This window comes from Lepidochelys olivacea (genome assembly GCF_965140295.1).
Source record: "Lepidochelys olivacea isolate rLepOli2 genome assembly, chromosome: 2".
NCBI lineage: Eukaryota > Metazoa > Chordata > Testudines > Cheloniidae > Lepidochelys > Lepidochelys olivacea.
Window position 1 is genome coordinate 146,779,027 of NC_140412.1, and position 144,179 is coordinate 146,923,205.

Below are 144,179 nucleotides of genomic sequence, written 5' to 3' on the forward strand. Positions count from 1 at the left end.
GTATGACTGCTCAGAGCTCCGGTACGATACTGCAGAAAAACCTGAGTGTCTCTGGATTAAGTTTAGAAGTGTGAGCAACAGGAGTGATGTAGTGGTGGGAGTCTGCTATAGACCACCGGACCAGGGGGATGAGGTGGATGAGGCTTTCTTCCGGCAGCTCGCGGAAGCTACTAGATCGCATGCCCTGGTTCTCATGGGTGACTTTAATTTTCCTGATATCTGCTGGAAAGAGCAGTACAGCGGTGCATAGACAATCCAGGAAGTTTTTGGAAAGTGTAGGGGACAATTTCCTGGTGCAAGTGCTAGAGGAGCCAACTGGGGGGGGAGCTTTTCCTGACCTGCTGCTCACAAACCGGGAAGAATTAGTAGGGGAAGCAAAAGTGGATGGGAATCTGGGAGGCAGTGACCATGAGTTGGTTGAGTTCAGGATCCTGACACAGGGAAGAAAGGTAAGCAGCAGGATACGGACCCTGGACTTCAGGAAAGCAGACTTCAACTCCCTCAGGGAACGGATGGGTAGGATCCCCTGGGGGACTAACATGAAGGGGAAAGGAGTCCAGGAGAGCTGGCTGTATTTCAAGGAATCCCTGTTGAGGTTACAGGGACAAACCATCCCGATGTGTCGAAAGAATAGTAAATATGGCAGGCGACCAGCTTGGCTTAACGGTGAAATCCTAGCAGATCTTAAGCATAAAAAAGAAGCTTACAAGAAGTGGAAGGTTGGACATATGACCAGGGAAGAGTATAAAAATATTGCTTCGGCATGTAGGAATGAAATTAGGAGGGCCTAATCGCACCTGGAGCTGCAGCTAGCGAGAGATGTTAAGAGTAACAAGAAGGGTTTCTTCAGGTATGTTGGCAACAAGAAGAAAGCCAAGGAAAGTGTGGGCCCCTTAATGAATGAGGGAGGCAACCTAGTGATGGAGGATTTTGAAAAAGCTAATGTACTCAATGCTTTTTTTGCCTCTGTCTTCACGAACAAGGTCAGCTCCCAGACTGCTGTGCTGGGCATCACAACATGGGGAATAGATGGCCAGCCCTCTGTGGAGAAAGAGGTGGTTAGAGACTACTTAGAAAAACTGGACGTGCACAAGTCCATGGGGCCGGATGAGTTGCATCTGAGAGTGCTAAAGGAACTGGCGGCTGTGATTGCAGAGCCATTGGCCATTATCTTTGAAAACTCGTGGCGAACGGGGGAAGTCCCGGATGACTGGAAAAAGGCTAATGTAGTGCCAATCTTTAAAAAAGGGAAGAAGGAGGATCCTGGGAACTACAGGCCAGTAAGCCTCACTTCAGTCCCTGGAAAAATCATGGAGCAGGTCCTCAAAGAATCAATCCTGAAGCACTTACATGAGGGGAAAGTGATCAGGGACAGTCAGCATGGATTCACCAAGGGAAGGTCATGCCTGACTAATCTAATCGCCTTCTATGATGAGATTACTTGTTCTGTGGATGAAGGGAAAGCAGTGGATATATTGTTTCTTGACTTTAGCAAAGCTTTTGACACGGTTTCCCACAGTATTCTTGTCAGCAAGTTAAAGAAGTATGGGCTGGATGAATGCACTATAAGGTTGGTAGAAAGTTGGCTAGATTGTCAGGCTCAACGGGTAGTGATCAATGGCTCCATGTCTAGTTGGCAGCCGGTGTCAAGTGGAGTGCCCCAGGGGTCGGTCCTGGGACCGGTTTTGTTCAATATCTTCATAAACGATCTGGAGGATGGTGTGGATTGCACTCTCAGCAAATTTGTGGATGATAGTAAACTGGGAGGAGTGGTAGATACGCTGGAGGGCAGGGATAGGATACAGAGGGACCTAGACAAATTGAAGGATTGGGCCAAAAGAAATCTGATGAGGTTCAATAAGGATAAGTGCAGGGTCCTGCACTTAGGACGGAAGAACCCAATGCACAGCAACAGACTAGGGACCGAATGGCTAGGCAGCAGTTCTGCGGAAAATGACTTAGGGGTGACAGTGGACGAGAAGTTGGATATGAGCCAGCAGTGTGCCCTTGTTGCCAAGAAGGCCAATGGCATTTTGGGATGTATAAGTAGGGGCATAGCGAGCAGATCGAGGGACGTGATCATCCCCTTCTATTCGACATTGGTGAGGCCTCATCTGGAGTACTGTGTCCAGTTTTGGGCCCCACACTACAAGAAGGATGTGGATAAATTGGAGAGAGTCCAGCGAAGAGCAACAAAAATGATTAGGGGGCTGGAACACATGACTTATGAGGAGAGGCTGAGGGAACTGGGATTGTTTAGTCTGCAGAACAGAAGAATGAGGGGGGATTTGATAGCTGCTTTCAACTACCTGAGAGGTAGTTCCAGAGAGGATGGTTCTAGACTATTCTCAGTGGTGGAAGAGGACAGGACAAGGAGTAATGGTCTCAAGTTGCAGTGGGGGAGGTTTAGGTTGGATATTAGGAAAAACTTTTTCACTAGGTGGGTGGTGAAACACTGGAATGCGTTGCCTAGGGAGGTGGTGGAATCTCCTTCCTTAGAAGTTTTTAAGGTCAGGCTTGACAAAGCCCTGGCTGGGATGATTTAATTGGGTATTGGTCCTGCTTTTGAGGAGGGGGTTGGACTAGATGACCTCCTGAGGTCCCTTCCAACCCTGATATTCTATGATTCTATGATTCTATGACAGTCCACTCAGTGTAGATTGGCATCTCCCATGGTCCATTGTCAGCCAAGTGTTTCTTGATGAGCCACTTAATTCGAATAGTCCCTCCAAGATGTGCTGTGTATTACCTTGTGGGCATTACCGCAGGAGCAAACATTTGAAATCCATGTATAGAGCCAATACATGCACCCAGATAGCATAATCATTACCAGCAAATCATAACCTTTTCATAGACGCCTCATTTGACAACCTTTGTACAAGATTTGCTGCAAATATATAACAGTGGTTGCAACAATGATCTATATGGTCATATTTTAATCAGATAATGTCACACCATCCCTGATAGATGTTTGTTTAACCTCAAATGACAGAGATTCCACAGCCTCCCTAGGTAACCAGTTCCACTGCTTAACTATTCTTACAGTTGGAAATTTTTCCCCAATATCCAACCTAAATCACCCTTGTTGCAAATTGAGCTAATTACTTCTTGTTCTCCTCTGAGTGAATATCGGAGCTGTTAGGGGGCTTATTCCTTCACCCACTTACTTCCCTGGTCCTTCTCGCAAGAACAGAGAACAACAATACCCGAAGTCCAAAGGTGCAAACAATTCTATGTTTATTGGGGTGAACTTCCAGCAAGGATGATTCCAATTTCCTTCCTTAGTGTCCCCCTTCCCAGCTCTGACACCACAGAGCCTTACACCTGTGTCCTTGTTCCCATTCCTGCCCTTAGCCAAACATGATTCCAATTTCCGCACCCCCATTCCCTGTTCCCATTTCCCCCTTTAGCAAAACATGGTTCCAATTTCCCCACCCCCATTCCCTGTTCCCATTTCCCCTCCCCACACCCACACCTTCACTTCCTGATTGACTGCAGACTATATAGTAAAACTTGAGTTCTGCTTAGCTATACCTTAGCCAATCATTTTCCTGAAATTTAACTGACCAATCCTAACATATTGTAACATGATTATGTAACCAATTATATCCCACCACCTTAATTAGTTTACACCCAGCAAAATTAATTATACAGCAGACAGAAACAATCACAGAACCAGACAGAGATTATACAGACAAACAATAGCAAAGTGGGAACTATAATGACAAAACAATACAGAAGTGAGGATTTCACATCCCAGCTTTTGATAAGTGAGTTCTTGCCAGACAGGATGCTATCAAACTAAGTTTCCTTTTACATCTTCTAGTCACTTCCCTTTCTCTGGAGGTGATAGGCACTATCAGGACAGGATTGTATTCCTAACAGCCCAATAGCACCTTCTTTCTATGTGACTAGTTTGGAATGTGAGGATCACACACGGTCACTTCCCAGCTTATGGCTGCCTCTGCTGCTTAGCCAAAGGCCTTAGGCTAAGAACAGGGCCTCAGACTGTCACAGTAAGGGAAGGACCTTACACTGGCAGACAGTGATTTTGATTCTTTCTTTTATAGCTCTATAACTAGCCAAGTGATAAGAATACACCTAAATTCTTAAAGTACAGGCCTTTGCAGACAGGCCTGAATATCTATATCCTAACAGGAGCCATAGTTCACCGTCTTCTGTATAACAAACTTTTACATATTAGAAGTCTGTTATGTTCCCTCTCAGCCTTCTCTCTTCTAAAATAAAATGTCCAGTTGTTTCAATCTTTCCTTATAGGACATGTTTTCTAACCCTTTTATCAGTTTTGGTGCTCTCCTCTTGACTCCATTTATCCACATCCTTCCTTAAAGTGCAGTACCCACAACAGGACACAGTACTCCAGAGGAGACCTTACCAGTTCAAAGCAGAGCAGCATGGTGGCGTCCCATAGGACACTTCTGTTAATTAATACATTCAAGAATGACATTGCCTTTCTCACACCACCATCACACTATTGAATCACATTCAATTTGTGATCTACGGATTCTTTTCTGAAATATGGCTGCCTAGCCAGTTATTCTCCATTTTCTATATAGGCATTTGATTTTGCCTTCCTAAGTGTAGTACTTTGCACTTGGACTTTATTAAACTTCATCTTATTGTAGGAGTACTGCTACAGTCAGGATTGTGATAAGGAAGACTCACAATAATTGGATATTGCTGGACTGCTCCTGGGCCTGAGAAATGAGCACTGACTGGTGCAACTGTGTCATGATGCACGTCTGGGATGATGAAAAGTGATTGCAGAACTTCCAGATGTAAAAGGGCACTTCATGGATCTGTGTGCTGAGCTCGTCCCAGCCCTCCTTTCAATGCCAGATTCCTACTGGTCAGCGCACAATCATTTTGGAGTAGGAAAATCCAGACTGGGGACCATTGTCATCCAAGTGTGCAAAGACATTAAACATCCCCTGCTACACAGAACTGTGATTCTCAGTAATGTGCAGGAAATTGTGGATGGATTTGTAGCAACGGGTTCCCAAACTCCAGTGGGGAGATATACAGCACACATATCGCTATTTTGGCACCAGCCCACTTAACCACTGAGTACACTTACCAAAAGTGGTACTTTTCCACAGTTATGAAAGCTAATGGATTACTGGGAACACTTCACTGATATCAATGTGGGCAGGTCAGGGAAGGTGCATGACACTCACATCTTTAAGAACACAGGACTTCTCAAAAAGGCTGCAAGCAGTGACATTCTTTCCCAACCAGTGGAATACCATTGATAATGCTGAAATGCCAGTAGTGATTCTGAGGGACCCAGCCTAACTCTTGCTCCCTGGCCTCATGAAGTTTGGTACTGGCTGCCTCAACAGGGTCAAGGAAAGATTCAACTACCAGCTAAACATTTGCAGGATGACTGCTGAATGTGCAGGTGAAAATGGAAGTAAACAGTAAACATTTATGTCCAGGTATGTAAACAGTAGTTCAATGTGGTCTGCGGTGGATATGTATACACCAACCTGTGGTTGTCACAGTATGGTATATGTGTAGCTACGGCTCTCCTTGTTCTTTTCTGGCGTGTGTTTATAACGGTAAAGATGTAAGGGGGATGCCACATAGTATGTTGGAGGGTATAGAAAGCAGCAACCGTGGCATTCTTCAAGGACTACAAAGGCTGCTGGGATCTTTTGGCCTGAAGGTCAAGAACGCTCCACAGTATTTGTGGCACCCTAGAGACTAACAAATTTATTTGAGCATAAGCTTTCATGAGCTACAGCTCACTTCATCGGATGCATTCTTTTTGCGAATACAGACTAACACGGCTGCTACTCTGAAACCACAGTATTTGTGTTTGTTAACTGAGTAACCCCATTATATCTTGGTGCATTTCCTGATGCTCCTCTCAGTCCTTTTACATCTCATGAAGCAACCACTCTCTCCATTCTCCATTCTCGGTTGCGATCTGATGAGCCCTCCAAGTATGGTCCAAGGCAATAGTGGTTTGGAGATCTCTCCAAATATATCCTCCTTAGTCCTCTTCCTTCTCCTCCTGATCGGGTTCAAATGTTCAGCCAGCATATTTTATGTAGAAAGCTGTAGCTGTTTACCTTCATATGGTGGCTGGCCTTGCTCCACCTGTTTGTATCAAGGCAGTGATTGGTTGTAAGCATGGGACATGATATCATGCATCAAGACACATGGCTAACAATCAGGAAAATGCCAATTAAACTTCACTGTGTAAACAGAGGGAAAGAGGGGAAGTGAGAATTGGAGAGGAAATAAGATGACAGTCAACTTAAAAATCACAATTCTATCTGGAAAAAAATATTACCAACTATTGTACCAGCAAACCCCTCAGATTTCTATATGTAACCCTTCTGCCCGTCAGAGTTGGCAGCAACAAGGGCTGGGTTCAATATCTAGGGGTTCCATTCCAATAACACAATGCAAACCGGCTCGAGCCCCCACCCAGTGACCTGGGACAAATATATACCACCCCCGCTGGGCACCTCCAAGAGGCAATACTTCCCCTCTCGCAAGCACATAGTCTGAGTGTAGCAAAAGTCTTTTAATAACAGAGAGAAACAATGTGGCATTATGTTGGGGAAACACCACCAACAGGATTCATAACACAACCCATGAGCAAAAAAAACCCACCCCAGGCAAATTGGGGCATGCCCTTTTCCCTTTGGTTCTTGAGTCCAGCAACCCCAAATCACCCAAAGTCCCCAAAGTCCCCAAAGTCCCCAAAAGTCTCTGTCCCTGGTCAGGGCAGCCCCAGAGTTCGAAAGTTTATCTGCGGAGCTTTACCTCCCAACCTGGGTGGAAATGGGACAGGGGTAAGAGGCACCTTACGTGATCTGAAGCTGACCGCCCCATAGCTCCATAGCGGCGCTCCGCTCCGCCAGCCGCCCCACAAACTCCTTCGCTCAGCTGCGCTCCACTCCGCCAGCCGCCCCACGAACTCCTTCGCTCAGCTGCGCTCCGCTCCGCCAGCCGCCCCACGAACTCCTTCGCTCAGCTGCGCTCCGCTCCGCCAGCCACCCCACGAACTCCTTCGCTCAGCTCCACGGCCCACAAGCAGCTCCTGCCATCCACACACTGCGCCGCGTCGAACTGCTTCACCAGCCGTCCCGCAAACTGCTCCACAATATATCTTCAGGCTCCCCCACTACTTAACACAACACTCAGTGATTTCAGCTCTTAGGCGAATTCAGCTTATAATAGGGGAGCCCCAGTGCTGGTGCACTGTCAGCCCAAAGTAAGCTCAGCAGCCTATAACTAGACTTCTAATGAAATCAAAATTAGCTCTGATATTCCACAGTGGAGAGAGGAGGAAGTGCAATTAGCATGTAAGGCACTCACCCAGGGGCCCAGGCCACCAAGTATTAATACTTGTCCCCAGCCTCTCTCCATTCACACAGTTTTGGAACCCATGACCCTTGCCTAGCGAGTGCTACTTAGTTGATGGTGAATCCCTCCATCATAACAAAAGGCCACGTGCAGTTCCAAGCACAGTTCCCATAATCAGGGTAATAACAATTTATTCTTCCTGCCCCAATAACAGAGACACTGGGGATCCCACAGCAGCCAAAGTGACCATTTGGGCAGCTATGGTCTCATTCTAGGCGTGGTGGGTGTGCCTATGCAAATGAGATCGGCCCCTGAAGTTCTTTTCCACAACTTGCCACACCTCACCACCAGATGTCAGGGTGGAGCTCATCCTGACACTGCTTACATATAACTTAATGATTAGAGAAAATGTCTTGTTTCAATTTACTCGACGCATTTGACAGCAATGCCATTTTTATCATATCCCCATAAAGTTGGATTGTGGTATTCATATGGGAGTTTCACTCAGAGAAGGGAAGAAATAAAGTATTCAAGTATGAAAAAAATCATTGTACTTCATTAGCACATCATTAGCTGGGGCCCAAGAGCAGCTATACAACCTGAAATTGCAAACTCGTTTTTTAAACTGACTAAATTTAAACTGACAGTCTTTTGCTGTCCCCATGAAAATCCACCTGAATTCTGCCAAGTTATGAGCCTCTGGAAAGTGCAGTTTGCACTTGCTCAGTCACAATTTGGCAGATAAACTCTCTAGAGATTCCACATGTATTGGGAATGCTCCAACACCAGAGATGCAGGACTCAGCAATTGCTCCTGCTGGCCATCAGGGCTGCTGTAGCACTGAGCATGGGTAGACAGCAAAGAAGAGGGGTCAGCCTGACTGCGATGCAGAGGGATGAGGAGAGATGCGTGGAATGTGGATACAGACTGTCTGGAAATGCTAGAAGTGGTCATGTGTGGAGCGAGAGGGAAGAAGGGGCAGAAAAGTGTCTGACCTCTAGAGAACACTCCCCATAGAACCTGAATAAAGCCCAAGATTCCTGAGACTCAACATTTTGCTGCTGTCAACAAATTACTGTGAAATCCACTGGAAAATCATGAGCATCATCTCCCTCTAATGCTCTTGGTAACTCTAGCTTATGATAAAGGTGTGCTGTCAATTTAAGGATTCTAACCCTGCTAGACCACCAGGGATTTTATGAGCATTCAGAAGTTGGTTAAAGGCAATATAAAGGTTGCCCATTCACCCTTAATTTGGCACCTTTGTACATAATGAGTTTTTAGTCCCATACTATTTTTCCCATTGCACTCCTGCCTCATACAGTGCACATGGGGAACACACACACACACACTGCAATAAGAAACATATATAACTTTATCTTACCCTTCTTCTACGAACTTTGCTTGTCAAAGTGGAAGGACATATTACATTTCCTCTAAACAGTTTGTTTAGATTTTAAAAATGTAAAAATAACAAGGTCAAACATAAGAACGGCCATACTAGGTCAGATCAAAGGTTCATCTTTCAACAGTGGCCAATGCCAGGTGCCCCAGAGGGAATGAACAGAACAGGTAATCATCAAATGATCCATTCCCTGTTGCTCATTCCCAGCTTTTGGCAAACAGAAGCTAGGGATACCATCCCTGCCCATCCTGGCGAATAGCCATTGATAGACCTATCCTCCATGAATTTATGTAGTTCTTTTTAGAATCCTGTTATAGTCTTGGCCTTCACAACATCCTCTGGCAAAGAGTTCCACAGGTTGACTGTGCATTGTGTGAAGAAATACTCCCTTTTGTTTGTTTTAAACCTGCTGCCTATTCATTTAATTTAGTGACCCTAGTTCTTGTGTTATGAGAAGGAGTAAATAGCACTTCCTTATTTACTTTCTCTACACCAGTCATGATTTTATAGAGCTCTATCATATCCTCCCTTAGTCCTCTCTTTTCCAAGCTGAAAAGTCCCAGTGTTATTAATCTCTCCTCATAGAGAAGCCGTTACATACCCCTAATCATTTTTGTTGCCCTTTTCTGAACCTTTTCCAATTCCAATACATCTTTTTTGAGATGGGGTGACCACATCTGCATGCAGTATTCAAGATGTGGGCATACCATGGAAAAATTGGAAAGAGTCCAGCGGAGGGCAACAAAAACGATTAGAGGGCTGGAGCACATGACTTATGAGGAGAGGCTGAGGGGACTGGGATTATTTAGTCTGCAGAAGAGAAGAAAGAGGGGGGATTTGACAGCTGCTTTCAACTACCTGAAAGGGGGTTCCAAAGAGGATGGATCTAGACTGTTCTCAATGGTAGCAGATGCCAGAACAAGGAGTAATGGTCTCAAGATTCAGTGGGTGAGGTTTAGGTTGGATATTAGGAAAAACTTTTTCACTAGGAGTGTGGTGAAGCACTAGAATGGGTTGCATCCGATGAAGTGAGCTGTAGCTCATGAAAGCTTATGCTCAAATAAATTGGTTAGTCTCTAAGGTGCCACAAGTACTCTTTTTCTTTTTGTTGCCTAGTCACCCAGTTTTGAGAGATCCTTTTGTAGCTCTTTGCAGTTTGCCTTGGACTTAAATATCTTGAGTAGTTTGGTATCATCTGCAAATTTTGCCACTTCACTGTTTACCCCTTTTTTCAGATCATTTATGAATATGTTGAATGGGACTGGTCCCAGTACAGACCCCTGGAGGACACCACTATTTACCTCTCTCCATTCTGAAAACCGATCATTTATACCTACCTTTTGTTTCCTGTTTTTTAACCAGTTACCAATCCATGAGAGGACCCTCCCTCTTATCCCATGGCTACGACAGTTTACTTTGCTTAAGAGTCTTTAATGAGGGACCTTGTCAAAGACTTTCTGAAAATCTAAAAGAAAAGGAGTACTAGTGGCACCTTAGAGACTAACCAATTTATTTGAGCATATGATTTGATGTTTCTGAATGTACATCAAATCATATGCTCAAATAAATTGGTTAGTCTCTAAGGTGCCACTAGTACTCCTTTTCTTTTTGCGAATACAAACTAACACGGCTGCTACTCTGAAACCTGAAAATCTAAGTACACTATATCTAGTGGATCCCCCTTGTCCACGTGCTTGTTGACTCCCTCAAAGAATTCTAATAGATTGGTGAGGCAAAAACCTTTACAGAAACCATGTTGACTCTTCCCCCAACAAATTATGTTCATCTATATGTCTGAGAATACTGTTCTTTACTATAGTTTCAACCAGTTTGCCCAGCACTGAAGTCAGGTTGGGGTCACCTCTCGAGCCCTTTTTAAAAATTGGCATCACATTAGCTAGCTTCTAGTCATTTGGTACAGAAGCTGATTTAAATGATAGGTTACAGACTACAGTTACTGGTTCTGCAATTTCACATTTGAGTTCCTTCAGGACTCTTGGGTGAATACCATCTGGTCCTGGTGACTTATTACTGTTTAATTCATCAATTTGTTCCAAAACCTCCTCTAATGACACCACAGTCTGGGACAGTTCCTCAGATTTGTCACCTAAAAAGAATGGCTCAGGTTTGGGAATCTCCCTCACATCCTCCACCGTGAAGACTGATGCAAATAATTCATTTAGTTTCTCCACAATGGCCTTATCATCCTTGAGTGCTCATTTAGCATCTCGATCGTCAGGTGGCCCCACTGGTTGTTTAGCAGGCTTCCTGCTTCTGATGTACTTACAATTTTTTTTGTTATTATTTTTGAGTCTTTGGCTAGCTAGTCTTCACATGCTTTCTTGGCCTTCCTAATTATATTTTTACACTTCATTTGTCAAAGTTTATACTCCTTTCTATTTTCCTCATTAGGATTTAACTTCCACTTTGTAAAGGATGCTTTTTTGCCTCTCACTGCTTCTTTTACTTTATTTAGCCACAGTGGCACTTTTTTGATTCTCTTATTGTGTTTTTTAATTTGGGGTATACATTTAAGTTGAGCCTCTATTAGGGTGTCTTTAAAAAGTTTCCATGCAGCTTTCAGAGATTTCACTTTTGGCACTGTACCCTTTAATTTCTGTTTACCTAACCTCCTCATTTTTGTGTAGTTCCCCTTTCTGAAATTAGATGCTACAATGTTGGGCTGCTGTGATGTTTTTCCCGCCACAGGGATGTTAAATTTAATTATATTACGGTCAGTATTACCAAGCGGGCCAGCTATATTCACCTCTTGAACCAGATCCTGTGCTCCACTTAGGACTAAATCAAGGATTGCCTCTCCTCTTGTGGGTTCCAGAACTAGCTGCTCCAAGAAGCAGTCATCTCAGGTGTCAAGAAACTTTATCTCTGCATCCCATCCTGAGGTGACATGTACCCAGTAAGTATGGGGATAGTTGAAATCCCCCATTATTTTTGAGTTTTTTATTTTAATAGCCTCTTTAATATCCCTGAGCATTTCACAGTCACTATCACCATCCTGGTCAGGTGGTCGGTAATATGCTATATTCTTATTATTAGAGCATGGAATTACTATCCATAGAGATTGTACAGTAATTTGATTCATTTACAATTTTTACTTCATTTGATCCTACGCTTTCTTTCACATATAGTGCCACTCCTCCACTAGCACGACGTGTTCTATCCTTCTGATATATTTTGTACCCTGGTATTACTGTATCCCATTGATTACCCTCATTCCACCAAGTTTCCGTGATGCCTGTTATATCAATATCCTCATTTAATATGAGGCACTCTAGTTCAGCAGTCTTATTATTTAGACTTGTAGCATTGGTATATAAGTACTTTAAAAATGTCGCTTTTTAGCTGTCTGCCATTTCGTGGTGTAATTGAATGGTACTCTTCTTCATTTGACTGTTTCTCATCAGATCCTACCTCTATTTTACCATTTTCCATCCTCTCATCCCTACTAGAACATAGAGAATCTCCATTAATAGATCCTCCCCTTAGGAATGTCTCTGTCCGAACCATATGCTCCTCCACACTTTTCGGCTTTCCCCCAGCCCTTACAAACTGCCGTACAACCTTTTTAATTTTAAGTGCCAGCAATCTGGTTCTATTTTGGTTTAGGTAGCGCCCATCCTTCCTGTATAGGCTCCCCCTTTCCCAAAAGTTTCCCCAGTTCCTAATCAATCTAAACCCCTCCTCCCTACATCATTGTCTCAGCCAGGCATTGAGACCCTGCAGTTCTGCCTGTCTAACTGGCCCTGAGTGTGGAATCATAGAATATCAGGGTTGGAAGGGACCTCAGGAGGTCATCTAGTCCAACCCCCTGCTCAAAGCAGGACCAATCCCCAATTTTTGTCCCAATCCCTAAATGGCCCCCTCAAGGATTGAACTCACAACCCTGGGTTTAGCAGGCCAATGCTCAAACCACTGAGCTAACCCTCCCCCTAACTGGAATAATCTCAGATAATGCTACCATGGAGGTCCTGGACTTCAATCTCTTACTTAGCCTAAATTTGGCCTCCAGGACCTCTCTATCCTTCCCCATGTCATTGGTACTGTGACAGACCCAGACCAGTGGGGTACAGGAATCTGGTCCTATTGGGATCCAGGAAGTGGGCTGGAGTAAACCAGCCAACTGCTAACGGGTCGTTCCCCCCCCCCCAGGCTAAGGGGGGGATCCATAGGACCTGGAAGCCAAGAGATTTCGGGGGACAATTAATAAAATAACAGGAACAGGAGTGTGGTCAAAGGGTCAAACAAAGAGAGCCTGAAGGGGACACCGGGCAAAGAACCCTGGACAGCGTCCACTGCTCCTCGAAGGCATCAAGGGAGTCACTGGATGCCACCCAGAAGAACTTTGCCCGGATGCTTGAACAGACGGAGGATCGGAAATAGGCCCCACAGTCACAGGAGTCTCCATCGGCCAACCTCCTCTCCCTGGTTTTATAGATGGCCATTTTAGCCAGGGCCAGGAGGAGGTTGATCAGGAGATCCCATGGCTTTGTGGAGCCGTGGATAGGGAGTGCATAGATAAGGAGATGAGGGGAAAAGTGTAGCCAGAAACTTAACAAAATATTTGTGAGGAGCCGGAATAGGGGCTGCAACCTGGTGCACTCCAAGTAAACGTGCGCCAGGGTCTCCCTCACACCAGAGAAGGGGCATGAGTCTGGGACAGGGGTAAACTGCACCAAATACATGCCCATGCTCACAGAGCATGCTATCATGGAGCCGACAACTGATATCCCTGGCGAGCCTCGGGACCAGGGTAGAGTACAGACTGGGCCACCGGGGTTCCTCACCCTCTAAAGGTGGCAGGAGATCCAGCCACTTTGTGTTGGGGCAGGATGTGAGGGTGAGGAAGTGAAGGGTGTGGAGCATGAGTGTGTATAGATGTTTCCTTGGCACGGTCTGGAAATGAACCAGCTGCAAGTTGTGCAGCCAGCTCACAGTGAAGGGGCGGGGGGGGCCGGTTGGGTCGACGGGGCAGGGGCCTGATGAAAAGGTCTGGAGAGCCTGGAGTGGAGGGTGGGCAGGTCGTGCCTTCTCACAGGACCCAGTCGAGGTAGGCCCGAGCAGCAGGCGGTAAAGCGGCCTTCACCTCCTGAAGTACATACTAAGGAGTACAAGGTCTGGAGAGCCCCATGTGCCAAGCAAGCGTCAGGGGATCCAGCCACTCTCCCCGGTCGTAGTCCAGGAAGTCTCCAATTCTGATGACTTCTGCCAGGACCAACCTCTGGTGCACCCAGGGGGACTCCACCACCTGCACACCGAGCTAGGGATTGTGTAGCAGGGGCTCCACAAGGAGATCTGCCCCCTCGGTGGCCGCCACGGACCTGGTCACCGAGAACAGTTTCCAGGTCCGGAGAAGGTCCTGGTAGAAGACCGGCAGCCTGGAGAGGTCTTGCGGAAGACCTCTCGGATGGAGATAAAGGAGCTGACAGTCATATCGGAGCCCTCAGAAGCGGTGCAGGAAGGTGTGCGTCAGTACTCTCCACACCGGACCACTTGCACCATAAAGGAGCCTCTGCAGGGCCTGGAGATGGAAGACATGGACCTGAGTGCACAGGCACTTCAGGCCCTGCCCTCCCTCCTCCAGGGGCAGGTGGAGGACCCCTGCAGAGACCCAGTGCACACCTGGCCAAAAGAACTCCAGAATCACCGTCTGGAGGTTGGCCAGGAAGCCCGGGGCTGGGACTAGGGTGTTGAGCAGGTACCAGAGAATGGATAGGACTAGTTGATTGAGCACCAGTGCCCTCCAGCGAAGGGAGAGGCACTGGAGTAGTCCTGTCCATTTCTGGAGCTGCTCTGTCACCCTGCCCTCTAAACCGTGCCAGTTCTTTGGTGGAGACAGATGCGCGGCAGAAACATTAATGCCCAGATAGAGCAGCAGACCTGCTCTCCACCGGATGGCCTAAAGCGCAGGTAGGAGGGAGCTCACCTGCCACCCATCCCCGACCACCAGGCCAGAGTGCTTGACCCAGTTGACCCGCACAGAGGAGGCTGCCAAGTAGACTTCCTGGCAAGCCTCCACCCACGCCAAATCACCTGGGTCCTGGACCACGAGGAGCACATCATCGGTGTACGCTGACAGGAACAGCTCCGGCTCTTGCAGCACCAACCCCATCAACCTCTCGTGGAGGAGACAGTGGAAGGGCCAGAGCATACAGCAAGCCTGAGAGGGGGCACCCCTGTCGTATTCCCTGCCCAAAGCTGACCGGCTCAATCAGGTCCAGTTGAGCCTGACCAGACACTCTGTGGAGGTGTACAGCACCTGGAGAAAGCCCACAAACTGCGGTCCGAAGCCTAACACTCGCAGAGTGCCTAGGAGATACCTGTGGTCCACCCTGTTGAATGCCTTCTCCTGATCCAGGGACAGGCGGGCGAATGACAAACCATCCCTACACCCAAACTGCAAGAGATTCCAGACCAGATACAGGTTATCAAAGATGGTATGGCCCGGGATTGGTGTAGGTCTAGTCTGGGTGGACCACGTCTGCCAGCATGGATGCCAGCCGCAGCAAGATGGTCTTCGCTACGACTTTGTAGTCTGTGCTGAGAAGCGAGACAGAACGCCAATTCTGTAAGTTGCGGAGGTCCCCTTTCTTTGGCAATAAAGCGAGCATGGCTCACCTGCACGAGAGAGGGAGGACCCTGCTCTGCAAGGACTCGGCCCAGATGGTGACTAGGTCCAAGCCAAGGACATCCCAGAACACGCGGTAGAACTCCACGGTCAGCCCGTCCATGCCCAGAGATTTATTGGTGGGCATGCAGCGGAGGGCTTCCGAGAACTCGGCCAAAGTGAGAGGCAGCTCTAGCTGGTCTCAATCGCTCGCACTGACTGTCAAGAGCCTGTCCCAAAGCACTTTGCAAGCTTTAGGATTGGTCGGATCTGTGGAGAAAAGGCCTGCTTAGAAGGTCCTGGCCCTCCTGCACATCTCCTCCGGATCTGTGAGGGGTTGCCATCCTCTACCAGAAGGCAGGTGACATGCTTCTTGGCCCCCCTCCTTTTCTCCAGGGCGTGGAAGAAGCAGGAGCTGTGATCCATCTCCTGAAGGAGGAGGATGTGGGATCGAACAAAGGCACCCCAGGCTCAATGGTCTTCAAGGGCCCGGAGCGCCTCCCGCTTCTCCCGGCACGCTCTGCAGAGGGATGGATCCTCGGGGCTGGCAGCCAGATGCCTCTCCAGCTCTAAGACTTCTCGTTCCAACTGCTCTATCGCCACATCCCTCTGTCGGCTGGCACCCCGGGTGTAGTCGCGGCAGAAGAGCAGGGCGTGCACATTCCCCACATCCCACCACCTCCATGTGGAGGGAAAGGTGTGCCTCTGCCCTCACCAGGCCAGCCAGAACTCCTGGAAGGATGCCACGAAGCCCACATCCTCCAACAAGTTATTGTTGAAATGCCAATAGGCCAGACCCGGCCTCTCTGCGCAGAGAGAGGCTGTCACGGTGACTAGATGGTGATCCGGCTGGATGCTGGAGGAGTGGGCCCATGAAAGGTGGAAGTGTGACAAGTAGATACGGTCCAACCAGGAGTGGCACAACCGATGGGCCTCCATCCGGAAAAAGGTGAACGTCAAGATGTCGTCTGTGTGGTGGTCATGCCAGACATCCACCAGGGAGTGATGGTCAACAATCTCCCAGAGATTGGAGATCCAGAGGTACAGCAGACAGCTCGGCACAGCCTCAGCCACCCCAGCACCTTGGGCCCTAAGTTGGGGGAGAACAGGGTAGCCACTCCAGCTGTACGAACTGTGAGATGGCTAAAGTAGACCCTGTCCCCCCACTCCAGCTATCTTCGGTGGCCAGATCTGTATGGGTTTCCTGCAGGAAAACCACAGAGTACCCCCCACCCTCCGAAGGAAGGAGAGCACCTGGCACCTGCGGAGACCCATCCTACAGCCTCAGGTGTTCAACGTTGCAAAGATGCCATGAGGAGGGCTGGGGGGGATGTTGGATCATATTAAAGAAGTTCTGTATTAAAATCACAAATGAGTTTGATTCCCCATAGTTTAAATTCCAGGGTATTACTAATTAAGAGGTCTCTTGGTTTTTGGTACTGTTTCTCTCCCTCTATGTGTGAAACTTGCAAGCTGCTAATTGCGTTAGTACATTCTAAGACAGAGTCTGTTCTCAAAGCAATTCACACAGAGAGACTCAAAGCAATACTCTGTAACAACAGAAACAGCACCCAGAGACTCCCCGCCCTTTTGTTGTATTAAAAATTATGATTAAAATAGAGATAGAGGATGTATGTGGATGGATGCTTGGTGTGGATAATAACTGAATGATCAGGGAGGTGCCAGCCTAAGAATCCAGTGTCCATCATCTGAAGAACGCGTCAAGTGGAAATAACCAGACGACCCCCGGAGGGCAGACTGGAATCCACCCAACAGCCTCAAGAATGGGAGAACCAAAGAACAAGATAACATCTAGCAGCACGGAGCCGTCAGGAATGTGCTATCTGCTGATTGATTCAGCAACAGCATGATGAATCAATTCCCAGACTGGCATAGGAAGAAATTCCTATAAAAATGGACTCTAGAAAGTGAGAACTTTGGGGTCTGATTCTGCAAACCAACTTCCAGGAGCATCAGATGAGCATCTGACAAGGCCCTGCTCCCTCCTCATGTCCAGGCCACCTGGCCAGTGGCTTAGCATGAGCAACTCTAAGGCTGGTAATTATGATAACAACTTGCAGAACCTGTGTGTGTGTATGAATGAATGTGTGAATAAATATGAAATTGAATGGAATGTTATAGCTATAACTAACTGCTTACTATGATTCTTTCTGTATTCACAATAAATGTGATATTTTGCCTTTTTCCTCTTTAATAAGATCCTGCTCCGAAGACCCATCCTACAGCCTCAGGTGTTCAACATTGCAAAAATGCTATGAGGAGGGCTGCGAGGGGATCCTCACTGGCAGGGACATTCACGGTCCCCATTGGGCAGCGCAGCAAACTGTGACCTACCCCAAAGGTGAGCAAGGAGTCACGGAAGCTATGGACCCTCTGGTAGGCCGCAGCAGCCTGCTTCCTGGTCCTTTTACCCTCCCTGATAAGGGCCCTTGCGGCCCGGAGGATTTTGTGAAAATCCCCCCATTGTTGGAGAGTGAGTTGCACCTTGTTGCGGGAGCCAAGGACATCTTCAAGAAACGCCCACAGCTGTTCTCTCGGCATATGGGGGGCCAGGGTCACTGGCCCCGGCCTTCCTCTGGAGGGGCTCCTGGCACAGTCTTGTGGCCCACCGAGATGGGGAGGCAAAGGGACGACCCCCAATGTGGCACCAAATAGGCTGGCACCACTTGGCCCGCCTCAGACCCCAGCTCAATTGGGGGCGGCAGAGGGAAGATAGCAGCCCCTAGTGGGTCGGGACAGGGGAACATGAAGGCTGCTTCCTGGGGGTCATCCTCTGGGAAAGGGAAGGAGACAGCCACAGGGGTGGCAATAGCATCACAGGAGGTAGAGATGATAGGGACGGGGTCAGTATCAGGGGCAGGACAGGGGACAGGAACAGGGTCGGGATCCTGGGCCCCAGTAGCCAGGCTGCTGGGAGGTCGCCCCTCTTGGTCAGGCTCAGGAGTCTGCAGGGTGGGAAGGGGGCCCTCTGTGATGCTGGGCTCAGGCTCTATGGCGGGTGTGACAGCCACGGCATCAGGAGGTGGACAATCTTCGGTGAGGCCCCCGCCCAGGAAGGAGGTCAGTTGCCCTGTACCAACGAGGGTTGCCCCTGGTGACTCGGGTCCCGGTGGCGTGGCACTGGCTGTCACCTCAGTAGGCTCGGCAGCTGTCAACGGGGTGCCACCTGCGGCCGGGCAGATGGAAGAATCCAGGGGACCCTCGGAGGTGGGAGCGGAAGCAGCAGTTGGGGGAGGGAACATAGGGAAATGGGAACTGGGGTGAGGTCGCCCAGATCAAGGCCTGCTGGCGGAGGGTCATCCTCCCCCTGGGTGACCAGGGTCAGACCCAGGGCCTTGATCTCCTCATAGATGGAAGGGAGATCACCTTCCACCACCCTGGGGTTCTCCCCAGCAACACCTGAAGCAACGCTTGCCTCAGGGCTCACAGGGGCTTCAGATGTTTAGGGGGCAGGAGGGGCTCTATCAGGGGCCTCCATGGGAAGGGACTCCAGTGGAGGGGCAGCTCTTCTCTCCGGTGCTGCCACGTTTTCCCCAGCCGGCACTGGTGGATGGAATACACCCGTGGGCAAAGCGGAAGGCTCAGCATCAGTGCCCCCCTTCCTGGTCTTCCGGGAGGCCTCTGCATTGGATGGAAGGAGTGGAGCCCGAGCCTTCTGCTTGCCCCGCTTCCTCTGTACTAGGGCCCAGCCCTCCATGGCATCATCTGTGGGCTGGCTAGCAGGGGTCGGGTCAGAGGGAAGGGGCAATGGCTCGGGGAGGTAGCAGTGGGGCAGCACAAGGGAGGGAAGATTCCCCCTGTGGCAGGCCCTTTCCCATGCCTGGTGGTACCCCTCTGCCCCCTCCTCCACAGGTCCCGCTAGACTGCATGCAACAGAGGTGGGGCTCTCCCGCTCATCTGGGCATACTGGGGGAGGTGCCCCTTGGGCCCAAGCGGGAGCAGTGGTGGACTGAGAAGGAGGAGGGGCCACTCCGGGTGCTGGGCAGCCAGCGATGATGGGGCTGGCGCCCTGCTGGGGTCGGGGGTACCGGACACTGCTCCATGCCAGGCCAAGGGGCAGTCCCTCCGGCCATGCCCCATCGCCTGGCAGAGGTAGCGCCAGGCCTCCCCCATTGAATAATGCACCCAGTAGCGGGCCCCCTGATAGGGGACCAGGAAGGACCCCTTGCCGTCACATGCCGGTGATAGCAGTTGAAGCTGCACCTGCCAGCAGAACAAGAGGACGTGACAGAGGGTGGGGTTTTTGCAGCCCAGTGGGAAAGGGCTGACAACAGAGATTGGTTTCCCCAGGGTAGAGAGGGCGGGTAACAAGGTGGCATTGGGAAGAAAGGGAGGGACAGAGGTCAGGACTATTTGGACACCCAGATCCTCTCGCAGCTCCACGGGGGCGAACACCCCACCACCACCACCAGGCCCTTCTCCACTGCCTCCTGCGCAGTGGCCTCTGATGCTTGGAAGAAGATGACCTTTCCACACATTTTGGAGGCCACCACAATAGCCATGGGCCTAACCACCCTCGCCAATGCCTGCACATAGGTTTCTACATGGGGCGAGTGGGACACCAGGAGGCAACGGACGCCATGCTTCCTGGTCAAGGTGGGGAAGGGGCCCCGGCCACTATAGATAGTAGCAGAGGCGGTGGTCAGAGATGACAAAGCGGCAGGCGGGGCGGGGGGGCACCCAGAGAGTTGGCGGAGGGAGCAGTGGGGAGGGATGCTGTGGCCGGTGGCAGGGCTGGAACAGTGGGGGCCTAGTCTTTCTGGTGGGGTCCTTACCCTTCTTCTTGCCCTGGCCCTTCCCACCAGCTGGGGGGGCTCCCCCAGAGTCAGAGGGGGCTAGAGACATGGCAGCAGCGGAGGTCACCCCGTTGCCCGCTGCTCCCGGCATCCCAGCGGGGGCGATAGCAGGTGGTTCAGCAGCAGCGGTTGAGGTATAGGCTGGGGTATAGGCTGGGGAGGTGATGGGGGCAGGTGGAGGAGGGGCAGTGGGGCCTGCTCGAGGAGTCCCACCTACCTCATCCTCTGCCATAATAAGGTGGGGGAGACAAACACCAGTGGAAGGGGCGAGAAGGGGAATAGGTCAACCACTCCTCCCCGCTAGGCTGCAGGCAGGGGAGGAGGGTGCCAAAAAAGGGGGGGAATCTGTCACCAACTCAGGACAGGATTCCAGCTCCTTTAGCTGAACTAGAGGAGGGGGGGTTACAATAGCATTAGGGGGGTTGTCAAGATTCCTTCCCCACTCTGAACTCTAGGGTACAGATGTGGGGAACTGCATGAAAGACCCCCTAAGCTTATTCTTACCAGCTTAGGTTAAAAACTTCCCCAAGGTACAAACTTTGCCTTGTCCTTGCCACCACCAAGTGATTTAAATAAAGAACAGGGAAAGAGACCACTTGGAGATGCAGGGAAGAAAGGTAAGCAGCAGGATACGGACCCTGGACTTCAGGAAAACAGACTTCGACTCCCTCAGGGAACGGATGGGTAGGATCCCCTGGGGGACTAACTTGAAGGGGAAAGGAGTCCAGGAGAGCTGGCTGTATTTCAAGGAATCCCTGTTGAGTTTACAGGGACAAACCATCCCGATGTGTCGAAAGAATAGTAAATATGGCAGGCGACCAGCTTGGCTTAATGGTGAAATCCTAGCGGATCTTAAACATAAAAAAGAAGCTTACAAGAAGTGGAAGGTTGGACATATGACCAGGGAAGAGTATAAAAATATTACTCGGGCATATAGGAATGATATCAGGAGGGCCAAATAGCACCTGGAGCTGCAGCTAGCAAGAGATGTCAAGAGTAACAAGAAGGGTTTCTTCAGGTATGTTGGCAACAAGAAGAAAGCCAAGGAAAGTGTGGGCCCCTTAATGAATGAGGGAGGCAACCTAGTGACAGAGGATGTGGAAAAAGCTAATGTACTCAATGCTTTTTTTGCCTCTGTTTTCACTAACAAGGTCAGCTCCCAGACTGTTGCGCTGGGCATCACAAAATGGGGAAGAGATGGCCAGCCCTCTGTGGAGATAGAGGTGGTTAGGGACTATTTAGAAAAGCTGGACGTGCACAAGTCCATGGGGCCGGACGAGTTGCATCCGAGAGTGCTGAAGGAATTGGCGGCTGTGATTGCAGAGCCATTGGCCATTATCTTTGAAAACTCGTGGTGAACCGGGGAAGTCCCGGATGACTGGAAAAAGGCTAATGTAGTGCCAATCTTTAAAAAAGGGAAGGAGGAGGATCCAGGGAACTACAGGCCAGTCAGCCTCACTTCAGTCCCTGGAAAAATCATGGAGCAGGTCCTCAAAGAATCAATCCTGAAGCACTTGCATGAGAGGAAAGTGATCAGGAACAGCCAGCATGGATTCACCAAGGGAAGGTCATGCCTGACTAATCTAATTGCCTTTTATGATGAGATTACTGGTTCTGTGGATGAAGGGAAAGCAGTGGATGTATTGTTTCTTGACTTTAGCAAAGCTTTTGACACGGTCTCCCACAGTATTCTTGTCAGCAAGTTAAGGAAGTATTGGCTGGATGAATGCACTATAAGGTGGGTAGAAAGCTGGCTAGAGTGTTGGGCTCAACGGGTAGTGATCAATGGCTCCATGTCTAGCTGGCAGCCGGTATCAAGTGGAGTGCCCCAGGGGTCGGTCCTGGGGCCGGTTTTGTTCAATATCTTCATAAATGATCTGGAGGATGGTGTGGATTGCACTCTCAGCAAATTTGCGGATGATACTAAACTGGGAGGAGTGGTAGATACGCTGGAGGGGAGGAATAGGATACGGAAGGACCTAGACAAATTGGAGGATTGGGCCAAAAGAAATCTGATGAGGTTCAATAAGGATAAGTGCAGGGTCCTGCACTTAGGACGGAAGAATCCAATGCACCGCTACAGACTAGGGACCGAATGGCTAGGCAGCAGTTCTGCGGAAAAGGACCTAGGGGTGACAGTGGACGAGAAGCTGGATATGAGTCAGCAGTGTGCCCTTGTTGCCAAGGCGGCCAATGGCATTTTGGGATGTATAAGTAGGGGCATAGCGAGCAGATCGGGGACGTGATCGTTCCCCTCTATTCGACATTGGTGAGGCCTCATCTGGAGTACTGTGTCCAGTTTTGGGCCCCACACTACAAGAAGGATGTGGATAAATTGGAAAGAGTCCAGCGAAGGGCAACAAAAATGATTAGGGGGTCTAGAACACATGACTTATGAGGAGAGGCTGAGGGAGCTGGGATTGTTTAGTCTGCAGAAGAGAAGAATGAGGGGGGATTTGATAGCTGCTTTCAACTACCTGAAAGGGGGTTCCAAAGAGGATGGCTCTAGACTGTTCTCAATGGTAGCAGATGACAGAACGAGGAGTAATGGTCTCAAGTTGCAGTGGGGGAGGTTTAGATTGGATATTAGGAAAAACTTTTTCACTAAGAGGGTGGTGAAACACTGGAATACGTTACCTAGGGAGGTGGTAGAATCTCCTTCCTTTGAGGTTTTTAAGGTCAGGCTTGACAAAGCCCTGGCTAGGATGATTTAACTGGGAATTGGTCCTGCTTCGAGCAGGGGGTTGGACTAGATGACCTTCAGGGGTCCCTTCCAACCCTGATATTCTATGATCTTCCCCAAAAATATCCCCCCCAAGCCCTACACCCCCTTTCCTGGGGAAGGCTTGATAATATCCTCACCAATTGGTACAGGTGAACATAGACCCCCAAACCCTTGAATCTTAAGAACAATGAACAAGCAATCAGGTTCTTAAAAGAAGAATTTTATTTAAAGAAAAGGTAAAAGAATCACCTCTGTAAAATCAGGATGGTAAATACTTTACAGGGTAATCAGATTAAAAACATAGAGAATCCCTCTAGGCAAAACCTGAAGTTACAGAAAGACACAAAACATGCTCTCCAGCACAGCTAATTTTACAAGCCATTAAACAAAAGAAAATCAAACGCATTTTCTAACTAGATTACTTACTAACTTTACAGGAGTTGGAAAGCTTGCATCCTTGATCTGTTCCCATCAAAGGTATCACAGAGACAGACAAAACCCTTTGTCCCCCAGATTTGAAAGAATCTTGTCCCCTCATTGGCCATTTTGGGTCAGGTGCCAGCGGGGTTACCTTAGCTTTTTAACCCTTTACAGGTGAAAGGCTTTTGCCTCTGGCCCGGAGGGATTTTATAGCACTGTATACGGAAAGGTGGTTACCCTTCCTTTTATATTTATGACAGGGGTGCAGTGATATGAGAGTCAACTAAAACAGAAGGGGCACAAGCACATAGGAGGGGGGCATAGGCGTACAGAGCGAGGGGCTAATCAGGGCAAGGGGGATCGCAGGGGGAGGGAAACAACCAGGTTGGAGGTAGAACAAGAAGACCCAGGAACTAGCTTTAGAGGCAGGGGCAGGGCAAACAAACAAAGGCTGCAGAGGGAAAAGGGCAGGGCAGGCAAACAAACTGAAGCCAGTGAGGTCCTGGGGTAAAGGGGAGGGCAAAAAGGCTGCAAGGGGCAAAATGGGGCAGGTGGCAAGGGACAAAGCTGGGGGCTTGCTGAAGGGGGTCAGTCCAGGATGGGGCAGGGGGGCACATGCGCTTGTAAAGAGTCAGTGCGGGCTGGCTGCTGCTTCAGGCCCAAAAGGTGGTGAAAGGGCACGGCAGGTCAAGCAAGCAGCGGAGTCCCAGAGGCAGGAGTTTGAGGCAGATGGTAAGTGTCCACTGGGGGTGGTGGAGGGGGCAGCACCGACGGTGGTGGTGGGGATTGAGGGGGGGGGCACAGATGGATTGGGGGGCAGGCTCCACGCCACACCCCGTGTCCCCACAAACACAGTCAGAACCCTCACCACAAGAGCACAGTCTGAAAGTTACTCAGCCTTCAGGCCCCCTCCACAGTGGTCTGCAGAGTCCTTGTGCACTCCCCCAGCAGCAGATGGCCTCGTCCCCTCCTCCTTCAGGGTCCAGCAGCCCCGTGGCCAGGCAGGCAGAGAGGACCCCTCACAGGTGGTAGTGGTGGTGTCATCATCCACAGCAGTGGTAGCAACGGCTGGGGTAGGGGTCCCTCACTCCCCTCCTCTGGGGGGCGGGCCAGCAGCCCCCCCAACGGGCTGTAGCTGGAGCAGCAATAACTGAGGGCGGGGGAGTCCAGCAACCAGGTAGTAGGAAAGGAGGGGGTGGTGTCTGGCCTAGCCAGGGGAGAAGCTGGAGCAGTAGTGGGAGCCCAGGGCTTAGCAGCAGTCTCTTGCCTCCTTCTAAGCCAGAGGGCTATAGGAGAGTAGTCAGAGGCAGAGCTTCTAGCCACAGGAGAAGTAGGTTGCTGTTCCCTGACTGACCAGAGCAGGAGCTGCTCTTGGCAATTAGGAACCTGCTAAAACCAATTAAGACAGGCAAGCTAATCAAGACACCTGGAGCCAATTAAGAACTTTCTAGAATCAATTATGGCAGGCAGGCCAATCAAGACACCCTGTTTAAAAAGGATCTCCCATCAGTTAGTAGGGGGGTGCATAATAAGCTGGGAGTGAGAGGTATGCTGCTGGAGGACTGAGGAGTACAAGTGTTATCAGACACCAGGAGGAAGGCCTGTAGTGAGGATAACAAAGGTGTTTTGAGGCAGCTATGGGGAAGTAGCCCAGGGAGTTGTAGCTGTGATGCAGCTATTACAGGCAGTACTCTAGACAGCTGCAATCCACAGGGCCCTGGGCTGGAATCCAGAGTAGAGGGTGGGCCCAGGTTCCTCCCAACTCCTGATCAGACACAGGAGGAGTTGACCTGGACTGTGGGTTCCACCAGAGGGGAGGTCTCTGGGCTGTTCCCTGACCTACATGGTGGATCAGCAGAGACTGCAGGGGGTTGTTCTTTTCTTCCCCATGCTAGCCAGTGATGATGTTATCTGAGTGAATGGCAGATTTGAGCCACAAAAGTGGCCAAGCTGGGGGCTGCCGTGAATCTCTGAGGAAAGCAAATCCACAAATAAGCACAGGACCCAGCGAGGTAGAGGAGGAACTTTGTCACAGTACCTACATGTACCACAACCACCGGCTCCTTCCCAGCACTACACATACATCTATCTAGATGTCTTGAGAGAGCCACAAACTTCACACCAGACAGGTAAGTCACCATGTGATTCTCCCAGCTATCTATGCAAACCCAGCTATGTTTCTAATGATTGAATCTCCCATAATTATTACCTGTCTCTTCCTAATAACCGGAGTTCCCTCCCCCTGCGAGGTATCCTCAATGTGGGAGGATAGCTCATCATCTGGAAGAAGGGTCCCAACTGTGGGATTGTTTCCCTCTGCTCCTGTTGTATGTTCTCCTTCCCTGAGACTTTCTTCCAAAGAGGTTGTCAGACTGGGGGGGTGGGACTGTTCTACTGTGTCCCAGAAAGTCTAATCTATGTATCTCTTTTCAGAGTAACAGCCGTGTTAGTCTGTATTTGCAAAAAGAAAAGGAGTACTTGGGGCACCTTAGAGACTAACCAAATTAATTAATTAATTTAATTAATTAGTCTAAGGTGCCCCAAGTACTCCTTTTCTATGTACCTCTGACTCTCTTAGCTCCTCCAGTTCAACCACTCTGGTCTCCAAAGCCCGTACACTGTATCTGAGAGCGAGGAGCTCCTTGCACCGAATGAACACCTATACTACCTGCCCATAGGGCAGGTAATCATACATGCTGCATTGGGTGTAATAAACTGGATAGCCCCCACTCTGTTGCTGGCCTTCTGTCTCCATTATCTTTTCACTCCTGAAGCTTGTTCCTTTGTTTTGTTTTTCAGTGGTTTTTTTTGTACTTTAAGTTTAAAAGAAGTTAAGTAATCTAGCCCCCAACCCCCTCGCTCCCCCTCTAAACTCCCTCGCAAAACTCCCATTAGCCGCTCCTGTTCACGGACAGCACATGGTCCCCTAAACAAACAGGGCACACGGTATATTTCAGTTAAGCAGCAAGCACACCACAAACAGAGAGACACACACACACTAAAGACAAATTTACCTCAAGGGTCACAATCTCTCCTCCTCCACCTGGAGAACTCCCTCGCAAAACTCCTGTTAGCCACTTCTGTTCACTAGTTTAAAAGCAATGAGTCCTGCCAGAGAGTGCATCGTTGAGCTTTTACTGACATACTTTCCAGATGAAAGAAGTTGCATCATCTGCCTTCATCGGAGGTCTGCACCACAACCCTACTAATTCACACCATGTTGGTACTTATTGTTATATTGGTTTTAAAGTACTGGCTCTCAAATTGGCCAATGGACTATTGATAGGCGGCCAAGCCGCTGCTTTTAACTCTTTAAGGATTGATCACTCCAGTGATGTTTCCAAAGAGTTGTAGCCCACTCCAGGACTTAAGTGACCAGGGAGACTATATTTTTTTTTTTTTTGAGCCAACTATAAAAATATCCACCAGTAGTCCCTGCACTTTCTCAGGTTTTTTTAGTTTGTTTTTAACTGGTGACTTTTTAATGTAAGTTTGACCATGATTAAATCTGCAGAAGATAAAACTAAATGTTAGTAACACACATGGGCAAACAGAACCACACTGCAAATTTACTTAGAAAGTTAAGAGCAGTGTGAGGGCTGCAGGGCGGGACAAAGGGAGATTTGTTACTTATAAATGTAAAGTAAGGCTGATCAAGTGTACAGAATTTCATTTTGACTGGCATTTGATTTTTAGGCAAGTGAAAATCAGTCAAATATATCCAGACTCTGCTGTATGTCTTCAGTGAACACACTGACATCAGTTGTACAGGCTAGTTGCTAATTATTCCCCTGCCCACCCCACCCCCCCATTTGCCAATGTTTATCTACATCCAAAATTCAGTTCCAAAGTCCCTACAGTCCAAGAAAAAATAAATGCAAAAATGAAAACTAAGGACGATGAATAGATATGAAAGTAAACATTTTCATTCTGGTCATATTAACACTATTTTTTCATTGTAGTTACTCCATGCAAGGTGTAACTTAGGGCTTGGGAAGAGAACTGGGCAAGGAAAGGAACATATCCATATTGTGGAACACTTAAAGTTTGAGAACCAGCAACTTAATACAATCTAAAATATGCAATAGTAGTGAATGATTTATGTACATGTAGCAAGTTCTCTTAGGCCTCTTATATTTATCCGAAATTCTCATCTGGAAAGTCAAAATACAGGTTTTGTCTACAGAGTATTTTACATCTCATCAAATCCTGAAGTCCAACAGCCACAGCAAGCCAGTATTCAGTATCAGTTTTACATTTCTTGAATAAAACCCTGTTTTAACTGATTTTATTGATTGATCTGCACTGGAGTGCCCTCTAGTGGCAGTCTTCCACTTTGGCCATTCTGGTCCAAAAATGACCAGGATTTCTCATTTCTAATCACAAGAATTAATAGTTGTTTTAGAAACATACTTTGATACAAAACTAAATGAATCAATGTTAATTTACATTTAGAAAAAGGAGTAAGGTTTCAAAAGGATATGAAAGTTGCATGGCTCCATGCACACCAGTGAGTTATTAGTAAAACTTTTAGACATTATGCCATTAAGATTTTTAACATGTTTTGCCTTGCCAGTGTAGGCTAAAGCACGGGTTTTTTAACAATGTTGAAATGGATATGTTTGGTATGCAGCAGTCAAGTAAAAGAAAGTAACGTATAACTAAGAATTGTATTTTAAGGTTGATGAGAAAGCAGCCTGTTAATAACTCTATACTTCATATGTATAAAAGCAAAATGGAAACACTAATAAACTTTTCCCATGAAAATCAAGAGTTACTAAACAAACTTATTTGGCAATTTTTCCAAATACAGTAACTATTTTGGAAACTTGTCTCAGCTACTTCTTTTTAATTAATTACCATCTGAGGTGAAAGTATTGAAATGACCACTACAGACATATGAATGGTTCACTTTTGTTTTTTTATTATAAAAACGTTCGGACAATAAAAAAAATGCTGTGTACAAGTATATTAGAAGTTTAAACAAGGTAAGTTTTTTAAACCAGTTTTTCTATATATACACACACTAAAATTCCCAAAGTGGAACAACATCAAATGTGAAACACATTATAGGCATATACCATATATACAAACTGACAGAGATTTGTTATCTCAATCTTTTTACTGTACATATAATTGTCTGATATAAGTAGTTTAAGTTAATGGGACAAAGTTAAGTTGGATTGAGTCCAATAAATCTTTCAATTTTTACTGCATCTTCCACATAAAATATGATGTAGATGAATAGTTTAATTTATAAACTGCTGCCCAGTCTTCTGTTACAGCAAGTAGTCCACCAAAAAGATAAGAGCTTTGGTAGCCTGAGGTTCAGCCAATGGAAGACCTATCAAAACACAACCTTTCCACTTTCATAGGGAAGGGATTTTTCTGGTTTAAACATCCACTAGCACTCATGTAACCTATGAGTTACACCAGAACGCACACAAATCTATGACTTCATGTCTTTCTGCAGCAGAGGGCAAACAAAATACTTCAGAGCCTTTTTTGTTTATAATGCTTTCTGACCAGACAACACCTACATAAACAATGAGTGCATAAGTGTCCCACCTTCCCCAAAAGGAAAGCACAGGGCTCTTTTCCTGGTTTTCCCCCTTCAGACTGTTTCTAACTTTCATCCTAAAAGACATCACCTAGTTTTTATTAATAAAAGGCACTTTCTGTAGATGAGGCTACCTTCCCTCATCTTAGTGTAATTCTACTGTGCACAGAGAGCTGACTTCAGATATGCCACTTGTGACTGCAGATGGGATGCTGTTAGTAGTCACTGTTCTCCAAGCTTGGATGGTCTCAACAACTTCTAGTGGATTGCTTGGACCCAAGTCACAGAGTGCATATACTGCTGCCAACTGCACTCCCCAAGGCACATCTGCAAAGATTTGGTAAGATAGTAAATCTACAGAAAAAAATCAGTATTTAAGAAGATATCTTACATATAATATTTCTCATCAATTAACCTGATTCAGAAGATTACTTGTCAAGAATTAAAAGCATCTATGAGGAAAAAAAATTAAAAGGTGGCCTATGAAAAGTAGTACAATGATACTTTAAAAATAGGATTAATATATTTGCTGTATTCCAAACTGTGCAGTTTAAAATCCATGACATCCAATTTCCCGTTAGAAAAAAATATTTTTCAATGTTTTAAATAAACTTCTGAATTCAATGTATCTAGGACTTTCAAATGAGCACCTGAGGGAGTTAAACACTTACTCTCTTAGTCCCCATTGAAAATCCAGGCCTACAAGCATAAGTACTGTTTCCACTGTGATACAGGAGTGCCAGGGAGCAGTGTTAGAGGGGAAATATATAAGCCCTAGGCTAATTAAGGCATGGTTCCCTGTAGACTAGGGAGGGTTGCTACAGGTTAATTGGAGCACTAGTTGTCAATTAAGGCCTTGTCAGGAAACTAATAAAACCCCCTGCTTCAGGCAGTCAGGGAGAAGGAGGAAGGAGAGAGGACTGGAGCTTGGAGGTGTGTTGTGAGATTTGGAAGATCAGAGAACTGAAGTAAGGGAGACCCTGCCTCAGCAGAACAAGGAGACTCCCTCCCCCCAGTGTCTAAGGACCAAGGGTAACCCCATCTAAGGGGGATGAGGGTAAGAAACCTGTGGGGGTTGAGAGGGGCTGGGACTCAACATGCGGAGCAAACCCAGACTCTTCCCTCCTTTATCACTTTCCAGGGCCACTAGCGGGGTCCTCAGCGGGCAAGGGGTGGCATCTTAGCCTGCCTCTTCCCCCCCAAGAAAAGCACAGGACCCACCGTATGAACATCGGCCATCTTGTCACACCACTTTGACTATAAGGGAGACAGCACCATTTATTTCCTGTACTATGGGATCTCATACCTTTAGGATGGTCATGTCTACCTCCAAAGTGAATGTCACCTCATAAATTAGTCAGACACGTAATGAAAGAGCGATAGGACTTAGACAGTTATTGCAGGAGCTAGGAATCCAGGAACTGAGGTCGATATAGCACTGTTCTAAATAAAATCAGTCAACTACTTGTTCAGTTACAGCTCCTCAGGACAAAACTGAATAAAATCTATTCCTGGTCTGCCAGACCTATTTAAATGCCATTTTCTATTGCTAACTGATCTACATAAGGCTAAACCAGGTACTGAGTGGGGAAGTTATTACGTGGCATGGTTCTGCAGATCTTTACAAAAGTGAGTAACTTGCCTCATGTGATTAGTAACCTACCTCAATGGGACTATCTATGTATATACAGAAGTGTTTGAAGGACTGAATTCACAGCTCCCATCCTTCATGAACATACTGGCAAAAAACCTTGATTTAAGAATCTGCAGTAAAAAAAAATTTTCTACAGAAACATTACCTTCTTCTTTTGCATGCTGTATAAAGCGTCCAATAATAGAACTGATATTTTTCACAGCAGAAAAGAATCCTTCCCTCAAACCTATTTGGCCTAAGCGACCTAAGAAAGGAGAAAAAGATTACCATGCATCTGTATAACTGATCACTAAAGAAGCTTTATTTTTAGACATAACCTTCCTAACATACAACGAAGTACAGCAGAGCCTCAGTTACGAACACCAGAGTTATGAGTTGACCAGTCAATCACAGACCCCATTTGGAACTGGAACTATGCAATCTGGCAGCAGCACACACACACAAAGGCAAATACAGTACAGTACTTTGTTAAACAAACTACTAAAAAAGGGAAAGTTTAAAAAAAATTGACCAAGTAAGGAAACTGTTTCTGTGCTTGTTACATTAAAACTAAGATGGTTAAAAGCAGCATATCTTTTTGCATTGTAAAGTTTCAAAACTGTATTAAGTCAATGTTCAGTTGTAAACTTTTGAAAGAACCACCATAACGTTTTGTTCAGAGTTACAAACAACCTTCATTCCTGAGGTGTTCGTAACTGAGGTTCTACTGTTGAAACCAAAGTCTTGACTAATCTGTATAAAATGAACGATTCACTTCAAATATGAAGCCACAGAACATTGGACTGGTTTCTGTATTTATTTTAGGAAACAACTATGACTAAGAATCTCAAAGCACTTTTCAAATTTACCAAAATTTACAGGAAATCACACACCTAATCAAGGTAAAGTTCCTGTTAGGAACGTGGCAGTTTAACAGTGCATAGCAACACTGCACAATAGTTTAAGATGAAGGAAAAGAGGAAGTTACTTACCTGTAACTAAAGATTTTTTGAGATGTCTGGTCTCTGTTTTCCACATGAGGGTGCGCATGCACACCATGTACTTGAGTCCGGAAGCATTTCTTAGCAGCGTCCGTTAACCTGCATGTGTATAGTGCATCTCCTCATGACCCACACTACCTCTTATGCTCTTGGCTGGGAGCAATGCCTCCCAAGTCTGTCTTACCATAATGGAATCCAGTCCGAAGCAGAGGAGATGGAGGGTGGATACTGGAATACAGATTGGAGGTTCTTCGAGATGTGTGGTCCCTAAGTACTAAGAAATGCTTCTGGACAACAGCTAGGGACCACACATCTCAAAGACCCTCCAGTTACAGGTAAGTAACCTCCTCCTCTTCTTTGAGTGATGGTCCCTATGTGTATTCCACACATGGATAATTTGTGAGCAATGATCAGCAAGCACAGTGGTGGGTGCAAGCATTCCAGTGGAAGTGAAATCTACCGTTCGGCCTGGCCTACAGTGGCATCTGTTGCTGCTGCTTGTGCAATGGCATAGTGTGTTTACACGTTTACAACAGAGTGCCATGTTGCTGTGCGGCAGACGTCTTGCCAGGACACACACGTCAATGAGGCTGATGTGGCAACTTGTGCTTGGGTATGTTGTAGCATTCACTATGCACCCCAAGACCCATTTGGAGATGCGTTGGGACAAGCAGGCTTGACTTATGGATCATTCAGCGATGGCCACAAATACTTTTGGCAATATGCAAAATGGGGTACCTATGGAGGTAGAATGCCCGTGTATGTTGGACGTCAGTCGGGAAGGCATGTGGTTTGGAGGGGAAAACTGGCAGGTGGATGGACTGATTGAGGTAGAACTCAGGCATCACTTTTGGGAGGAATTTAGGGTGCAGCCATAAGGACAGCTTGTCCTTGTGGAATATCATGTGGGGGGGTTCTGCCATCGTGGCCACAAATTCACTGACTTGTCTGGCTCAGGTAGTGGCTACTAAGTCACTTTTGGTGGGAAAGAGCATATCGCTAATGGCTCAAAGGGTGGCATGGGCTTCAGTACTGGTGGAAGGGCGTTAGTAAAGCTTTCATGAAGTGGATAGTGGCAGGGTGAGTAAACACCGAGGTGCCGTCCATGGGAGGGAGAAAGGCACTTGAAAAGAATTGAGGGCCAGGACCAACATCTTAATGGCAAGGAGCTAGTCGAGGATTGCTGGAAGAGAAACCATGCTCAGTGAGTAGTGGTGGCGGTGGGCACGTGCCATAAAGTGTCTTCATTTAGCTTGATAGCGGGCGCTAGTGGATTATCTCCTGTTCTGGGCAAGGATGTGTCAAAGGGGGGTAGAGTATGCATGGTCTACCCTCAACTCCCATCCAAATACCAGGCTGTAAAGGTGAAGAGGGCCTGGATTGGGATGATGGACCCTCCTGCCCCCAATCTTGTGTTAGCAGATTCAGGAGTATGTGGAGGTGGAGTCGTGTGTGGGCAGAGAATCTGAGGAATTCTGTGAACCAGAACCGATGGGAACAGAACGGGGCTATGATGGTGGCTCTGTTCCAATGAATCTTGCCTAGCAGCTGCAGCAGGAAGGGAATGGGGGGAAAGGCGCAGTGAAGGTCACCTGTCCAGGGGAGGAGGAAAGCATCATCCTGAGAGCCCTCCCACAGTGCTCCTCTCGAGCAATAGAGGGGCAAGCTCTCTGTTCTTGTGAGTAGCAATGGTCCCATCAGTGGGAGGGGTGTGCCCTACTTCATGAAGAGGTACAGGAGCGTGTTGTCATGTAGCTGATACTGGCAGTGGCCATCTGGAGTGTGTGGGAGGGGGATGATCGCCACATCCGGTGAGGAGGATGCTCTGTCAGAACCAGTTTGATGTCTCCCTCTTTTTGATATATTGACAGCACTGGTGAGTGTATGGGGGACAGCTGGTAGGATGCCTGAGATAGTGCCTGGCATAGGGATCCCAGGGTCTCCAGTATGGCCAAAAGGAAGGGTCTCTTGGATGTGGTGGGCCACACAGGAAGCAGTACCAGGCCTCTGCTGTCAGATCATATGCCAGAGGGTAGGGCAGCCTGGGATGTATGTCCAGACGCTGGCATGACAACAGTGAGAAAGAGGGTTCTGGCTCTAATAACGCCTTGGACTCTGAATATGGTTCCGGCAGAGGAGGGAGGGCGTCGGTACCGGAGGGCTGTGGTCTGGCAGAGGAACCGGCGTCTCTGGCACGAGCAGAAGGACTTCATCCAACAGGGTCAGGATGGTGTGGATGAGCAGGGGGCCAGATAGAAGACAAGACAGAGGGTAGAAAAGGATCAACTCTTCCACTGACAGAAATGCCTCTGAGTATACAGGGGTCTGCAGTGTACCTGTCAAGCTATTGGATGGGCCTGGCGATATCTGCAGAGCTGGCTCGTCTGCAAAACACACAGGTACTGGTGGAACAGGCAGTGTGCATGCCAGTGAGCAGGCTGCTTGGGTGCCAAGGTCAAGTTGAATCTCATTTGCACCTAGCCTTACCCTCCCTATCCAGGTAATCTTGGGTGCCAGTCCAGCCAGATCCACACATGACTTCTCACCTGACCTGGCATGGCTCCGGAAGAAAACCCTGCGGTCTGATCTTGTGCCCAGGAGAGTGTTTGCTCTCGTGCCGGGACTTATCTTTGGCCTTCAATACTGGCTCCAGGGCATGCGCAGTGCTCAGAAGAGTGCTCCATGCCGGTGATGGGGAGGGGGTTCTCCTGGTCCCAGATTAGAGTGTGCCCTGGGTCTCATCACTTCCTCCCTCAAGTATTTATGAAGGTGAAGCCTGTGGGCTTCCCGGGTCTGGGGCAAGAAGGATTTGCAAATGGCGCAGCGAGCTGTGATGCGTGCCTTGCTGAGGCAGTAGAGGCACTGGTGGTGCTTGTCGCCCACAAAAAGGGAGCCTGGGCAGGAGAAAATTTTTTGAAACCTGGAGCCTGGGGCACAGTCCTGGGGGGGAGGGGGGAGCGGAGGGGGAGTGTGTGTGCTTTATATATAGAAAGAGATGGGAAATACAGTCACTGAATGGGGAAAGAACTACTACACTAATTTATACTCAGCTAATTACCACTAAAAAACCCTACATACTATTATTTATAATGAAGTAGAGGTGAGTCACACTCTCCAAAAACTAAGATTGTGAAGGAACAGGGGGTTCCAACTCAGGCTATGTGGTAGTAAGAGGGAACTGGAGAGGTGTTGACTGACACTAGCTCTTATATTTTTGACTTGGAGCATGAGGAGATACACTACACACATGCTGGTCAATTGACGCTGCTAAAAACTGCTTCCAGACTCAGACACATGGCATGGATGCACACCCCCATGTGTGGAATACACATAGGGACCATCACTCAAAGAAGAATCAATAATACTGTATGTACAATTGAAACTGCAGCATGAATGTTTAGGTAGGAAGAAAAGGAGGACTTGTGGCACCTTAGAGACTAACATTTATTTGAGCATAAGCTTTCGTGAGCTACAGCTCACTTCATCAGATGCTTTCAGTGGAAAATACAGTGGGGAGATTTATATACACAGAGAACATGAAACAATGGGTGTTACCATACACACTGTAACAAGAGTGATCAGGTAAGGTGAGCTATTACCAGCAGGAGAGCAGAAGAAAAAACCTTTTGTAGTGATAATCAAGGTGGGCCCTTTCCAGCAGTTGACAAGGAAGTCTGAGGAACAGCCGGGGGGGGGGAACCTGGGGAAATAGTTCTACTTTATGTAATGACCCATCCACTCCCAATCTTTATTCAAGCCTAAATTAATTGTAGGAAGATTACTTAATTTACGATTTAAGCAGGATACTGGGGACAACATTTCTTTCAAAAGCAGCATGATATCTTCAATGACCACAAATGGGTTAAACATCTGACGTGAAAGAGCACCTCCAAAAATCCAGTGCGCCTCATTAGCGTATTGCATCAGTACTTAGCCAGGAAAGAGAGCCACCTACTGAATTAACAGCTTTCCACAGCACCTGTGTGTTCTTTGGAGATCTCCTGTACACATAGGAGCAATCCTGCTTAGTTTCTAAGATCAAACTAAAAAACAGTCTGAGATAGTATAACATGCTAATGAAGGATATACTTATCTGATACTCTTTATGGCAGTTACTACTGTATTTATACACTGTGATACAACTTTAATTAAAAAGAGATTAAGCAAGCATCTCTCACAGTCCATCCTATGAATGACATTTAGCATTTATTTTGCCACAATAATCAACTGTAGCAGCAGCTATTTTTCTTTCCTTTGTTGTTCCTTTGAACTTTAAGGAACTCTTGTAGTTAAATAATATATACTGAAGAAATAGTTAAAATTTGAGAGAAGAGCTTGATAATCTAAAGGATTTATGGAAATAACCAAATGCAATGTTTATCTAAAAAGCTTGCTTCTTCCTTCATGTGAGATACATGAAAAGAGACCAGAAATCAACTAGTATCATATCCATATGCATCTGATGAAGTGAGCTGTAGCTGTTAGTCTGTAAGGTGCCACTTCTTTTTGCAGATACAAACTAACACAGCTGCTACTCTGAAACCTGTTATATCCTCTGAGTAATGTTATTTCTAAACAGTTAAATCAAAACTTGCTCTCCTACTTCAAAATGAATGCAGAAGGTAAAATTCTGCTGATTAAAAACTAAATGACTTTAAGACAGTTGGAAAGACAAGGTGGGTGAGGTAATATTTAATTGGACCAACTTCTGTTGGTGAGACAGAGAAGCTTTCGTAAAGCTCACTTAGGGAGACAAGGCAGGTGAGGGTAATATCTCTTCTTGGACCAACTCAAGTTGGGCCCAATAAGAGATTACCCTCACTTACCTTGTCTCCAAGTGTCTTGATGTCATTTAGTTTTTAATTAGCAGAATTTTATTTTCTACATTCACTTTTAATATGCTCTATACGCTAACTGCTAAACTACCCTAGAAAGAGTTCCTTTATACAATATCTTAATTCTCTTGGAAGAGTCACTGAAATTAGACCTTTTTAAATAAATTATATTCAGTTGGGAGTTTTCGTTCTTCAGAGACCACAGGTCTTGTTTTCTGATGATTTGCCCTGAGATAGGCACTCACGGTTGTGAGCCACTCCAGACAGTGTGACTGACACACACACACACACACAAACCTGCTTTAAGTTTCACATGAAATACAGCTCCTTCTGCAACACCATGCCCTTTACCAATATGCTAGAGCAATGGTTTTTCACCTGTAGAAAACGGATCCCTGATGATCTGTAGACTATGTCTAAAGGGCTCACAAAAGGTGGTTGTTACCATAGAACAGTGGTTTTCAACCTGGGCATCTATGGACCCTGGAGATACGCAGACTATATTTAAGTTTTCCAAAGGGATCCATTTGAAATTTTTTTAGGGATCTGCAATGAAAAAAAGTTCAAAGCCACTCTGCTAGAGAATTTGTTTTTTAGTAACTCAGAGGGGAGAGTGTCACCTACTGGAATCAATGGTATTTATATAAAATATAAGTGTAGAATGAAATCTTTGTGGGATGAGCAAGCCAATAGAAAATCTTCTAATTTGTATAGAGATTCCCAAGTAATGGCTCACAAAGAGCTGGCTAGTCAAATAGTACTGGGTTCTATTTCTTCTTGGGCCAAAAGAAATCTGATGAGCTTCAACAAGGACAAGTGCAGAATCCTGCACTTAGGAAGGAAGAATCCCATGCACCATTACAGGCTGGAGACCAACTGGCTAAGCAGCAGTTCTGCAAAAAAGGACCTGAGGATTACAGTGGATGAGAAGCTGGATATGAGTCAGTGTGCCTTCGTTGCCAAGGCCAATGGCACACTGGGCTGTATTAGTAGGAGCATTGCCAGCAGATTGAGGGAAGTGATTATTCTCCTCTATTCGGCACTGGTGAGGCCACACCTGGAGTATTACATCCAGTTTTGGTCCCTCCACTACCAGGGATGTGGACAAATTGGAAACAGTCCAGCAGAGGGCAACAAAAATGATTAGTGGGCTGGGGCACATGACTTATGAGGAGAGGCTCAGGGAATTAGGCTGCAGAAGAGAAGAGTGAGGGGAGATTTGATAGCAGCCTTCAACTACCTGAAGGGGGCGTTCCAAAGACTATGGAGCTAGGCTGTTCTCAGGGGTGGCAGATGACAGAACAAGGAGCAATGGTCTCAAGTTGCAGTGGGGGAGGTCTAGGTTGGATATTGGAAAACACTGTTTCACTAGGAGCGTGGTGAAGCACTGGAATGGGTTACCTAGGGAGGTGGTGGAATCTCCATCCTTAGAGGTTTTTAAGGCCCAGCTTGACAACGCCTTGGCTGGGATGATTTAGTTCGTGTTGGTCCTGCTTTAAGCAGGGGATTGGACTAGATGACCTCCTGAGGTCTATTCCAACCCTAATATTCTATGACAATTAAGATACACTCCCAATATTAATGTATTTTACTTTCCCATTGAAGCAATTCCTTCTGTGGTCACAGTGCTGCACAATCATGATAGGAGAAAGAGATGGTTTATACAAGGTTAGGAATCTACTAGAAAATCAGAGGAAAGTTTGAAGAACCCTAAAATACAGGGGCACCAGAATTTTCCCCTTGTGGAAAAAGTGTACATTAAGAACTATTTACTTTTTACTAACAGACATAGATAGTAATTGAATCATTAGAAATCTCCTATACAGCTTGGCATGAAGCCGTAGTAATCTCTCCTCACAAGATTAAATACATATCACTGTCAAGCGATTAAAAAAATTAATGATTAATTGTGGTGTTAAAAAATTATCACGCTGTTAAATAGAATACCATTTATTTTAATTATTTTGGATGCTTACTATATTTCCAAATTTCAATTACAACACAGTATACGAAGTGTTCAGTACTCACTTTATATTTTTGATTACAAATATTTGCACTGTAAAAAAAGAGGTGAATTGAAAAATACAAGTACCGTACTGCAATCTCTATCATGAAAGTTGAACTTACAAATGTAGAATTATGTACAAAAATATTATAGAATTTTAGAGCTTACAAGTCCACTCAGTCCTACTTCTTTGTCAGCCAAACACTCAGACAAACAAGGTTGGTTACACTTTGCGGGAGATAATGATGGCCGCTTCTTGTTGACATTGTCATCTGAAAGTGAGAACAGGTGTTTGCATGGCACTGTTTTAGTTGGCATTGCAAGATATTTATGTGCCAGATGCACTAAAGATTTATATGTCCCTTCATGCTTCAACCACCTTTCCAGAGGACATGCTCCATTCTGATGATGGGTTCTGTTTGATAACTATCCAAAGCAGTGTGGACTGTCGCATGTTCATTTTCATCATTTGAGTCAGATGCCACAGCAGAAGGTTGATTTTCTTTTTTCGTGGTTTGGGTTCTGTAGTTTCCACATCAGTGTATTACTATTTTAAGACTTCTAAAAGCATGCTCCATACCTTGTCCCTCCCAGATTTTGGACAGCACTTCAGATTCTTAAAGGTTGGGTCGAGCACTATAGGTATTTTTAGAAATCTCACATCAGTACCTTCATGTTTTGTCAAATCTGCTGTGAAAGTGTTCTTAAAACCAACATGTGCTGGGTCATCATCCAAGACTGCTATAATATGAAATATATGCAGAATGCTGATAAAACAGAGCAGGAGACATACAAATCTCCCCCCAAGGGGTACAGTCACAAATTTAATTAACGCATTTTTTTTTTTTTAAACAAGCGTCATCAGCATGGAAATATGTCCTCTGAAATGGTGGCTGAAGCATTAAGGGGCACACAAATGTTTAGCATATCTGACATGTAAATACCTTGCAACGCCAGCTACCAAAGTACAATACAAACGCCTGTTCTCATTTTCAGGTGACATAAATAAGAAGCAGGCAGCAGTATCTCCCATCAATGTAAACAAACTTATTTGTCTTAGCGATTGGCAGAAGAAGTAGGACTGAGTGGACTTACAGGCTCTAAAGGTTTACCCTGTTTTGTTTGACTGCAGTTATGTAACCAAAAATAATCTGCATTTGTAAGTTACACTATCACGATAAATATATTGCACTTCAGTACTTGTATGAGGTGAACTGAAATACTATATTTTTGTTTATCATTTTTTACAGTGCATATATTTTGTAATCAAAAATAATATAAAAAGTGAGCACTGTGCACTTTGTAGTCTGTTGTAATTGAAATCAATAGTGAAAATGTAGAAAGACCCAAAAATGTTATAAATTTCAACTGGTATTGTTATGTGTGTGATTAATCACAATTTTTTTAACCACAATTAATTTGAGTTAATCGTGTGAGTTGACTGATTAATTAACAGCCCTAATATCAATATAACTGATCTTCACAGACAGCATAGAGAGAAGAAATATTTACTTAGTTATTGACAGTGGTGAATCATCACATTTAAAGTAACAATGAAATTCAAAAGCCAAAAATGTGTGAGTACTTCAATTCCAGCTTCCAGAAGCCATCCAGGCATTTTCAGAGGGTTTATTTATACAAAGAAGGAGTTCAACCAAAACTTATGGTACTCACCAATTAGCCTAAGTGTTGATGCTACAATAATATCTGGAGTAGGTGGAACAGTCTCATGTCCTTTCCTATGCTTTACCCACTGATCCATGACAGGCCAAAGCTCTTTACTGTGAAAGAAGACGTGTTGAAAACATATGGTATAGTGTTGATGATAATTATAGGATAAAATTAAATTAAAGAGCTGTGAGATAATTTATCATGCACCTTTTACAATCTCACCTGCTCAATAATTCATCTACTTGGAACTTATACATTCCCAACCCCTGAGCAGCTGTTTGTTCGTTTAAATTAACCTGTTAGAGAAATGACTTGCCTCCTGAGGCAGAAACCCAGGATATTACACTTGTCACAGTGTGGCTGGGTTACAGCTGTTCAATACTAGAGCAGTTTTGAATACAATGCATTTCAATTTTTAGTTGTATTTTCCAGTCACTCTTATGTCTGTTGGAAACTAACTATCATCTTCAGAAGATCAAGCATTTTATTTCCACTTATACATTGAGCTGAGCCAAGAGTCCCAGAGGTGCTCCTAAATCCATTTACAAAGTAAACCACTCTGGTAACACACAGTTTCACACCGATGTTTTCTTGCTATAGTATCAAACAATTTTGTAAATAATTTTTGACTAGTTACTGTTGCTGTTCTACTATGGACTGAAACTACCAAAAACAGTAGCCATTTTATAGCCTGGATTGTCATCAGTTAGAGAAACATAAAATGATCACTACAGGATTTTGTTTTTAAAGCTCATAGGTTAAAAGCAAAAGAACTGGCTTTTGAATATAATGAAAAGGAAAAATTTAACATTCTGAAGTAAGGAGTAAGTAGCACAATACCTTATGATATTGTCATGCGTCCAACTCCATTTCAAGTGACAGCAGAGGAGATCAATAGCAAGTATACATTCCCAAGTGCTTTCACTCAGATCTTCTCCATATCGCTCACTCAACTGGAATTCCATTTTTGGACACAACTGTAGTGCCAAAAGCAGACTTGAGGCCATAATGCCTGTATCCAAAGGTGGACTCTGGAAAATTAAAATCAATTTATCTTAAAACAGGAAAAGGCAACTATCCAGAACTGAGTGTACTTTTCTGATCCTAAAAATGGCCAGCAGGCAAAACCACCATACACTATTCTCACAGGAATTCATTTTGTATAAATACTATAATTTGATTACTTTTGGAATTATAACCCCATTTGTATATACTCAGTATTTTCCTTTTCTATAGCTGGTGTCATTCCAAACATGATTTTTTTTTTTTTTTTTTTGGCAGTTAGAACATTTTCATTTAAATTATGCTCGGGTGAGAGAACCTTTTCCACTGCAAAAAGGCATTTTTGCTCACAACTCAGATTTACTGAATTTTTGAAGTCTAATCTAAGGATTGTCTAATCCTTACTAGAGGCTAGTTTCCAAGCAAGTGTGTCAAAGATATTTCAAACTAGCTAAGTAACAAGTGATTAAAAACTATTTTGCACATCTAAACTGAAGCTAGAATAATCAGGGGATTTAAATGCAGATATATTTTTTTTAAACATCCAGGTGCAGGACTAATTTTCTCAGGACAGATATTGTTACAACAGAACAGCAGTAAATTCTGGAATGATTATGCATTACACTAAACTGATACTGTGACCTTGAATGAAATTGAGAGATTTAATACTTTCATAGACGGGGTAATTCTGATTGGATAATATGGATCTTTATATAAAGGAGCTGTTACTTACCAGGACCTGTTCTTCTAAAGTTGCTTCTGTGTATTTCCACTTATGGAATATGATGTCCTGTGCACTGATAGAACTGCTTTGAAAAGCCACATCCATTGGGGGAGAAAGGGTGATCGTGAGAGATCTCACATGAGGGTAATGTCTTCACCCTACTCCACATAAGGGAGTGCTACCACCGCCTCAGTTCCTTCCTTCTACTTGCAGCACCCTGATATTATATAGAACTCTAAGGCAGAGGGGAAGATGGGCAAGTAGCACGAATGCACAGAGGTAACTTCCAAAGAAAAAACTGTTACCTACGTTGTCGTAACTGTTGTTTTTAGAGATGTGTTGCTTATGTCCATTCCATTCTAGGTGTGTGCACGCCCATGTGCGCAGTCACTGGAAATTTTTGCCTTAGCAGTATCTGTAGGGTTGGCTGCGGCACCCCTTTGAGTGCTGCACTCATGGCGCTGGCATATTAGACGCTGTCAACCCTACGTCCTCAGTTCCTTCTTGCTGGCAACTCAAACAGAGGAGTAAGGAGGGCAAGTAATGGAATGGACGTGAGCAACACATCTCAAAGAACAGTAACGAAAAGGTAGGTAACCGTTTTTTCTTCAAGTGCTTGCTCATGTAGATTCCATTCTAGGTGACTTGGAGGTGGGCTCAGAGTTCACAGTCTAGTGGCTTGCAGCACTACTCTACTGAAGACAGCATCATCCCAGGCCTGCTGGTAAGTGCTCAATGGGACATAAACATGTGGACGGACGACCAGTGGTCACCCTACAGATGTCCTGGATAGGCACTTGAGCTAGGAAAGCTGCCAAAGAGGCTTGCGCCCTGGTTGAGTGGGCAGTTACAATCACTGGAGGGGGCACCTTTGCCTGATCTTAGCAGCAGTGAATGCAGGCAGTGATCCAAGAAGAAATTCTGTGAGCAGACACCAGATGACTTTTCATCCTGTTGGCCACATTCCGCAAGTTGAAGATTGTCAGCTTGCAGAATGGCTTGGTCCTTTCAACGTAGAAAGCTAGCGCCCTCTTGATATCTAAGGACGGCAACCTATGCTCCTCCTCTGACTTATGCAGCTTTGGAAAAAAAGACAAGTAAATGTACTGTCCCATATGAAACTGAGACCACCTTCTGCAGGAAAGCCTGATGTGGCTGCAGCTGGAACTTGTTTTCGTAAAAGACCATGTAGGGCAGTTCTGAGGTAAGCACTGTAATCTCAGAGACCGGGCGGGCAGATGTTATTGCAACCAGGAACACAACCTTCCAGGAAAGGACGAGAGATCAGGAAAGCCAGAGGTTCGAAGGGGGGTCTCATGAGCTGAAACAGTGCAAGTTCAGGTCCCTTGGAGGAACGGGGTCCCTGACGTGTGGGTTTGGGACAGCAGGTCCAGCCTGAGCTGAAGCAGTAATGGAGCGGCCACCGAGAGGTCCAGCAGCGTGCCAAATCAGTGCTGGCACGGACAAGCCAGCACTATGAGGATCACCTTCTCCCTGTCCTGCTTGATCTTGGTAAGGACTCTCTGAATTAGCAGCATTGGGGGAAGGCATATAACCAAGCCCCCGACCACAGGAGCAGAAAAGCATCCGACAGGGAGCCTTTGTCGATCCTCCAAATTGAGCAGAAATATGGCACTTCCTGTTCTGCCTGAATGCAAACATGTCCACCTGGGGAATCTTCTAGATGGAGGGACCACTTGTGATGAGACGAGAAGGTCCTGCTGAGGTGATCTGCCAAAGCGTTCCTGGCCCTAGAGAGGCGTGTGGCTACAAGATGGATGTTGTGTTGCACACACAAGTTCCAGAGCCTGAGGGCTTCCTGGCCAAGGGCAGACAAGCTGGGTCTGTCTTTTTTCTTGATATAAAACATAGCCGTTGTGTTGTCCATCAGGACCTGGACCACCCAGCTTTTTATGTGAGGTAGGAAGGCTTGGCAAGTCAGGCGAACTTCTCTCAGCTCCCCGATGCTGATGTGTAGGGAGCGATATCGACTTGACCAAGATCTTGTGTACTGAAATTGCCCTCTCACCCCAGTTCCAAAGCATCGGAGATTAGGGTCATCAAGAGGGACGGAACTGCGAAGGGAACTCCATCCAACCTGGTGGATTCTTAGCATTTTAGGGGGAGGGATAGCTCAGTGGTTTCAGCATTGGCCTGCTAAACCCAGGGTTGTGAGTTCAATCCTTGAGGGGGCCATTTAGGGATCTGGGGCAAAAATTGGGGATTGGTCCTGCTTTGAGCGGGGGGTTGGACTAGATGACCTCCTGAGGTCCCTTCCAACCCTGATATTCTATGATTCTGCCACAATGTGAGCGACAAGAGTAAGTGGTCTGGGACCCTGATCACAGGGCCCATACTATTTCTGTTGGGGACGAAGACCGACACCAGCCATGCCTGCAGGAGCCTGAGGTGGAGCCACGTGTGCTGGACCATGTAAGTTCAGGCCGCCATGTAGTCTAACAATTTCAGGCACGTGTGAGCAGTGGTGGGGGGGATGGACTTGCATGCATAAGATCAGGTCCACCATGGCTTGGAACCAAGCCTGGGGGAGGAAGGCTCTGGCCTGAGTAGTGTCAAGGACCACTCCAATGAACTGTGTTGCACTGGAATTAAGGTAGACTTTTTTTCTCTTTTATTAACAGCCCCAGGTCACAACAGGTGGAGCAAACCAGGTCAAGATGATACCATATCTGATCCTGAGATTGACCCTTTATTAACCAGTCGTCAAGGTATGGAGAAATTTGAACCCCTCGGCGCCTCAGGTGCTATGCACTTTGTAAACACTTTGGGGCTGACGAGTGACTGAAGGGCAGCACTGTAAATTGAAAATGGCAGTGGCCCAACACAAAATGGAGGAAACACCTGTGCCCTGGGAAAATGGAAATATGCATCCTTTAAGTCGAGGGCAGCGTACCACTCTCCCAGATTCAGAGAGGGAATAATGGAGGCCAAAGAGACCATGCAGATCTTTAACTTGTTGAGAGACTTGTTGAGGCCCCTTTTGCTTTGGGGAATAGGAAATAGCAGGAGTAGAACCCCTTCCCTTTCAAGTCCGGAGGGACATCCTCTACTGCCCCCCAGGCATAGGAGGTTCTCAATCTCTTGAATGAGTAGTTGCTCATGAGAAAGGTCCCTGAGGAGGGACTGAGAAAGGAGATGGGAGGGAGGGTCGGCCACAAACTGTAGGGTGTAGCCTGAAAACATTATGTCGAGCACCCAACGGTCCAAGATCAACTGCAACCAGAAGAGGCGCAGGTAGTTGAAGAAAGAGCGGGGGAGGGGGGTCTGTGTGTGCATCATGGGAAGTGACTGGGGCGCTGTCCTCAGGAGCATCCTCAAAATGCCAGCTTCTGGCTTCCTTAGCCTCTGGAAGAATCAGGCTGGGTAGAAGAATGGGAAGATAAAGGGTGACACCATTTAAATTCTTAGTTTCTGACCACCTTCCTGTAGGAGCTGGACTGAGGGAAACCCCATGACCTTGACAGTGGGGGATGGAACACTTTCTAGCCTACTGATGGGTGGGTAGGCCTAAGGACCAGAGGATGGCACGGGAGTCTTTAAGGCCGTGGAGCCGTGCATCGGTCAGCTTCAAAAAGAGCCCTGATCCCTCAAACGGGAGATCCTGGAGGGTAACCTGCATTTCCTGGGACAGCCCGGAGGACTGGAAAAAGGCTAATGTAATGCCCATCTTTAAAAAAGGGAAGGAGGAGGATCCGGGGAACTATGGGCCAGTCAGCCTCACCTCAGTCCCTGGAAAAATCATGGAGCAGGTCCTCAAGGAATCAATTCTGAAGCACTTAGAGGAAAGGAAAGTGATCAGGAACAGTCTGCATGGATTCACCAAGGGCAAGTCACAGACAGCTGTAGCAGCACAGGAGCCAGCAAACTGAGCTGTAAACAGGGGAGTTTCAGTGGGAGTTTGAAAGGGGAGTTTGTATTGTGGTGCTTGTTTGGGGTTTGTTTCTGCTGTGGGTGGTGGTGTTTTGGTGTGGTTTTGTTTCCCAGATTAATAGGATTTAGGTGGGAAGGCTATTACAGAGGCAGCAGTAGGAGTGACCCATGTAGCGGAAGACACAATGAACATGACTGGATGTGGAAGCTGTGGTATGTATATTATCCTGGACGGGGTCCCTGGTAACAGTTTTGTCTGCATGAAATGCCATCTGATAGAGGAAAGGATCCGAGGTTTGGAAATGCAGGTGGAAAGTATGGTTGAGTTTAGAAAGGGGTTCAAGCAGATTATGGAGCAAAGACATTGAGGTATATGAAGGGAAAAGCTCAAGACTTGCAGATGGAAGCAGGACTGAGGAATTCTGAGGGGAGACTGCTGGGTGAGGAAAGTGGTCAGTGGAAGCATGTGACTAAAAGAACCAGGCAGAGGAAAAGACGGGCTAGTGAAGGAGAAATAGAGCTCAAGAATAGCAGAGTTGGAAAATGAAGAAGGGGCTCAGCAGGTAGTCACTGAAGGTGGAAGGGCAAGGAAGAAGAGAAGAGCGGCTAGCCCTATAGGAAAAGGGGAAGAGTCATAGAATATCAGGGTTGGAAGGGACCTCAGGAGGTCATCTAGTCCAACCCCCTGCTCGAAGCAGGACCAATTCCCAGTTAAATCATCTCAGCCAGGGCTTTGTCAAGCCTGACCTTAAAAACCTCTAAGGAAGGAGATTCTACCACCTCCCTAGGTAACGCATTCCAGTGTTTCACCACCCTCTTAGTGAAAAAGTTTTTCCTAATATCCAATCTAAACCTCCCCCACTGCAACTTGAGACCATTACTCCTCGTTCTGTCATCTGCTACCATTGAGAACAGTCTAGAGCCATCCTCTTTGGAACCCCCTTTCAGGTAGTTGAAAGCAGCTATCAAATCCCCCCTCATTCTTCTCTTCTGCAGGCTAAACAATCCCAGCTCCCTCAGCCTCTCCTCATAAGTCATGTGTTCTAGACCCCTAATCATTTTTGTTGCCCTTCGCTGGACTCTCTCCAATTTATCCACATCCTTCTTGTAGTGTGGGGCCCAAAACTGGACACAGTACTCCAGATGAGGCCTCACCAATGTCGAATATAGGGGAACGATCACGTCCCTCGATCTGTTCGCTATGCCCCTACTTATACATCCCAAAATGCCATTGGCCGCCTTGGCAACAAGGGCACACTGCTGACTCATATCCAGCTTCTCGTCCACTGTCACCCCTAGGTCCTTTTCCGCAGAACTGCTGCCTAGCCATTCGGTCCCTAGTCTGTAGTGGTGCATTGGATTCTTCCATCCTAAGTGCAGGACCCTGCACTTATCCTTATTGAACCTCATCTGATTTCTTTTGGCCCAATCCTCCAATTTGTCTAGGTCCTTCTGTATCCTATCCCTCCCCTCCAGCGTATCTACCACTCCTCCCAGTTTAGTATCATCCGCAAATTTGCTGAGAGTGCAATCCACACCATCCTCCAGATCATTTATGAAGATATTGAACAAAACCGGCCCCAGGACCGACCCTTGGGGCACTCCACTTGATACCGGCTGCCAACTAGACATGGAGCCATTGATCACTACCTGTTGAGCCCGACAATCTAGCCAGCTTTCTACCCACCTTATAGTGCATTCATCCAGCCCATACTTCCTTAACTTGCTGACAAGAATACTGTGGGAGACCGTGTCAAAAGCTTTGCTAAAGTCAAGATACAATACATCCACTGCTTTCCCTTCATCCACAGAACCAGTAATCTCATCATAAAAGGTGATTAGATTAGTCAGGCATGACCTTCCCTTGGTGAATCCATGCTGGCTGTTCCTGATCACTTTCCTCTCATGCAAGTGCTTCAGGATTGATTCTTTGAGGACCTGCTCCGTGATTTTTCCAGGGACTGAGGTGAGGCTGACTGGCCTGTAGTTCCCAGGATCCTCCTTCTTCCCTTTTTTAAAGCTTGGCACTACATTAGCCTTTTTCCAGTCATCCGGGACTTCCCTGGTTCGCCACGAGTTTTCAAAGATAAAGAGTCAATGGAGACTACACCAAATATGAGCCCCAGGAAGATACAGGAGAGGTTGCAGAGGATTGCAAGGGAGAATAGGAATGCAAAGAACTTGCAGCCAGAGGGAACAGGGGATAGACTGGAGAATAGTACCGTCACCAGGAAAAGGCAGGTCTATGTGATCGGGGACTCTTTACTGAGAAAAATAGACAGGCCTGTAATCAGAGCTGATCCAGAGAATAGAAGGGTGTGCTGTCTTCCAGGTGCTAAGATACGGGATGTAGCCCTGAGGTTGAAAAGGATCCTAAAGGGAGCGGGAAAGAATCCCCTAATTATCCTTCATGTGGGAACAAATGATACGGCTAGATTCTCGCTGGAAAGTATTAAGGGAGACTGCTAGGCTGGGGAAGATGCTTAAGGAAATTGAGACTCAGGTGATCTTTAGTGGGATTCTGCCTGTTCCTAGAGTAGGCCAACAAAGGTGTGACAAGATTATGACGCCAACAGATGGCTTAGGCAGTGGTGCTATAAGGAGGGCTTTGGGATGTATGGCCACTGGGAGGCATTCATGGACAGAGGACAGTTCTCTCAGGATGGACTTCATCTGAGTAGGGAAGGAAATAGACTTCCAGGATGGAGGCTGGCACAATTGATTGAGAGCTTTAAACTAGGAATTTGGGGGAGATGGTTGGGAGATGTCCAGGTAATCTCCACACTGGATTTTAGCATTGTGAGGGAAGAAAACAAAGTAAGAAAGGATACAGCCATGGGTAGGAGAAGGTATATAAGGAGGAAGGGCAGTGTGGATACCAGTCTAGTAGGTTATACTGGCTGTAGAATGGCCATGCCTAATTGGGTACAGAATTTGAGCGAGGCCAAACAGCAAAAATTAAGATGATGTACACCAATGCGAGGAGCCCAGGTAACAAAATGGAGGAACTAGAGCTACTGGTGCAGGAAGTGAAACCAGATATTATAGGGATAACAGAAACATGGTGGAATAGTAGTCATGACTGGACTATGGGTATTGAAGTGTATGTGCTATTTAGGAAAGACAGAAATGAAGGCAAAGGCGGTGGAGTAGCATTGTATATCAATGATGAGGTAGAATGTAAAGAAATAAGAAACGATGGAATGGATAAGATAGAGTCCGTCTGGGCAAAAATTACACTGGGGAAGAAAACTACTAGAGCCTCCCCTGGGATAGTGCTTGGGGTGTGCTATAGACTGCCGACATCTAATTTGGAGATCGATAGACCCTCTTTAATGTTTTTAATGAAGTAAATACTAATGGGAACTGTGTGATCATGGGAGACTTTAACTTCCCAGATATAGACTGGAGGACAAGTGTTAGTAATAATAGTAAGGCTCAGATTTTCCTAGATGCGATAGCTGATGGATTCCTTCATCGAGTAGTTGCTGAACCTACTAGAGGGGATGCCATTTTAGATTTGGTTTTGGTGAGTAGTGAGGACCTCATAGAAGAAATGGTTGTAGGGGACAATCTTGGTTCAAGTGATGTGAGCTAATTCAGTTCAAACTGAATGGAAAGATTAACAAAAATAAATCTGCAACTAGGGCTTTTGATTTCAAAAGGGCTGACTTTCAAAAATTAAGGACATTAGTTAGGGAAGTAGATTGGTCTGAAGCATTTATGGATCTAAAGGCAGAGGAGGCCTGGGATTACTTTAAATCAAAGCTACAGAAGCTATCGGAAGCCTGCGTCCCAAGAAAGGGGAAAAAATTCATAGGCAGGAGTTGTAGATCAAGCTGGATGAGCAAGCATCTCAGAGAGAAAAGGAGTACTTGTGGCACCTTAGATACTAACCAATTTATTTGAGCATAAGCTTTCGTGAGCTACAGCATCTGATGAAGTGAGCTGTAACTCACGAAAGCTTATGCTCAAATAAATTGGTTAGTCTCTAAGGTGCCACAAGTACTCCTTTTTCTTTTTGCGAATACAGACTAACACGGCTGCTACTCTGAAACCTCTCAGAAAGGTGATTAAGAAAAAGCACAAAGCATACAGGGAATGGAAGATGGGAGGGATCAGCAAGGAAAGCAACCGTATTGAGGTCAGAACATGTAGGGATAAAGTGACAGGCTAAAAGCCAAGTAGAGTTGGACCTTGCAAAGGGAATTTAAACCAATAGTAAAAGGTTCTATAGCCATATAAATAAGAAGAAAACTAAGAAAGAAGTGGGACCGCTAAACACTGAGGATTGAGTGGAGGTCAAGGATAATCTAGGCATGGCCCAATATCTAAACAAATACTTTTTCAGTCTTTAATAAGGCTAAAGAGGATCTTAGGGATAATGGTAGCATGACAAATGGGAATGAGGATATGGAGGTAGATATTACCATATCTGAGATAGAAGTGAAACTCGAACAGCTTAATGGGACTAAATCGGGGGGGCCCAGATAATCTTCATCCAAGAATATTAAAGGAATTGGCACATGAAATTGCAAGCCCATTAACGAATTTTTAATGAATCTATAAACTCAAGGGTTGTACCGTATGACTGGAGAATTGCGAACATAGTTCCTATTTTTAAGAAAGGGAAAAAAAAAGTGATCCGGGTAGAATCATAGAATATCAGAGTTGGAAGGGACCCCAGAAGGTCATCTAGTCCAACCCCCTGCCCGAAGCAGGACCAATTCCCAGTTAAATCATCCCAGCCAGGGCTTTGTCAAGCCTGACCTTAAAAACCTCTAAGGAAGGAGATTCTACCACCTCCCTAGGTAACGCATTCCAGTGTTTCACCACCCTCTTAGTGAAAAAGTTTTTCCTAATATCCAATCTAAACCTCCCCCACTGCAACTTGAGTAACTACAGGCCTGTTTGACATCTGTAGCATGTAAGGTCTTGGAAAAAATTTTGAAGGAGAAAATAGTTAAGGACATTGAGGTCGATGGTAAATTGGACAAAATACAACATGGTTTTACAAAAAAGGTAGATTGTGCCAAACCAACCTGACCACCTCCTTTGAGAGAATGACAGATTTTTTTAGACAAAGGAAATGCAGTTTCAGTAAGGCATTTGATACTGTGCCACTTGAGGAATCATTAGTTAAATTGGAAAAGATGGATCAATATGAAAACTGAAAGGTTGATAAGGAAATGTTTAACAGGGAGACTACAGTGGGTCCTACTGAAAGGTGAACTGTCAGGCTGGAGGGAGGTTACCAGTGGAGTTCCGCAGGAATCAGTTTTGGGACCAATCTTTTTATTACTGGACGGTGCCTCTCGCCACCCCTCTGCTCACTTCCACCAAAGAGGCAAACTCCTGGGCTTGATCCTGTAGGAGGCCCTCCTTCAACTTGCTCAAAAAGTACCACAGATTGAAGTTGTACCTTCCTAGCAGGGCCTGATGGTTAGACACCCAAAATTGCAGGCTGGTTGTGGAATGAATTTTCCTGACAAACCAGTCCAGTGTCTTGGCATCTTTATTTCTTGGTGTGCCACTCACCTGGCCCTGCCTATCCCTTTCATGGACAGTGGAGATGACCAGGGATCCCACTGCAAGGTGAGTGTACAGGTACTCAAACTCCTTTACTGGGACATAGTACTTCTTTTCCGTCTTATTGTAGATAAGCGGAATGGAAGAGAGGGTGTGCTATACAGACATAGCAATTTTTAGGACCCCTGGATAGCTGGGTAACGCAACTCGGGCCAGGGTGGAGGAGGGTATGACATTAAAGAGGTCTGCCTCCTCCCCTAGCTCCTCAGCCTCCAAGTTCAGGTTGACAGCCACCCTTTTGAGCATGGCTTGGTACTCCTTGAAGTTGTCAGAGGGGATGCTAGTTTGCGAGAGGCCCACCACCACTTCATCCAGAGATGAGAGACTACTGCACTGCAAGGGGAGGGGTGGCTTCCCTTTGCTAGTCTGCAGTCAGCTCTTAGGGCATTGGTGCCCACTGTGCCACCCTGACATCAGATTTGGCACCGTGCTCTGACTCCAGTAATGGCGGGGGTAGTTTGTGTGCCGGGGAAGAAGGGTGTGAGTATTGGACCACCATAACAGGTACACCCCACTGGTTCCAATATTGCCACTGAGTGGGCCCCTCTCCCTGCCTCCACGCCACTGCTGCAGGAGCCGTGCTGGTCGCATTGCCTAGTGGCAAGTCGCCTTTTATAGGTGAGGGGGCTGAACTGTCCTTTGGACTATTGCCCTTCCGGTGACCAGGTCGGAGCATAGATGCCTGATACTGCCGACTGACCTTCGTCAATGACCGGTAAGGAGAGGGTGAGGATCGGTGCCTGCCCGAAGAGCAGTATTAGGGAGTCAGAACAGTGCCACGACCGGGAACAATCCTGCACGCGGGGGGGGGGGGAATTGAAGCCTGGGAGACTGTCAAGACAATGGTGATCTGCACCTTGGTGATCTCTGGTAGGAGGCCCAATTGTACTGTGGGTACAGGGATCGGCATCATGGCTCAGGTGTCCCGTGCCTCATAGGTGAAGACCTTGGCATCAGGGACCTGGGCCTTCTGACAGGGGACCGAGGCTACTTTAGAAGGGGGTCCCATAACTGGCTTGCCCGAAGATGCCGGGGCCTTAGGAGGGCTTGTCACCTGGCTTGGCATCTGCAGTGCCTGCCAGTCTACTTGCTCTTTGGCGGCCAGGCCCTCTTTGGGCACCAATGGCCCTACAAGGGGCTGACCCCCTGCCACTCCCAGAGTCGGAGGTGGGTCCCTGGCTGAGCTGGGGGTCCGACTGCAGTGTTACCTCAAGTAGCTCCACGGCAGGCACCTGGCCTAACCTGAAGCCCCCTTTTTCTGTGGTGCTGGCGGCCACATCGACTTTGACCGCTTCTTAGGTGCCAGTAAGGGGGAACGGTGCCGGTGGTGCGCTGCATGCCGATGCCAAAGTGTTGAGTTTGGATTCCGATTGAGAGGGCTCTGAGGTAGAATGAAGCGCCGTCTCCACGAGGAGGGCCGTCAAGTGAATATTCTGCTCCTTTTGAGTTTGAGGGTGAAAGTTTTTGGAGATCCAGCACACTGGGCCTTTCTGTGGGACTCCCCCAAACACTTTAAACAGCTATCATAGGGGGGTCACTAATGGGAATCAGCAAGCTGTACGATGAGCATGGCTTAAAGCCCCATTCCGAGGTGAAGCCCCTGCCAGGACTCTAACTACTAAACTACTCTAACACTTAACTTAATGGTATAATTAAGTACCCAACAACTAAAAACAAAGGAGACAGAGCAATGGACTATAAGAACCACTAATGCTCTTGCGATGCAAGACAAGGCGCTCCAACCATCACAGGCAGCAAGAAACTGAGAGGGCATAGGGTTGGCAGCGCCTAATATACCAGCGTATGAGCGTGACACTATCAAGGGGGCGCCACAGCCAACCCTATGGATATTGCTAAGGCAAAAATCTCCAAAGACACTGCATATGGGTGTGCTCACATCTAGAATGGAATTGATATGAGCAAGCACTCGAAGAACAGATACTGATAAGTAACCTCTCTTTCATGATTGAGAGGCTCTGTATTCCCATTTCAAGGAGATTAACAAGTGGTGTCCCACCAGGATGGCTGTGGGCAAGGAATTCTTAGCTAAATATGGACCGCTCTCCACAACTGGGGATCAGAGCACAAAGCTAAATCCAAAGAGTACTGATTGGTGAATGTGTACACTAAACTTCAAGTTGCTGCATTATACATCTCCACTAGGGAAGCTGCCAGAGGCATGCCACTAATGGAGTGCTGGCTCTAGTGGAGTCACTCTTTAAACCAGGGGACACTGGTTTTCTAGCAGAGATGTAAGTGTGCTCCTCTGTAGTAAGGAAATACTATTATCCCAGTTTTACAGATGGGGCATGGAACAACAGAGAGGTTAAGTGACTTGCCCAAGTTCACATAGGAAGTCTTTGGTACTTGAACCCAGATCTCCCAGGTCTCAAGCTAGTGCCATAACCAGTGAACCATCATTCATCTCCCCATATACTACATATAACCTATAGGATTTTCTAACGAGCTTGGTATTTTCCAGGTAAAAACAAAGCATCCTTTTTACATCTAGAATATGGAGAAGAGTTTCCCCTGCAAGGGAATGGGGTCTAGGGAAGAACATGAAGGAGATAGTTGGGAATCTGAGACCACTTTAGACACAAAGCTAGGATGGGGCATCATGGTGACTTTCTACTGCCGTACCATAATACGAAGTGGAGTGGCCTAAGCTCATGCACCCTCCTAGCAGATGGCCATTTTGATAGAAAAGCACTCAAGAGGCTTGTGCCAGATACACATAAGTAGGGCCCATCAACTTAATCAGGGTAAGCTTTAGGTCCATGAAGGTGAGAGCTCACTAACTGGGCGGGGGGGATGGGACACCTTTACCATGTGTGAAAGTGGAATTTTCTGCATTTTTTTATGAATCTTATGTGCACCTCAGTTTCCCTCTATAATTAGTACTTAACCCACCTCCATCCCCCAGGACTAAGTCTTCTCTTAGGGGCAGCACAGGACATGAGTTACCTTGCTGTCTGGGTTGCAGTGATTAGGGTCACTAAGGAATTGGCTGAAACCCGCTGAAAGTAACAGATCAATACTGAATTCAAAGGAGACAACAAAAAGCCCCAGTGGCCAGAACATTGACACCCAGGAAATAACACAGAGGAAGGAGATTTTCCTCCCACCATGCATCACGGAAGCTGAGCAGAGACCCCAGCTTAAGAACAGAGGACTGAGACATGAACAGCAAGGGATAAAGTGTGGGCTTCTGGAGGAAGCTGGCTGCTCTCTCCTAGGACAAACAAGTGAGTCCGAGAGAGCCTGAGATAGAATCCACTGTACTTGGCTGGTGATCTGCTCTGGCTTGACCAGAATGGACTATGCTTTAACCTTTATTTCTCTGTTAACATAAGGACTTTGAATGCTATGTTCCAGCTGACTAATAAACCCTACTCTGTTTTGAAAAGATGGTTTGTAACTGCAAATACTTGTGGGGGTAGTGCATTAGTCCCTGAAGAGTGTATAAGTGTCTACAATCTATGCCTGACCTATCAGTCCTTGTCCCCATCCTCAAAGAAAACTTGCACAACACTTTCAAAAGACAAGCCTGGGAGATAAAATTCATAACTCTGCTAGATACTAAAAATCATGGACTGAACAGACACTGGATTTGTTGTAATAAACCATAATCTGTAACCCACTATCCCCCTCTTTTTGTCCTATGACTGCAGGGGTGTTAATGGACTGCTCTACCTCAAATGGTCCCTTACAATATGTGCTACCTAATTATGCTAAATGGATCTGTTCCATCTTGCATTTAGCTATGACACTCAGCATATCTTTTCTACACCTAAAGAGTTTGTGTGGCTCAAAAGCTTGTATCTCACACCAACATAAGTTGGACCCATAAAAGATATTACTTCACCCACCCTGTCTCTCTAATACCCTGGGACTGACATGGCTACAACTACACTACATGTAATTACAATAAGTAGATACTGCTCCCATGTGGACGTTTAAGAAAGCTATATCTACGCCCTGAAACTTAAGGTGTACAGGGTACTCTAGGACTGCAGGGACCCCAGCTCAAATGGGATTAGTCCTTGACTAGTGGCCCAAACAGAGAACTGCTTCATTTCTGTTTATAGCATTTCAGTAATATGGCTTGGAACATCTGAGACATAGGTTCTCAGGCCAGTGCTGACAAGGCCACGCTAGAAGAGACGATTACTCACCTGTGCAGCAACTGAGGTTCTTTGAGATGGCTGTCCCTGGGGGTGCTCCACTTTTAGGTGTTTGAGCGCCCCTACGCTTCTAATAGGAGATTTAAGGTAGAAGTGTCCTGGTCGGCAACGCTCATTCTGCTCGGAGTGGGTATCGCAAGCGCGTATCCAACTGCCCCCCAGTTCCTTCTCTGCTGCAGAGGGGAGGAGGGGGGTAGTGGAGCACCCACAGGGACACTCATCTTGAAGACCCTCAGTTACTGCACAGGTGAGTAGTTGTTGTTTCTTCTTCCCCTGTGGGTGCTCCGCTTTTAGGTGACTATGGAGCAGTACCTTTCAGTGGAAGGAGGGGCTTTGGAGATATTTACTGAGAGGCGGATAACATTGATTCTCCGAAATGAGCGTCAACAGCTGATCGCTTCTCTATAGCATAATGACTGGTGAAGGTGTGGTGTGATGCCCAGGTAGCTGCTTTATATATATCAATGATGGGTATATCTTTAAGAAAGGCCAGTGATATGGATATAGCCCTGGTGGAATGCGTGTGAAGACCAGAGGGGGGTTCTAGGTCATGTTCGCGGTAGCATAATCAGATGCACTCAGATATCCATTTTGAAAATCATTGTTTGAAAATGGTTAGTCCTTGAGATCGTTCCATTGTGGAAACTAACAGTCTGGTGGATTTTCTGAATGTCTTTGTTCTATCTATATAGAACGTGTGTGCCCTACGAACACCCAGCGTGTGAAGAGATGCTTCCCTGATGTCAGCATGTGGCTTTGGGAAGAATACAGGTAAGTAGATGAGCTGGTTGAGATGGAAGGATGAGGCCACTTTAGGTATGAATTTCAGATGTAGGCGAAGGATTACCTTGTCCTTGAGGAATATGGTGTAAGGTGAAGTTACCATCAGGGCACCAAGCTCTCCAACCCGTCACGCAGATGTAATTGCGACTAGGAAGGCAACATTCATGGACAAGTGTAATAGTGAGCTGGTAGCCAGAGGCTCAAAAGGTTTGCCCATGAGGATACATAGGACTAAGTTAAGGTCCCACATAGGAATAGGGTCTCTGACAGTAGGGTAAGTATTCTGTATACCCTTGAAGAAGCGTTTAATGAGAGGAAGTGCGAATATAGTGAGGCCATGTACTTTGCAATCACAGCTTTCCATTCCACTTAAGTGTACCCAGAGTGAACTTATAGAAAGACCTGATTTTTTTTAAGGTCCGCATATATTCAAGTATTGCAGGTAATGAGGCTGTTCAAGGGGAAAATTGTTTGCCTCCACAACATAGTAAGAAATGACGCCACTTTTGAGCATATGGTTTTTGTGTGGTTAATAGTCTGCTGTTCATCAAAATATCCTGGACCTCTGTGGAACAGCCTGCCTCCAGAGGTGTCAGCCACAAATTAGCCATGCCTTGAGATGGAGGATCGGGATGTTGGTGGCAGAGACTACCTGAGTCCTGTGTGAGTAGGTGAGGTACGAGTGGGAGGGACCGTGATGGTGGTGTAATCATCTGGTTGAGGTAGAGAAAACAAGTTTGTCTAGGCCATGGTGGTGCGATCAGGATTACTCGGGATCTGTCCTGTTTTATCTTGTAAAGGACAAGAGATATCAGAGGAATCGGGGGAAAAGCGTACATTAGAGATGCTTCCCATTTCATGAGGAAGGCGTCCCCGAGGAAGTTTTCCCTGAGTCCTGCCCAGGAGCAGCATTGAGGGCACTTTGTATTGTGGGGCATTGCAAAAAGGTCTATTTTGGGGAACCCTAGTGTTGGAAGATAGTGGTGAGGATTTCTAGGTCCATTTCCCATTCATGTATCTGGGAGAAGTTTCTGCGTAGCTCATCCGCTGTGATGTTTTGGCTTCCCAGTAGGTAGGCCGCTTTGAGAACTATGTTGTGGGAGATGCACCACTCCCAAAGGTGAACTGACTGTGCAGTGTGGGTAAGATCGAGCCCCACCTTGGTGACCGATATAAAACATAGTGCAGATCCTTACAGACAATTTGGCCACCATCTTGTTGTGAATGAGGAGCAGAAAATGGTGGCATGCATTGTGGATCACCCGGAGCTCCAACAGATTTATGTGGAGCATGGACTCCATGGAGGACCATCTGCCCTGGATGATATGTTCAGACAGGTGTGCCCCCTAGCCCTGGAGACACACATCCCTGGTTATCGTTACTGATGGGGTGTGTCGTTGGAATGGGACACCCATGCAGATATTGGAATGGTTTGTCCACCAAGATAACGAGTTCTTTATCGTGGTGGGCATGGTCAGTCGCTTGTGAATGTAATGTCTGTGAGGAATGTATACTATATGGAGCTATGCCCGAAGGTGCCTCATATGAAGTCGTGCATGTTCCACAACAAATGCGGTTGTTGACATGTATCCTAGAAGTTGGAGACATAACCTGGCGGATGTCTGCGGGCTGTTTTGTATAGTTGCTATGAGGTTCATTAATATGAGGAAGTGTTGTTGGGGTAGACTTGCCAATGCTGTGGTGTAGTCCAGGTGGGCACCTATGAATTCCAACTGTTGGATCAAAATTATGGTGAGTTTTAGGGCACTGATTTGTAGGCCTAGTCTTATGAACAGATTTGCAGTGAGCGACAAGCGTCCATCGCCTGTTGGCATGAAGACACTTTCAACAGGTAATCGTCCAGACAGGGGAATATAATTATCCACTATCTGTGAAGATGGGCTGCGACTACAGCGAGGACTTTGGAGAAAACTCGCAGGCCACGGTAAGCCCCAAATGGGAGCACTTTGTACTGGAAATGTAGGTTGCCTACTGTGAAATGTCTGCGTGAAGGATGTATGGTAACATGGAAATACGCATCCTGGAGGTCGAGGGCTGAGAGCCAATCTCCCTTCTCCAATGCCAGGGTAACCATCTTGAAACGCTGAGTTCTGAGAAACTTGTTTAGCTTGCACAAGTCCAATATGGGCCTCCAGCTGCCCTTTTTCTTTTGGATGAGGAAATAGTGTGAATAAAACCCAGTCCTCCTGTGCTTGGGAGATAGAGGTTCTACAGCACTGAGTTGCAGGAGGGGATTTCCTGCTATAGTAGATGCTCGTGAGAATGGTCCCTGCAGAGGGACAGGGAAGGGCGGGTGGGTTTGTTGAATAGAGGTGAAGGGTATGGAACAGCCCTTGCGTATAATCTCCAGAACTCATTTGTCCGATGTAATGGTTGCCCAGACCGAAGAGAAAGGTGTTAGGCGGTCTCCAAATGGACTGGAATCGGGAGATGGTTGCGATAATGGAATGTGAGGGACTCTCATGCCCTCAACCAACACTTAAAAAATGCCTGTCTAGAAGTAGATGGTTGGGACATGGCACATTGCCCCGGTGTCTGTCGTTGTCTTGGCTGACGATGGTAGCACTGTCTCTGCAGCTGGGTGTACAGAGCAGTACAGAAGCACTGGGTGTGTCATAAATATAAGGGGAAGGGTAAACCCCTTTAAAATCCCTCCTCGCCAGAGGAAAAATCCTCTTACCTGTAAAGGGTTAAGAAGCTAAAGGTAACCTCGCTGGCACCTGACCAAAATGACCAATGAGGAGACAAGATACTTTCAAAAGCTGGGAGGAGGGAGAAAAACAAAGGGCCTGTGTCTGTCTGTATGATGCTTTGGCCAGGGACAGAACAGGAATGGAGTCTTAGAATTTAGTAATCTAGCTAGGTATGTGTTAGATTATGATTTCTTTAAATGGCTGAGAAAATAGCTAGAATGACTATTCCTGTCTGTGTGTCTTTTTTGTAACTTAAGGTTTTGCCTAGAGGGATTCTCTATGTTTTGAATCTAATTACCCTGTAAGGTATCTACCAACCTGATTTTACATAGGTGATTCCTTTACTTCTATTAAAAGTCTTCTTGTAAGAAAACTGAATGCTTTTTCATTGTTCTAAGATCCCAGGGTTTGGGTCTGTAGTCACCTATGCAAATTGGTGAGAATTTTTACCAAACCTTCCCCAGGAAGTGGGGTGCAAGGGTTGGGAGGATTTTGGGGGGAAAGACGTGTCCAAACTATGTTTCCCAGTAAACCCAGATAAAGTTTGGTGATGGCAGTGGAAATCCAAGGGTAAAATAATTTTGTACTTTGGGGAAGTTTTAACCTAAGCTGGTAAAAGTAAGCTTAGGAGGTTTTCATGCAGGTCCCCACATCTGTACCCTGGAGTTCAGAGTGGGGAAGGAACTTTGACATGGTGGCAGAGCGGTGGGATTAACCTGAAATCCTTTTGAGATCAATTTGAGATTTTTTTTGAACCAGAAAAACAAATTTTAAAAAGGAAATTTTTTTTTCTTTTGGGGCTGCTGGAAAGGAGGTCCAACTGAAAGCAGCTATTTTTTTCTCTGCTTTGGGGCCAGAGCACAGACAAAACGGAATTGCAGGTTTTCTTTGCCTGGAGGCAGAGCAGTTAACCTCCTGCAGGGAAATTCACAGTCTTAACTTGCAACCTGAGGCCCTGTGTGCCGACAGTACCAGGGCAGATTTAGCGGTCAGAGATTACTTTTTGCATGGTGATTCTCCCTGGCGGGGGGAGGAGTGAGCCCGCTTCTTTGTTTTCATGAGGGCTGGGTCCTTTGTGCTTGTCTTAGAGGAGCATCCCATGTCCGACACGGCAGCTGGTGAGTGAGTGAGCTGGTAGGGAAGGGTCCCCTGCTCATGGTCAGAGGCAGGACACAGGGATTTCTCCAAAGCATCAGTTTGAGCTGGAGTTCCCTAGCCTTTCTGGTCCTTGACGTTAGCTTTTTGCAGTGGTATACTTCTGCATAACATGAGTCTCCCCCAGGCAGCGAACACACTGGGAGTGTCCATCAGAAGCTGGTACTGACAGTCTACAGGTGAGGCAATGTTTAAAGCCTGGAGAGCCAGGCATAGCCGTTTGAAGAGAGTCTCTGGTTATTGTCTTTTAAATGAAAAGGGAAGAGACAGGAACCCCACAGGGAAGAGAAGGGGTAATTTCAGGCAAAAAAGGAAAGGAAAAAATATTCTGAGGAAAAGTATTCTGAGGTGCAGCTGTTCCGACCGAAGCCAACAGCAGCAAAGAAGAAACTGGGGGATGGCTACACACAGAGCATCATGCGCTGGCTGCAGCGTGTGCGTGGCCAACCAGGGCATTGCTACCTTAAATCTCTGACTAGAAGCGCAGGGGCGCTCAAATACCTAAAAGTGGAGCACTCACAGGGACACTCCTCAAAGAACTAACAATTTTGATTCTGTCCAATCTGATCTTCTTTATAATGCTAGATATCAGGGAAAAGGGAGGGAAGTCATTTTAAAAAAAAGAAGCGTTGGTTCCAACAGAGCCGAAACCTATCCAAGAGGAAGCTTCAGTGCTCTTGTGCAAGGTATGTGGGAATTTGAAGTTGTGTTCAGACACAGAGAGGTCCATTACTGGGTGGTTGCATCTGTCCTCTGGACACAATGGGTTTCAAGGATCACAAAAAAATCTTCCTCTCCATTTTCATTCTTTGCCAGGTGCAGCACAACAGAAAAGATTCGACTTTGGATGTACCACAGCCCATTTTCCTGTGTCTTCAGATAAGACCAGAGAAGATGCTCCCCTCCTGCTTCTTGATGTAATACATGGCTATGTAGAACAGGTGTTTACAGACCACTCCAAGTCTTGAGGACCCATTGTACTGCCCTGAACTTCAGTAAGCTAACACAGCCTCTGGACTTCCAGATGTTCCAGAGGGCTTACACTTGGATGTCTTAACATGTGGGAATTCTATATTAGATTTCTTCTTGACAGATAAAGTAGTACTGATCACAGAACTAAAAAATGATTACTTAGGTACAAATGATCATGACTTAATCACATTTATAATGTGCTAATAGAATAAAATCCAGATCAATGCTATGCATATTTGGTGCTTTAAAAGGGCCAATTTCACAAAGCTGAAAATAATTGAGACAAATCAGCTGGGAGGAAGAATTTAATCAGAAAAATGTGAATGGTAATGGGAATTGTTTAAGAACACTTTACTAGATACACAAAGCCCCAACTGATGAAGACTGGTTAAAAACAACCTGGTTTGGGGGGAAGTGAAGCCAGCTATCAAAAATAAAGTTATATAAAACAAATGGAAGAAAGGGGAAGTTGATAGCGATGAATATAAATGGGAAGGTAGGAATTGTAGAAAGTTGAAAAGGGAAGTAAAGAATCACAAACAGGATTTTATGGCCAGAAGAGTAATGGCAATAAGTGGGAGTTTTTTTAAGCATACTAGGAACAAACAGAATCCTTACAATTGTATTGGTCCATTACTAGGTGGAAATGGTAGAATTATCATTAATAATGTAGAAAAGTGTTCAATAAATATTTCTGTTCCGTATTTGGAGAAAAACAGATGATAAAGTATCCTACTTCTTCCACTCCATTAGTACCTCAGGAGCATGTTAAACAGCAGCTACTGAAGTTACACATTCTAAAACCAGTAGGTCCGGATAACTTAAATCCGAGAGTCTTTAAGGACCTGGCTGGACCAGCAATGCCGATCTTCAGTAAGTCTTGGAGCACTGGGGAAGTTCCAGAAAACAGCTAACGTCATGTCAATATTTAATAACTGTAAATGTGATGACCCTGGTAATTTATAGGCCTATCAGTCGGACATCAACCCTGGGCAAGATATTAGAGTGGCTGATAGGAGACTTGCATAATAAAGAATTAAAGAAAGGTAATATAATTAATGCCAATCAACATGGATTTATGGAAAACAGATGTGGTTAAATTAACCTGATTTTTTTTTAAAATGAGATTACAAATCTGGTTGATAAAAGCTAATAGTATTGATGTAATACACGACTTCTGTAAGGCATTTTACTTGATACTGCACAAAATTTTGATTAAAACACTAGAAAGATATGAAATTAACATGGCATACATTAAATGGATTAAAAACGGTCTGTCTGATAGATCTCAAAACATAACTGTAAATGAGAAATCGTTATTCAACAGGTATGTTTGTAGTGGGGACCAAAGGAATAAATTCTTGGTCCTATGCTATTTAACATTTTTATTAATGACCTGGAAGAAACCACAAAATCATCACCAATAAAGTTTGCAGATGACACATATTGGAGTGGTAAATAATGAAGTGGACAGGTCACTAATACAGAGTGCTCTGGATTGCTAGTTAAGTTGTGCTCAAGCAAACAATACACGTTCTAATATGTCTAAGTGTAAATATATAAATCTAGAGACAAAGAACGTAGGCCATACTTACTGAGTGGGTGTTCTATCCTGGGAAACAGGGATTCAGGGGTCATAATGGCTGATCAACTGAAGTTGAGCTCCCAGAGCGACACTGTGGCCAAAAGAACTAATGCAAACCTGGGATGCATAAACAGGGGTATCTCGAATAGGAGTCGAGAGTCTATTTTACCTCTGTATTTGGCCTGAAATACTGTGCCCAGTTCTGGTATCCACAGTTCAAGAATGTTGATAAACTTGAAGAGGTTTGGAGAAGGTTAAAGGGTGACTTGATCACTGTCTATAAGTACCTACACAGGGAACAAATATTTAATAATGGGCTCTTCAATCTAACAGAAAATGGTATAACATGATGCAATGGCTGGAATTTGAGGCTAGAAAAATTCAGACTGGAAATAAGGTGTACATTTTTAACTGCCAAAGAATTAATCACTGGAACAACTTACAAAGGGTCAATGAATTGTCCAACACTGATAATTTTTAAAGCAATACTGGTTATCCTTCTAGAAGATGTACACTGCGAATTATTTTGGAGAAGTTCTGTGGCCTGTGTTACACAGTAGGTCAGACTAGATAATCACTGAGGTCCCTTCTGGCCTTGGATTCTAGGAACAATGTGCACCCCAGTCCAGAATAGACACATCAGTGATTATTACGATTAAAAGGGATGGGGCAGAGTAAATGATACCTCCTGGAGAATTTTGTTCCTGTTCTACCACCAAGAAAGCTGTTGGAGCAATTGAAGAGGGACGGTCTGTCTCCTCTGAAAGCAGTGCATATTTAGTGTGCAGTGTTCTGCCACCTAGAGCTGCAAAGATCTCATGTTCAGACGAGCAAACAATGAGATATAGGTCAATGAGGACATCAGACCTAATTGCCTTAGCAAACACTGTGCGGTCTGCACTGATTGTTCAGAGAATCTCTGATGCCCTTAAAACTTTCCTGTGCCAATGGTGATATCTGAGGGATCCACTCCCCGTAAAGGGCCAAGGAGATTGTGGTCTCAAGACCTTAGCAGAAGGTGCTGTTAAACCCATAGCAGGGGGAATCTCTCTTGAATCCTACAACAAGATTTTGGCACACAAGCTGGGCTCATTCGGTACTACCAAAAGGCCCATTAGAGTATCAGGCTCCAGGCCAGGGATCGTCAACTTTTTGGCACGCGGCCCATGAGAGAAATCTGCTGGCGGGCCGGGACAGTTTGTTTACCTGCAGCGTCCGCAGGTTCGGCAGATTGCAGCCCCCGTTGGCCTGGAACGGCGAACCGTGGCCAATGGGAGCAGCGATCGGCTGAACCTGCAGACGCTGCAGGTAGACAAACCCTCCTCGCCCTTGCGGATTTCCCTGATAGGCCACGTGCCAAAGGTTGCTGATCCCTGCTCTAGGCAACAACAGGCAAGAGAGAAGCCTGGACCCACAACATCTCTCCCCCTTCTGGTCCCGAGAATGAAGGCAGAGCAAGATGTACATTGGGTAGCAGAGTGGGCCTCATCCACACAGAAGGGACTGGATGTGGGTCTCAGATTCTGGTATGATTGTTGGGCAAGAGGTATACCGCTTGTAGGTTTTAGGGGGTTCAAGATCCAACACAATCTCAGTAAGGGGCCCAGTCCCAACAGCAGGTTATGACTATTTATACTACAACTAAACAAACTACACTACGCTATTTGCAATATAATGTACAAGGCTAGGGTTTGACCTGAGGACACAACAGAATGAGTTCCATTCCATCTGTGGCAGTGACAAAGGAAAATGCTTGTGGGGTGGAGGGTGCACTCCCTTATATAGGGCAGGTCAATGATGTCCCCTTCATACGAGATCTCTCCTCACCCAACAGATACTGTTTTTCAAGGCAGTTCAGAAGCTCAATGCCAGAGGTGTCAAATTCTATGAGTGGCAATTCAGAGGCCCTCAAGTAGAAGTACCAATTTTAAGATTGCCTTACAACCTTAATTCTGCTCCCTTCTGCATCCACCCAGTGCACTGAATGAGAAAGGGATTCTATCGGAAAAAACAAATATGTGATCATGTAAATTAAAGACTGCATCATAATGCAAACACACAAGGAGGCAAAATTAAGGTTGTACAGGCAACTGTAAATGTGGCATTTTTAAACTCTTGAGTACTTGACCTGCAATCTATATTTTAAAGACAGATTTTTTTTGTATGCAACTTTTTAAGGTTTATTGGGATTTTTTAAAAGGAAAAAAATAAACATGTCTATTATACAATTGTAACTACTGCCCCATCATGCATCATCAGCAGGTTTGAACCCTAATCCTCCAGCACTGCATAAACTCCTACAACTTGAGATATAGGACGAATGAGACTAGCAGGCAGAAAGAGTATGCTGATCTCAGAGTGGAAATAAGTCGCTGGTATCACACACTGGGTCTCCAGACCAGTTCTCACCTCTGCCTGCTGGATGTAGGGGGCCTCCTGCCTTATGTGGTTGCCCCATGGGCAGACGGGAGAGGATGCTAGCATATTCATCTGCTGGGTCTGAGGGGCTATGGGAGAAATCCAGCCTGATCTTCTTCGTGCCCTACACTACTACAGATGCTCTGATAGCACCCAGATGTTTCCAATTGCTGCTGCAGTGGTATAGGGCCAGCTCTTTAGAACATTAATGTTAAGTTATTTTGTCATTTACCAAAATTTTCAGAGTAAAGCAAACTGAAGATAAATAGCAATTTTTAAACTGTTAAATACCCAAAATAATTGGTTTTAAAATTCTTCCCCTTCCCTCCACAAGTTAAGAAAACTCTGTACCACGCAATGATTACACATCTTATCCTATTCAGAGTTAATCTGCATCAACATTTATAAAACTGAGTGATCCACAACTCAGGAAGCAGCTAGGATATGCACGATTTATAAATAGAATTTGTTGTTCAGTTTAGTCTTCGCTTCTGGGCATGTTACTCAAACAAACATTTTAGCTAAGGTGTAAATTTACACTTCATCTGACTTGTAAATTATGCTATAAATTTAAGAAATCTGAAGGACCCTGCAAAACAAACAAAACAACCACTTCAGAAACATGCTCTGAAGCAGCCTAGAACTGCTCCAACTCCTCTAGAATCACTCATCTCTTACTTTAGAGGTAGCAGTTCTTTTTATTCAAACCATTTAATATTTTGCACTGTTGGAAGAATCCGTCCCAGAGAAACATGCACTGCCAGCCAAAACTTCCAGTTCATAGGGATTTACAGAACATAAATGAGAAATGATGTGAAAGTTGCTGAAATAGTCACTGCAATGGCACCAAAGAAAACTAGAAAAACCCCAAAAGAATCAGTAATTACACATTTTGCTCAGAAGTATATTATTATACTACTGTTTTCTTCGGCCTGAGCTACACACAGTTGTGTGCGCCTTTTTTTTTTTTTTTTTAAACTGAAATGGTTATACCGGTAGAACCTATAGTGTTGGACACAATTATACTGTACAAAGGTGTCTTATACCAATGTAGCTTATTCCCTTTCACATTCGGGAATTGTTGTATTGGTATAATACACTTTTATACCAATATATAAAACTCTTTCTACACAAGGAAGTTTACACCATTAAATATAACAGTATAAAGCAGTACAACTTGTCTAAAGACAAGTCCTTTATGAAACGTAGACAGATTCAGAAGTTTATAATGGAGACAACTCATATTACTACGTCAAATGGAATGTAGTTATTGAAATGTAATACTTTTATGCACTAAAGTAACTATAGCCCATTACATTAGATATGAAACATACTGTGTATGCATATAAGTGTTGGTGTGTTACAAAGGTTTATCAGCATGAGTGAGATGGCCATATTACTTGTTAGTAGCAAAACCACAGTTGAGTTATATAGGTCATCCCAGAAAAATAATCTCATGTGTGGGGGGACGGGACAACAATGGCCTTTATTTCTATAGAGATAAGGTGGGGGAAGGTATGGAAGGGGTGATGAGTTTTAGGATGGAGCAGAGAGGAAAGCTATGGGGTCATGTATGAGAGATAGTGAGAGTTAAGATTGGGAGGGAGGGGGGAAAGGTTTTATAAAATCAGAGTTAAAACAGGAAGGTCAGGGACAAGCTAATAGACTTGCAGGCAAAGTTTAAAAAAGAAAAAGGTTTAGTAAGAAAAAAGATACACCATCAAGGTTTTAACAGAATGAGACTTGACAGTAGTAAAAAAAGCTATAAAAAGCAGCAGCGTTAGTTGTGAAATTTAACAGATTACGTGGGGGACTTGTACAGTGTGCCTTCTTTGCCTTTAGTCTGCAAGCTGTATAATTAGGCTTTGATCTTTCCTAGGAATCAGTGCAGGCATAAGGGACCTACCCAAACAGTAAAAGTGAAAGTTACCTTTTCCCAACTGAGATAAGCACGCAGACAGTTCAGCACCTCTCCTCGTGCACGTTTCCTGACAACTAACTGCATAGCTTTGTTAATCACGCCTTGGAAGGAGAATATATCGTCCCACACATTTGTGATAAACAAAGTTAATTTGGCAGATTCTGGGAAGTCTGGAAGAGAAACGAGAAAGGATAAATCAAAAAAGATAAACCTCTGAATACCCTTTTAAATTTACTGCTCAGATTGCAAAGGCTAACTCCTTACAGGTATTTCTCCTAATTTTTCCAGTGTGTATAACAGGTACACAAGACAAATTAGCACATTTAAAACAAATTTTTGAGCTACTTTACTAAAATAATTTTCAGAAGATTAGTATATAATCTTGGCATATACACAGTACCTTCAAAATCATTCATCTTTTAAATAGGAATTGTAGGAACTGGTAGCGCAATTCAAATTAATGATTTTTGCCATATTGTTAAAGATAAACCCAAGAGTATGAGATCTGACAAAGATATTTCAGTTTATTTTGTGCAGTTGACACTGTCTAGTTAGTTGCATTGTTTCCCCTTTTGTGTGGGGTTTCATTTTTGAATCTAGTAATACCTCTGGCCTTCACAAAATCCTCTGGCAAGGAGTTCCACAGGTTGACTCTGAACTGTGTGAAGAAATACTCCCTTAGGTTTGTTTTAAACTGGCTGCCTATTAATTCCATTGCATGACCCCCAATTCTTGCGTTATGGTCAACACAACCATCCATTCTGACCCCCGCACACAAAGACTACAGAATTTCTCCCACAAACTGGATTATCTCTTATTCTTTAGAATGATATCTAACATCACTTTAAAGACTAAGTGAAGGTGAGTCCCACCACTAGCCTCTGATAATTGTTAATTACTCTAACGGCTGCAAAACCATATCTTATTTCAAGGTTCAACTTCCAACCACTGAATCTTGTTATACCTTTGGCAGCAAGGTTGAACCCCCTTCCTGCAATATCAGATATTTTTCTATTTATAAGTACCTATAACCAGTAACCAGGTCACCTCTCAACTTTTTCTGCCTTTGGTTGAGTTCCTTAAGCCGCACATCATAAGTGTTGTCTTATTCCTTTGTGAGACTGTCTACAAACTGAAATAAAAATAGTCGTATTTGGAGAGCAAGACTGGTAATTAATCACCCTCATCTGGAGGCTAGCTGGCAAGTACACCTTAAAACTCAAGAGATCCAATTTCTTGTGTGTCCTTCTGAGTAGATTTAAGTTTGAATCTCTCCTGACTAGCTGCTACTACAAGTGAACCTAGTCCCAGATGGGTGTAAATATATTCAAACCCCTTACAGACACCTGATGCCTCCTGTCAACTCATTTTGAAGCAGCCACTGTAGATGCAGTAGTTCCTCATTTACGGGCATGGTGATCCCTCTGGTGTAGAAGCATGAATGATGTGCAAGAGTTTGTTATTTCTCTTGCGCTACCTCTCCAACTGTATATCCAAGGTCTCCACCATGTGTTTCATGAGCTCCTTCAACACCTTGAATTCATCCACCAATGCAGCTATAGAAAGATTCACTTCCTCATCTGGGAAGAATGAGATGATAGCAGCAGGGATCAGCTCTTCTCACAGTTGATGCTCTTCTTCATTATCTTTTTCTCGCCTCTACAGTATCCAAGACTGCACCAGCTAGTTTATCTGAGGTGATTTAATTCGTCTCTTCAGGGGAGAATGAACTAGCCCAAGAAACAGAGGGTGATGCAGCCTTTCTGGAGTATGGCTGTACACTCTGGATGTCCAATAGGGCCATGGCTGCTAAAGGTAGAAAAACTGAAGTAGGGGACACTTGGTGGGGGACAGGTGTCAGGAGGGGTGCTCCTTATGAGGAGCAAGTCTTTTTTTCTGCCTCTCATGGAATCCTCTCGACTCCTTTCCTGACTCCCACTGTGTTACCCATGGAGGGAAAGGTGGACAGGTGATAGATGAGTCCCTACTATACCCAGCAAAGGAATAAACTTTCATTTTACAGCCAGTGGAGGAGAGGTTGATACTGGAGATACCTACCTAATCTGGCATACCAGTGACTAACTCTCATGGCCAAAAGTGTCCAATCTTGCATACAAAATGTGCATACTCAGTGAGCAGACTCTATGTGGACAATCACCCGAAGAACTTGGTATCAATACAGTATGCTGAATGTGACCTTGTCTGTTAACAGTGTACTGTACCCTGTTAGTGAAGGATTTCTTCATATGTTAAAGACATTAGCAGCATTTATGTTCATCATGCATAAACCATATATGAAGAATTTTAACTACGAGCTCCATAGCCATGGACAGAGGGAAAGAAATACATGCACACATGGATGGAAGGAAGCGGATACTGGTGAACATGAAGAAATTATCTTCATGATCATTCTGATTCTCCAGTGAACTCTACTGAAATATCTCATCACCACCTGCACCATGCAAGCAAGTGCTATGTTTGTTCTCAACAAGACAGCAGTGAAGGTTAGAAAGTTTCTTGAGAATCAGACAAGATTGCAGGAAGAAGGCCAATGCAAAAGCAGGCTACAGGGTTAAGAAAATCCTGGTGCTCCAAGAGAACAAGATTAGAACTCTCAGCAAGTCCCCTTTGTGATTCCCATGAGATAAATGTACCAAGTAGGACAGGGATTCTAACAGTGTTTAAAACAGAATGTTAAGCAATCATATGTTGCAAACAAACGTTTTGCTATGATTTATTTAGATTTAAATAAAAATTTAAATAATTTGTTGCTATTTACACGGTTTATTCTGCATTTCTCTAAACTTGAACACTGAAAAATCAATGCAGACAATTTTAATTTTTGATATTCACCTTCAAGTTCTTAGAACTACAAAGTGTTTTGGGATTGTTTGCTTAAACAGCTTTCGTTGGAGTTTAATATCTATGAAGCATGTGATGAAAACAATCTAGAAAGAAAAAGCATACAAACACAAAATGGCTATGTCACACCATACCTTCCTTAAGTAAGCTGTAGCAGAAGAGGCGAGCTCTTTCCAAATCTCCCAACTGCCGACAGATTCCTACGTATACTCTACATAAAGCCTGAGTAAAATTGTGGTTCAAAGACATCTTCTGAGTCTTCAGTTTATTGAGAATAGCATGCAGCAGTGACTCTGCTAAATGCTGTAACACACAAAAGCGATTTTTACTAACATTCATTATCCACAGTACAGTTGATAGAACTTCACAAGTATTATTTTGGGTGTATGCTGAGTAAACAGTTGTGACATTGTCCTTGAACGAAATGCTCTTGGTAATTGTACTAAAAAGGCACATGGTGAAACTTGCAACAAATTTAAAAAGATAAAAATACTAGTACCCAAGGTGAGGCCAGACCTACCAAAAAAGTATAATAAACCAGAGGCAAACCAGAAGGAATAATGTGACTTTTCATTGCCCTTTAAATAAAATGAAAATAAAAATGTTCAAGTTATGAGATAACACAGACTTACAGTAACATCCTATTAAATAGGACTGGCACATAAGTGGAGAAACCCCTAGATGAACAGTGAAAATTGGGTAGGCAAGTTTTGGGATATTTTAGACTAACCAAACCCAGGCAATACCTTCAAAAGTTTGCAGCCTTTTGCTATGATCATTTTGACAGTATAAATATCTGCATTACAACTGGCCTGTCTGCTAATTTAGTCTAATTTATTACACATTTGTATTCTATTTGGACAAAGGGGATTATTAAAATATGAAATTCAGAATTACACTATGTACCTTGTTTGCGATACCAAATTCATAGACAACTTCTTTCTCTTCATCTCTCATTACCGGGACCTTCGAAATATTTCCCACGTACACATGACTCCAAATAACAGGTAACAGGTCAAAACAGGATTCAGCAATTTTCTTCAGTGCCAAAGTCACAGGATCAATAATATTCTCTACTGGTGAAGGCAATTCTGAATTGCAGTTGCCTGCTAATTGCCTAATTTCACAATTGCTGAGTGAGACAGTTTTACCTGCAGCACTCAGTACTTCAATATTAAAGTCTCCTATAGCTTTGATTGCAACATCTTCCTTGGTCTCCAATTGTGGCAATTCACTGTCTAGCCTCAGCCGCTTTGCACTTCTCGGCATAGAGGCTGACAATATCCTTTTTCCAACATGACTCTGACTCCCTGAATCTTTTTGATCTTTATTACTGTGAGATTCTGAATTACTCCCTGTTTTAACAAAAGCAGTGGATGTAGAAGAAATTGCTTTGAACCCACTGAACTGACTCACTGGCCCTGGTACATTCTTGTATTCTGAAGGGGCATGCCCGGTGGGCTGAATGTTACCTTTGAGAATGTTGAGTGTTCTTGCTCTTGGTGATAGCTCTGGATACATAGTGTCCAAGATTTTCACAGAGTTCTCCTGAGGAGCATCTAAAGCAGAACTACCAGCTGCAGTTGGAGGAAATCTTCCTGGCACGGGAAGTGCATGCTTTGGTGTGGCAGCACAAAATTGCAAAGGTGAGGACAGGATTCTTCGACCAACTGCTGTCTCTGAGGGAGATGAAGTGGAAAATATAGGGGGAGATTTGTACTTTGGAGCATCTGACAAAGGAGACATTAGTGGAGGAAATGGAGTTACTCTTAGAGGGGAAATAAGACCATCAAGAGGAGATGGCAGAGAGGACCGGCTAGATGAAGACATTATCGGAGAAACAGGAAGCACAGTTCTTGGAGGGGTAGTTATTAGAGGTGGGAGCAGGGGAGGTAAAGGTGGACCCATCTCTTGTCTAATTTTATTGATGGTCTCAGATGAACGTTTGGTTGGTGTAGAAGTATCAGCATTGGCTAGAACTGGCTGGGTTAGTTGGACCTGCTGAGTTTTTCTTTTTCCTTTACCTTGAAGTAATCTCTGTGTTAGTCTGCCCTGGCCTGCTTGGATTGATGTCTTGGCTGAAGCATTTAAGACATCTGATGGTTCCTGGACTTCCCACTTCAATCTACTGTTGGTTTTGGATATAAGATCTAGAGATGACTCTGAGTCCACAATGTGGGTGTTTTCAAATATTGCTTTTTGTGATTTAGAGGTTTCATTGACGGGTCTAGGGTCAGATATTTCATCGGACACGGTTGGATGCTGATCGAATTCTGTCAAAAACTTTCTACCTTTTCTTTGAAAATGTGTCTCCTTAAGAAAAACATCACTGTAACGGTCATCAAAACAAGACTGACAGCCATCTTGAATAATATTTGTGTCGATATCTGCTGAGGCAAAAGCAACATAAGTTTCTTTTTGTTTATCATTTAATTCTTCACAAAACACTGTATGTGATTTAGACCCTTCTATGCCAGCATCACATGACACACTTTGTTCCATATTTGATGCAAGTTTTTCATTACCATTTATTTGTAAGAAATTGCCAGACAGATGTGTGTCTAATTTACTATTTTTTGTAACAGGTTTGTAGATTTCTGAGCACTTGGCTAACATATAGTGTGATAAATTAATTTCTGAAGTAGTTTGTTTTGTGGGGATCTTTTCCGATACCTCAGCAGATGTAGACGATTCTTCTAATTTTATCAAGCTATTCTCATTGCCAGATGCTGACCCAACTGTTTTAGAATTTTCTCTATGTTCAGATGCTCTCTCATTATTTTCATTATTATGGAATACAATTCCATGCGCTGAGAAAAGTTTGCCTTTAGGATAAACCTTTTCTGTTAAACATGACTGCTTCTTCACAATACTTGGAGAATGGTGAGTTATACAAGGCATAGGCATATCTGCTAGTGCATCTGAGAACACTGAAGGAGGGAATTCACACACTTGGTCATTTTCATCAACAGCTGTGTGAATTACTGGCACATCCACTGAGTAAATCCTGAAAGTTCTCAATTTCTCACTGGACACTAAAAAACGTTCATGCTCTTTTGTATACTTGACCTTTCTATAAGGAAAGTCTTCCTCTTCAGATTCATTTGTCTCCTTTGGAACCTCAGAAGTACTTTTAGAAGATTTGTTCCCATTTGTCTCTCCAAATAGCTTAACGATGTTCAATTCTTTGTCATTGTTCTTAATGGTTTCATCAAGCCTGTATTCTATAGATCGGACCTGACCTTCAGAAGACCAAAGAGGCTCCACTCTCTGAGGTGAAGTTTCTTTTATTACAGAAAGAGTTGTGCCAATTTCCTTCAGGCTACATGTTTCACATTCTGCTTCTTCAAAAACTAGACTAGCTTCCTTTTCCACATGTGTACCCCTGTCAACAGAACTCTTATCGAAGATCTGTATATTTACCAACGTATTTTGTGGTTCTTTGGCATTTGGCTGCTCCTTTTCATTTTCAATTTCTGTTCTACTTTTATTCTCATATTTATTACTGGGACAATCAAGTGGCTTGATCTTTTCTTTATCATTATGTATTGTCTTGCTCTTCACCAAATTACCTACAGAATAATTAGGCATACTTTGAATATCATGATCATTACAGTTTTCATTTCTTCTAGTTAGGGATGAAGCAGTACTAAGTGCTGTAATAGAATCTTCTTCATTATTAGCGTCAAACGCTTGACAATTCTGTTTGAAAGGTTCACCACACACCTGAAAACTGAAAGCAGTAAAATCAATGAACGCTGCTGTGCTCTCCAAAGTTGCTGTGACAGGTGAGTTAATTTTTTTACTATCTATACTTCCAGTCTGCAAGACATCTTTTATGGGTAAAGCTGGTTTTCCAATAAAATCCTTTTCTGAGACAACCTGGTCTGAGACATCTGGAATCTGGTTTCTCATCTCTACTTCCTCCACACTATTCTCTTCCAGATCAGGTGAACTGTTACAGTTCTGAATCACCATGCTCTCAAATGGTTTGTCATTTAATTTCTCTATTTCCTCACACTGAGAATTTTCAGTTACTGAACATGAATCCAGAGGTTTCAAAAACTGTGCCCAAGAAGGGTGTTCACTTTCCGTTATGACAGACTTCACAGTATCTATTTTCTCAGTTTGTAATGGATCACTGCTTCTCTCTCTAAGTTTCAAATGTTCCATTTCAATCTCCTGAGATTCAAATACTCTTATAAAATTTTGAAATTTGGAAGACCTCTGTTCCGATACAATGTATGTATTTTTAGCCTGCCTCATTTCACTAGTTCTTTCTGTGACATACTCTGGTGCAAGTAATACACGATTAGTTCGAACTAATTCTTCAGGTTCTAATGGATCATTTTCTCCATTTATACCAGATGCTGGATTTCGTGACATAAGCGTAGTTTCAAAATCTGGTTTCTTTTGCAATAGGTTATTAGCATCTTTTTGTTCATGGTCTAGTTTAGCTTGTAGACACCTTTCCTCCGTTGCATCTTGTAATTCTCCAACTTCCGTAACATGGAGTGATTTAGCAAATGTATATGCTTCTAGAAAATATTCCTTGTTTACTGAACTACCAGAGAAAATATTTTGTTCAGGCTGAGTTATATTGACCTCAACACACTGCTCTCCAGTTCTGAGCAGTTCCCCATCTCCATCTTCTGCAGACACTGAGCAAGCAGTTCTGCATACCTCTGCAGTATGGTTTTCCCTATCCATATATAATGAATCTCTGCTTCTTTCAGTGGCAAGTATAAATGAGTCATGTCTAAAAGCATTATTTTTTTCCAGTCCACCCTCTTCATTTACTCCATGTTGTTTTATATGCTCAAACTGTTTATCCAGTGTCTCTTCATTGCTGATTTTTTCTTCAGAGCATTGTGATTTAGTGGAGATATCTTTAGCTTTAGTGTCTATTTCAGTTTGCAGAAATGTTCTTGCACCATTACATTGACACATCAATTCATTATCATGCTCTGCTCCAGAAAGGAATTTCGAATGTCTGAAACTAGATCTCACATCTTCCTCTTCATTATGACTTGGTTCACTACTTGTCTCTACACAGAATCCTTTTGTGGTTATTGTAGCTATTATTCTCTCCTCCTTGGTTACTTTTTCAATGTGCTCTTCTATGCAGGGTGTTGTTTTTATCACATTAGATTTTGTTTGTATGTCGCTGGATTCATTTTCCATTTCTTCGTTCCTCATCACTTCACTAGGCTCTTCCTCAAAATTCTCAGGGGTTACCAAAACACTTTCAGTTGCAAAAATGGGTTCCTCAGTTTGCAAGTGAGCATCACCTCTGAGAGTGGATGCTGGTTTTGGCGTTTCTACTTTTCCTGGTAATTCAGCTTCCTCGGTTTCCATTAATTCACTACACCCTTCTTTCATAGGTTCAGAATTGGCTGTAGTATTTAAATTTATAACTGTAGTCTTCTCTGTTTGTACTAGTTCATTAGATTTTTCTTGCAAGTATTGGAAGTTAGATGACATAGCTGAAGAGGTTTTATCTTCATTTTGTATCTCGTCAGTATGGACTTCCTTCTCATTGATGGCTTCCAGTTTACGAGTTGCTACCTTCAGTGTTATGTCTATCTTTGCAGGCCCTATATTCTCAGAGTCCTCTTCGAAATGTTCTTCATTGGCCAACGTGTTCATACTTGAAACAGTCATCTCAGTTTGCTTTGCTTCAGCATCTTTCTTCTTAACGTATCTTAATTTTGCTGTGAAAGTGTCTATATAAATTGGTATCTCTTCATTCTCTCTCACTTTAGTTGAGATTTCTCTGTCATGAGGTTCATGTGATTTCTCATGTTCATTGCTTTCTTTCATACTGACAAAGCTACAGTTACTCTGTGACTCTGCTTTGCCTTCTTCTAAAATACTTTCCACAATGTGAGCATTATGATCAATTTCTTCATCACTGGAATCAGTGGACTCTCCAAACAGAGTATCCTTCAATTAAAAGATACAAAAAGGACAGTTTTTCAAACTGCAGTTTTTCAAATTCAGTATAATTCTATGGCTATAATATTTTTTTCAGTGAATGTACTGGCAAGCACTGGGAACTTATGCAATGTAACCACTTAAACAGGTACAGCTTGGACAGCAGAATTACAAGTCTCTCTATCAATGTTCTCTAATAATGGCCTAGAGGGGACACTTATGGCAAAAGAACAACTCAGTGTCTACCTTTTCACCAGTTGATATCTTAGAGCAAACTGTGGAATAATGAGTAACACAGAAAGGAAAGGAGAAAGGACTACATCAGGCACCAATAAAACAAGGAGGCTGAAGTTACTGTCGGCCAACTTTTCAATGCTTGGTGCCTGAAGTTAGGTTCTTAAAATCAAACAAGTACATCTCTAGGCACTCAAGTTTGAGAGTTTTGCTCTCAAATTCAGATTTCCAATGGTAACCTTGCTAAACAGGCAACAGTGCCTAATGAAGCAGTTATAGCAAACTAAAAAATTTCCAAGTCCATGAGAAGTACTGGATGCAGGGGACTTTACTGACTCAAAAGTCACCTCCACACTCGTTACTTACATTCTGATTGTAATGTATATAGTACTGTATATTTATTGATTGTCATGCCACTATTTTAGTCATTCACGCTTATTGCATTACAAGAGATGTGTCACACTATTTTGTGGAGAGAGAGAGAATTTTAAACTCAGCAAATATTAACTAAATTTGGATCTAAACATTGTGACAAAGTCCCTGTAAAGTGTTTGAAATTAGACAAACACTAATACTTTAGACAAGCCTATCAAATCGCTTTAATTATTTTTGCAGTACTAGAGAAGCTGAGCTTTTGCCAATTCAGTCTTACTATAACTCACCTGCGTAGCCAGTGGTGAAAAACATACTGGCGATAGAAGAGGCGGGAGAGGCCTGGCCCAGTTCAAAATATCAAGCAAGTTTCCACTAAGCTGTTCTTGTTCCTGATCAGGGGACTCTGAGCTACTGTCTGTTAAGTCTGTCTGTACAACCACCTCTATAGTTTTGTCCTCATAAAAAGCACTGTCACCATTATAGTCCTGAAGACGTTCTTCAGTGGTCTTGCTCTCAAATTGATCACTTCCAGAAGGCTCCTTGTCTACTTTTATCTGCAAAGTTGTTAAGGAACTTTGTTTTTCAGTGGTTTCCGGTGAAGAATGAGGGTGAAGCATTTTGCTGTCTGATTTCCTGAATTTTTGGTGGGTTTGTGCAACTTCTACAAAAGACAAAAATATAACTGGTTCTTGTATTTTTCGTTCTGTTTTAATCAAGTTAATACTATTTTATGATTAAACATATTTTGATCACGATTTTCTAAATATTTTCAAAGATAACTGGAAGAAGCACCAACAAATTTCATTTTCAAAAACATTGTTCATGAACTAGGATTAAAATGAAGACCTTCATATATTCTCAAATATAATTATACGTTATCATGTCAAAAAGATATTGGGAATATTAAGGATGTACAGTTAAGAACTCGAGTCAGGAAAGGCCAAAAAATCAAAACTGCTTGAACAACCTTAACTATGTCTATTTGCCATATATGCACTAGAACTATATAATGTAGTATTTCACGTATATTTCTATAACCCTAGATACACATGCAGCATCTCATAATTTTCATAATTTTATATTAGAACAATGTGTAGTATAGTGTCTTTACTGGCATAGGCCCGAGATTCTGCAAACATATGTGCCAGCACAGACTCCAGCCTTCCAGCAAATACTTTCCCACACCTAGGTGTGTGTCGTTTCAGAGAAAAGCGTGCAGAAGGGACAGAAGTTTAAACTGTTTGTGGCGGTGGGGACAGTGTAATTTAGGGAAGAGGGTGACAGAAGGCTGGCATCCCTACTGGGGCAAAATTACAGTTCATTCTCTGTGGTGTATGGCGATTGGTGAAATGTCTCTCTGGGTAGAGAACTGCTTGTTGCCTTAACTTTTCATTCCCTTGCTTTTTAGACTGCATGGTGTGTTAAGCATAGACCCAATCTTAACTGACACACAAAGCAATGCTGTGATGTTATAGTTTATTATTTCATAATATAAGTGCTTAAGGACTCCAAGGATCAAGACACCATTGTACCAGGCACTGTACAGAAAAAACAAAGGCAGAACTTGTCCTCAAGAACTCAAAACGCAAGATTTAGACAAAACAAGAAGTGGAAGTGGTCTTTAACATCACAGTTCTCATTTCACATTCTGACTGCCATCTCCAAGGACACAAAAAGCTAATGTACCAGATAGAACGGAAAAGAAAAAAGTTACATAACTCTCAGTATCTGTGGTTCTTTGAGATGTTTTGTACATAGATCCCACTGGTAGTGCAACATCTTGCACATGAAATCAGAATATTTTGAACAGAACTGCATGCCTGCATGCTCTCGTATCTTCCCATCCCAGGGCATATGATACGGAGCAAGCATGCCCACCTCTCAGTTCTCTCTTACTACCCGTGACATTCATAGACATGGAGCCATTGATCACTACCCATTGAGCTCGATGATCTAGCCAGCTTTCTATCCACCTTAGGGTCCATTCATCCAGCCCATACTTTAACTTACTGGTAAGAATACTGTGGGAGACCATATCAAAAGCTTTCCTAAAGTCAAGGAATAACATGTCCACTGCTTTCCCCCTCATCCACAGAGCCAGTTACCTCTTCATAGAAGGCAATTAGATTAGTCAGGCATGACTTGCCCTTGGTGAATCCATGCTGACTGTTCCTGATCACTTTCCTCTCCTATAAGTGCTTCAAGATTGATTCCTTGAGAACCTGCTCCATGATTTTTCCAGGGTCTGAGGTGAGGCTGACTGGCCTGTAGTTCCCTGGATCCTCCTCCTTCCCTTTTTTTAAAGATGGGCCCTACATCCGGGACTTCCCCCGATTGCCATGAGTTTTCAAAGATAATGGCCAATGGCTCTGCAATCACATCCGCCAACTCCTTTAGCACTCTCGGATGCAGCGCACCCGGCCCCACGGACTGGTGCTCGTCCAGCTTTTCAAAATAGTCCTGAACCACTTCTTTCTTCACAGAGGGCTGGTCACCTCCTCCCCATACTGTGCAGCCCAGTGCAGTAGTTTGGGAACTGACCTTGTTCGTGAAGACAGAGGCAAAGAAAAGCATTGAGTACATTAGCTTTTTCCACATCCTCTGTCACTAGGTTGCCTCCCTCATTCAGTAAGGGGCCCACCCTTTCCTTGACCACCTTCTTGTTGCTAACATACCTGTAGAAACCCTTCTTGTTACTCTTAACATCCCTTGCTAGCTGCAACTCCAAGTGTGATTTGGCCTTCCTGATTTCACTCCTTCATGCCTGAGTATTTTTATAGTCCTCCCTGGTCATTTGTCCAATCTTCCACTTCCTGTAAGCTTCTTTTTTGTGTTTAAGATCAGCAAGGATTTCACTGTTAAGCCAAGCTGGTCGCTTGCCATATTTACTAATTTTTTCTTCGCATCAGGATGGTTTGTTCCCGCAACCTCAATAAGGATTCTTTAAAATACAGCCAGCTCTCCTGGACTCCTTTCCCCCCTCATGTTACTCTCCCAGGGGATCCTGCCCATCAGTTCCCTGAGGCAGTCAAAGTCTGCTTTTCTGAAATCCAGGGTCCGTATTCTGCTGCTCTCCTTTCTTCCTTGTGTCAGGATCCTGAACTTGACCATCTCATGGTCACTGCCTCCGAGGTTCCCATCCACTTTGATTTGTAACTGACAGGTAGCTGTCTGGATTCGCCAGCTTCCACACAGCGATTGCAACACACTTCTCTACCAGAAGGGCAGCTCTCAATCTGGTGTCCTTGCGCCACAGGTCGGGGGCCAGCTCAGCACATAGCTCCATGAAGGTTGCTTTACGCATCCTAAAGTTCTGTATCCAAGGACAATGCAAGCCCATCAATCAGTGCTAGTTCCCTAGCCCAAAAGCGATGGTCTACCGCACGGGTGGGCAACCTGAGCCTGAGAAGGAGCCAGAATTTACCAATGTACATTGCCAAAGAACCACAACAACATATCAGCCGTCTCCCCATCAGCTCTCCCCATTCCGCCCCCAGTGCCTCCTGCCCGCTGGCAGCCCCACCAATCAGCGCCTCCCTCTCCCTCCCCAATCATAGCTGTTTCACAAGGTGCAGGAGGCTCTTGGGGGAAGGGGGAGGAGCAAGGGCATGGCAGGCTCTGGAGAAGGGGTGGAGTGGGGTCAGGACCTGGGGCAGAGCCAGGGGTTGAGCAGTTAGCACTACTGGTACGTTGGAAAATTAGCACCTGTAGCTCCAGCCCCAGAGTCGGCACCTATGCAAGGAGCCGCATATTAACTTCTGAAGAGCCGCATGCGGCTCTGGAGCCACAGGTTGGCCACCCCTGGTCTACCGTACGCAGCTGCTCTGTGAATGCACAAAGCACTGCTAAGTTGCTGCCGTCCATATCACACTCGGGTGCCTGCAATTCACCCTCTGCTAACAGTGACTAACTATGCAAGTAACTGTGCTGCCATGCACAATGTCCTCATGACAACTAACAGCGCATAGGAGAGAAGCGCGGGATCCATCCTCTCTCACTGCAGATGCTGGCGTGCACTACAAAAGAATGACAGTTGGGAAAATGTCGCAAAAGGAAGCCCGAGACCTTTGGAGGGGTGGGACACAAAGCGGTGTATGATGGTACATTTTGCACATCCCAGGATGCGCCACGCTCCATTTCCGCATTCCCACAACACCAAGAGACAGATGGTGTCGCCAGGCACTGCGGGATACATACCCACAGTCCATTGCTCTTGCTGCCACCCCAAATGCAGACACGATCTGTTGACAGAGGGAGCAAACGTACACACACTTTGGCGCCTTTGCTTTTGTCGATTTTTCCTTGGCGACATTAGTTTCATCAAAAAAACTTGCCAGTGTAGACAAGCACTTAAGACCTAGCATAACACTTTTCAAATAGTTAATTTGTAATGTTCTGAGATAATACAGTAGCATTTAGCCTGAATTAGTGCATTTATTTTTATAGCAAATACATTAAAAACCTATTGCAACATACCTTCTGTAAATAAGTTGCCTGTTTTTTCAGGCATCCTTGAGTGACCCTGAACAGAAGCTGCTGAGGAAAAAAAACAGTCATTAATACAATTTGTTCTCAATGAGAAAGATTTAAAAAAAAAGAAGGAAGTTTCAACAGCATTCCAAGACTTTTTGTGCTCCTTCTCACCCAAGATATAATCATGTTCGTGGTTCTGTGTTTTTCCTGTTGTGCTGTCAATGCACATCCAGAGCTCCTCCAACAGCAGCTTTATTTTTCCTGTTAAAAATAAATACTTTACAATTAAATAGCTTTTTAAGTTTGGGAATTTGTCATATCACTTTTGTTCTAAGCAAGCATACATGTATGAATACAGTAAAATAGAGAATACTAAAATCTAGTATTATATATTAACTAAAAGTATAAAAAATGTAAAGCAACCATTTTATCTGGGGAAATATATCCTAGATACCCAATCCAGGAGTTAACGGTCCTTCACGCAGGTTCTTCTCATGGGTAGGAACTTGGAGAAAATACAATAATTGTATGTTTTCATGCACATTTGCTTAGCTACAATCAAGGCCCAATATCCTAAGCAGTAGATCAGATCTGAATTATGCAGCAGGTTGTCCTCACTCTGTCAGTGGCTTAACACTTAGTGCAAGAATGGTATAGATGAACCGAAGTTATATACTGCTGCATGTAGGATTCACAGGGGGTAGAGAGGCTGTGGTTCATGAGAAGCCCATGCCCCAGTCCACTGCTTGCTCCTCCCCACAGAGAGCCTTGAGACTCTAAGAAAAATGCTCTCCATACTGAGCTTCTAAGGCAGGCAGGTGCAGGGCTCTCTGGTCTCTAAGCCCCTGGCCTGCACCTCCCCATGCACTGTGCCAGCCATGACTTTCTCTCCTCCTACAGAGCTCAGTAAATTCAGGAGAGATAGAAATGAAACAAGAAATTTGGGAGCAGATTCAATCAACTTAAAATTAATGGAGGCTTTTAGTAAATTAAAAATTACCTACATGCCATTTCCTGTTGCAATATTAAGACAAAGAACTTATTTAAAAGGCACTACAAAGCACATGAAATTAAGTAAATGCAGGCAGATCGATACTCTGAGTGTTAACTTTCAGAGGGGTGTAAACTGAAATGGTTAAATAATGAAAATACAATTATAGCAGCACTAAAAAGAAAAGCAAAAAATGAAGAGAACGCTAACAACCTTATGAACACATGTACAGGTGCACAGGATCAGACCAATGGTCTACCTAATTCTGTAGGTCAATAGCAGTTGCTTCAGGGAAAGTGCAAGAATCTCTGAAGTGTGAAATTATAGAAGAATCTGTTAATAGAGCAAGTTTCTTCATAACTCCTTCACAGGTTAGTTTACAGCCTGAAGTACAAAGGTTTGTCTCTCACGACTTTTTTTTTTTTTTATAAACACATTACTAATGAAATTTTGGATACTTGTTATATGTACTTAGATATACATATATATATATATACACACACACACACATATATATATATATATATATCTCCAGCCATTTTTGGCATCTTCATAAACTCTTGGCCTCATTGGCTATATCTACACTGAGGCTGGGAGGTGATCCACTAGCACAGGCAGAGAGACTCATGCTAGCACACTAAAGGTAGTAGCGTGGACATTTCAACAAGGGCAGCAGTTCAGGCTAAACACCCAAGTCCAAGCCTGACTAACTCCCAAGTCTGCTGTAATGTTCATATTGCTATTTTTAGCAACCAAGCTAATGTAGCTAGGGGAAATCTGTCCACGCACACCAAGATTCACATTTCCAATTGGGTAGACATACCAAATGATTTCTTGTGATGAGCTCCTTTGGCAACCGTACATCATGAAAAAAAAATTCCATTTTATCAGTTTTAAATTTGCTCCCTTTCAATTTTGCTGATTATACACTTGCTCTTGTATAATGTGAAACGGTAAATAGGAGCACTTACTCCACTTCTCTGTACCATCCAAGATTAAGGCTGCAAGTTTGTCATGTAGGTCACGGATTCTGTGACTTTCTAGGACCTCCGTGACTTTGAGTCAGCAGTGTGCCCTTGTTGCCAAGAAGGCCAATGGCATTTTGGGATGTATAAGTAGGGGCATAGCGAGCAGATCGAGGGACGTGATCGTTCCCCTCTATTCGACATTGGTGAGGCCTCATCTGGAGTACTGTGTCCAGTTTTGGGCCCCACACTACAAGAAGGATGTGGATAAATTGGAGAGAGTCCAGCGAAGGGCAATAAAAATGATTAGGGGACTGGAACACATGAGTTATGAGGAGAGGCTGAGGGAGCTGGGATTGTTTAGCCTGCAGAAGAGAAGAATGAGGGGGGATTTGATAGCTGCTTTCAACTACCTGAAAGGGGGTTCCAAAGAGGTTGGCTCTAGACTGTTCTCAATGGTAGCAGATGACAGAACGAGGAGTAATGGTCTCAAGTTGCAGTGGGGGAGGTTTAGATTGGATATTAGGAAAAACTTTTTCACTAAGAGGGTGGTGAAACACTGGAATGCGTTACCTAGGGAGGTGGTAGAATCTCCTTCCTTAGAGGTTTTTAAGGTCAGGCTTGACAAAGCCCTGGCTGGGATGATTTACCTGGGAATTGGTCCTGCTTCGAGCAGGGGGTTGGACTAGATGACCTTCTGGGGTCCCTTCCAACCCTGATATTCTATGATTCTATGACTTCTGCAGCAGCTGATCCAGGAGCCACCCGAGCAGCTCAGGCAGCTCCTGGGCCAGCTGCACCGGCTGCTGCTGGGGCCATCTCCGGCCACCATGCCCCCCTCCCACAGCAGCAGCAGGAGTTTGTGTGTGGGAGGGGGCTCAGGGTCATGTTTACCTCAGAGAGCTCCCCAGAAGCGACGACATCCCCCTCCGTCAGCTCCTAGGCAGAGATGTGGCCAGACAGCTCTGCGCACTGCCTCCGCCTGCTGGCGCTCAAGGGCCCCCCCAAGATTTAGTCAAGGACATATAATACAAGTCATGGACAGGTCGCAGGCCATGACTTTTTGTTTACTGTCCGTGACCTGTCCATGACTTTTACTAAAAATACCCATGACTGAAACATAGCCTTATTCATGAGCTCATCAAAACAAGAATATATTTATATGATGTCCGTTCATTTTGATCTCTATTATAAAATAAGTTGTCCCTATCTTCCCTCTCTTTATATGGAGGTTTTCCGTGTCTCTAAGCATTTCTATCACTGTTGCTGAATCCTTCTATTTCTGCTATATCCTTTATTAGATACAGTGACCAGAACTGAACTTAGCATCCCAGATGAGAGTGTACCACTGTTTTATGTAATAGCAGTATAACATTTTCCATCCCTTTCTCCGTGCACCCTATGTGTATCCTGTATCAGTGTCACTGGTAAGGAAGAACACACAACTCGAGACATAACAATACATTTTACGCTAGCTGGAACAAGTTTACTTTTGATAGTTTGTGTCAGATTACCACCATGTAGCTTTGTTGAAGTTTGAAAATTGCTGTGGTGTCACACTTCATCATGACCTCTATCACATAAATAGGCATATTATGTACATTAGGTATTTTCCACTGCCACCTGTCATTTATGGGTTCTCTGATTTGGAGATATCTACTTAGCAGCTATTTTCCAAAAAAACTTCTCATTAACAGCAAAGCCCTCTCACTTCCTGAAACTGAATTTAAGTAGTATCCATTTACACACCAAATTAGAAACAGAAGGATGAAGTTAAGTGCAATTGATTAACAAATGTCAGACTTATTTTGCAAAAAACAATTTTTGTTGTACTTAAAGTTGTATACAAATGCTCTAAAACAAGGAATACAACTGGTCAGAAAAAAAGGGAAGTGTTTCCTTTTTTTCTCCTGTTTTTGTGTTCATCAAAAATTTTTAAGTAGTTTTTAAAAACTGAAACAATTGGTATTCAAAAAAAGCACATATGTGAGTTGCAAAAGTACAATCAGTTAGGAAACCCTCACTTAAAGTGAGGAATCCCTCTTCAGCAGTTAAAATGCATTCTGGAAGAAGGTTACAGTCAGGACGGTGTTTGCTTTGCTTGCTCAGCAATTTCCATTTGGAATTAGAGAGGTAAAGAAAAGAACAGAACAGTCTACTGAATATTCAGCAGATGTGTTAGCTTTATGCAAGGCAGAAGTGATTCATTATGATGAAATTTTTCATTTCCCTTCTTTTAGTCCATTCTCCCTGGATTTTTGCCTCCTTGGGGAAGGTATAGCCTGTTACAGTTTGACAAACACCACCGAAGATTTGATTCATATTTTCTTTTATTTGCTTTACTTGCCTCTTCACGATCTGAACTGAGGACACTGGAAAATGGAATGAGATGATGGGATATCTTACAGTCTGTTGTTTTCAGGCTGGATTTTGGGTAATTGCTAAGTGGTGTTTGCGTATGAAAAGTGAAAAATTGTTTTAAAAAGTGACAACTTAAAATAAGTCTTTAGAACCTTCTCACATGAAATAATGTAAATAAATTGCATATCAACTTTAGTAGTGTATATTCCCTCATAAAAGTATTTTGCTTTTCATTCCTAATACCAGCTAAATCTGCTTTTATAATATATATTCATTATAAATCCATTTCAAACATCTGTACTGCTAAAAATACTGCTGCCAAGACAGCAAGATATATTCCTGCAGAATTACAGTATGTTTTGAACCATTTGTACTGCACAGAAGAAAGTCTAACAGAAGTGTACCTTTGTCTATGTTTGCTACTGGACCTTCTCTTGCACTCTGCGTCTCTGCATGTTTTAACACTGAAAAGAATATATACAGTTTAATAACATACAGAAAGTAACAGTTTAAATACAACTATAAATCTAAAGGCAAACAAAAACTGGAAACTCACCCTTTTTGCATTTTTCTTTGGGAAAATCATCACGTTTTTCCTGTTTAACATTAATTAACTGCGTTAAATTGCTATGCAATACATATATATTTTACAATAATCACATTGAAAAGACCAATGATCTTTGGTCAATATTTATTTAAAGTGCACTAACTTAATAAATGCTGTGTAGGGTCTGAAACAGCAACTAAAATACTAAGTGTTGTAATTCAATATCCCCAAGCTAATTCAAGATCTTACTATACTAGTATAGTTGAAAACCTCAAACTGAGATATTCATAAAATTCACAGTTATTGTATCTACTTTTTTTTTTAGAAATACTACAGAAAGATTTTCCCCCCCAAAGTTGCCAATTACTACCTGTGCCTTCTTTAGCTCCTTTTCAAGAACTTTCTTTTCAGTCTTCAACTGTCTGAAGTCTTGCATATGCTTTGTTGCAGCCTCTTTATTTAAGGAAAAAGAACCATAGGCATGAGACTATTAATGCACAAGTCAAAGCACCTGAAACCAGCAAATATAAGTGTAGAATGCAGACCTATAGAAACACACTGCATTTTTGGTTTGTTAAACTTTGAAAGTTTATCTGGGATCCATCAATGTATGCGTGATTTCTTCTGAAGTATTTTACCAGGATTAGAACACACTAGATGTATATTTAAAGTTACAATAAGACAACACCCAAGCATCGCAATATGAACCACCACTCATGAACTTAAATACAGCCCCATATTCCCCAGATAGGAAAGGCAGGTCCAAACTGGGTGATGATATTTTTCACATGCCCTATTATCCTATTTAATGAAGGGGCTAGGGAATTAGAAGTTAGATAAAAAATAAAAATGTGTTGATGTTGCAAAGGAATCTGGTCAAATTCAGTCCTACTACATAAGATGCAAATCCCTTTGACTTCAGTGGGAGCCATGCTCACTTGCACCAAGGCTGAATCAGGAGATTCTGGAGTTATAGTCTAATTTCTGCATTTTGTAAAGCACCAACTAAAAGCCTCTTCTCCATTAGAGATGTGTACGCTATGGTTCATTCTCAACTGGGTGATGATATTTTTCACATGCCCTATTATCCTATTTAATGAAGGGGCTAGGGAATTAGAAGTTAGATAAAAAATAAAAATGTGTTGATGTTGCAAAGGAATCTGGTCAAATTCAGTCCTACTACATAAGATGCAAATCCCTTTGACTTCAGTGGGAGCCATGCTCACTTGCACCAAGGCTGAATCAGGAGATTCTGGAGTTATAGTCTAATTTCTGCATTTTGTAAAGCACCAACTAAAAGCCTCTTCTCCATTAGAGATGTGTACGCTATGGTTCATTCTCAACTTTATTATCCTTAAGATATTTCAGCTTTAGAGCCAATAAACGTGGCCAAAAGAGAGCTTATCTTTCTTCCCAAACCCTTTCTCCTACCTTCATGCTCCATTGTGACTGACATTAATATATCCTTCATGTCACCCAGGTCTGCAAACTGGAGGTCGTCTTCAACTCCTTCCCCTCCTCACATCCAGCCAATGATCAAATCCATTTTTCTAAAATCTGTTCCTTCCTTGCTGAATGTTGCTCAACCACACCATTATCTCCTCCTCCCAGGTCATTATGATACTAACATTTAATTCCTCCAATTGTCAAAAATACTAGTAAAAATAATCTCTAATCTGTTACACAACTGGATAGCCGTTCCTGGGTCCTGATTTGACATCATACCACAAGATGGGTAATAATGTGAGTAATATGAAGATCCCATAGTTTCAATATTTACAAGTCAAACATTTTATTGTGCAGTCTGAATGAGGCAGCTCTATCTAGACATTTAAACAAATTTGAGGAGCTGACCCAGGAGCAAGCCGGAACAAATGTTTAATTTCTAAGATATACACAATTTTGATTGAAAAAGTTGTTGATAAGAAAACAATCCAGATGAAAAGATGGGAGAGGGATTTGGACAAAGAAGCTGATCTGCATGAGTGGGTCTCTATAAGGGAAAAAGGGTATCTTCAATTTGCACAAAACAAAGAAAATTTTATAAATTACTGTATAGACGGCATTTGACTCCAGTTAATATCCATCACATTTTTGCTACTAGGGCTGTGCTCTGATGGAGGGCTTGCAGGGAAAGGGGAATATACTTGCACATGTCGTGACTGTGTACAGGAATTTGATGATTTTGGGAGAAAGTTATTTATGAGATTCATTTTATGACAAAATGCTGGCTTCCCAGAGATCCCCACACCTGCTTACTAGATACTCTAGTAAAGGGTCTACATTTTAAACAGAATGAAATTAATTTTTTTATTGTTAGCAGCTAGACTTTGTATTTCACATTATTGAAAAAAAGTGATTCCTCCTATGGAATTGTGATACAGTAAAATATGAACTGTTCTTGTAATGAAAAAGATTTCACATCAGGTCAGACATGAGAGAAGAACCAAAAGGAGGATAGGCATTTAGAAATCTGGTCACCCTTTGTAACGTAGTCAAAGGATGCAGGCTCCCCAACCATCAGGTGAGAATTTTAGCCAAGTTCTTTAAATATTAACCTGATCCTGAATAAGTGATGTCATATGTTAATGTTCGATTTTAACTTTGCGTTAATAAAAGGTTTAAAAAAGATTAAGTGAGCCACTAATATTGTAACTTGAATATAAAAAAGTGACAATTACCTTCCAGTTTCTTCACTTTGGCTTCCAGTTTCTTCTTCCTGATCATAATAAAAAAATAAAAAATATTTTTAAAAAATTATTCTATATTTAGATCTCAGTAAGAGACCAGCTGAATTACAAATAAATCCAACAGTTTTTGTGGAGAAAGTAACTCAGCATTTCATAGATTAAGTTATTCAAACCAAAATCTTTTAACATGAGTGCCTAAAGTTAAGGATTTAACTATTTCTCAGAAGTGCTCAAATTTGCATGGGGGGGAGAAGGGAGGGGGAAAGAGAAAAATCAGGCCACTGAGTTAGGTATCTAAATATGGGTTTAGATACTTTATCTGAAGCAACAGTTTGAATATTTGGGCTTAACTTGTATGTGCTTTAGCTACTCCATCTATAACAGTAATTGCCAAACTTTTTACCCTACACCCACCCTTACCCCATCCAAGCACTGCCAAGGCTGGGGCTGCAGTCGCAGCTAGGCTGAGAGCCAGGGGCAGATGCCAGAGCCGTGGGGCTGGGTCAAGGGCAGAGAGCAGAGCCATGACGGCAGCTGGGCCCGGGGCCAGGCCAACAGTTGGAGAGGCAGCTGCCCCCACGAACATTCCTCTGTGCCCCCCTACAGTTTGAAGGCCCCTGCCCTAAAAGGTGGAGAGAGTCTGTGCTTAACAAGATTTGAAATGAAGCCGAATTAAGATGGGTCACTGAAAAGGGGACTAGAACTCAGGAAATCCTATGTCGCAGAGCCTGTTTATTCAGAGTATTAGAGTGTTTAGATATGGCTGTAAGTGCCTAACTTTTGGTACCCCAAATCGCAAAAATTCTGACTTCAGTGACTTGCCCAAAAATGAACAGAAATTTATAGCAGAACAAAGATAAAAACACAGGATTTCTGAGGTCTTCTTTACTAGATCATAGTACCTCTCAGGAAGTTTTCTTCACATCGTTGCGTTTAATTATGATTGATAAAGAGGGTAATAATGCTTACCCAACTTCTTAAAGCAGAGACCAACAGATAACTATGGACTAAGAGTATTTTAAATTATATTTAAAAAATACTACATGATTAAGTCTATTGTAATGTATTTAAACAAAGTAGAGAGGCCATTTCGATATTAGAAAAATTGCATCAGTGTAACTAGATTAACTTCAAATAAATTCTTCTTACACAGATGCAATGCCCGAGTTAAGATTACACGTTCTCTTAACAATGGCATATCCCAATTTGAGGGTTTAACATCCAATCCAAAGGTTTAACATCCTTTGCTGTAATTTTTTCCTCACAGCAAAGGCCCACATTATATTAAGATTCCCATGATAACTGTTTCTGACACAGATGTGGTTTTATAGAAGAGATCAGACTTTTTCCTTCACACATTTTAGTCAAAGACAGCTGAACTTTTAAGCTTTATAAATGCTTAGTCCTTTGGGGAATCAGTTTCCAGATCAATTAACAAAATGTACTAATGCATTTATAAGCAAATAAGTAGTTGGATATTACATAGGCAGACAATGAAATTGCTAAATTAGCATCACAATATTTACAGAATAAAATAATGTTAATTTTATAGATCTTCTGTACTGTCATTTATTCCTGTAGAATTCCATAGCCACTAAGGAAGTGTAAAGTGAAGTCATTACACAAAACCCAAATCTTACTTTAGTTACATTAACTTAAGATTTTATTAAGGGTATATCTGCACTGGAGCTGGAAGATGTAAATTCCAGTTGGAGGAGACATATCCATATTAGCTCTGACTGAGATAGCTCACTAAAAATAGAAGTGCAGCTGCGGTGGTGCAACAGGCTAGCTACCCCAAGTATGATCCCATCTAAGACCACAGGTACATACTCGGGGCAGCTAGCCCCTCACACCACTGCAGCTACACTTCTATTTTCAGTATGCCAACTACATGCTCTCACTCGCAAATGGCTACACCATCTTTGCTGAAAAACTTTCAAAACAAAACTATCCTGAAACATGAAAAACTATCAAGAAAAATTTCAGCACAAAATTGTTAAAATCTAGCAAGTCAGAAGCAACTGAAAATAGGGTCTTCCCATGGGAAGCATTAGGCAACCTTAACAACAGGTGTTGATGCCAGCTCCCCCTATTATATTTGCATATAAAGAGAGTAAATACAAAAACACAATCTCTGACAATTTACAGATAGCTTGTGCATTTTCATAGAAATGACAGACAAGAGTAAGTTTTTAGAAAAGACTCACTTACACAGCATCATTTCTAGCAATTTCTTCTTTCACCCGAGCATATTCCAGATGAGTTTGCTGATAAATCTTGAGAGAACTCTGAAGAAAATGACAATAAAGCATGTCCTTATAGTGGACAGAAAACAGTGGATTGGCAGAGTTTTGCCTGTTCTATAGTACATAAATGGACAGTGATCAAGGAACACACTCTACTGAGGAATAAAAACAAATCAGAAAAGGATGTGTTTCAGCTAGGATTCGTTTTTTCTGAAGGTACAAGCTGTGACATCTGTATTTGTCTGTGTTCCCAGCACCTAACTAGATGTTAAACTCTACTCAACTGTGCGAACACTGTGGATGGTACATTCTGCCCTTGCTGAACAGGTGACAGCACCACTTAACCCTAGCTGACAAAAGAAACTAAGGACATTAATGAATGAATCCCCAAAGTACTGTCTACAGTGAATACATAAGTGCGGATTTAATTCAACGTATAAAATCAGAAACCATGATTTAAAGGTAATTGTTTTCTCCAAAGGCATTAGTTAATGAACCTAGAAAATTCCCACAGTTGTATAGCAGTATCCATAAATGTTTTTTAGTCTCCAAGACAGCCTCAGCCAAACAGTGAAATAAGGAAAACTATTAAAGGCAAAGTCAAGCACCAAATAGTGAGCAAGAACCAGTGTTCAAACTGCCATGAGAAGTAAGGCATAACTTCTGCAATTCTGGGCACAACCCATCTCTCCTAAGGAGTATAGGAGCTGGAGAGTTCAGCACTCCAGTAAGATATGTACTCAAGCCTCAAGAAGCCAGAGCTTCTGTTAAGTAAAAACATGTAATGCTTTTACCAATCACGCAGTACAAAATCAAGTCATGTGAAGCGGTATAATCCTTCCACTCCACTTGGACTTCCCTATACTAAAAGGCAAGGTCTCTCCATAACAGCTAGAACAGCTGAGAATCCTATGCAACAGTCTATCTGCTACTTGCCTATCAGAGTCTCATCAATGCCCCAGCCTGTAACAGCCTCCTGGAAGAGAGCCCTTTCATTTGCCAGGCCCCAATGACTCATACAGGATTCATAAAAATCTGACAGAAAATTCAGACTTTGTCACAATCATCCAAATTATCCAGGCACCCAAGCACACCAAAAGATGCTGAAAACGTCTCCTCAAAGTATTCAAATATATTATAGGTTGAGGAAAGCAAAAGGATCAAATTAGGTCAAGTAACCTATATTCAAATGCTAGAAAAGTCTCCAAATGCTTAACTTTATCAGGTTGAGCCTGATTAAAATGACTGTGGAAAGAGCAATAATGAAGATGAGCACTACTATCAGAAGTAGGGAAAAGGAACTCTCAGTAGTAGGGTCTGTACCCTTCCAACACAAAATGGAATATACTATCAGCTGTTGTAAGGTAGCAGCCCTCAAAACTCTCTAGCTATGAAAATCAGGCTCTAGCCACACAATAGAGTTATGACCCTTTAACTCCAGGGACCCAGTACAATCAGTATACTTGAAGTATTTTCAAAGAACAACGGTAGAGGGATGGGCTAGAACATCTGAGAGATCTTCTTGCTCTAATGTATACAGTTTGCACACAAAACAACTATAACCTTCAAAGACAACCCACAATTCTTTTATAAAGTATTTTAGTAGCTCAAAGAGGCACTAAATGCCCTCAATAGACTGGCTAAAAATAAGAATACATTATTACTTTATATAGAAGCTTTCATTCCAAAGGATGACAACCCATTTTATAAAAAGAAAAGGAGTACTTGTGGCACCTTAGAGACTAACCAATTTATTTGAGCATAAGCTTTCATGAGCTACAGCTCACTTCATCGGATGCATGCAGTAGAAAATACAGTGGGGAGATTTTATACACACAGAGAACATACAGTGTGTATAGTAACACCCATTGTATCAACGAGAGAGATCAGGAAAGGTGAGCTATTACCAACCGGAGAGGGGGGCCAAAAAAAAAAAAAAGCCAAACAAACAAAAACACTTTTTGCAGTGATAATCAAGGTGGGTCATTTCCAGCAGTTGACAAGAATGTGCGAGGAACAGTAGGGGGGAAAAATAAACATGGGGAAATAGTTTTACTTTGTGTCATGATACATCCACTCCCAGTCTTTATTCAAGCCTAATTTAATGGAGTCCAGTTTGCAAATTAATTCCAATTCAGCAGTCTCTCGTTGGAGGCTGTTTCTGAAGTTTTTTTTGTTGAAGAATTGCGACTTTTAGGTCTATAATCGAGTGATCAGAGAGATTGAAGTATTCTCCGACTGGTTTTTGAATGTTATAATTCTGATAAGCGATGGTCACATGAATGCCACCCTATACCGGAAACCTATTGACCGCTATACTTATGTACATGCATCCAGCTTTCATCCAGACCACACCACACAATCCATTGTCTACAGACAAGCTCTATGATACCACCTCATTTGCTCCAACCCCTCAGACAGAGACAAACACCTACAAGATCTCTATCAAGTGCTCTTATAACTACAATACCCACCTGCTGAAGTGAAGAAAGATTGACAGAACCAGAAGAGTACCCAGAAGTTACGTACTACAGGACAGGCCCAACAAAGAAAATAACAGAATGCCACTAGCCATCACCTTCAGCCCCCAACTAAAACCTCTCCAACTCATCATCAAGGATCTACAACCTACCCTGAAGGACGACCCATCACTCTCACAGATCTTGGGAGACAGGCCAGTCCTTGCTTATAGACTCTCCCCCCCCACACACAACCTGAAGCAAATGCTCACCAGCAACCACACAACAAAACCACTAAGCCAGGAACCTATCCTTGAAACAAAGCCCGTTGCCAACTGTGCCCACATATCTATTCAGGGAACACCATCATAGGGCCTAATCACATCAGCCACACTATCAGAGGCTCGTTCACCTGCACATCTACCAATGTGATATATGCCATCATGTGCCAGCAATGCCCCTCTGCCATGTACATTGGACAAACTGGACAGTCTCTACGTAAAAGAATAAATGGACACAAATCAGACGTCAAGAATTATAACATTCAAAAACCAGTCAGAGAACACTTCAACCTCTCTGGTCACTCGATTACAGACCTAAAAGTCACAATTCTTCAACAAAAAATCTTCAAAAACAGACTCCAATGAGAGACTGCTGAATTGGAATTAATTTGCAAACTGGACTCCATTAAATTAGGCTTGAATAAAGACTGGGAGTGGATGTATCATGACACAAAGTAAAACTATTTCCCCATGTTTATTTTTCCCCCCTACTGTTCCTCGCACATTCTTGTCAACTGCTGGAAATGACCCACCTTGATTATCACTACAAAAGGATTTTTTTGTGTTTTTCCCCTCCTCCCACCCCCCTCCCACTCCTGCTGGTAATAGCTCACCTTACCTGATCACTCCCATTACAGTGTGTATGGTAACACCCATTGTTTCATGTTCTCTGTGTATATAAAATCTCCCCACTGTATTTTCCACTGCATGCATCCGATGAAGTGAGCTGTAGCTCACGAAAGCTTATGCTCAAATAAATTTGTCAGTCTCTAAGGTGCCACAAGTACTCCTTTTCTTTTTGCGGATACAGACTAACACAGCCACTACTCTGAAACCCATTTTATATATTACCTACACCTGAAGGAATCATTTCATATACCAATTAAATGGGACACTTCACTCACTGCCCATCATAGGCAGAAAGTCAAGCTCTTCACTGTGGGCTTGGCCCAGAGCCAAAGTTGTCTGTACCAATGGCCTCTTGCATGAATGCTTTGCACTCCAAACACTGTGCCAGAGAGAGAATCTCCCACAAGCTGAGAACACACTGGACCCAGAAATCATAGAATATCAGGGTTGGAAGGGACCTCAGGAGGTCATCTAGTCCAACCCCCTGCTCAAAGCAGGGCCAATCCCCAATTTTTGCCCAAGATCCCTAAATGGTCCCCTCAAGGATTGAACTCACAACCCTGGGTTTAGCAGGCCAATGATCAAACCACTGAGCTATCCCTCCTCCCAATTCAGGGAAAATAAATTGGCACAAGGCACAATATTTGAAGCCCCGACATGGTTCTTTTACTAAGGCAAGACCCTGAGCACTCAACAACATGCAATTTGCAATATCTAGAACTACTTAATTATATGTAATAAAAGCACAGAAAGTAAGGGTCTGTGGTGCAGACCCAGACACTGCAAACAGGTTTCAGAGCGTTAGTCTGTATCAGCAAAAACAAGGAGTCCTTGTGACACCTTAGGGACTAAAATTTATTTGCGCATAAGCTTTCGTGGGCTGTGGGTTTTAGCCCACAAAAAGCTTATGCCCAAATAAATTAGTTAGTCTCTAAGGTGCCTCAAGGACTCCTCGTTGTTTTTGCAGACACTGCAAAGGGTTCTTTGAGTACTCTGCATAGCGCAGGTGAAGGCACAGAGGCAGGTGGATGCTGCTAGTTCTTACGTAGTCTCAAGCACACATTTAATGCCACTACAAGGCATACGGAGGCAGTCCAACTAGACAGCTTTGAAAGAGGATTCTGTGCTTGAGACACCACAGGGTGTCATTTCCATGAGTGTGAAAGCATCAGCAATCTTCAAGTAATTACCACAGCACTTTCAATACCTCTGCTCTACCACCACTCAGGAGCACTGATTCTTCCTACTGTATTTTCCACCGCATACATCTGATGAAGTGTGCTTTAGCCCATGAAAGCTTATGCTCAAATAAATTTGTTCATCTCTAAGGTGCCACAAGTACTCCTGTTCTTTTAGTGATTCAAGAGGAAGAGTGTGTCATATTCAATGGCCAAAACCAAGTACCATGGCATCCTAGGAATTGAATTGTCTTCCATCCAAGTAATGAGCCAGCTGAGCTTGAAAAACGATAGGCTCACATGTATGCAAGCCATGTACATTATAAATTCTGAAGTTACACATTAATATCTTCACACTTTGCTAGATATTGGGGACATTCCGTAAAGTTTGTTACACTTGAGCCAATTTTAAACCTCACATTAAAGAGGATTTCCTAAATGTTTATGAAGTATTGTAGAGCTGTAAATTGCCCCCCTCCCACAAGTCTACAAAGGCTGTCCTAGCAGCGTTGGGCAGATTAGGCTACGTTACTTTCACAGTAAAGGTACTACTCAATGTCAGTAATATGATTACAATAGGTCTACTTTCAGAGTAAAGGTGACAGAATTTGAAAATTTATGACTCAGAGCTGCCAAGCAGTTTGAGGGAGAGGTGAGATCACTCCAAGATGTTGTTTAGTCACTACTAAAGTTAAGATACTGGCAATAAAACTAGCGGCAAAAAATCAGTTAGTCTGTTGCAAGAAAGCATTTTTTAAACAAAGATTTTGTAAACTTTTAAACAATCCTCATACTTTTCAGCATACCTTTTTCTCTTCCAATTCTGCTTTCAGAGACCCCAACTCTTGCTGACACTTTTCTAGAGGAGAGATTTTTTGTAGCATCTGTTCCACTTGGTGACGAAGAGTGTTATTCTCTCTGAAATGGACAAAGACTACAGAACATTCAGCCAAAAAACATAGATTTTGTTCAAGTCTGAACTCAGTGCTGTATTTCCCGAAACAGCAGCTACTTTGCTTTCCACTACAAGACAGCTGAAAATGCTCTCCAGCTACTTGTTTGCTTTATTGTTGTACTTGTGTGAGTCTCAGGATATTAGAGACAAGGTGGGTGTAGTAATACGTTTTGCTGGCCCTGAAGAGCTCTGCGTAAGCTCAAATGCTTGTCTCTTTCAGCAGCAGAAGCTGGTCCAATAAAAGATTATCTTACCCACCTAGTCTCTCCAATTACTTTAACATTCTTGGTGTGTGAGCCAACTTAGCGTTTTTCCAGGTAATATGCTTTCCTCATAGAAAATTTGGGTCAGATTTAAAGAGAAACGAGTGGAGTGGGTAAGCTTAAGTTCCCATACTGGCTCACAGACCATAAATAAGAATATAATTCAGCCCTTTCCACTGAATGCATTTGAGTCCCTAGACCCCTCACTTTGAACCCATACCAGAGGCAAGAACCTCACCTCCACTTAGGCCCCTTTGTGTCATGTAAAAAGGCCTCAAAATCCTGAATCTACCTGGGGGTAAGATTCCCCAGCACGGACACTGTGGAAGACAGACTTAAGTCTGTCCTCAGAGAATCCTTTCAAAGCTTTGGCACAGTGGACATGCCTAGGATGGAGTTGTAGCACTGCAGAGATTTCAAACAGCAGTGTTGGTCAAAGAGCAGCCCCAGGCAGCTGCCATTACTATGACAGGCCATTTACGTCGAAGTTACACAGGGAGAATATTGCAAACTGGAGTCAATTAATGGCCATGTAAGTGTCCATTACTTTGCATTGATAAATACCCCTCTTGCCTACTTCAGAACAATTACCAAACCAAGCAGAGATTTAAACAGACCTAAAACTGAATTTTGTTCTTACCTTTCAGCCACCTGAAGCTGTGATACCTTGTTAAGGGAAAAAAAAGTAGTAAGTTTACCACAATTTTCTCAAAAAAGTGTCAAGAATGGAAGTAGTATGCTGGAATCTCAACAACTGTGAAGAAATATCAAGTCAATACACCCTTCCCAATGGAAGATGACTCGGAGGAACAAAAGTAATGTAACAATTCTGTTGTACCGTTAAACAAGTATGACAAAGTAAAGTATTATATGAAGTAAATACATTGGGGAAAAAAACAATACCTATGTAGAATCACTGACTTTGTTAAGCACTTCAAGCAATAATTCTCAACCCCTAGTTTCACTATAGACCCAATTTAAAAAAAATACTGGAAATTGCCAAAACTCAGGCATGTTAAGTTTCCACTTCTGAAGTCCAATTTTTTTCCAATAGACTCTATAGATTCAGTTGTTCAATATTTTAGAATAAGCAGTACTTGCTACAAATAAGCTTCTAACCTTAATTTTTAACTTCATAAATTCCCCAAAGCCCTATCTGTCAAATGAAATGTTCACATGTAAATACAACAAAACACTAAGAGAAATACAGAAACAAAGGATATCATTACACTTCTGTTGATACTCTGTCAGCAAATGGCTGTAGAAAGAAAAGAATAAGTTGTTTACAAGGGTGATCTTTCAATTCATTTTTGAATCTGACCTGGACAATCAAGTTTTAAGATTCCATTTTTAAATTTTGTCAGGCTTTTTGAAAAAGTCAAATCTGAACACAATGCTAAGGTTGTGGATTTGACGTCATTAACTTTATTTTTTCCTAACATTTTCAATTTAAGCTTCTTCAGCAACACTTCTCAATTTAGGCTATTAAGAGTACCTATAGCCTCTCTTAATTTAATTATGACTTGGCTCTTCTGATAAATTGACCTCACTCCAGTATATTATATTTAATATAATTAACAACTTGTAACAGGGATTAGCATCTTAATGACAGAACTAAATTTTCTTGAGAAAAAGTGGACAGTAGAACAAAATCTTAATTCTCGGACTCTGCCTCCAAAGAAGCTTTCCACCAAATTTTCTTACTGCATGTTGGGTAAAAACGAACACTCTCTTACTTTCAAAGATTTGTTTGATATAAGTAGTTACTCCTGGGGGAATTCTGTGCCAAAAAATTAAAAATTCTGCAAAATTCTGCATATTTTATTTGTCAAAAAATCATGCCAGTTTCAATTATTTGGTAATTTATTTCAAAATACCTGTCAGCAACTGTCTGTGACAATACAGACACAAAAAAAAATTCCCCCAGGAGTAGAGAAGTAAAGAAACCACTGTTTCTCAGCTCCCTCGGCCACAGAGCCCAACAGGGAGGCCAGACACCCGCACCCCATATCCTCCAGAGCCCCCGCCCACCCAGACACTCGCACAGACTCCCTAATCCCCAGAGTCCAGCTGTGGGCCCACCCCAACCCAGACACACACAACCCCTCCCCACTAGAGCCCTGCTGCAAGGCCCACCCCAGCGCAGACACCCGCACCCCCTCTCCACTAGAGCCCAGCTGTGGGGCCACCTAGAGCCCGGACACCTGCACCCCGTCCTCTGCCAGAGCACAGCCACAGGGCCACCCCCAGCACCTAGCTACAGGGTCTCCCCCAGCTCAGACACCTACACCCCCTATCCCTTCAGAGCCCAGGCACTCACACCCCCTGCTTCCCCAGAGCACAGCCATGCCATCACCCAGACACTTGCACCCCCTAACCTCCAGAGTCCTGGGATCCAGAAGGAGAAATAGCCTGATGCTGGGTCTCAGGCTTGTACAGCTGCCTCCTTCCTTCAGGGCGTGCCAGGAACTGCAGCTTCCAGGAACCCTCCAGCTCCCTCCCCGTCCCTCCTACAGCGTCTTCTATTTGTGAGCTGGGCTGGCTCTGCCAGATCCAGCGCACCCTAGTGGTGGCCAGCAGCTCTGCAGCCAATTTGGGGAACGGGGTGGAGGCAGCAGAGGGAAGGAAATTCTGCGCGCACAGCATTAATTTCTGCTCAAATTCTGCATGCACAGTGGAACAGAATTCCCCCAGGAGTATGCAGTAGTACAGACATGAAAGCAAAACTGACAGCAAGTCTGAAGACACACTGCTAAGCCTCTCTACACACTTCACATGTTGCAAGTAAAAACTAAAATGCAATACTCTATAGTTTAGACCTGAGCTCTTTCCTGAGGAAACCATGCCCATTCTACTTTTTTGTGATAACCAACAACCACAATGGACAATAGATTAAAACAGTCATATACTGCTATAAAATGTATTTTTTTAAAAAAAAACTACTAGCTTAAAACAGTAAAAATGTTTTTGTGTAAAATATATCAGTTGTACTTACTCTGTGTCAATTATTTTTTGCTTCAGTGCAATCAATGCAGCTACATATTCATTTAAATTCTGTAAGGAAAAAAAATCTCAAGTTGGCAAAGAAATTTCACACCAAAAATAGTACACAGACACTATAGACGCTCCAAACTGAGGAAACTTGTCAAATACTAACATTCTATATATTTTCAAGTTGACTGGTTAACCTAATGTCTTTTTTCTTTTATGCCCCACATTAAATCCTGACAAACAATAAAACAACTAAACTAAACCATAACGCAGTTCTCTTAATTCATCTATGTCCAATGGTTTTCTAATTTACAATTCAAATATTTCTGATAATGCTAATGCTCATTTCCAATTCAAACTTTCTTTAAAAAACATCCTACCGGAGAAGCCTATCTTTCATCTAAAATGGATTTATTGATTAATACTACTGAAAATATGGACCTCTGAGTTTTAAGAAATTACAATGAAAAATTGAAGATCCAAATTTTCACATGGGCTATTTTAAATGAACACTGCCGAAATCCAAAGGTATGTGAATTGAAAGGATACACTTATGAAAGATGAGGTAAAGACAACAGTTTGGAAAACTGCTCTGCCATTCTGGACTCTGGAGAGTTAGACTCGTTTAAACAAAGCAAATTTTTTTGACAAATACACAATATTTCAGCCTCTTAGAAATCCAGAACTACTCTTTACTTTGCAAACACTATTCCCAAGATTTATCGCCTAGGTTTCTGCCACTTGGGAAGAAAGAATTAGTAATTGTTCAAAAATTATATAGTACACAGGTTAAGAAAAGAGTGTCTGTACATCTGGGTATAGTGCTTAGAGTATCCACAAATACAAAGTTTGTTTTTAAAGTCATACGATACATATAGTGCATAATCAGCAATAACCCAAATTTAGGTGAATAAATTTAACAATACAGTTTAGATTAGCAAAAAGAAAAGGAGTATTGTGGCACCTTAGAGACTAACAAATTTATTTGAGCATAAGCTTTTGTGAGCTCAATTCATCGGACGCTCATGAAAGCATATGCTCAAATAAATTTGTTAGCCTCTAAGGTGCCACAATACTTCTTTTCCTTTTGCGGATACAGACTAACACAGCTGCTACTCTGAAACCTGTCAGTTTAGATTAGGGCAGTCAATTAACCGCCGTTAAAGCGTGCCATTAATGCACACAATTAACGCATTAATTTTTTTAACGCGCGCAGCATAAACTGCTTCAGAGTACCTACCTCAGGTCAGACAAAGTAACACAAGCCACCACCGGAGGGCGGCAGAAAGAGAAGAGGCTACAGAAAGATGCATGTGGTTCTCATGCCAGCTCCAGCCGAGAAGTATTTTTTAGAAGTAAAAACAGGGTGGCCAAGGGTTTGCCCGAGCCACCCTCCCCATGCCGCCCGCAGCTGGGGCTGAGCCCCGCACTGCCCATACCAGGATCTCTCCACCCCCCAGCCCTGTGCCACCTGCAACTGGGGCTAACCCCTCCTCCCAAGCCCCATGCTGTGTGGGACTTACATTCACACCCTGAGCTCGGGGGCTGACCCCCCCCAAAAAACTAGGCTGACCCTACCTCCCGATCCCCATGCCGCCTACAGTTGGGGCTAATCCCCTCCCCCCCCCCAAAACGAGCCCCATGTCACCTGCAGCTGGGGCTGAGCCATGTGGCGCCCAAGCCCCCCCCCCCCCCCCAAGCTCCACAATGTCCACAGCTGGGGCTGATTCCCACTTCCCCACTCCCGAGCTTCACACCACCCAGAGCTGGGGCTGACCCCCGTACCCCCGAGTTTGGGGGCTGATCCCCATCCTGAGCCCCATGTTGCCCACAGCTGGGGCTGACACTCCCCTCAGCCCCATGCCGCCTGGGGCTGTGGCTGGCCCCCCCTGAAGTCGGGAGCTGACCCCCTCCCGAGCCCCATGTTGCCTGCAGCTGGGGCTGAGCGCCCCCACCCCCAAGCGCCACATTGCCCTTGGTGGGGTCTCCTGCCCCAGACCTGTGCCATCCACATTTGGGGCTGGGGATGACCCCCGCCACATGGCACCGGAGCTGATGCCCCCTCCCCCACAAGCTCCATGCCACATGGGGCTGACCCCCACTCCCAAGCTCCATGCCATGCACAGCTAGGGCTGAATCCTCCCCCCAGCTCCGTGCCTCCCCCGGCTGAGGCTTACCTCCCCACCTCCGTGCCACCCAGGGGTCAGCTCTGAAGCCAGCACTCCACGCCAGCAGCAAATTTCTCCACTTTCCTGGTGGCAGGCAGTCCTATCTTCAGCTAACCCCTCAGGCAGCAGCCGCCTCTCTCTGCTCTGCCTTGCTGCCAGGACAAATGCCCAGTTTTGGTGAAAAAGGAGGGACGGCCGGGACAGAGCTGAGAAAGGGGCCTGTACTGGACAAAACGGGACGTATCGTCACCCTAGCCAGCCTGCGCCCTATTGTGCCCAGCTGGCCCCCCACACCCAGGACCAACCCCCCTGAATCATGCCCCATTGCCCCTAGCTGGCCACTTGTTCCGGGGGTACCCCACAGAGAACATGAGCCTGGAGAGCTCAGCCTCCCTGCCCCAGCCTCTCCACCCCTGCAGTACGATGAGTCCCTGAGGTTAAAATCCACTCTCCCTTGTAAACAAAGGCTCACTTTGCTGAAGGGAGCCCACCTAACTCAGTAAAAGGAGGCGAACATGGCGAGCCCAGTACCAGAAACCACCCTTCCAGAAGCAGCACCAGCAAGACACCTCCCTCATCCTCCTCCTGCACAAGTCATTGCATACTTCTCCCCTCCAAGGTCGTCCCCACAACACTGTATGCAGATTTCTAAGATGAAACTCTCTTTGGACAGGAGGTGAACCTGGTGAGCTCAGAAACCCACTCCAATAGGAGCAGCATCAAGAACTCACACACCTCTCATCTCCAGAGTACGGAGTCAAAAAAAAAAAATATCTCACCCCTTCAATAAGCCAACACTCCTCTAAAGGAGGCATACAAAATAGTATATAAAAGGCTTACGCAGCAGCAGCAGATGAAAAAAAAGCCTCCTGCACAATTCACTCCCCTACTGAATGTTAATCCTGAGAGAAAAATCTTTCCATATCTGTGGCAAGGACTCTTTTGAACAGTATACAAATATATTGATTATATTGAATTATTCCAGACATTGACACAGTTCTACTGAGTTTTCATGATCTGGACTGATTTAAAAAGGTAATGGAACAAAGTAGCAACAGTTCAGGTGTTTTGACTAGGAAGTTTATATTTAAAATACTTCCAGATGGTTCTTTGGCTAAAAAGACTTATCTGTAGCTATTGCAAGGCTGAGTTCCAATACCATAGAAGCACTTCAAGCCTGTAGTACCACCTACGTTCTAAGCATGCTTTTGCATCCGGATCTTGTGCTACAGATAATCCACCACCATCAAATTAATCCAGCCAGCCGCAACAGAGTACAATTACAGAGTTTCAGGATCGCTACAAGCCCAGGGATCAAACAAAGTACAACACCTTAACCAATGCTATTGCAAAGTGGATAGCTATGGACTGCAGACTACTCAACATTGTAAAATGACAGAGGACTAAGAGATATTACTCAAATTGCATCTTCCAATCCGACATACACTTTGCATCACAAAAAAATGACCTATATGACAAGGAGAACACTACAATGTTGGAGCTTCTGAAAAATGCACTAGCTGTTGCTTTAACTGGTGATCACTGGACATCCCTGAACAATCATAGCTATCTTGGTGTCACTGCACACCTTATCGATGCCGTATGGACACTGCAGTCATTTGCTGTAACAGTAACTCATACTGAAGAGAGACATTATGCTGAAGCACATGCAGACTGCTTCATGGATGTTGTGAAAGAACAGAATATTCAAGAAAATGTAACATCAATTAGTACTGACAGTGCACGTAAAATGGTAGCAGCAGCCAGTCACTTGCCTTTTGAACACATGATGTGCATTGCTCACAGTCTGCAGCGATCCATTACAGTAACGCTCAACGATGGTGGTTTTGAAAACGTGTTGGCACAATGTAGAAAACTTGTAGACCATTTCAAACAAAGTCTAGATAACAGTACAGAACTAGGAATACAATAAGCTGCAAATGGAAAGAAACAAGAACTTCTCATACAAGATATTTCAACCAGATGGAACTCCGCATTGGCTATGATTCAGCACCTGCTTTGCAATAAAGCCGCTATCACATCCACATTAGCTCTTCAAAAGCACCATCTATCAGTGCCAATAAATAAGGATTTGGAAAAACTGCAAAAGCTAGAAACACTACTTGAGCCGTGCAGGATTGAGACTGAACTTCTTGGAGGGGAATTGTATGTCTCCTGCTCCATGGTTTTACCTGCATTCTGCCATATATTCCACATTACGGCAGTCTCTGAAGATGACCAGTATATGTTGCTCAATTTAAAAATACTTTCACAACAGATTTTACAAAATGCACTAAACCCAAGTTTTAAGAATCTGAAGTGCCTTCCAAAGTCTGAGAGGGATGATGTGTGGAGCATGCTTTCAGAAGTCTTAAAAGAGCAACACTCTGATGTGGAAATTACAGAACCCAAACCACCAAAAAAGAAAATCAACCTTCTGCTGGTGGCATCCGACTCAGATGACGAAAAAGAACATGCGTCAGTCCCCACTGCTTTGGATGGTTATCGAGCAGAACCCATCATCAGCATGGACTATGTCCTCTGGAATGGTGGTCGAAGCACGAAGAGACACATGAATCTTTAGCACATCTGGCACATAAATATCTTGCTACACCAGCTACAACAGTGCTACGCGAATGCCTGTTTTCACTTTCAGGTGACATTGTAAACAAGAAGCGGGCAGCATTATCTCCCACAAATGTAAACAAGCTTGTTTGTCTGAGTGACTGGCTGAAAAAGAAGTAGGACTGAGTGGACCTGTAGGCTCTGAAGTTTTACATTGTTTTATTGTAAAGTGCAGTTATTCTTTTTTACAGAATTCTACATTTGTATGTTCAACTTTCATGATAAAAAAAGATTGCACTACAGTACTTCAATGAGGTGAATTGCAGTCTTTTTTATAGTGCAAATGTTTCCAATAAATAAAAGTAAAGTGAGCCCTGTACACTCTGTATTCTGTGTTGTAACTGAAATCAAAATAACTGAAAATGTAGAAAACATACATAAATATTTAAAGAAATGGTATTCTATTATTAACACCATGATTATTCACACCATGATTATTCAAGTTTAATTTTTTTTAAATCACCTGATAGCCCTAGTTTAGCTATTAGCATCCAAGTATTCGGTAACATCAGTCATGAAAAGTTATACAGAGAGTTGTTTGAGGAAAGCAAATATAGCAGTGAGTGAAGATTGTCCGTCAGTAATTGAGAATTAGGGTAGGTTGTCCATTTAGAAAATACAACCCATGAGGAAATATTCCAGTTACTTTCCCCACTGCACTTCTCATCAGCACTCCATCTCATCCCTCCTGGTACTGCCAATGTCTAGTGATGTGTCTACTCAAAATCATAACCAAATACAAAAAAACCCAGGATATCCCTCAAGATGCATGCACCACTAATTTAAGTGGTGGTCTTAACACCTTCAGCCTCCCTTTCTATAACTCTTTCTTATTCTTAAATTAGGCCCCAATTCTGCAATGAGTTCTCCATAGAAAGACAGACCACTGAGCCTCTGCTGAGTGCCACTAAAGTCAAGAGAACTACATGCGTGAGTATGAGCTCACATATGCACAGAGTAATACTAACTGGTCTGGGAAGAAACGCTGCCATTTTCTTTTTTGTGAAGTACCTTACACACTTGTAGTGCTGTAGAAATTTGTAAAATAAATAGATTAGGTAGAAAAGCAATCAAATCAGTTTACAAAAAGAAAATCTTTGTAAAATCCAGCTGAAGAAGTGCATGTTATCCAAGACTTAGGAAATCCAAAAGTGCAGAAGAAAGGGTGACACTAGTGGAATTGTTAGAGAAAAGTGACAATAGAGACCTGAGCTTTTTTCTGACTCTTTCTGAAACAGATGTGACGGGGCTTCTTTCCGTTTGCTATTTACATTCGCAACCCATGTTCCTACCCACTCTATTGCCCTTGAAAGGCTACTGACAGCTGGAGGGCTCGGCACCTGCCCGCCACATTAAGGTTCAAGATACAAAGATTGAGAATTAAACTAATTCTTTTTAAGACTTAAAATTCAACATGCTCCGGTGGAGGCCAAGGACGCTCCCAATCAGCTGAGCGAGGGCTGCTGCGGAGCCTCCAGCAAGCAGAGGGAAGATAGAACTGGCTCTGCCCACGCCCTGTGGTTAAATGTCACAGCAGCAGGAAGGTCGCTAGGCTCTAACCAGAGGCAGCGGGGGAGCCAGAGCCGCCCGCCCAGACCGAGCACCAGAAAACAGGAGCAGGTCCCGCCGCAGGCAGGAGCGCAGGTGGCTGGGCGCCACCTGCATAACTGTAGGGAGCGGGGTCCAGCCGATACCGGTCCCAGCCGGCCCGGGGGGGGGGGGCGACAGTCCCGGCCTGAGCCGGGCGGGCGGACAGGAGGCGCGGAATGCTGGTACCTGCTGGAGCGCGCTGCAGTTCGCACAGGCCGTGGCAGCCTCGGCCGCGATCCCCGCCGCCGGCGCCTCTCCGGGCATCATGGTCCCCGCGGCGCCGAGTCCCCCACACCGGCCCTGCAGTCCCGCAGCCGCTTCACCCTGGGCAGCCGCCGTGCCCTGCCGCCGCGCGCCTCCATCCGCCCCCAGCCCCGGCAGCACAGCGCTGGGCCGGGGCAGACGCGGTACAAACGCACCGAGCCGCAAGTGCCAGGAAGGACCCACCCCCGCCCCCCGCCTGGTGCCCGCCCAGTTGCCTGCTCGGGAGCGGAAGACACCAGCCGGCTTGAGGCACTGTTGGCCGGGGCAGGGGCTCGCTCCGTAGAGCCGCTCAGACCCGGATTAACGAGGGGTTCTACAGGCAGCCGCCCAGGACAGGGGCATGTTTACAAACAGGCTATTCCCTAGAGCCCCGCTTGGGTCCTGCTACGTTAGGGCGGGTCGCTGCCGGGGCCGATTGGCGGCGCTTCACCGGCAGTCATTGCGGAGAGAGAGCGACCCTTCCCGCCTCCCCGTGACGTGGGCTGGGGGCTGAGAGTCTGAGACTGCATGTCCCATCATGCAATGCGGCCACTCTTCTCGAGCGTTGCGTGCTGGGAGCTGTAGTCTTCTGGGGCATCCCCAAAGGGGCTGGAAGAGCGACGGCGCTTCCTGCTAGGCTCCCGCGGTCCCGTGCGCTTCTGTGGGAGTGGGAGCTGCTCCGAAGGGCTCTGGGCTGCGATGGTGCTTCCGCCCCAGGTGATTTCACACAGCTGTGTTGGGCATTGAGCGGCAGCAGCGTGGGAAGGACGCGGGTCGCTGTCCTGGAGAGCAGGGCCGGCTGCCTTGGGGCCAGAGTAACGCGGGAACGAGAGCGATTACTGTGTAGCCAGACGGACTACAAGGATTTTACCCATGGGGTTTTAGAAAAAGGGAGCATGGCAACAAAAACAAAAGTTTTGGCATAGTGCTTCATTGATTTATTAAATAAAATCTCTACATTTCCAGGTTAATCAAATATAAACAATCCAGGATACATCATTAATAAGGCACATTCACTACCTCTCCCTTTCCTTATTTCCTTTATTATTTCATTTTCTCAAGGTCAGATATAAGGTACTTGCTTTTTAGAAACCAGCCAAAGCATACGTGTGCGCACATGCTTGTGTATGTATAAATGACTACATAGCTAAATCTTGCATGGAAGGCTGGATTTACACCTTACGCACCCCTAGGCACAGCATCTTCAGTGCCCCACCGCCACCACCACCACCTACAGCTGACCTTTGTGTTTTCCATAAAAAATGAAACTTTTAAGCCAGTTTTAGGTACCCCTAGAACACCGGCACCCCTAGACACGTCCCTACTGTGCCTAATTGGAAATCTGAGCATGCTTGCATGTTGTGTATATTTAGTAAGCTATGGTTATTTGAACAGCGACTAGTGGGAGGGTCACAAAGGGGGCACCAGCTAAAGGGGGGCATGTGACCTGCCCGTGTGACCCCCCCACGTGACTCGTCCCCGCCCCCCACATGACTCCCTCACGTGACTCCTCCCTAACCCGCTGCCCACGTGATCCGTCCCAACCCGGGGGTCCTGCGCTTTCCCTGTCCCCTCCCCATCCCATAAGCACTGACTTAAGCATCCCATAAGCAGCCAAGTTCCCCGCCCCGCCCCATCTCCTCCTCCCCCCCTGAGCGTGATGTGTCCCCACTCCTCCACCTACCTCCCAGCATTTCCCGCTCAGCCGCCGCCAAACTGCTGTTTGGCGGCATTAGTACACTCCGGGGTGATGAGCGGGAACATGGCACACTCAGGGGAAGAGGCAGGGAAGAGGCGGGGCGGGGATTTGGGGAAGGAGTTGGAATAGGGGCAGGGATGGCGTGGAGTTGGGGCGGAGACTATGGGGAAGGAATTGAAAGGGGGGCAGGGAAGGGGTGGGACGAGCCGGGGGAGGGGCAGAGCCTCATGGAAGGGGTGGAGTGGGGGCGGGGCTGGGGGCAGAAGGAGGTCAAGCACCCAGGGAAAAGAGGGGAAGTCGGTGTCTATGCCCCATCCCACGTTTCCTGGTGGGGTGCGCCTCTGCTCCAGTCCCCCTGGCATAGGGAGCCACTAGTCCACTCTCCCAGGCAGCCTCCAGCCACTGCCTGCCTGGTATGCTGCCCATGGTGCGGCACGCAGCAGCTGCTCTCTCCTTCTGGCTCTGGCCCTGCGCCTTCATCGGCCAACCCCGGAATCACCACTGATTTTGAACTCCACTATGCCTCTATAGTTTCTTCATGCTTATTGTTGTATAAAGGGCAAAGAATTCAGCATTTCTGTATTTCAGCATATCAGCTGTAGTCCCAGTCTGCAGAAGAGAGACAATGTATTGACACTGAAGTCATTGTACTGATTATTCTGAATCATAAAACTAGTTGTTGGGCATGGTCCTGCTATCATCATAGTGAATGGGGATGGCGTATGCACAGCACCTCTGGAAATCCAACGACTTTTATTTAGAGGCCTAAGTATGGGTTCAAGTGCCTACCTCCAGGCATTCAAGATTGGAATTTTTGACCTAATAATATAGGGCCTCAGCTGGTGGGACGATGCTTGCCCCCTTCTCAGCAACTTCTGTCCCCACTGACTTCCAGGAAGGTGGAGCATGCTTAGCACCGCCCATGATCAGGCATGGACATAGCAGAGACTGGCTGCTGCAGAGATCCAGTTGTGGTCCCCTGATTCAGGGCCTCCTGGTCTTCATGCAAGTCAGTGATGCACAGGGTTATCCCCAAGGCTGTGTCTGCACTATAAAGTTTGGTTAACATAAGATGTCAGTATACAACTGTCACCGTGCCTCTGTGGGTCACAACTGAAAACCGCTAAGAAATAAGACAGACGTACCCAAAAACTGGTGGTTATTCTTCCATAAGATATACCAAACCAGCAACAAAAGTAAACTTCTGTTTCACCACAGTGGCTAACAAGTATTCAGAAAAGCAGTATCCTTAGGCATTCCGGTCCTTGAATCACAACTAAAAACACTGGACTTAATGATGAGTGGTTATTTAAAACCCATTTAATCAAACAAAAGGGTTCTTCTGATCCCAAAGGACCAGCCACACACCCAGGTCAATATACAACTCAGATCTTACCCAATAATCACACTGTTCCCAATCCTTTAGTATCTAAAATCTAAATGTTTATTTATAGAAAGAAAGAAAGAAAGAAAGAAAGAAAGAAAGAAAGAAAGAAAGAAAGAAAGAAAGAAAGAAAGAAAGAAAGAAAGAAAGAAAGAAAGATTTGATTAAAGGAAACAAATACATACAACAATTGCAAAGTTCTTGGATCAGGCTTGTAGCACTGATGGAATAAACTGCTGGTTTGTTAAGTCTCTGGTTGCTTCCAAATCACTGGAAGGTCTTCGGTCCTTTGGTTAGAATGCTCCCATTAGTACAAGTTCATCGTAGTCTGGAGGTTTGAGAAGGAAAGAGGCAAAATGGAGATGTTTCCAGGGCCTTTATAGTTTCTGCCAAGTGAAGAGAAACCCATCAGCACTTTTGCTGACAAAATACTTCCAGCCCCATGAGCAGTGTTAGCTTTGTCCACTCAGGGCCGTCCCAAGCCATTTTGGTGCCTTCTGCAGGCCTCTGCAGGAGGAATGGGGGGGCTGGCCCCAGGCATCTGCGGGAGAGCACGAACAGGCTTGAGGGGCAGGGTTGGGGCTGGAGCGGAGCGGGTTGGGGCCAGGTCGCTCCACTTCCTGCCGCCTGGTGACTACAGGGCGGGCCCGACCCTGCACTCACGGGGCAGTGGGAAGTGGAGTGACATGGCCTCAGCCCTCTCCGCTCTGCTCCCCTGGCTCTCAGCCTTGGGACTTGAGGGCTGGGGGGAACTGCCCCCCCAGCACTTACCAGCAGCACAGCTGGGAGCCAGCGGAGCACAGCAGGTTGGGACTTGGTCGCTCCACTTCCCGCCACTTGGTGAGTACAGGGCAGGCCCGACCCCTGCTGCAGTCCTCAGGGGAAGGGGGTGGAGTGGGAGCAGGGCGGGGGCGGAGCAGGGGTGGGAAGAGGCACGGCTGGGGCAGAGCAGAGCGGGGGCCATGGGGAAGAGAAATTTCCTGGTGCCCTACGCAGCTGTGTACTTTGCATATGGGTAAGGACAGCCCTGCTGCCACTTGCATCAGCAAAACTTTTGTCTTTTGTGGGGGGGCTTTTTTAAGTACCCATGAAAGACAAAACTTATGTCGAAAACTTCGCAGTGTAGACATACCCTCATTGTTCTCACTGTGGAAAATTACAATAAACAAGATGGTGTTTGGAGTCCCATGGGCAAGTCACATGTCCATGCATTCTTTCGCTTAGTCATAGTAGAGGCTGTCATAACCATACAGCTAAGGATAGCCTAGAATTCCTCCTTATCTGTAAGGGGTTAAGAAGCTCAAATAACCTGGTTGGCACCTAACCAAAAGGACCAATGGGGAAAGAAGGTACTTTCAAATCTTGGAGCAGGGGGGAGGCTTTGTTTTGTGTGTTCTCTTGGGAAGTGGAGAAGCAACAGGTCAGAAAACTCCTTCCCCTATAAACAATCCTAAAAGTCTCTCATATTACAACAATTGTAAGTAAAAGCCAGGCAAGGCGTGTTAGATTATCTTTTGTTCTGCTTGTGAATTTTTCCTTTGCTGGAGGGAGGTTTATTTCTGTTTTTTGTAACTTTGAAACTAAGCCTAGAGGAAGTTCTGCTATGTTTTTGAATTGTTTGTTACCCTGTAAAGTTATTTTCCATCCTGATTTTACAGAGGTGATTTTTACTTTTTTTTAAATAAAAGTCTTCTTTTAAGAACCTGACTGATTTCTCTATTGTCCTAAGACCCAGGGGTTTGGGTCTGTGATCACTTTTTAATCAATTGGTTAGGATATTATTCTCAAGCCTCCCCAGGAAAGGGGATGTAAGGGCTTGGGGGGATATTTTGGGGGAATAGGAACTCCAAGTAGTCCTTTCCCTGATTCTTTGTTAAATCACTTGGTGGTGGCAGCAGACCATCCAAGGGCAAAGAATTTGTGCCTTGGGGAAGTTTTAACCTAAGCTGGTAGAAATAAGCTTAGGGGGTCTTTCATGCAGGTCCCCACATCTGTACCCTAGAGTTCAGAGTGGGGAGGGAACCCTGACATGGTAGGAGCACGGTGGGATCATTCTGAACCAAAAGCACAGTAGGATTTTAAAAGAACAATCCCCCCCCCCCCCCCGCCCCCGTTTTGGCTGCTTGGAAAGCAGGGCGGGGTTTTTTTAAGGATTTTTTTTTTAAGCTCTGAGCAGCTGGAGTTGTTGTTTTTTTTCTCTGCCTGAGGGCAGGGTAGTTAACCTCCTGCAGGGGAATTCACAAGTGTTTTTTTTTTCTTTCTAGCTCTTGGGTTAGGCTAGATTAAACACAGAAAGGCTAGGATGACTGACAGTGACGTCCAAAAGAAATTAGAATTAGCCAGATTCGAAGCTGATGAGAGACAAAAAGAACATGATATATGGATGGCCTTAAAGTGCTTGGAATTGGAGGCAGAAGAAGCTGCCCACAAGAGAGCCCTGGAGTTAAAAGAAAGAGAGAGGAAGCATGAACTGGAGGATAAAGTAAGAGAGAGGAAGCATGAACTGGAGTTATAGACAAAACGTTTAGAGATGGAAAGCGCTAAGCAGAATATACTAGACAACCCTAGCAATCCTTCTGCAGGTACCGCTTCCCATCCCAGAAAATTCCCTACCTACAAGGTAGGCGATGATACAAAGGCCTTCTTAGAAAATTGTGAAAGGGCCTGCCTTGGGTACAGCACCTCTACAGATCAGTACCTGGTGGAGCTGAGGCCACAGCTCAGTGGACCCTTAGCAGAGGTGGCGGCATTGTAAAAAATTGGGATGCCTGGTTATCAGGAGCAAGCGTTAAATCTCTGGAAGATCTGTCTCTCCAAATGCAAATGGAGCAGTTCTTAGAGAGTGTTCCTGAGGAAATAGAAAGGTATATCTTAGATGGAAAGCCCAAAACTATAATCAAAGCGGGGGAGATTGGAACCAAATGGGTGGAGGTGGCGGAAAAGAGAAAAAACTAGTAGCAGTTGGAGCGGATATCAGAAGGGGCAACCCGAGACAACACTGGGAATAGCCCAAGGCCCCACCTACATCCCCAGGAAAACCCCAAACACCTTATCATCCCACCACATACATCACCAGCAACCCACCTCACCCAAGTGACCAGTCAGCTGGGCGATGTTTAAATGTAATGAGCCGGGGCATGTGAAGGCCAACTGCCCCAAGAACCCCAATAGACTGCAGTTCATTACACCAGAGTCACACCAAAGGTCCTCAAGCTCAGATGTCTCCCAGGTACCCTCAGAGCGAAGGAAAACTGTGAGTGTGGGTGGGAAGAAGGTTACAGCATGGAGGGACACTGGAGCACAGGTGTCAGCTATTCACCAATCCTTAGTGAACCCCAAATTCATCAACCCAGAGGCCCAAGTGACGATTCAACCCTTCATGTCAAAATCTTTAAACTTGCCTACCACCGAGTTGCCTGTCCAGTACAAGAGCTGGTCAGGAATGTGGACTTTTACACTCTTATGATGATTATCCCATTCCCCTGCTGCTGGGGGAAGACTTGGCCAACCATGTGAAGCTAGCCAAGAGGGTGGGAATGGTCACCCGCAGCCAGGCTAAGCGAGATGTCACACCTAGTTCTGTTTCTGAGCCTTCAACAAGGGCCCAGTCTGTGTTACCAGAGCCCCAGACTGAGGTGGTGGAACCGGACCCCATGCCAACATCTGTGACAGCAGTAGTGGATCCAGTCGCAGAGACCCAGCCAGAGCCAGTCCCAAATCCAGAACTGGCGGAGCAACCAGCACCAGAACCATTGCCAGCACTGAGTCCAGCACTTGCAACCCCGTCTACCGCTCCAGCACCAGAGGGCACCACCAAGCCTGCACGGGCAGCAGCAGCAGATAACCCTAAACAAGAGGCTCAGCCAGAGCCTGAAATACCACATAGTGCACCCGTGGAGAGTGGTTCACAGTCAATGGAAACAGCTCCATCCCCTGCATCGCTTCCAGAGGGACCAAGCCCAGGTCCACAATTCAGTGAGGAACTGATGTCTCCAGCATCAAGAGAACAGTTCCAGACCGAACAGGAAGCAGATGAAAGCCTCCGAGGAGCTTGGACAGCAGCACGGAACAACCCGCTGTATCTCAGCTCTTCTAGTCGATCCAGGTTTGTTGTAGAAAGAGGACTTCTGGTGGACACCAGGAAGACTGGCATCCTCAGAGACAGTTGGAAGTTCCAACTAGGTACTGGGTAAAGCTCCTGAGCTTAGCCCATGATCACCCTAGTGGCCATGCTGGGGTGAACAGGACCAAAGACCATTTGAGGGAGGTCCTTCCACTGGGAGGGAATAGGCAAGGATGTTTCTACCTATGTCCGGTCTTGTGAGGTGTGCCAAAGAGCAGGAAAACCCCAAGACTAGGTCAAAGCCCCTCTCCAGCCACTCCCCATCATTGAGGTTCCATTTCAGTGAGTAGTTGTGGATATTCTGGGTCCTTTTCCGAAAAAGACACCCAGAAGAAAGCAGTACATACTGACTTTCATGGATTTTGCCACCCGATGGCCGGAAGCAGTAGCTCTAAGCAACACCCGGGCTAAAAGTGTGTGCCAGGCATTAACAGACGTTTTTGCCAGGGTAGGTTGGCCCTCCGACATCCTTATGGATTCGACATCCTTATGGAACTAATTTCCTGGGAGGGACCATGAAAAGCCTGCAGTAAGCTCATGGGGTGAACCACTTGGTTGCCACCCCTTACAACCATCAAACAAATGATCTGGTGGAGAAGTTTAGTGGAACTTTGGGGGCCATGATACTTAAATGAGCACTCCAACGATTGGGACCTAGTGTTGCAGCAGTTGCTTTTTGCCTACAGGGCTGTACCACATCCCAGTTTAGGGTTTTCACCATTTGAACTTGAGTATGGCCATGAGGTTAAGGGGCCATTACAGTTGGTGAAGCAGCAATAGGAGGGGTTTATGCCTTCTCCAGGAACTAACATTCTGGACTTTGTAAACAACCTCCAAAAACCCTCCAAACCTCTTTAGCCCTTGCTAGAGAAAACCTAAAAGATGCTCAGGAAGAGCAAAAGGTCTGGTATGATTAACAAGCCAGAGAACATTCCTTTAAAGTAGGGGAGCAGGTCATGGTCTTGAAGGCGCCTCAGGCCCATAAAATGGAAGTGTTGTGGGAAGGGCCATTTACGGTCCAAGAGTGCCTGGGAGCTGTTAACTATCTCACAGCATCCCCAACCTCAAACCTAAAGCTTAAGGTGTACCATGTTGATTCTCTAAAGCCCTTTTATTCCAGAGAATTAAGGGTTTGTCAGTTTACAGCCCAGGGAGGAGATGATGCTGAGTGGCCTGAAGGTGTCTACTACGAAGGAAAAAGTGACGGTGGCGTGGAAGAGGTGAACCTCTCTTGGGCGTATGCAGCGACAGCAGATCAAGGAGCTGTGCACTAGCTACACGCCGACGTTCTCTGCCACTCCAGGACTGACTGAATGGGCATACCACTCCACTCACACAGGTAATGCTCACCCAATTGAAGTCCAACCTTACCGGGTGTCTCCTCAAGCTAAAACTGCTATAGAACGGGAGATCCAGGATATGTTACACCTGGGTGTAATCCGCCCCTCTGGCAGTGCATGGGCATCTCCAGTGGTTCTACTTCCCAAACCAGATGGGGAGATACGCTTTTGCATGGACTACCGTAAGCTAAATGCTGTAACTCGCCCAGACAACTATCCAATGCCATGCACAAATGAACTATTGGAGAAACTGGGACATGCCCAGTTCATCTCTACCTTAGACTTAATCAAGGGGTACTGGCAAGTACTGCTGGATGAATCCACTAAGGAAAGTTCAGCGTTCGTCACCCATGTATGAATTTAATGTGCTCCCTTTCGGGGTGCGAAATGTACCCGCCACTTTCCAAAAACTTGTAGATTGTCTCATAGCAGGATTGGCAGAATCTGCAGTTGCCTACCTTGATGATGTGGCCATGTTTTCTGATTCATGGGCAGAACACTTGGAACATCTACAAAAAGTCTTTGAGCGCGTAAGGGAAGCAGGACTAACTGTTAAGGCTAAGAAGTGTCAAATAGGCCTAAACAGAATGACTTACCTTGGACACCAGGTGGGTCAAGGAACTATCAACCCTCTACAGGCCAAAGTGAAAGCTATCCAAAAGTGGCCTTTCCCAAAGTCAAAGAAACAGGTCCAATCCTTCTTCGGCTTGACTGGATATTACAGGCGATTTGTACCCCACTACAGCCAAATCGCTGCCCCACTGACTGACCTAACCAAAAAAACAGCCAAATGCAGTTCAGTGGACTGAAGAGTGTCAAAAGGCCTTTAACCAGCTTAAAGCAACACTCATGTCTGACCCTGTGCTAAGGGCCCCAGACTTTGACAAACCTTTCCTAGTAACCACAGAAGCGTCCGAGGGTGGTGTGGGAGCAGTTTTAATGCAGGAAGGACCGGATCAAGAATTCCATCCCGTTGTGTTTCTCAGCAAGAAACTGTCTGAGAGGGAAAGTCACTGGTCAATCAGCTAAAAGGAATGTTATGCCATTGTGTACTCTCTGGAAAAGCGACGCCCATACGTTTGGGGACAGCGTTTCCACCTGCAAACAGACCATGCTGCGCTGAAGTGGCTTCATATCGTCAAGGACAATAACAAAAAACTTCTTCAGTGGAGTTTAGCTCTCCAAGATTTTGATTTTGAAATACATTTCAGGAGCTTCTAAGAAAGTGGCTGATTCACTCTCCCATGAAATTTTCCCAGAATCAACTGGTTAAAATCGTCCTTGAAATGTGGAAAATATTGTTAGTTTTTATGTAATCAGTAGTATATCTAGAGGTCCATGTGTCTTATTAACTCTGTTTTCTCCTAGAGCTCCAGGAAGAAATCATAGCCAGTGTGGTACAGGCTATCTAGCACCATCTGTGATTTGGGGGGCGTGTCATAACCGTACAGCTAAGGGTAGCCTAGAACTCCTCCTTACCGGAGGGTGGAAACCTAAGTGGTGACCCCTCACAACAGAATGTTGATTCGGGGTCAAGGGGGGGACTGTCACAATATAACTCCCCCCCAGGGGGTACCCTGGGTAAGCACGAGCATTATATATTGCTAATGCTTTTATATGTAGTTGTAAGGAACTCGGGAAGGGTTGAAGGTGTGAGTGCAGAGTTAAAGATTTCTTTGCAGGTTGTGAGAGGCCAAAGGGGGAGGAAGAGAGAAGGGAACGGGTTAACTCGACACTCCAGCTAGGTCCACAAGTAAGAGGTTGACTCCAGCCCAAGGCCACTGCACACAACAGATTCTCTGCTACTTGCCAAGAAAGATGGGGGTCGAGATTTCAACCCCGACCAGCTGTGAGAAAGGAGAGTTGCAGAACTGAACTGCTGGGGCTGCGAAAACGAGTGAGACGGTGAAGGGAAAACAACCATCTCCCATCCCTGAAGCCAATGTGTTTTGGGAAAGCTGAGGAAGCCACAAAAAGCCAGTTTGGACTGGTACAAAGAGCACGGGGGACAGAGGTCCTTGAACGGAATGCCCCCCAGAAGAACCAAGCACTTAAAAATCCTCCCAAGAGCCAGGGCAGGTCGGAGATCAACAGCGGACCCAGGGTGACCTGTGCACAGGACAGAACTCTCATCGACCCTTCCCCCTCTTGTTCTTACATTACACCCGGGCTTGGACAGCCTCAGGTAGTGCGTGTGTGAGTATGAAAGTGGGTTAGGGCTTGGGGCACTAACGCTTTCTTCCTTCCTCTGAGTGACGTGGGGAGCACCCATCACTCTCCGCTGTTATTTTACTTTATTTTATTAATAAAGCTTTAAAATTTAGTCACTTGGTGTGCTCCTTCATCTCCTCCCCAATGATCCTGCGGCCTCAGCCTGATCACCTGACGCCTCAGGCAGATTGGTAACATAAATCTGTCACAGAGCGATTCTACCTGAGATAGTAATTCTATGGTTTCAGATATTGTGAATCAAGCCATATATCCCATGTCCCATATGGTGTTATAAGTGCCAATGGTATGGGCATATAGCAGCTGTTGCTAAAGAGAAAATGAGATGCGGTAAATTTGAGGGAGAGCATTCCTATGAAAATTGTATAGAGGGGACAGAAGTCAAATGTAGTAACTAAGGGTGAATTGTGGCAAGGCAACCTAAAGAGATACAAAAGTCAAAAGTTGTTAACAAACGCTGCAGAAAGAATAGGCGATGGTCTACTACTTATGAAAAAGTTATCAATCATAAATTATAAACTGGGAAAAATCAGAAAAAAATGAAAATTATAGCAAGGGCAATTAAAACATACTTGTCAATAGACTGTAGTCATGCAATTTTGAATGAAGTTAATGGTGAAATATGAGTAGTATGGGGATCTCAATCTTTTGTTGGAATGTACACAGTTTGATAGCACATCATGAAGAACTCAAAGAAAATATCCTTGAAATGAAAACTAAACCAGATGTCATATGTATCTAGGAAACATGGTTGGTTGAACTGTGTGTTTTTTTAAAATTCCAGTGTATATATTTTCTTTAGGCAAGACCAAAAACTCAGAAGAGGAGGAGGCACTTGTACTTTAATAAGGGAAAGATTAAACTACATAGTAGCACAGAATGATGAAGCAAGCCTAGAATATAATGCTGTTGAAATCCCAATGCAGAAGAGTAATATTTTTTGAGGATTTATAATACCTATAACCCATGTGGGAAATTAGAAAGTTCAGAGATACAAGAAATAGCAAAAAATTATAAAAGACCATATATTATATGCGGTGACCTAAATAGACATAATAAATCATGGGGAAGTAAGATAGCTGATGAAAATGGTGCATGGTTAGAAAAGGTCATTGATGAGAACAATCTAGTGGTTTTAAATGATGGCATCACAACTAGATTTAATGCAGAAGATGGTAGCTTTTCCTGCTTAGACCTGGGAATTATAACAGGAGATATTGCAAATAAATGCAACTTGGAAATATATAAGGGAGAAGGAAAGGAAAGTGATCATTTCTCTATACTTATTACTTTTCAATGGTAAGGTAAAGGAAAATTACTCACCTGGAATTTTAAGAAAGCTAACTGGGAGCTCCTATTTACAAGTAAATGTACCAAATTTGTAAATAATCATTGTGTGAATGATGACAGAGAGAATTTCAGTGATAACGTAAAAAAAGGATTAATAGCAGCAGCTATTGTAGCCATACCTTGGATACTGAAGTATCCCAAAACTAAAAACTCACTTCCATGGTGGAATGAGGGGTTCAAAATGGCACTTAAAGGAAGGAACAAAGCCTATAAAAAGCAACAAATACAATGAATAGTGAAGATCTAATGAAGTATAAAAGAAGTAAGGCAATAGCACAAAGAATTACAAAAATAATCAAAGAAAGAGAATTGGAGGGAATACTGCTCCACTGGCCCTTTCCCTGCTCCAGTGGGGGCTGCTGTGCTCCCTCTGATGCTCACATCTCTGTCAGGAGGCAAGACAGACCATGTGGTATGGGTGATGCTGTGCCAGGGCTCCGTGACCATTAAGGCAACCATTCCCATACCTAAAAGAGAGTCCGTGAGTCTGCAGAGCTCTTGGCCCCCCTCTATGCAATGGGACAAGCTGGGTCAGTTCCTGTCAGACACACTTAGCTCGAGGAAGAAGGTGCAGCTTGGTTTCCAGCAGTGGGAGAATTTTATTCACATTCTCCAGGGCATGAGGGTCTTGGTGTGGGAGAGTAAAGGGATAAAAGGAAAGTCTACCAATAGGCCCACAGCTTTCCTCATCACGTTTGGGATCAACAACATGTTGCTGCGTGGTTCCCTGGGGGGCGGGTGGCACAGCGACCAGTGGCCAGGACCCTCAAGCTGCACAATGAGACTTAACACCTCTGCATCTCTGAACATCAGGGGCTGTTGGGAGAGTCTTCGCAGGTGCCAGGTACTCTCCTTCTTGTGTGTGTGGTGTGGGGTACTCTTCCTGCAGGAGATTAACACCAATCCAGCTGCTGAAGCCAGCTGGCAACTGGAGTGGCAGGACAGGGTGTATTTCAGCCACCACACTACACTCTCGGCTGGAGTGGGTGGCCACCCTGTTCTCCCTGGACCTACAGCCCCAGGTCATGCTGGGATGCCTGCTGCACCTCCTGGTTGTGTGGAGAAGTTGATCCTCAAACTTCTTAACATCTAAGCCCTGCTATGCGAGTGGATGCAGTTCAATTGGCAGGCATCCATCTTCCTCAGCACCTTGGATCCTTGCAAGTGCCTGGGCCTGGGTGGGGACTTTAACACTGCCCTCCTCTGTCGCTTTTACACCCGGGGGGCAGTTGAAGGAGGGATGCAGCAATTTAGCAGTTGGAGCTGGAGTGGCGGCTGCTCATCCTGGGGCACTCTCTGTGCAGAGATTGTCAAGAGAAGGACAAACCTTAATAACCATCAGGCACAGGGAACCTTTCTTCAATCCTGCATCCAGCTCTTTCAGGAGATGGATTGTGGCTCCTACTTCTTCTATGCTCTGGAGAAAAAGAGGGGTGCCAAAAAGCATATCACCTACCTCCTCAAGGAGGATGGCACCCTTCATACCAATAAGGGACAAGCGCCTTATAATCAGCACAGGTAACCAAGACCATCTAGAGGACCCTCTTTCTCTGGCCAATTCCTTGGGGCCCTCCATCTTACGCCCACCAACAAATTTCCAGGCATTGACGGGCTAACCATGGAACTCTACCATGTGTTCTGGGACATCCTCAGCCCGGACCTTGCCACCATCTGGGCTGAGTCCTTAGGTAGCAGGGTGCTCCTTCTGTCATGCATGTAGGCTGTACTCACCCTGCTGTCCAAAAAGGGAGTCCTCCATGACCTCAGGAATTGGCAACCAATATCACTCTTCAGCATGTACTATAACATAGCAAAGGCCATCTTGCTGTGGCTGAAGTCTGTGCTGGCAGACATGATCCAACCAGAGCAGACCTACACAGTCCAAGGTAAACCGTCTTTGACAATCTATCTGGTCTAGGACCTACTCCATCTACCATATAGTGATGTTCTGTCTCTTGCCCTCCTGTCTCTCAACCAGGAGAAGGAATTTGACGGGTGGATCACGGGTTCCCTCTTCATGGGGTTTCTCCAGGTGCTGTATGCCTCTGCAGAGCATCTGGAGTGAAAATATATTGAATGCCTGGAGCTGGTGTGAGTGGGCTGAACAGGCAATGTGTCTATGCACAGTTACGCATACCAACACATCCAATTTCTTTTTAAAAAAATATTGGAATCTACCAGGGTTGTTTTTGTTTCAGATGTTGGCACATATGGCTTTATGCCAGTTGGGATTTTCCACTTTAAAAGGGGAATCCTCCAGTGGCCTTGCCTGGCTTGTCTAAGGCTACTTACATACAGACTAGCCATAGAAGACTGAGAATCTGGCCCAGTAACTTTATAATTTTATTTCCCCAAAGCCAACCTCTGCACAACTTTGTTTGAGAGGCATTTAAGCCAGTCAGCAAGGCACTGTATATGCATCATTCTGTCAGTTGGTCAGTTTGCTTGACCAATGTTATCATGCTAAGCCCCTCGTCACCCCCACTCCACTATCCCAAGGTCTTTTGGACAGTGTTATCTGGCCCTCAGACACAGAACTACTTCTCTTTTCTCTCCCACTCCCTGCCTGTCTGTTTTAGGCATGCAAGCTTGTACTTCACACATAGACGCCAACTTCATGAGTGCTCTGGGTCTGGAGCACCCACGGGGAAAAAATGGTGGGTGCTCAGCACCCACCGGCAGCCCCCCTATAAGCTGTCCCCCCCAGCACCTCCCACCCACCGGTGGGCCCTGCGGATCAGTGCCTCTCCTTCCCTCCCTGCACCTCCCGCCTGCCACAATCAGCTATTTCGCGGCATGCAGGGAGGGTGGGAGAAGGGGGAGCAGCAAGGACGCAGCACGCTCGGGAGAGGGGGAGGAACTGGGTGGGAACAGGCAGGTCAGGGTGGAGCAGGCGCAGAAAGAGGGAAGGCCTTGAGGGAAGAGGTGGAGTGGGGTGGGTCCTGGGGCACAGCCAGGGATCAAGCACCCCCTGGCACTTTGAAAAGTCAGCGCCTCTGACTTCACAGGTGAAGGTTCGCTTCCTGCTCCCCTGTAGAAGGGCTGTGTTCAGAAAAAGTTGACCAGCAACAACCTAATAAAACACTTGTAGTACCTAAAGACATACACAAGGTGGTAGCGAAGAATGCACAGGATAGCATATCAAGCTGTTAGGACATCACAGTATGCAAAATGTTAAGGCTGTCCTACATAGTGTGAGACAGAAGACTCACATCTATGATTACCTTAGCCAAACTCCCTTTTTGTTTTGTCACACCTGTGAAACTTCAGCTATATTATCAAGATAATCATATTCAAAACTAGAAAAAATGGCCTAGCTTCAGATCACAAATAACAACGTAAGAATAGTAATAGTGAGGTATGAGTTTTGTAATACATTTATGCTACCAATTCGTTTTATTCATTTATTTTGCTTCCAAAATATACAAATTTGCAAAGGGGCTGACTGGCGAATGTCCAGAGAAAGAGAATTCCCTTGATACATGCACACAGAACAATAATGGGAAAGCTTTAAAAGGAAAACATTATACCCAAACACTAAGGGCCAAAGTGACCAGTTATCATTATTTAGACCAAAAATAAAAAAGTAAAATAGAAAAAAATAGATAATAATGATGGTAACAACTTACTGGAGTGTTGGTCATGTATGAAATGAAAATGGAAGAGGAGGAAAAAGGATTCACGGAGATAAAGACAAAGAAAATATTATCATGGAAAGGAACTGAGAGAGAAGAATGAGTCAGAATGCAAGAGAGGGTTAACTCACTAACTTACAATCAAGGGTGATCCTTTTTTCTTTTCTTTCAACAAAAGAGAGAAAAGTCTGGGGTGGCTCTCCTTGGGAAGGTGACATTTTCCATTATGATAGGAGCACAAATGTAAATCCTGCATTTATTTAACATTTAACTCAGTAATTCATTATATATACTATAAAACATATTCTACAACATACACTAATCCCAGTTGAAATGGTGTCTTAATTAGCTAAGAAATAGTTTTAATGTGCGTATATAGAAAACATTCTCTTACCAATAGCAACTGAAATCTATTAAACTGTAGGTTATCACATTTCAGTGTGGTAGCCGTATTAGTCAGCAAAAACAATGAGGAGTCCTTGTGGCACCCTAGAGACAAACAAATTTATTTGGGCATAAGTTTTCATGGGCTAAAACCCACTTCATCAGATGCTTGGAGTGGAACATACAGTAGGGAGGTATAAATACACAGCATATAACAAGATGGGAGTTGCCTTACCAAGTGAGGGGTCAATACTAACAAGCCAATTCAATTAAGGTGGAAGTGCGCTATTCTCAACAGTAGACAATAAGGGGTGGAAATCACTTTTGTAGTGCTAATGACGCCAATGTAAACAAGTTGGCCCATTTCAAACAGTTGACAAGAAGGTGTGAGTATCAGCACGGGGAAATTAATTTTTGTAGTGAACCATCCACTCCCAGTCTTTATTCAGGCCTAATTTGACGGCGTCCAGTTTGCAAATTAATTCCAGTTCTGCAGTTTCTCACTGGAGTCTGGTTTTGAAGTTTTTTTGTTGAAGAATTGCCACTTTTAAGTCTGTTATTGAGTGTCCAGGGAGATTGAAGTGTTCTCCTACTGGTTTTTTAATATTATAATTCGTGATGTCAGATTTGTGTCCATTTATTCTTTTGCCTAGAGACTGTCTGATTTGGCCAATGTACATGGCAGAGGGGCATTGCTGGCACATGATGGCATATATCACAATGGTAGATGTGCAGGTGAATGAGCCTCTGATGATGTGGCTGATAGATACTGCCAGGGCAGTGAAATTGAATATTCATAGCAAGGCTATTGACTTTAAAATTGACTCAGGGGCAGACATCACAGCCATCTCAGAAGAGACATACAATCACCTTCAACCTCTCCCAGAGCTGAAGTCACCTGACACAGCTCTGACAAGCCCTGAAAATATCCTGAACTGCATTGGCCTGTTCACCATAGAAACAACTAACAAAAGCTTTGCATTCAGGGTGTATGTGATCAAAGGATCACCGACCAACATCTTTCTCAGCCACAGCATGTCAGCCATGATGGGCCCAGTGAGAAAGATGGAAGAATTCGATGGAATATTTGGAGATATTGGACTTTTGAAAAGAGATGCAGTACAAATAACCTTAAGGGACAATGCTGAACTATATAGTGTACATACAACTCATAGATTCAAATCCCATTACTTCTTAAAGTTATAGTGTCATTTCCCAAAATACATGTTCCACCTTTCAGTCATTTGTCACACATTCTGCCTCTGTACCCCCACTGGTCAGTGTGTGTGGTATGTGTTCCCCTCTGCACCCAATCCACAGAAGATGTGCCTCTGTTAACAGCTCAGAACTTGGGAGTCTGGTTCTTTAGCACAAGCTGTAAATATTTCCGCTTTCAGCTGGGAAGAACCCCAGTTCAATCATTGATGCTGAGCAAGATGGCATATGCCCCATATTAGCATGTTTAAAGAGTGAGAAGCATGCTCATATAGACAGGGATGTGGGACCCAGAGGAAGGGGGGGATGCAATAGGCTGCTGTAATACAGGCACAAGCAAGCTGCTTCTGGCTGTTTCTAGAACTTCATGAAAGCTACAGCGTTTTGGAAATCACATGGATTCCTATAGAGAGATTCCATCCAGCTGACAGGTTATATGCTCTCCTCTCACCATGGAGGGTTGCTTTTGGTATACATACTATTAGTACTTTTAAAATGGGGATGAAGTGTTATGGACACACAGAACTTACTGATGCATGCCACAGCCTCACACTCTTAGGCAATACACACCCCAACTTCATCAACTTTCAGTTTAATGCAAAACCTTAACAGTGACCTCATATGATTTCATATCTATTATATCAACAAATCAGCACATCTGACTTTTACACTTTTCTGCAACTGGGAAGTGATTATGATGCTGGAGGTTGGGTGAAACATCACTGAAGATGGTGGGCATGACATCTGCCCTTCATTCAGGATAAATATAAGAATCAGTCCTTTCTGGAGTAAGACAGTTGAAAAAATAGGAGCCAATACTCAAAACACTCTCCCTAGAGGTGAGCTCACATGAAATGGTTGCAGAGAGAAAGACACCTCCCTCATAACTTTTAGTACAACGGTTAGGGGATTCACCTGGGATGTAGAGACCCCCTATTTAAGTCCCGCTTCCACCCGAGGGGGAAACAGGATTTGGACAGGGATCTGCCACCTCTCAGGTGAGTATTCTAATCACTGGGCTACAGGGTATTCTGATGTAGATGGTAGGGCTGCCTCAATGTCTCCTGTTAGATTAGGGCATTTAGGGATGAGATGTTCACATCCCTTCTTCCCTGCAGGTGGATGGGGACTTAAACTGGGGGTCTCCCATAGACAAGATGAGTATCCTACCACTGGGCTAAAGATATGATTGAGGTGGGCACTCGCCTCCTCTCCCCTGCCTCATGCACAAACATTGTAGGTGCCTAACCCCAGGAGAGGGTTTTCAGCTGTAAATCCTAAAAAGAGACACCTCCTTGCAGCCCAGGCTTAGGTGCCAAACTTCCTGAGAGGAGCAAGGTTTAGGACACACATCCTGGCTTGGCACCTCCCATTGCCTAGCTTAGGTGAGGCACTGCCTAGCAAGCTGGTTTTTGTGAATCCCATTTTAAGGTGTCTATGAGTATGTCTACACACAGTTTGGAGCCCATGGTAGTGAGTCTCTCATCCTGAGTCAACAGATTTGGGCTAGCTGGGTTTACTCTAGTTGGATAGGGAGCATAGATGCCTAACTCAGGTTTTGTGAATTGCAGTGATTTTCTAGACACCTATAAATGAAGCATAGCAAGGCTAAGCATCACTATACCTCAGTTCCTTTGTGAATGTAGATCATAGTTATTTTTATTTAATAGTTAATTAAATTGTATGCTCCCCATTCCATAGTATCAGAGGATAAAAGCAGCAGTGAGGAATTTTACCTTACAAGTCCCCTGTGAGGTAGAGAAATATTATTACCTCCATTTTACAGATGGGGAAATGAGTCTTAAAGAGAGTAAATGAGCTTCCTGAGGTCACAGATGAATACCGTGGCAGAGCTTGAATTGAATTGAACCCAGATCACCTGACTCCTAGTCCACAAGCCCCTCCTTTCTCTCTAGGTAAAGTGGGTAGTACCCTAGGCTCACTTGGTGCATATGTAGAAGTACCAGGCTTTTACGTAGAAACTGTGCGGTTTGGCCAATGTACATGGCAGAGGGACATTGCTGGCACATGATGGCATATATCACATTGGTAGATGTGCAGGTGAACGAGCCTCTGATAGTGTGGCTGATGTGATTAGGCCCTATGATGGTGTCCCCTGAATAGATATGTGGGCACAGTTGGCAACAGGCTTTGTTGCAAGAATAGGTTCCTGGGTTAGAGGTTTTGTTGTGTGGTTGCTGGTGAGTATTTGCTTCAGGTTGGGCGGGGGGGGGGGTCTGTAAGCAAGGACTGGCCTGTCTCCCAAGATCTGTGAGAGTGATGGGTCGTCCTTCAGGATAGGTTGTAGATCCTTGATGATGAGTTGGAGAGGTTTTAGTTGGGGGCTGAAGGTGATGGCTAGTGGCGTTCTGTTATTTTCTTTGTTGGGCCTGTTCTGTAGTAGGTAACTTCTGGGTACTCTTCTGTCTCTGTCAATCTGTTTCTTCACTTCAGCATTATAAAAACTGTTCCCTGGGTAAGCTAGGAGATCACGTAATCAAACAAATCTGAAATGCCTACTTCAGGCCTCCTTTGGCAAACCCTTCTCTAGAATATTTGATATTCATAACCCATCTTTAATAACTACCAATACATCTTTCTTAGGCATTTATACAGCACCATATCTAAAGCACTGATAAAGAGCACAAAAGCCCAGACAAAAATGGCGTTTAAAGTGATTTTCTCTCTGTGTTCCTTTGAGGCAGAGGAGTGTGACCTTTTGTGTGTGTTTCTGGTTTTGTTTTTTTAAACTAACAGCATCATTTGCGGGAATAACTTCTTCAGAAATCTGTTTACACTTTGCTCATTGGGTCCTGAAGATGGAAGTTTGCTAAACATCTGCAATCTCTGCACATTGGAAAAATTAGGCTACCTATTTAGGTGTCTAAATATAGAGTTAGAAGCCTAATGTTTGGCACCCAGTTTTGAAAATCTCACCTATGTCTGTTAAAGAATTTAACATAAATTAATATGAAATAATATGTTTGTATGTTTAGGGGTTTTCTTTAATTTCAGCTAAATCAGTTTTCATTTTAATTTACTTCCATTGCACTATTGAACCTCAAGATTCAACAGCATTGCACTTGTGCCCAAGAATCAGAAATTAAAATATAGTATTAAAGGAAAGTGAAACTGACCAGTCTAGTTTCACTGTTCAAGATGAAGGAAGTAAACAGATAGCATCAAAGGATAAAAGAGAGTTAGATTATTAAAACCTGAAGAAATGTAAAAGAATCTAAGGTGTTATTAACATAGGTTGGGGGGAAATGTTAATAAATAATCTTTATCTTGACAGCATTCCTTTCATCATAAGTAGGCCTGTGTTCAAAAGCTTTCACTGGCATAAAGTGCATGGATTCTGAACTTAATTAGTGATAGTAACATTATCTTAATTCACTAACCCTAGCCTTTGAACATGTATTTAATACTCAGATGACTAAGTATTTCAAACAGAATGAGGTAACATTTAACTAAGATAACACCTCAATTATTAGCACTGAATCTTGATCATTCCTGACAGATGAATACAAGCAAGTTTTTTGGGAATGTATCTTCCATGAATCTGGCTTGTTATGTTTATCAAACTCTTGTAGTTTTCAGGCAATCCCTATTGTCTTCAGTGATGACTGAAAGAGGTATTGGGAAACAGAATATCTAGATGTCAAGAAGTGGGAATGACTAAATGTGCTGGCCCTGCCGTAATGATTTCCCACTCTTTCAGGATTGTACAACCAGCTAACTGAAGTCTTATGTTTTACCAAACACCTTACCTTTTTTCACTGTAGCTTAGATAAGAGTTTTACTTGTTTTCCCAAGCAATCAGAACAATTTTCCTTTTATGAACTGTGAAAATGAGCTTTAATCAAGAACTATGCATTTGTAATTTAAGGACAAAGTAGCTCATTTTCATTGATGGCTCAGACTTTAACTTATTTCACTATAGTCAGAGAGGATTCATCCACGTCTGTTTGAAAAACTTCACCTTTTATTCAGAATTAATGTAAATTATCAAATAAATGGTCTGTTCATATCATGCAATGTATCTTTTTCAGTTCACTTTGGGATATTTAGTCATACAAATAAAATAACCCTGATCAAGTCACATCTTTCTCTTACTTCACAGTGTTAATATTCCGGATACTTTGACACTTTTCCTCAAAGTTTTCATAGCTATCCTTCTAAATGCAAAATTCTTTATATTTACATATTTGACTTTTCTTTGCATAACCCTCAGCAAAAATCTTTATTCCTCCTGGGTTATTTTGAACTCTGCCTGTTTTAGTTTGCATATCTTCTAGGAAGTTCACTGCATCTTTGTCATTAATAAATGGAATTGCTTGATTCCTGACAAGCCTGACTCCTGAGTTTTTATTAAACATTACACTTCGTGCCTGAAATCAAGTTGGTTATATTTCACAGTAAAAGAATATATAACAGAAGGCATGATTATTTCTTGTTCACATTCTACTGGATAGTTAACAAAGTTAAATTGTTCTGATCTTGGTATATTGTAGTATGTCTAGTTTTGTGAAAAGATTATACTTTTATCCACTTTTTTTGGTACACTGCACAAATGGAGTAATATAATGATTATTGCCAGCACAGAGTGCCCGAGTCAAGCAACAGCTGGTTCGTTGCCTGGTGTGCGTCGCGCCAATGACCACAACAGGGTGGAGAAGCAGAGAGATTTATTTGGAGCTCCAAATAGGGTGCAGGGAGACTGAGCTGTCTCAAATCCTGCAGCAGTGCAGCAGATTTCAGTATACATTTTATACCTTTGCCTATTTCACTACACAAGCTTATGCAACCAATTACCTGTTGCCCCGTACAATACCGTAGCCAATCAGCTAAAGCAGCCAGTTGTGTTTTTCCTCAGTAGCATTGCCCGAGCCTTGCCTTATTTGGTCCTATTTGTTACTGGTTTTTGCTAAACTGCTGGGAGAGCAATACAGCGGTGCATAGACAATCCAGGAAGTTTTTGGAAAGCGTAGGGGACAATTTCCTGGCGCAAGTGCTAGAGGAGCCAACTAGGGGGGGTGCTTTTCTTGACCTGCTGCTCACAAACCGGGTAGAATTAGTGGGGGAAGCAAAAGTGGATGGGAATCTGGGAGGCAGTGACCATGAGTTGGTTGAGTTCAGGATCCTGACGCAGGGAACAAAGGTAAGCAGCAGGATACGGACCCTGGACTTCAGGAAAGCAGACTTCGACTCCCTCAGGGAACGGATGGCCAGGATCCCCTGGGGGACTAACTTGAAGGGGAAAGGAGTCCAGGAGAGCTGGCTGTATTTCAAGGAATCCCTGTTGAGGTTACAGGGACAAACCATCCCGATGAGTCGAAAGAATAGTAAATATGGCAGGCGACCAACTTGGCTTAATGGTGAAATCCTAGCGGATCTTAAACATAAAAAAGAAGCTTACAAGAAGTGGAAGGTTGGACATATGACCAGGGAAGAGTATAAAAATATTGCTCGGGCATGTAGGAATGTTATCAGGAGGGCCAAATCGCACCTGGAGCTGCAGCTAGCCAGAGATGTCAAGAGTAACAAGAAGGGTTTCTTCAGGTATGTTGGCAACAAGAAGAAAGCCAAGGAATGTGTGGGCCCCTTACTGAATGAGGGAGGCAACCTAGTGACAGAGGATGTGGAAAAAGCTAATGTACTCAATGCTTTTTTTGCCTCTGTTTTCACTAACAAGGTCAGCTCCCAGACTGCTGCGCTGGGCATCACAAAATGCGGAAGAGATGGCCAGCCCTCTGTGGAGATAGAGGCGGTTAGGGACTATTTAGAAAAGCTGGACGTGCACAAGTCCATGGGGCCGGACGAGTTGCATCCGAGAGTGCTGAAGGAATTGGCGGCTGTGATTGCAGAGCCACTGGCCATTATCTTTGAAAACTCGTGGCGAACCGGGGAAGTCCCGGATGACTGGAAAAAGGCTAATGTAGTGCCAATCTTTAAAAAAGGGAAGAAGGAAGATCCTGGGAACTACAGGCCAGTCAGCCTCACCTCAGTCCCTGGAAAAATCATGGAGCAGGTCCTCAAAGAATCAATCCTGAAGCACTTGCATGAGAGGAAAGTGATCAGGAACAGCCAGCATGGATTCACCAAGGGAAGGTCATGCCTGACTAATCTAATCGCCTTTTATGATGAGATTACTGGTTCTGTGGATGAAGGGAAAGCAGTGGATGTATTGTTTCTTGACTTTAGCAAAGCTTTTGACACGGTCTCCCATAGTATTCTTGTCAGCAAGTTAAGGAAGTATGGGCTGGATGAATGCACTATAAGGTGGGTAGAAAGCTGGCTAAATTGTCGGGCTCAACGGGTAGTGATCAATGGCTCCATGTCTAGTTGGCAGCCGGTATCCAGTGGAGTGCCCCAGGGGTCGGTCCTGGGGCCGGTTTTATTCAATATCTTCATAAATGATCTGGAGGATGGTGTGGATTGCACTCTCAGCAAATTTGCGGATGATACTAAACTGGGAGGAGTGGTAGATACGCTGGAGGGGAGGGATAGGATACAGAAGGACCTAGACAAATTGGAGGATTGGGCCAAAAGGAATCTGATGAGGTTCAATAAGGATAAGTGCAGGGTCCTGCACTTAGGACGGAAGAACCCAATGCACAGCTACAGACTAGGGACCGAATGGCTAGGCAGCAGTTCTGCAGAAAAGGACCTAGGGGTGACAGTGGACGAGAAGCTGGATATGAGTCAGCAGTGTGCCCTTGTTGCCAAGAAGGCCAATGGCATTTTGGGATGTATAAGTAGGGGCATAGCGAGCAGATCGAGGGACGTGATCGTTCCCCTCTATTCGACATTGGTGAGGCCTCATCTGGAGTACTGTGTCCAGTTTTGGGCCCCACACTTCAAGAAGGATGTGGATAAATTGGAGAGAGTCCAGCGAAGGGCAACAAAAATGATTAGGGGACTGGAACACATGAGTTATGAGGAGAGGCTGAGGGAGCTGGGATTGTTTAGCCTGCAGAAGAGAAGAATGAGGGGGGATTTGATAGCTGCTTTCATCTACCTGAAAGGGGGTTCCAAAGAGGATGGCTCTAGACTGTTCTCAATGGTAGCAGATGACAGAACGAGGAGTAATGGTCTCAAGTTGCAGTGGGGGAGGTTTAGATTGGATATTAGGAAAAACTTTTTCACTAAGAGGGTGGTGAAACACTGGAATGCGTTACCTAGGGAGGTGGTAGAATCTCCTTCCTTAGAGGTTTTTAAGGTCAGGCTTGACAAAGCCCTGGCTGGGATGATTTAACTGGGAATTGGTCCTGCTTTGAGCAGGGGGTTGGACTAGATGACCTTCTGGGGTCCCTTCCAACCCTGATATTCTATGATTCTATGATTCTATAAACATTTCTGCCTTATCTATCTGTTTCCCAGGCCGAAGCTGGCCTTGGCTAGCAAGCTGTGTGCAAACCTGTCTGTTTGTGTGCTAGCTTCCTCAGTGTTATGCAGGATCACAGAGGGTTCAAGGAGCAAAGGGGCCTTGGTTTATCCGGGCCTAGAGCAGGAGGGCTTCCTTGACACTCGTGGTCTTCCACCCTCCCGAGTTACCTAGTGTAGTGCCCAGTGTCCCGAACATGATTATACCCAAAATTATGTTGAACCTATGAAAGCACTCCATACACTGCTTTTGCAGTCATAGTCTATGTCAATAATTTTAAAATTTTGAAATATTTTTGTGCACAGTGGGAAGTTTTGGAACTTTGAAATTATGTACTCTGTGGTATGTTAATTATGGAGAGAAGCTCAATAGATAAGTTTGAAGCTAGCCTTCCATTATAACCCTATCACCAGCCTTACAAAACTGAAAACAATAAACCTGATATTTGACAGGCACAAATTTATGCCAGGCTAAGTTTTTTTCTAGAATTCAGGAGGCAAATTAGACAAAGCATGTGAAGGCTCAAAAACTGGTGAATTTACTTCTTCAGCACTTTCCTGTAATTTTTCTCCTTGTTTTAATTCTAAAATGGTTTGGCCCAAATATGGTTAAAGATTTTAGTGTTTCAAATAACCAGTAGTTTTTACTAGTTTTATTTGGGTAGATGTGGAGGTGTGTGGCTGGGGGAGCAGGATTTAATAACTGATGGTAGTTTCTCTTTATGTTTTGGGCATCATGAAATTAACTCAGGATGACCCTTATGTAGGTTTATAGGTGTACAGGCACACAGAAAGCTATGATGGATGAAGAGGCAAGCAGGGAATCATTTTAGGGGACTGAGGACAGAGCTTGGTAGGTTGAGGGAGAGAGAGAGAGAAATGAGGAGATTGGTATGTTACATAGCAATTGGTAGGTACATGAGTAGGCACACGCTGGTCTAGGGAAGAAGCAGTTGAGAGGTTGCTTCTCAAATAAATTCACTTTACAAGTCCCCTATCTAGCCATATAGTTCACTTTCCATGATGGATAGACTACATTCTTTGTTTTTGTTTTGTATTTTGTTTAAAAATTCCCAGGAATTTATCAGTGTTTATTACAAAAATTAAAAACAGGTGAAATTAATTTCAGTTTTTTGGGTAAATTTCTGGAATATTGGGGGATGGCAGATAGAAAAAACCAAACAAATAGAGCAAAATAAGAGTATTGAAAGTAAAAGAGGTATAATTCCATGGTTTATTTAATGAACTATACTTTAAAAGTATGTACTTATATGCATGCACATTTGTGTGCGTATATGTGTGTGTATCTTCTACTATTTTAACTTATTTTAACAAACCCAGCCTGATATTAACACTTAGACTAATTTATTATTAACAAAACGACATCTACCTAATGTAATGTATTGGTTTTTCTTAACATAATCAGTATTTTCATGTACTTGAGTGGCTCAAAACTTGGATGAAAATTGTTAACCTCCCTCCTCCCCAAAAAATAGCTTTTGTAAAAAACCCAGGAATTTTTCAATAGAAAAACAATAATAACTAGGGCTGTCGATTAATCGCAGTTAACTCGCGATAAACTAAAAAAAAATTAATCGTCATTAATCGCAGTTTTAATCACACTGTAAAACATAGAATCATAGAATATCAGGGTTGGAAGGGACCCCAGAAGGTCATCTAGTCCAACCCCCTGCCCGAAGCAGGACCAATTCCCAGTTAAATCATCCCAGCCAGGGCTTTGTCAAGCCTGACCTTAAAAACCTCTAAGGAAGGAGATTCTACCACCTCCCTAGGTAACGCATTCCAGTGTTTCACCACCCTCTTAGTGAAAAAGTTTTTCCTAATATCCAATCTAAACCTCCCCCATTGATAGAATACCAATAGAATACCAATTGAAATATATCAAATATTTTGGACATTTTTCTACACTTTCATATATATTGTATTCTGTGTTGTAATTTAAATGAAAGTATAAATTATTTTTATTACAAATATTTGCACTGTAAAAATGATAAACAAAAGAAATAGATAATGGCTATGATGACTATGATAATGGCTATGACTATGATAATGACAAAAGACTCAGATAATGAAAATGAACGTGCGTCAGTCCGCACTGCTTTGGATTGTCATTGAGCAGAACCCGTCATCAGTATGGACGCATGTCCCCTGGAATGGTGGCTGCAGTATGAAGGGACATATGAATCTTTAGCGCATATGCAATGTAAATATCTTGCGGTGCAAGCTACAACAGTGCCATAAGAATGCCTGTTCTCACTTTCAAGTGACATTGTAAACAAGAAACGGGCAGCATTATCTCCTGCAAATGTAAACAAACTTGTTTGTCTGAGCAGTTGGCTGAACAAGAAGTAGGACTGAGTGGACTTGCAGACTCTAAAATTTGACATTGTTTTATTTTTGAATGCAGGGTTTTTTGGACATAATTCTACATTAGTAAGTTCAACTTTCATGATAAAGAGATTTCACTACAGTATTTGTATTAGGTGAACTGAAAAATACTATTTCTTTTTGTTTTTTTATAGTTCAAACACTTGTAATAAAAATAAATATAAAGTGAGCACTGTACACTTTGTATTCTGTGTTGTAATTGAAATCAATATATTTTAAAATGTAGAATGCATCCAAAATATTTAAATAAATGGTATTCTATTATTGTTTAACAATGCGATTAATCACGATAATTTTTTTAATCACTTGACAGCCCTAATAATAACCAAAAACAAAAGGACTTATGGATAGGGAGAACAAAGGTGCAGGGTAGTGAGGAGTCATTCTTAAGCACTGTACTTGGAGAAACCATGTGCAAAATCATATGCCTCAGAAAGCGAAAATTTCAGATACTTAGCAAAGCTTTTCTCAACAAACCAAATATCTTGAATTTGTGAAGCCGGGCTGGGAAACTCACAAGATTTATGGCTAGCGAGAGATTAAAACTAATAAGAACCAACTATGGGCTAGATCTTTCAAAATGGTGGACTCCTCACTCTCCTATACAAGCACTTTATACCAGTCCACCATTCTCTTCCACCCTTGTCCAGGGTGCTGGAACAATTTTTATAGGGGTGGGGTGCTGTGAGCCATTGAACCAAACTGTAAACCCATTATATATAATGGAAACCACTTCAAGTCAGGGGGTGCCTCAGCACCCCACGCACCCTTAGTTCCAGTACCTATGCCCTTATCTCCATCCTCAGTCTCCTGTTTTAGTCTTTTGTTGTTGTTCAGCGGGGAGGGTACAGAGGAGAGAGAGAGAGATGCTGAGCAGCAAGAAATGGAGGCAGGTGTGGATGGTCATTGCAGGCAGAATGAACTAATATGTGGGAAGCTGAACAACAGGGAAGGACACCCTTCCTCAAGGCAAGGACTGCAGACAGAGATTTTTCTTCCTGCTTCATAAGAGGGATGAGTGGTTCGGTACCTTCCTCCTCCCCGCCCCCTCCCCGACCCCATTTTATTTATTTTAGGACTGGCAGTTATCAAATATAGGTAATCAGTGAATATACTAAGGAAAGAAAACAAGCAGAGGCAATTCACTGGTAAAATTATATTCACTAACCACTGCCACCTCTTCCCTTCCCTTGCCACACACATGCCACGCAATATAAACTTAAGGGGGAGATCTACAATTCTGACAAGACTAATGGTAAGTTGTGGACAAAACAACATAAAAGCAATTATGATATCTTGAATAAGAAATGGATAGCTTGTTAATAACCCACTGTACCTAGTCATGCTGGGAAGCAGAATGTCTAAATGAGAATTTATGAGTTCAGTTTTATAACAAAGGGACATGATTGAAATTTAATAAATGTCAAAACATTTTATTTGTTACATGGCATAAGAAAAACATTATAAGTCTGTGCTAAAACTTACTCTCTGTACTGCCAACTAAAGCAAAAAGATGACTGGTACAACTAACCAAGCTGTACTGTGATAAGCATTTGCTGCAATATGCTTTATTGTAAATAATCTTTTCTTTAAAGTTTAAGGGATTCAAGACAAATAGTAAATTGGCAATATTCTCATTTAAAAAAAATAGAAGTTTTCTAATTGAAAATTAAAAATATTTTCAGGATTATAAATCTTGTTTTTGTAATGAATTCGGGCCAGAAAATGACAGATATATGAATAGAGTCCATGATCATCACAGTTAGCATCATAATACTGAGCTAACGAACCATGACTAAAATGTTTGTGTAACAATGACTCAGTGTTAATGGAGGCTTTTTTTCTTTTACTTCAATATTTTTACAAAGTAGAGGTTACTTAATAAAAAAAGTTTATGTTAAAAATATGGAGTTAAATATTAAAAGTCCAGAGGGTCTAGTTTATTGAAAGTGTTACTAATGAACAAGAGATTATGCATTACACATACTTGACTTAGAAAACATGTGGAGTGGGCTTTTTTTCTAAGCAAAGTATGGAAGGGCTCAGGGAATTTGTAATTCATCCTCTCTGTGTGCATAAGGGCAGCCAATACTTCAATATATAGCTAAGAGTTCTAAACAGCTCCAAGAGCATATGTCTTAGAATCATAGAATCATAGAATAACAGAGTTGGAAGGGACCTCTGGAGGCCATCTAGTCCAACCCCCTGCCCAGAGCAGGACCAATCCCAACTAAATCATCCCAGCCAGGGCTTTGTCAAGCCTGACCTTAAAAACTTCTAAGGAAGGGGATTCCACCACCTCACTAGGTAACGCATTCCAGTGTTTCACCACCCTCCTAGTGAAAAAGTTTTTCCTAATATCCAACCTAAACCTCCCCCACTGCAACTTGAGACCATTACTCCTTGTCCTGTCATCTGCTATCACTGAGAATAGTCTAGATCCATCCTCTTTGGATCCACCTTTCAGGTAGTTAAAAGCAGCTATCAAATCCCCCCCCTCCCCACATCCTTGTCTTCCGTAGCCTAAACAATCCCAGTTCCCTCAGCCTCTCCTCATAAGTCATGTGTTCCAGAAGCCTAATCATTTTTGTTGCCCTTCGCTGGACTCTCTCCAATTTCTCCACATCCTTCTTGTAGTGTGGGGCCCAAAACTGGACACAGTACTCCAGATGAGGCCTCACCAATGTTGAATAGAGGGGAACGATCACATCCCTCTATCTGCTGGCAATGCCCCTACTTATACATCCCAAAATGCCATTAGCCTTCCTGGCAACAACGGCACACTGTTGACTCATATCCAGCTTCTCGTCCACTGTCACCCCTAGGTCCTTCTCTGCAGAACTGCTGCCTAGCCATTCAGTCCCTAGTCTGTAGCGGTGCAACGGATTCTTCCGTCCTAAATGCAGGACTCTGCACTTGTCCTTGTTGAACCTCATCAGATTTCTTTTGGCCCAATCCTCTAATTTGTCTAGGTCCCTCTGTATCCTATCCCTACCCTCCAGCGTATCTACCACTCCTCCCAGTTTAGTGTCATCCGCAAACTTGCTGAGGGTGCAATGCACACCATCCTCCAGATCATTTATGAAGATATTGAACAAAACCAGCTCCAGGACCGACCCTTGGGGCACTCCACTTGATCCCGGCTGCCAACTAGACATGGAGCCATTGATTACTACCCGTTGAGCCCGACAATCTAGCCAACTTTCTATCCACCTTATAGTCCATTCATCCAGCCCATACTTCTTTAACTTGCTGGCAAGAATTCTGTGAGAGACGGTGTCAAAAGCTTTGCTAGAGTCAAGGAACAATACGTTCACCGCTTTCCTCTCATCCACAGAGCCAGTTATCTCTTCATAGAAGGCAATTAGATTAGTCAGGCATGACTTGCCCTTGGTGAATCCATGCTGACTGTTCCTGATAACTTTCCTCTCCTCTAAGTGCTTCAGAATTGATTCCTTGAGGACATGCTCCATGATTTTTCCGGGGACTGAGGTGAGGCTGACCGGCCTCTAGTTCCCAGGATCCTCCTTCTTCCCTTTTTTAAAGATTGGCACTACATTAGCCTTTTTCCAGTCTTCCGGGACTTCCATCCATCGCCATGAGTTTTCAAAGATAATGGCCAATGGCTCTGCAATCACATCCGCCAACTCCTTTAGCACTCTTGGATGCAATGCATCCGGCCCCATGGACTTGTGCACGTCCAGTTTTTCTAAATAGTCCCAAACCACTTCTTCCTTCACAGAGGGCTGGCCACCTCCTCCCCATGTTGTGCTGCCCAGTGCAGTGGTCTGGGAGCTGACCTTTTTCGTGAAGACAGAGGCAAAAAAAACATTGAGTACATTAGCTTTTTCCACATCCTCTGTCACTAGGTTGCCTCCCTCATTCATTAAGGGGCCCACATTTTCCTTGGCTTTCTTCTTATTGCCAACATACCTGAAGAAACCCTTCTTGGTACTCTTAACATCCCTCACTAGCTGCAACTCCAGGTGTGATTTAGCCTTCCTGATTTCATTCCTACATGCCCGAGCAATTTTTATTTACTCATCCCTGGTCATTTGTCCAATCTTCCACTTCTTGTAAGCCTCTTTTTTGTGTTTAAGATCAGCAAGAATTTCACTGTTAAGCCAAGGTGGTCACCTGCCATATTTACTGTTCTTTCTACACATCAGGATGGTTTGTCCCTGTAACCTCAATAAGGATTCTTTAGAATACAGCCAGCTCTCCTGGACTCCTTTCCCTCTCATGTTATTCTCCCAGGGGATCTTGCCAATCAGTTCCCTGTCTTGCTTAAAATGTACGAATTACATATATTCAAAGACAAAAGCTACAATGAGAATGCATAAAATATTGCTGCCCAACTGCCACCACCCTTAGGCCCTAGTTCTGCAGTGGAATTCCCCAAAGGCTCAGGGGTCTATGGTAACAGATCTCAGTGCAGGATTGGGTCACTGATGTGCATATCATAGAATCATAGAAGATTAGGTTTGGAAGAGACCTCAGGAGGTCATGTAGTCCAACCCTGTGTTCGAAGCAGGACCAACCCCAACTAAATCATGACAGCCAGGGCTTTGTCAAGCCGGGCCTTAAAAATCTCTAAGGATGGAGATTCCAACGCCTCCCTAGGTAACCTATTCCAGTGCTTCACCACCCTCCTAGTGAAATAGTGTTTCCTAATATCCAACCTAGACCTCCCGCACTGCAACTTGAGACTATTGCTCCTTGTTCTGTCATCTGCCACCACTGACAACAACCGAACTCCATCCTCTTTGGAAACCCCCTTTAGGTAGTTGAAGGCTGCTATCAAATCCCCCCTCACTCTTCTCTTAGAGGTTTTTAAGGTCAGGCTTGACAAAGCCCTGGCTGGGATGATTTAACTGGGAATTGGTCCTGCTTCGAGCAGGGGGTTGGACTAGATGACCTTCTGGGGTCCCTTCCAACCCTGATATTCTATGATTCTATGATTCTATGATTCTTCTGCAGACTAAATAAGCCTAGTTCCCGCAGCCTCTCCTCATAAGTCATGTGCCCCAGCCGGCTAATTATTTTTGTTGCCCTCTGCTGGACTCTTGTCAATCTTTCCACATCCTTTCTGTAGGGGGAGGGCCCAAAATTGGACGCAGTACTCCAGATGTGGCCTCACCAGTGCCGAATAGAGGGGAATAATCACTTCCCTCAATCTGCTGGCAATGCATGTACTAATGCAGCCAAATATGCCATTAGCCTTCTTGGCAACAATGGCATGCTGTTGATTCATATCCAGCTTCTCGATCGTTGTAATCCCCAGGTCCCTTTCTGCAGAACTGCTGCTTTTCCTCCTCTTCTCCAATAAAGTCTTTGTATTCTCCAAGATTCTTCCACTAGCTCTTCTTGGTCTTTCACACTCAGCTGTTTTCACACGCCATTTCAGTCTCTTACTGAAGTTCTCATAATCACCATCACAGTCACCCAGGAGGCTCCAATCTTCCCTAGAAATGTTCTCCTTCAGGATTGCCTCATCTTTTTTAATTGATATGTGAAAAATGAAATTCTGGAAAGTCTATAAATTTTATTTTTATACCAAATTTTAAATCTTTTTCATGCAAATTTTTACATTTTTTTAGTTATATTTATTGTTTATTTTTAATGATGTTTTGAGGTTTATCAAAACATTGATAATTTTTTGCAATGTTTATTGTTAGCAGAAGTATAGATTCCGCTCTTTTTTGAATTTTTTTATTTTTAGCTGAAAAACCAATTCTTTTCCATTTTTTCCATTATTCATCTTCAGCCAAAAATGGATTTTTTCCAAAATATTTTTTTTAACAAAAAAAGCTTTTTTCCATTTTTGTAGGACTTTTTTGAGTTTATGCTATTTTTGAGTTTTTCACAATTTTTATCCTGATATTGTGATAAAACAGATTTTTACCTTTCCCCCAAATGTTTTGTGTAATTTATTGAAAATATTGATTTCCCCCCATTTTCTTGCAAAAAAGTTTTTAAAAAATTGTATTAGAAAAATCATTTTTAGGATTACATTGATATTTAAGTGAAATATTTTCCCTTTTTATAAAAAATTGGAGACTTTTAAGCAAAAAATGTACTTATGCAAAAACATTCTGTTTTTCACAGATTTTTCCCATTTTCTTACATTTTTTACATTTTTAATGCAAATCAACTTTTTAGCAAAAATTTCAATGATTAGATAACATATTTGTTTTTGTTTCTCCTCTAAATGTTATTTTTGATTTTATTCAATAAATCAACTTTTGTCAATTCCCCCTTCCCCCTCCCTCAGTTTTTAGTGGAACAATCCTTTTTTTTTTTTTTCAATTTGTAGCAGAAATATCTTTTTTAAAATTTTTTCAGTTTTTTCTATTTTTGTGGAAAAAACTGAGTTTGTATTGAAAACTTTTTCTGTTTTACCAAAAAATGATTGTTTTCATTTTTTCTTTTATTTTGATTAGTAGCTGAAAAAAGCATTTTTTCCATTTAATTAAGTTTAGTTTGACTAGTCAATTTTTTCACAGTTTTTATGCAAAAATCCAGTATTTAGCATGTTTTTGAGATTTTTTTAGCAGAGACTTTTTTCTATTTTCCAATTTTTTTTAATGCAAAAAAATCAGCTCTGGCAAATTTGTTTTTGAGTTTTAGCCAAAATATTATTTTTCCTGGTTTTGGAAATTAAGATTCTTTTACATGAAAAATTGACTTTTTAGCCAAAAAAATTTAGTCAAAAATTTGTTTTTCATTTTATTTTTAGCCAAAAAACAGGTCATTTCCATTTTTATGTCAAAAATCTTTTTTTTATTTATGCAAAATGTTAATTTTGTGGCAAAAATAGTTTTTGATTTTTAGTGGAAATATCAGTATTTTCCCACTTTTCACAAAATTTCTTCTGGAGTTCTTTTATGAATAATTGACTTTTTGACAAACAAACAAAAAATGTGAAAAGTTGACTTTTTTCCACTTAGCCAATTAGATAAGATATTAGATAAGTTAACTCAGGATATGGATGAGACAATGGTGTTGGGACTTAGGTTGATTAGAAACTGGGGAACCTTTTGGAAAAGGAGGAACCTGCGTAAGAAGTCTAGGCTCCACCAAAACCAAAATGGAACCAGATTGCTATCTTTTAAAATGAAAAACTTTGTAGAGGAGATTTTAAACTGAGGACTGCGGGGAAACTGAGCGGTGTAGAGGAGCACACAGTTTGGACAGAGACAGTCCTTGGAGAGGATTTATTAAAGGGGATATTCTATATTCTAGTAAAGAAGAGAGAAGAGAAGATGATGCCATACAGGTAGGAACTGAAGAGAAACAGTAAAATGAAAAATAATCCCATTCAATAACACAAGGCCCAAAGAATTAAGGTCAATAAGAAGGTGTTTTTATGTTTAATAGGAACAAAAAGAATTCTAACAATGGTATTGGTCCATTACTAGATGGAATGTTAGAACTAGAAATAACAATGCAGAAGTGTTTAATAAATATTTCTGTTCTATTCTGCGGGGTGAGTTGGGGAACTGATGGTGTAGCATGATGATGATGGCACTCTTTTTTCTATTCCAAGTAATTCAGGAGGATGTTAAATGGCAGCTATTTTACTGACTGCATGATATTTTAGTTAAAAAAACTGGAATACAAATTTAACATGGCACACATTCAATGAATTAAAAACTTGCTAACCAATAGGTTTCAAAATAGAATTGTAAATAGCGAATCATCTTCGAGCAGGTATCTCTCTAGTGCGGTCCAAGAGGAATCTGTTCTTGGCCATATGTATTTTTATCAATCACCTGGAAGAAAACACAAGTCATCACTGATGCAATTTGCAGATCACACAAAAACTGGAAGAGTGATTGTCATAAATATAAAGGGAAGGGTAAACCCCTTTAAAATCCCTCCTGGCCGGAGGGAAAATCCTCTCATCTGTAAAGGGTTAAGAAGCTAAAGGTAACCTCGCTGGCACCTGACCAAAATGACCAATGAGGAGACAAGATACTTTCAAAAGCTGGGAGGAGGGAGAGAAACAAAGGGTCTGTGTCTGTCTGTATGCTGCTTTTGCCGGGAATAGAACAGGAATGGCGTCTTAGAACTTTTAGTAAGTAATCTAGCTAGGTATCTGTTAGATTATGATTTCTTTAAATGGCTGAGAAAGGAACTGTGCTGAATAGAATGACTATTCCTATCTGTGTGTCTTTTTTGTAACTTAAGGTTTTGCCTAGAGGGATTCTCTATGTTTTGAATCTAATTACCCTGTAAGGTATCTACCATCCTGATTTTACAGAGGTGATTTCTTTACTTCTATCAAAAGTCTTCGTGTAAGAAAACTGAATGCTTTTTCATTGTTCTCAGATCCAAGGGTTTGGGTCTGTGGTCACCTATGCAAATTGGTGAGGATTTTTACCAAACCCTCCCCAGGAAGTGGGGTGCAAGGGTGGGAGGATTTTGGGGGGAAAGACATGTCCAAACTACGTTTCCCAGTAAACCCAGTTAGAGTTTAGTGGTGGCAGTAGATATTCCAAGGACAAAGGATAAAATTAATTTGTACCTTGGGGAAGTTTTAACTTAAGCTGGTGAAAGTAAGCTTAGGAGGTTTTCATGCAGGTCCCCACATCTGTGCCCTAGAGTTCAGAGTGGGGGAGGAACCTTGACATGGTGGCAAAGTGGTGGGATTAACCTGAAATCATTTTGAGATCAATTTGAGATTTTTTGAACTAGAAATACAGAGTTTAAAAAGGTAAATTTTTTTCTTTGGGGCTGCTGGAAAGGAGGTCCAACTGAAAGCAGCTAGTTTTTTCTCTGCTTTGGGGCCAGAGCAGAGACAAAAGGGGATTATCTTTGTGAATTGCAGGCTTTCTTTGCCTGGAGGCAGGGTACTTAACTCCTGCAGGGAAATTCACAGTCTTCCAAACCAGAGTTTTTTTTCCCTAAAAGTAAACGGGGGGCGGGGGGGGGGGATGTTCTACCCATTTACCTGGAGACAAAAGTGGCAAGAGGTTTTTTTTAGGATTTTGATTTTTTTTTTGTTTTACAAGGAGCACAGGTTTGAAAAGGATTTTTTTTTCCTTTGGGCTGCTGGTAAGCAGGTTTCCAAGTAGTTGGAGGTTTTTTGCTTTGATTTGGGGCCAGAGCAGAGACAAAGGGAATTGTCTTTTTCTGTAGGCTGACAATCACTATCAGAGAATAGGTATCCTATTCCAGCACAGCAAAATTTTAAAGCCAAGTTTTGTTTATTTTATTTCTAACCCTCGGGTGTAAAGTTAGTTAAAAACAGAGAGGTTAGGATGACAGAATCCACGGCACAACAAAAAATGGAATTAGCCAGATTTCAGCCTGAGGAAAAACGAAAGGAACATGAAAGACAGATAGAACTCATGCGGCTGGAGAAGGAGGTACAGGAGGCTGCCCACAAGAGGGAAATGGAGGCAAGGAAGCATGTGGAGGAGGAGAAGGAAAAAGAGAGGAAGCATGTGGAGGAGGAGAAGGAAAAAGAGAGGAAGCATGAACTGGAGATGGAGAAAGTAAAGGCTCAGCAGAATATACCAACAAAACCTAGCAATCCTTCTCCAGGTACCACTTCCCATCCCAGAAAGTTCCCCACTTACAAGGCAGGTGATGATACGGAGGCCTTCTTAGAAAACTTCGAAAGGGCCTGCCTTGGGTACAGCATCTCTACCGACCAATACATGGTAGAGCTGAGGCTGCAGCTCAGTGGACCCTTAGCTGAGGTGGCGGCTGAAATGCCTAAAGAACACATGAACAAGTATGAATTGTTTAAATCCAAGGCGAGAGTCAGAATGGGGATAACACCCGATCAGTCTCTTCGGAGGTTCAGAGCCCTAAGGTGGAAACCAGACGTGTCATTTACCCGACATGCCTACCATATTGTGAAACATTGGGATGCCTGGATATAAGGAGTCAGTGTTGAATCTCCAGTAAATGCCCTTCCTAATGCAAATGGAACAATTCTTAGAGGGTGTTCCTGAGGAAATAAAAGATACATCCTAGATGGGAAGCCCAAAACTGTAATCGAGGCAGGAGAGATTGGAGCCAGATGGGTGGAGGTGGCAGAGAAGAAGAAAACTGGTCGCAGTTGGAGCGGAGACCAGAAGGGACAACCCCAGACACACACTATTACTGGAGGCCACCCAAAGCCCCACTTACCTCCCAAAGAACCCTCCAGACCCCTTATCATCCCACCACCCCGTTCTCCAGCAACCCACCTCGCCCCAGTGACCCGTCAGCTGGACGATGTTTTAAATGTAACGAGCTGGGGCATGTAAAGGCCAAATGCCCCAAGAACCCCAACAGATTACAGTTCATTGCACCGGAATCACACCAGAGGTCCTCAGGCCCACATACCTCCCAGATACCCTTGGAGCAGAGGGAAACTGTGAGTGTGGGCGGGAAGAAGGTCACCGCGTGGAGGGACACCGGAGCACAAGTGTCAGCTATCCATGCTTCCTTAGTGGACCCCAATTTAATCAACCCAAAGATCCCAGTGACGATTCAACCCTTCAAGTCCAACTCTTTCGATTTGCCTACAGCCAAGTTACCTGTCCAGTACCAGGGCTGGTCAGGAACGTGGACTTCTGCAGTCTATGATGGTTATCCCATCCCCATGCTGTTGGGGGAAGACTTGGCCAATCATGTGAAACGGGCCAAGAGGGTGGGAATGGTCACCCGCAGCCAGGCTAAACAAGCCGTGAGGCCTAGCTCTGTTCCAGAAACTTCTATCAGGACCCAGTCAGAGGTGATGGACCCGGACCCCAGGCCAATGTCTGCAACAGCAGTAGTGGATCCAGTCCCAGAGACCCAGACGGAACCAGTCCCAGAACCGGAACCAGCCGAACAACCAACACCAGACCCATTGCCAGCACTGAATCCAGTACTTGCAACCTCAACACCAGAGGGCCCCACCGAACCTGAACCGGCAGCAGCCCATAACTGTACACAAGAGGCTCAGCTGGAGCCTGAACCCCAACATAGTGTCC

The 144,179-nt window shown here is 44.1% G+C and overlaps 1 protein-coding gene across 4 annotated transcripts; it reads right to left on the minus strand.

Annotated features, from left to right (window-relative positions):
• Positions 1–28,298: 28,298 nt before the first annotated feature.
• ICE1 (interactor of little elongation complex ELL subunit 1) lies at positions 28,299–106,236 on the minus strand. 4 transcript variants are annotated; one of them, XM_084621837.1, is made up of 20 exons: positions 105,993–106,236; positions 99,428–99,486; positions 97,655–97,690; positions 97,073–97,090; positions 96,021–96,132; positions 90,632–90,708; positions 88,409–88,446; positions 86,098–86,180; positions 85,737–85,776; positions 85,585–85,644; positions 81,035–81,124; positions 80,867–80,926; positions 76,678–77,051; positions 70,751–75,790; positions 69,979–70,147; positions 66,992–67,152; positions 40,882–41,072; positions 40,045–40,151; positions 30,696–30,794; positions 28,299–29,223 (listed from the first exon to the last, which is right to left on the minus strand). In XM_084621837.1, exons 1-20 carry the CDS (start codon positions 106,071–106,073, stop codon positions 29,042–29,044), a joined length of 7,077 nt encoding a protein of 2,358 aa, XP_084477963.1. In that variant the 5' UTR covers positions 106,074–106,236; the 3' UTR covers positions 28,299–29,041. The 4 variants fall into 4 exon arrangements, with proteins under 4 accessions (XP_084477963.1, XP_084477961.1, XP_084477962.1 ...); XM_084621835.1 differs by having other exon boundaries at positions 80,867–80,923; positions 105,993–106,193; XM_084621836.1 differs by lacking the exon at positions 105,993–106,236 and having other exon boundaries at positions 96,021–96,148.
• Between the last annotated feature and the right edge of the window lie 37,943 nt (positions 106,237–144,179).

What these genes read in the sequence shown, in the direction of transcription:
- ICE1 (XM_084621837.1), bottom strand. Translation starts at nt 106,073, where the DNA reads ATGATGCCCGGAGAGGCGCCGGCGGCGGGGATCGCGGCCGAGGCTGCC. An exon ending in CAAAAAATAATTGACACAGA is followed by an intron (nt 97,691 to 99,427) that starts GTAAGTACAACT and finishes TTCTTTCTACAG; the next exon opens with CCATTTGCTGACAGAGTATC. An exon ending in ATCAACACTTAGGCTAATTG is followed by an intron (nt 30,795 to 40,044) that starts GTGAGTACCATA and finishes CTCCTTTCTTAG; the next exon opens with GTCGCTTAGGCCAAATAGGT.